The sequence below is a fragment of the Amblyomma americanum genome, chromosome 8 (genome assembly GCF_052857255.1).
Source record: "Amblyomma americanum isolate KBUSLIRL-KWMA chromosome 8, ASM5285725v1, whole genome shotgun sequence".
NCBI lineage: Eukaryota > Metazoa > Arthropoda > Arachnida > Ixodida > Ixodidae > Amblyomma > Amblyomma americanum.
Window position 1 is genome coordinate 101,979,076 of NC_135504.1, and position 144,179 is coordinate 102,123,254.

Consider the following 144,179-nt stretch of genomic DNA (forward strand, 5'->3'; position numbering starts at 1 on the left):
GGCAGTTTCATTACCTGGCAGGGATGCATGTGCTAAGGCGCCCGTGTGATGTGCGATGTCAGTGCACGTTAAAGATCCCCAGGTGGTCGAAATTATTGCAGAGCCCTCCACTACGGCTTCTCTTTCTTCCTGTCTTCTCTCAGTTCCTCCTTTATTTCTTCCCTAACGGCGCGGTTCAGGTTTGCGCCGAGAATTGAGACAGATACTGCGCGATTTCCTTTCCTCAAAACCAATTTTGTGCGACCCAGGTCTCCGACCGCGGCTGCTCCGTTTTTACGGAGGAAAAACGCCAAGGCACCCGTGTGCTGTGCTATGTCAGTGCACATTAAATCCCCAGGTGGTCGAAATTATTCTGGAGCCCTCCACTACGGCACACCTCTCTTCCTGTCTTCTTTCACTCCCTCCTTTATCCCTTCCCTTACGGCCCGGTTCAGGTGTCCAACGATATATGAGACAGATACTGCGCCATTTCCTTTCCCCCCAAAACCAATTATTAGGGAAGAAATAAAGGAGGAACTGAGAGAAGACAGGAAGAAAGAGATGCCGTAGTGGAGGGCTCTGCAATAATTTCGACCACCTGGGGATCTTTAACGTGCACTGACATTGCACATCACACGGGCGTCTTAGCACATGCATCCCTGCCAGGTAATGAGACGGCCCACGAGTTCGCCCGAGGCTTTTACTTCCGGGCGAACCCGAGCGAGGTGGTCTTCACATACAAGGTTCAAATGGTGCTATAAAGAGAAGCTACACAGCACTGTGGTTTCCAACGAGCTAGACTTCCTCCAGCGGATGGATTTTTGAAGATACGAAGCCATAAGCTGGCGCCGGTTACCTTTGCAAACCCCGCCCTCTCGAGTTTTATGTACCGAGGGCAATTTTTAGAAAAATTCGCAAACTGGGAACTTAGGGCCACCTTGACCCGCCGCGGTGGCTCAGTGGTTAGGGCGCTCGACTGCTGATCCGGAGTTCCCAGGTTCGAACCCGACCGCGGCAGCTGCGTTTTTATGGAGGACAAACGCTAAGGCGCTCGTGTGCTGTGCGATGTCAGTGCACGTTAAAGATCTCCAGGTGGTCGAAATTATTCCGGAGCCCTCCACTACGGCACCTCCTTCTTCCTTTCTTCTTTCACTCCCTCCCTTATCCCTTCCCTTACGGCGCGGTTCAGGTGTCCAACGATATATGAGACAGATACTGCGCCATTTTCCTTTCCACAAAAACCAATTATTATTAGGGCCACCTCGGACCACATACTATGTGAATGTCCTCATGCCTGCAAGGAGGGACGAGGTATAAAGACGAAAGACGAATTGCAGACATTATTATTATTGTAGCGAGAGCTACTCTGGGCTGGTGGCGGTAGTGGCTTTTTATTCACTCGAGCATTTCGCGGTACATGGGAGAGGCCAGTTGTGCGCATGCTTTTTAAAGATGTCAGGATGGCGCGAAAAACAACAAGGACCAAAGAGGCACACGAACACAATGACCAACTAGCCCAAACCAAAGTACTTCTTGTGCGCATGCGCCGTTACCATGTCAACTGGAGAGGCGCAAGGTGTGCCCTGCGCTTCGCCGTCGCCGCGGCCGCGGCCGCGCGCCCGCTCCACCGTCGGAGCCGAGCGTGACGTCACGCGGATGAGCAGTTGTGCGCATGCGCCGATATCATTTTAACCAGACAGACCCCACAGCTGCGCGGCGTTCTTCGACGTCACCACGCCGCAGGCCACTTTATCACCCGAACCGCACGTCGCATGCACAGCATTGCATATAAAAGGCGCAGAAGTAATGGGCGTGTGTATCACAATGCTTGGCATGCGTGCAGAGAAGGAGAGTCGAGCCGCTACTAAGCGGCGCTATAGACAAGAGAAGATTAACTCTTCCGATCCTGAGGTTGTCGCCTGGCACTTGGATACTCTACAAAGAAAGAATGAGCGTAAGAAGGCGGAGAGCAGCGAAGACGCCCGAACAGTGAGAGCAACGGCTTGCCAAACGGAGATGCCAGGCTGCCGAGCATAATAGACGGCACATAGCCGCCGAGATGGAGCCTACGGAAGGCGTCAGTCAATGGGAACCAACAGAAGAGGATGTGAAGGCCCGTCGCGTTACTGATCACACCATTCGAGCTTCCGAAAAATAGGCTCAGCCAGGGAAACGTACCTCTCGCTACGTATATCCTGGCATAGCTGAACTAAGCCGCTGCCATTTTTCTTAAACCACTTACTACATTAGATGAAGGCGAAACGCTAAGGCGCCCGTGTGTTGTGCGATGTCAGTGCAGGTCAAGATCCCCAGGTGGTCGAAATTATTCCGGAGCCCTCCACTACGGCACCTTTTTCTTCCTTTCTTCTTTCACTTCCCTCCTTTATCCCTTACCTTACGGCGCAGTTCAATGTCCGCCGATATGAGAGACGGATACTGCGCCATTTCCTCCCCCCCCAAAAAAAAAACAATTTTCATTTCCAATTTTTCACTAGCCTGAAGAAGAATAGGGCGACGACGCGAGGCGGGGCACGTGGCACGTGACATGCAAACGCGGAAGCGCCTGAGTGGCTGGCGCTCGGCCCCATGTGACCTGCTGTCCAACACACACGTCAGCCTCACTTCGGAGAGAGGCCATTACTGAAGGAGCAGGCCAGAGCTTCAGACGCGCGTCTCCTGGAAGAAATTGATGTGGCAGCGGCATAGGACCTGAGGAATGCCTCGGACTGGACGCATACGGCAGCTGTAGTTTTGCAAGGACGGCCCCTGCGGCAAAGCATCACGAAAGGTGAGAACGACGAGTAATTCTAAACGATAACATCTACTCATGAAGACAGTGTTTGTATATGTGCCCATAATGATAGTCGGAAGGTCTAAAAAAACGGTGGTCGTTTTTCGATGGATGCGGAATTGTAGAGCCCCGTGTACTGTGCGATGTCGGTGCACGTTAAAGAACCCAAGGTCGTCGAAATTTCCTGAGCCCTTCACTACGGCGTCCCTCATAGCCTGTGGCGCGTTGGGACCTTAAGCCCCATAAGCCATAAAAAAACTCCGCCATGACTGTATCTCGGCTAAAGGGGCTTCAGGTCGCCGTTCAAAGTGTTTTTTTTTTTGACTCGCTGGACAGAGCGATGCGTTCTATAGTGCGTCGACGAGGTTGGCTGCTGCGTTCGCCGTGCGTCGCTGCTTTTCTAGCCTGGCGTCCTGGAGCATATGTGTCACGAGGCCGTCATTTTTGCACATTCTTAAGCTGCACTGGGGCACCTCAGACTAGCGGCAGGTAAAATCCAAAGATATTTGTGCTAGTTAAGCGGAAATAATGGCTAGCCGTCGGACTTAGCATAGGCGGGCGACTATTACTTAGGCGCGTGTGCTCCGTTGTGCAGCATGTATTTACACTATATCCAAAGAGTAGCTTTACCCGCCGTGGGGGGTCAGTGATTACGGAGCTCGGCTAGTGTTCCGGAGGACCAGGGTTTTCAATCCTGGCCACGGAGGCCGCGTTATGAAGGCGGCGGAACGCAGAAATCGCCCGCGAGCTGTGCGTACCAGCAAATATGAAAAATCTGAGGACTAGAATGATCGAGTTGCTTTTGATGTATTCTCGTATAGAATTATACTAACTCTATCTACTTTTCCACCTTAATCCACCTACGAATTTCCAGTAAGAACCCATCGTGTTTGAAATTTCCGGAGCCGTAGTTGAAATTTCTAAGGCGTCCCTCAATAGCCTGTCTCTCCTTGGGAAGCCATAAAACATAAACCACTAATTGCGTTAATCCACCTACTAAATCCGACTGATTCATCCAAACCAACGCACTAATCTTCTTCAATGCGGCTTAATATCATTTTCAGGCGCAGGCCTGCTTTCAAATTTGACGGGTTTCGAAATATATTGGTGTGCGCGTCTTTATGAATGTGTTTAAGAAGGTCGGAAGTTTTTCTCTTCTTTTCGGTTTTCTGTCCCGGCAGGCATTGTTGTGTGGTCCATGATATCACGGCAGCCTCGCTCTTACCCTCTAAGCACCCTTCACTTTCACCACGCGTACGCGGCGTGTTCCTGTTAGTTTCAGGCCCCGTCAGCCGCACGACAAGCGTCTTTCAGGATAATTTGTCTGAACTCAACCTGGCAGCGATATTGGCCTGTTTGGCGGAAGTCTATAGGCACGTGCCTTTCTTTCTTCGTGTCGCCACGTACTGCTAATTTTTCTGTGGAGCGTATTGTGCGTTGTACTATACACGTTTGTTGCTGCCGTGCGTTCAGTGTTAAGCTAACGTAGCTAGGGGATCGTAGAAAGTTAAGAAACAAACGCTCACTGAAAACTTTATTGTTAGGCAGCGTTCGCGTTTTTCCTCTATCGTCCGCGTTTTTCGACTGCTGTTCTTTTTGACACTTACAGCAGCTAACAGCTAACACTCAATGAACTTTTTAACTTGCTGCGACGAGATTTTTAATGCGAAATCACTATCAGCCTCGTACTCCTGTGTGAAGCCTCTGAGAGAGTCACGAAGGGAAACGCGGATAACTGCATCCATTACTGAAGTTACATGAATGCGACAGAAGTCGACTCCTGTCCACTTTCTGAGGGAAAGGGCAAATTTTGAGATGGAGATAAGTGGCTCGTCCTCTACCTTTTTCGACGTTTTTGCACTTTCCTCAAAAAGTGAGGTGGAGCTGACTTGTGTCGTATTAATTAATGTAAATTGCGGCTTCTATTTCAGTGCCCAGTTGAATCGCGCTTTGCTGTGTACATGGCAGTGGTGACTGAGGTATATGCGCTGCATGAGTTGGGGTTGACAAAGCTGTGGCAGAAACGCGGCAGCGGAGCGAATGACCGCCGGCGTTCATTTCGTTCTTTGGCTTTGGCGTTGACAACGCTGTAATAATAATAATTGGTTTTCGGGAAAGGAAATGGCGCAGAATCTGTCTCATATATCGTTGGACGCCAGAACCGCGCCGTAAGGGAAGGGATAAAGGAGGGAGTGTGGGTCAGAAATATTTCCTGTGGGCCAGAAATATTTTTGCTGTAATGTGAATTGACTGCACAACGAATTTAGTTGCGTGAGAAAAATGATTAAAAGGATATGGAAAAATGATTTTACGGGCTGGCCAGACTTTTTGTGGTGTCTGTCAATTCTTTTCTCTAACTAGGCCTCGGGAGGGGCTGTGCAGACAGTGCATAGGAAGCCATCTACCTGTATTAGCTCCTTCTTGTGCTTTGATAAAAATGAAAATGAAAATTGCTTTTTGGGGAAAGGAAATGGCGCAGTATCTCTCTCACATCTCGGCGAACACCTGAATCGCGCCGTAAGGGAAGGGATTGAGGAGGGAGTGAAAGAAGAAAGGAAGAAAGAGGTGCCTTAGTGGAGGCCTTCTGAGTAATTTCGTCTACCTGGGATCTTTAACATGCACTGGCATCGCACAGCACACGAGCGCCTTTGCGTTTCGATTTGATACCGCAGAAGCTTCTTGAAGCACTGACATGACACTTCTTTTTATACGGGCCAAGAATGCGCTGTTTGGTGTTTAACACATCGCTGTATGTAACGTTCCTCCTGGTTCTGAGGAAAGGAAATAACGCAATAATATTAATGATAACTATTTCTCTGAATACGCCGCATGTGGCCAACGCGAGCTCGTGTACTTCGAGAAATTACTGAGTTGAAAGCTTGAACCATTGCTGTGATTCGCAGAAACTGCAAACTCGCCTACAAGCCTTGAAAGCCGCCATCAACGCCTCTCCGCGACGCCACTCTCTTGCATTTTCCCTACCGCGAGCCCGCTAGCAGCTGCAGCGCCACCTCGTTTGTATGCAAACATGCAGGAGGTCAACGCGGAGTGCAGGAAACAGTGGCAGTGACATCCGGAGGAGACCTCCGGAGAAGGCGTAACTCCGGCGAAGGGAGAGGTTGTGCAGTCCTGCAGTTTGCTCCTCGCGCGCCTTCATTTTGGCGGAACGAATGGAGGGCCAAGAGCAAAACCAAAACGAAGCAAGAATGGAACCATAGCTTCCACCCCAACCACAGTGGTATGTACACGCCTTTAATGGAGCTGTGTGACGGGTTGAGTGCATGGGTCCGCTCATATTTCTCATTGGACTGTGTAGGCCGTCTGCACGAATATATTGCACTATGGGAAGCGTTCTCGGAAGTGGTCAAATTTGTGCGCCTCATAAATGCAACTGTGAAGTGTCCACCTTTGACGGCCGTCGAGTCCTCGCAGTCGCTCGAGTCCGGCCGAGAGTCGGTGGGCGAGGATGGCGTGCCATGAGAACGCGCGCGTATACGTACGATGGCGAGAGCTTTGGTGGCGGTGAGCGCTGGCAAAAGCCGTACGACGCGCGAAGAACGCAACGACGGGGCAAATGCAGCTGGTCGTTGTGGTCTCGGAGCGCAGTAGCCGTGGGCCTTGTTATTAATACTGCGAAAGCGTTGATCTGGACAATTTTACACTGCATGCAGCACGCGTGCATAGGTCTTTGTGCGAACTTGCTCGTTAAGCCCGAAATCGCATTCCTTGGAAAGCTCCGTCCGCCGCAAGTTTCCTCACTCGTGTTTTCGTATTGACACCTTGTGGACCGCGTCGAATGGAGATTAGGAAGCGTCTTCTCAGAAACTCGACATTTCGGGCGTATAGAGAAGCGTTCGTTTCCGCTGTAACAACAGCAAAACCAGCGTCTCGAACAACCCTCGAGTCGCGCACCCCGACACCCCTCCGCCGTTAAGCTGCAGTGGAAGTGGGCTCGCCCGTCTCAGTCTGCCTCCCACCACCACCGACCTGCAAGCTTGTGCGAGATTTCAAGTAATAATAATAATAATTGGTTTTTGGGGAAAGGAAATGGCGCAGTACCTGTCTCCTATATCGGCGGGCACCTGAACGGCGCCGTAAGAGAAAGAATAGAGTGAAAGAAGAAAGGAAGAAAGTGGTGCCGTAGTGGAGGGCTCCGGAATAATTTCGACCACCCGGGGATCTTTAACGTGCACTGACATCGCACAGCACACGGGCGCCTTAGCGCTTTGCCTCCATAAAAACCTGCTCCATAAGCATAAGAGCCTCCATAAGAGCCTTCTTTTCAGGAAACGAAATGCGCATAACTGGCTCCCTGTTACAGTGGACACCGCAATCGTGCTTTAGGTACGTGGCGGTGGTGACAGACATGTGCGCTGCATGCGTTGGCGTTGATAACGTTGTGGCAGAAACGCTGCAGAGCCATAGGCCGCCAGCGTATAGTGGCGTTGGTGTTGACAATGCTGTAGACAATATTGGTTTTGAGGAGAGTCTGATAACGGGCTTCCTGGGTCAGTGGGCCCCTAAAGAGCCTTTTGAGGTACTGTACGTGACGTGCGCTGCAATGCGTTGACAACGTTGTGGCAGAAACGCGGCAGTGGATCACTCACCATGGTGGCTCAGTGGATGGGCGCTCGGGCATGGCAGCCGCGCCTCAGACAAAACGCGAATGCGCCCGTGTGCGGTGTCAGTCTTGCCAAGTTTTTCCGCAGCCCTCCAGTCCGGCGGCTCTTTCTTTCACTCCCACCTTCCTCCCTTGCCTTACGGCGCTGTTCGGTTGTCCACCGTGATAGTGTCACACTGCTTCATTCCTCAAAAACCATTTTTTTTATGCGAAAAGCTTTACTACGCTAAGTAAAGCTGAAGTCGCATGGGCTAGAGATTGAACTTGAACGACCTTGAGCCCAACCACGTTTATTCCTTCCTTTCGGCGCGGTTCGGGTGTCCACCAGAGTATGTGAGACAGTCACTGGGTCATTTATTTTCCCGAAAACCAATTTTCAAAACTGATCTTCAATTTTCTTCGAAAGCAAAAAAAAAGGCAGGTAAATGGCCCCCTGGGGCAATGGGCACCCAAGTCGCGCAGTAAACAACGTGGCGGTAGTGACAGATGCGCGCTGCAGGCGTTGGAATTCACAAGGTTGTAGCAGAAACGCGGCACTGAAGAACTGTCGGCGTCCATTGTGTTTATTGCTGTTGGTGTTGACAAGGCCTTCATTTTGGCGCGGTTCACGTACCCGCCGATATGTGACAGGTGCTGTGCCATTTCGTTTCCCCCAATAATAATAATAATAATAATAATAATAATAATAATAATAATAATAATAATAATAATAATAATAATAATAATAATAATAATAATAATAATAATAATAATAATAATAATAATAATAATATTAATATTAATATTAATATTAATATTAATATTAATAACAATAATAATAATTATTATTATTATTATTATTATTATTATTATTATTATTATATTATTATTATTATTATTATTATTATTATTATTATTATTATTATTATTATTATTATTATTATTAATTGGTTTTTTGGGGAAAAGAAATGGCACACTATCTGTCTGGTATATCGTTGGACACCTGAACCGCGCCGTAACGGAAGGGATAAAGGAGGGATTGAAAGAAGAAAGGAAGAAAGAGGTGCCGTATAGTAGAGGGCTCCGGAACAATTTCGACCACCTGAGGATCTTTAACGTGCACTGACATTGCACAGCACACGGGCGATTTAGCGTTTTTCCTCCATGAAAACAGCCGCCGTGGTCGGGTTGGAACCCGGGAACTCCGGATCAGTAGTCGAGCGCTCTAACCACTGAGCCACCGCGACTGGTTTTACCCAAAAACCAATTATCATTTTCAAGGCGCATAACTGGCTCCCTGGAATAGTGGATGCCTCAATCGCGCTTTTAGGTACGTGGCGGGGTTGAGAGGGAGATCTGGGCTACATGCATTAGCCCTGGCAATGTTGTGGCAGACACGCGGCACTGCAGCACTACGCCGTAGCCTTCATTGTGTGACCAACCTCTCGCGATCAACCTTTAACTGCCACCTGCCAGGGTGGCAGGGTGGGCACGCTGCCTATTTAGTGAACGCACTCAACGTTAAAGACGCCAAGCTGCGTCTAGTGGTCTGATTAAGCACAGCTTTCGCTCTCTAACCAGGTTTAGCAGTACTTCAACCACAGCTAATTTTTTTCAATAGGGCGCCGCCGTTCATTACGTTCAGTGGGGTTAGTTTGACTTTCATAACTGGATTCCTTGTTCAGTGGACATCTCAATCACGCTTTGAGATACGTGGCGGTGGTGCCCACGTGCAAAACACCGTGCTCAGCAATTCTAAACCACCAGGCAATTTTTTTTTCCATGCAAGGGCGCCTTAGGGAGTGCGTTAATCATAATGGAGTAACACGAACTCTTGCGAAAGAAGTTATTTTTTTTGTGCTCGTTTTGCGCGGGTTCGATTCCGGCCGCGGCGCCCGAATTTCGATGGAGGCTAAATTCTAGAGGCCCGTGTATCGTGCAATGTTAGTGCACATTAAAGAACTACACATGGTAGAAATTTCCAGAGTCCTTCGCTACGTCGTCCCTCACAGCCTTAGTGCCTTTGAGATGTTACCCCCCCCCCCCTCCCTCTATAACCTATAAGCAAAATTATGTACAAATACTGGATATGGAAATATGTCATCCTTCGAGAGAATTAGTATGTCATAAATGTATGCCATGTTAACTCAGTGGTTACTGCGATCGGCTGCTGAGCGCGAGGACGCAAAACTGAATTTCAGTGGTGGCGGCCGCGTTCCCACAGAGGTAATGTGCAAAAACTTTCCGGCTTAGCATTGCAGAGGTTAGGGCGCTCGGCTTTACTGTACTGCTGCTGACAGGAAGATAGAAAGGAAAGTGCACGGGCATGCCTACTGGCTCAACCCGAGCCACGCTCGCAGCCGCGTGCCGAAAGTAGGAGAATTAAAGGATAGGAGAGGAAAGATAGAAAGAAAAGACGCCGCGCGCTAATAGGTCCATAGGACCCGGGTCGATCCCAGAGGCAGTGCAATACCGGGCCGACCCGTGCCAGAGTGCGTCTAGCACTCCATCATATTCCAAAAATAAGTTTAATATCTTGGGTGCAAGCACCAGCAGCAGATATTAAATCAGGTATCAGGTAATCCTTTAATCCTCGGTCCAGGCAATTCTCGGCTACTGATCCGGAGTACCCGTGTTCGAATGCGACCGCGGCGGCAGTGTTTCGCTGGAGGCGAAACGTAAGAGCACCCGTGTGCTATCCGATGTCAGTGCACGTTAAAGATCCCCAGTTGATCGAAATTATTCCGGAGCCTTCCACTACGGCACCTCTTCCTTCCTTTCTTCTTTCACTCCCTCCTTTATTCCTTCCTTGACGGCGCGGTTCAGGTGTCCAACCATATATGAGACAGATATTGCGCTATTTCTTTTCCCCCCCAAAAACCCAATTATTATTATGATTATTAAATATTGTGCGAAAACACAGATTTCCGCTGTGGACAACCGCTGTGGACAACCGCCACGTACCCCAGAGCATGATTGAGGTGTGAACTTACCCAGGCAGCCAGCCACTTATGCATCTTTCCTTTCTTTAAAATCAATAGAGTTTAAAACGTCAGCGCCAATGAACGGTGGTCTATTCCTTCAGTGCCGTATTTTTTTCTGGAACGTTGTCAACCCCAAGGCAAGCAGCGCACATCTGTATCACCACTCATAGCGGAAAGCGCTATTGATGTGTCCACTGACTCAGGAAACCAGTTATGCGCCTTTCATTTCCGTTCGGGACACCCTCTGAGGCTGCACGCCGTACGCCATTTGACCTTTCTGTTTAAGAGGATTACTGCTTTCACACTCGAAAGACCCGTAGGCAGAAACCGAAAGCGCTCAGTACGTAGGCCTCCCTATAATCAGATTTCCTTGCAGTGACGTCATGATCGGCATTGGTGGTCATTTTATATTTCCAGCAACCGCTGCCGTCTGCTGTCAGGCTCGGATAATCCTTGATGTAGCAAATATGTGCATGACCTCGAAAAGATTTTAAGAGGACTTTTATAATGTTCGAGCTTCCTAACAGTGTGCCCTGTTTATTTTTTCTTTGCCTACTTATAACTGCGAACAGACATCGGTGTGGAAGGAATTTGAATCCTGCCTCAACGGGTGGAGTGCAGTCATGACGTAGGTGCTCCCCGCTCAGTGATCAGGTATGAAGAAGGGGCAAGGGATATTCTCCAGTGTGAACTAACACCAGGCGCATAGCATAACATTACGCACATAACTGACCTGCGTGCTTCATTGCATTAATACCGCTGAGGATGGGAAACATTGTACTTGCACACCTGGAACACTCGCTGCAACTGCAGCAAAACTGCATACCCACGAATTGCTCCTTCAAGCCTTGTGTACCCTATCAAAACCATCATGTTGAGGTATTACTCAGCTAGTCTGCTTAGCAAGGAATACGCATCATCCTACCTATGCTCTTTACGCGGCCATTCACGCGGTGTATCAAAGACTTGGGTGGCGTTATGCAGGATATCTTATTCAGGATAGCTTGTGCATTACCCTGTGTCCATTAGCCCTGCAATTTAGGCGCGAAATCTGCGTCGCGAAGCGCGGACTCTAAATAAAGTCTGCGTAAATCTCGCATTCCAAAACTATAATGTATGTCTCTGCGCTAAAATCGTTCCTGTCTGAACAATGGGCAACTCGCTGAAGTCTGATCTGAAGCTAGAAAAAGCGCTTCGAGTATCGCGATGCGGTTAGTTCTTGTAGCACAGTAATTATCGCTTTAATAAGGAAAGCTTCTCAGCTGACTTCGTGATGATTGTGTATTTTTATGGCACAAGGGCATCTGGGGCCAAAGAGCACCATGGCACAAGGGGTTTTCGTAGTCTTAAGGCAGGGTCGAAGACACAATACTCAAGCATTTCACCCTAAAGAAGCCGGGCCCCCGTCTAGGCGAAAGCTTGTACCCATTGTATCCCCCGATGGGTACCCAGAGGCACTGGATATCGAATCCCGCACATCCTGCATTCGACGCAGATTCTCCGCTACTACTGCTGCGGCATCTGAGCTGTCTTCGTGTAACAGCACACCATGCACCCCACTGCAAATCGGTAGCGAATTGGGCACCTTGGCACCATCCGAATTTTGCACTGCCATAGTCTTAAGTGTGCATTTACAGTGGAGCTTCACGTCAGTTTATGTAGCATAAGTTTTGAATGCCAGTTGAGGTGTAGTGCCCTCATACCGTGCAGTTATTCTGACGCAGCGCGTGAAGCGACAGCTGTGAAATTTGAGCTTTGCCTCGGCTGCCTGCTAGTAGAGGTCGCAGCGAACGGCAAACTGGGCTTCGCGTAGCCTGCTGTCCTGGCGGCGGTCACTTCAAACTGAGCTCTTTGTACACGTCTGTGCAGTGGTACTTGTTATATGACAAAAGCCTTTGCTACCCCCACATGTACTGACGCAATGCCATGCACATCTTTGATGCATGGCTAGAGGGACCCCTGGGAAGCGTACGCAGGAATCCCACAGAGGAGAGCTCCTTGCAGCCGATGTCTGAATTCTAGAGGCTCGTGTACTGTGCGATGACGGTGCACGTTAAAGAACCCCAGGGGGTCGAAATTCCCGAAGCTGTTCCCTACGGCGTCCCTCATAGCCTGAGTCGCTTTGGCACAAGAACTTTGATCGGCGGTGGTTGGTCTCGCATGCTTGTTCTCTTTCACAGCCGTGAAATGCAGATGCAAAAGCCATAAAGCTTAAAAAAAGGGGGAAGGGCGGAGCTAAGAGCGCCATCTCTTCCTTTTTATTCAACATTTGGGTTCTAATACACAAGATATAATGCAAGAAGCTGAAAGCTGCTGTCGAACACTTACACATGCATAAGCAGCATCGCACAGCCAAAAGGACAAAAAAACGATGATTCAAAAAGGAAAATAAACAGTGATTTTCTGAAAGTGTGTAATGAAGATGATTGTTTAATGTGTATTAGAGATAAAATTTTTGGAACGCACTTTTCAGCCCGTGGGAAATTTTAAGGATGTGCGGGATCACCTGCTAGGCAAGGAATTGTTGCATGTGAATTTATTTTGTCAGGAAGCTTGTCCAGCTGGATGGCTCTTAAACAGGGTTACACAGTTGACCTTCAAAACTTTGGAAAGAAATACGCCAGTTCAATAGGAAGAATCATGATGATGGGGACGTTGGAAGACAGCGAACATGATGAAAAATGATGACTCCTTACTTACACTTGCTGGGTTAGAGCAAAGCAGAACTGTGTATGATACCCGCGCAGCAGAGCTTTGGAATGTTAAGAAATGCCGCACAATCTATGGTAAACAAATGTTGCAGCATACTTTACCGACACTTTTGAACCAGTTGTACTGCCACAAGAATCTTTATGTCTCGAATATTTCTCTGAAAGAATTGCCCCAATTGTTCCTGCAGCATATGTGGCAGGGTCTCCAAGAGAATCAGCTGTGGTTATGAGATATACAATTAATGCAGGGAAGAGAGGATTTAAAGTCGTGCCGCTGAAACACAACTGAATTGGCGGTCATTGAGCGTCCTTTCTTCTATACATAACCAGTTTGGCCTGATGATAGTGATGATGATAATGTTGATGATTTACTTTGTCTTTGCTGTTATTCGCATGTTGTTTAACACCGCGTTGTTCACGTCCAGTTAGCACATATTGAACGTCTGTCTGCTATATAATAATAATAATTGGTTTTTGGGGAAAGGAAATGGCGCAGTATCTGTGTCATATATCGAGGGAAGTGATAGAGGAGGGAGTAAAAGAAGAGAGGAAGAAAGAGGTGCCATAGTGGAGGGCTCCGGAATAATTTCGACCGCCTGGCGTGCACTGGCATCGCACAGCACACGGGAGCCTTAACGTTTTGCCTCCATAAAAACGCAGCTGCCAAGGTCGAGTTGGAACCCAGGAACTCTGGATCAGTAGCCGAGCACTCTAACCACTGAGCCACCGCGGCGGGTCTGCTATATAACCTGAAATATGTTTTCCTTCGCAGTGAAGTTCCATTTCAATGTGCCGCAGAAGAGCGCTTCATTTCTGCTCGTCCACAGGCGCTCACACTTAATCTGAACTTTAGGGTAAGCTCTTTCTTTCTTCCGCTGAGCACGAAACTTGTATTTTTGCACAAAAGTAAGAAATGCCTAAGAGTAGGAAGGCTTCCATCAACGCCTTCCAACTAGGCCTTTTCTGCGTCAGACCGCCTGTAGTCGGCTTAATGCACTTGATGTGCCGACCGGGCCCACTTTTTATTTCCGAATCAACTCGAATTTGTTTTCTAATTTACGTTCCTCCTTTTTTCTCTGAGGTTCACCTAGTCTCTTTCGCTTTCCAAGTAGGCCCTGGTGTCCTAAAGCTGAGCTGAGGTGTTTACATTAGCCTCTTTTTCTGATGTCGATAGGAAAGTACTGAAGGTATAAAACTGCATTACTTATCTGTGGTTCTAATGAATTGTGCTTCTCTTAGCGCGAGGCTAAATGTTTAACTTAGGGCGACAGAAAAGTTCAACGTCCAACAATGTATAAACCTAACAAGTCTGTAAATCTGATGTGCGAATGAAGTCCACCACCAGCAATTGTTGTCCACCCCCCCCCCCCCCCCCCCCAGTTCTATCAAAATTCATCAGCTCTAGCTTTGTACCGCGGTATTAAGCAGGTGCCACCTGTTCTAGCCATGACACTTAATGAACGAGAAGTTGCACAGCTTAAAGACCACATGTATACAGCAGGCTTGACAGGCGCTGTTGACAGCGCCCATCCTGTTCATTGTCACACATTGTGTTGAAGGGCTGAAGAATGTTTCATTTATTAATGAATCACAAGACCAATCCATGCTATTGTTCATCGTAAAGATCGATTTTCTATCTTTTTGAGGGTATGCAAATATTTGTCCGGCAGCAGGAAACCTATTTTAATTTAAAAATTTTCCCGCCACAGCGTTTGAAGTCGACGTCTACACCGAAAAGACCGGTTGTAGCTGTTTTGAAGTCGATGGCGGTGTAGCATGGCCTCTGGGATCCGCCCCAAAAATGCAGTGTCGACGCATGCAGTTTAGTTCCAGAATCTGCCGGCGATGGCAGCACATGTATTTTGCTGCTTTGGTATCTTTGTAAAGCCCTGTTTTCGGTGACAATGGCTTTTTATCGTCAAATTGACCGAGTGTATCGATGCAGGTTGAATTCAGTTCCTCTTCGGGTTTTATTAGCTTGATATGTTTAGCTGTTTGTTATGTTTAGTCTTTCGCGGTTGCAATATATTCTGCCCAAGGTGCAATTCTACGATTTGATTGTATGTGCATTAGCTTGGACAAGTTTTTAGCAACAGCTGCTTGGTACCCGACTGCCAAGATAATCAGTTTTTTGTGGAGACATTTTCTCAAAAACGACGCGTGACTACGTTCTCCACAAGGACCAAGTCACCTCAAACAGCCAATACAGTGACGCTAAAAGGAGGGTGACCATCAGCGAAATGAAATCGTGAATGCATTTGAATTTAGCTCTTCTACGCTAGGAGTAAGCGTTTGTTATAAGCCTAAATATGCTTTTCACGCGACAGCGTTAAAGGCCCGTTACCTAGAAAATCCGGCGTTGGCGTTGTGAGCAAAAAATCGCGAGCATGCCGTTGTCTAGTGGTGCCCAGAGATTAACCTAGAAGGCAGGTGGGCACCTAGGTTACATGACCTCGCAGCGTCATTACAACCTGCACACCGGGTAGGGAGCAAACTGCCCACCGTGGCAGGTGACATATAAATTAATGATTGCTCGCTCGGGAAGATCAACCTGGGCCGCACAAGGTCCACCACTGGGAACAGCTGTCATTGCAGGGCAGTGGCGCATCACTTAACCACTGCACCACTGCACCAGGAGGGGTATGAGGACTTCCAGGCATGTTTAAATGTAAAGTAGAGAATGACATTCTGCTTATATGAAAATTAACCCATTACGCTATGACGTCACACCTTCAGGTGGAGCTTGAGTGTTCCCTTCAATTTTTTTTTCAATTAGCGATATGCTCAGAGACATGGACAGGGCCCCTGGTGTGCACCATGAAGTCGCATGTAGCGGCAACAGCTACGCATGGACTTGCATTGCTTGTGTACTGGTAAGTGTGTTCCTCTTCCTCTGCTGCAAATGGCAGTTTCTGTAGGCAGTAACCTTTAGCGTCTAAGGTATCGCCGAGAAACTATACTGTGGAACATTATTTTCCTTCCCACCGAAATATTCAAAACCGTGACGCTGATGACATGAGCTAGATATAGACCCCATGACTGCAAGTCGAAAACGATAAAGTTTCGGTTGAGGCACTGCCATTCAAACAAATGCGTTGAAGTCAGTACATTGTTCTTTTGTGGCCTTTTCTAGCTAAAAGTGCTCGGCTTTCATTGCAAGTGACTCAGTTTTTAAAACATGGTAGCCAGTCGGTACTAGGCCGATATCTATAGCTATTAGCCCATGACGTAGAGGTAAAAGGCGGGGATTGGTGCGGGCACAAAACGGAATGACCTTTGACCTTATGGGATGTTCGTCGCCAAATACATTGTTGTCAGCGCAGAGGAGCTGCAAGTCTCTTATAAACTATTGCAACTGACTGCATTTTCATTAAGTGGCACTGACTAGCTTCCTTAGGTGCAGGAAAAAAACTAATGTCAAAGGCAACTATCGCCTTTACGTCTGCGCGCACTGCATTACGCACAAAGCGAGCTTGGGACTGCCTATATTTTGAATGAGAGTGGCAGCGAGAATCTTCCTTGCATTTTTTGGAGGTATCCATTGTCCTTCCTTGTCTGCAGGTATTCCATTATGTATCCATTGCTGTCGGTGCTCTTTAATTCTGAAGCGTATTGATGAGGATTTCTTTAAAATTATAACAAATAAAATAATAGCAAGGCCACATGCGGGCCAGAATACCACACATATTGTGTTGGCCTTTTGTTCGATTTTTTTATCACCGTTTGTTTTGAATAAGAGATACCTTCAAGGGCATCACCAAGTTTGGGGCGAGCACAGAGGAAGTGCAGAGTACGTCATCCTGTGCTTAAATCACTTTAGAAAATTGCCGATGAGTTTGCAAAATCAGCGACACCAATGTCTTTAAGAATGTTTAAAATGCCTATGAAATCATCAGGGCAATTCCTTTGTGCAGTGACGAGAAACATATGTTGAAGCAGAAATATTTATCGGTGATGCATGTCTTTTTGACAAGTAACAACATTGTCCTCATTCAATGTGTGGCCGAAAAATGGTATGCTCAAACAGCCATTGGACAGAAAATCGAACCGGCGCACAGTATTACTACACTGCCTCCACCCCTCCTTTTTACGCTTAATATATTTCACAGACTCTTGTGTGCAGTGGCTGATTTGAGACTTCCACTCGTTTGCGGCGCGTCGCAGTTACTGGCGACGTTTCCACGTCGCATCCTCTAATTTCTCGAGAACAAGAGAACAGGGTGGACCAGAAATACACTTAAGTGGTATCATGCAGCACAGGGTGGGCTAGGAGGCGGGGTCCCCTATGGGTGGTTCATTGTGGCAGTCCATGTGGACCCGATGGTGTTTCTATAGGGCCACATCGCCTCCATGTTGGCTGGCCACTGTTCACTCACTCCATCGGTGCTTTGAGGAAGCGATCTAGGCAGCCTAAGTGGAGCTTGAATTTGGGTTCCACCTGAAATGGGCCATACATGGGCAGCCAGCCAGGCTCCCTAAGCGGCCCTTCATTGGACCGAATAGGGCAGCCCATGAGGACGAACGTCGGTTTTTGCATGTCATTTAGTCTTTTGAATAACCCACGTATGACACATGCGGGTTCACCAAGGACATGCTCAATGTGACCTTGGCCACACGTTCTCGAGAAGGCGTCGATATAGTTATTTTACGGTCTGCCAAGCAAAAATACACACGCTGCACTCTCGGAAGCGTATTTCATCTTGAACTTTTGATATGCATGACAAAAGCAGGAAGCCCACATATCCTACTGGGACCTACTTTAGGTCAGTGTGGGCAGCTGGTATCTGATTGCACTAATGTGACACATATTCATCAGGGGTGAGAAACCCAGCTACTTTAGTCACCAGGACAATACGAGCAATGTATAGGTATCCCGCACGTGTTCTACCTTTGGGAGAGTTTGGGAGTTGCTTATACGCCATAAAACCCAACAAACACACACAGGCACACACAGAGAGAGAGAGAGAGAGAGTGGACAGAATATGTTGAGTTTTTGCGCTCGCATGCCAGCATACATGGTTGCGATTTGCCGCGAGTGTGGCACACAGCTCACTTCTTCACGAGAAAGCAGGGCTTATAATCTGAAGCTTAAGTACCAATCTATGCAGAAAACCATGATCATTTTCTAGGGGAAGGACGGTCGACCTCAACATTTCGTCAGTGATAAGGTTAGAGAATAAAAGATATAGGCTGAGAGAAATTCTGCGCGAGCATAAAAAATCTGCAAGTATCCTTGCCAGGAAAAACAAAATAAAACGATGCACGTAAACAAAGGGGAACACGATCGTACCATTCCCTTTGTTATTTTTATCATATTATATCACAGTGCTGTCCAATGCGGGCAGCTGCCCTTGACTCCGGTCAGGCTTGCGCATTCGGCGTCCCAGCGGGTGTTCGTTCTGCATGACAGCAGTAAGCACCGGCACAGCCTAGTCTGTGACGTGGCAGACTGTGAAAGGTGTGCCCTTCTGTATTTGCGGCGTTGAAATGAAACATGGCTTTGCGAAACATTCTCTCTTCTTATTCTATCTCCATTTTGCACCCGTCTGGGGGCAAAAAGAAGGGAACGCAGAGGAAGGTCGTGGAGATGTACATCGTTTCTGGGGCACGTCCTGGACGTTCGGAAAAGAGTTGTGGCCATTGCTGCCTATTAGTAATTCGCCCAGTTGAGTTCTAGGAATGGATTTCGTGTTTGTAGAAGCACGTTTTTATCTCACTGACGAAGACTGTTTTTCAAAGCGGGTTACTCACCTTCTCTCTCTACATTTTTACAGGGTCGACCTCTTACATGGTCTGCAGTCCCTTCGTCTCGTGGGTGTAGATGCGCCGCCGCCGACCCGACCCACTTCATCTCGGCGTCAGTGTTCCGAGGGGGACGTCAATGGCGCGGAGGTGAGGAGGACTCGGTTGTTAGCGGATCGATTTTGCGCTAACCTTCAGGCAGCGCCACCTTGTTGCCTGTCGCAGTTGCCGCACTGGTGTGCCCCAGTACAGTTTGCTGGCCGAATAGAATGCTTGCGCAAAAAAACAAAGCCGAAACAATTACAGGCGCAGTTTTACCCTATGGTCACTGAAACTTGTTTAGACGACCTGTGGAGGTTCAGGGGACATCCAAGGGAGTTTCAGTGCCCACTGGGTAGGAAGCATTGGGAGCACTTCAGAAAAATTTTAGCGCGACAGAGTTGTCCCGTTCAGCAGAATGCGTGGCGGCGGCAGCGATGTAAGCTAATAATCCGCACAGAAGCATATGGTCCGCCTGCCACCTAGGTCCTTAGACCTTGTCATGTCACCACAAACTGCGCTCCGTGGCAGGTGGCGGCCACCTAGGTCATTAGACATTGTCATGTCACCACAACCTGCGCTCCGTGGCAGGTGGCGGCCTGCCCACCTTATTGTAAACAAACTGCCCACCTTTGCAGGAGACATTTAAGTTAATGAATGGTCGCGAGAGGTTTCATTGTCACAAGCCCTATCGGTGGCTGTTTTGAACAGCCGCTTGCCGGGCCGGTGATGCGTCGTTTAACCGCTGCACCACTGCGCCAGAAGTGGTGTGAGCACTTCCAGCCATCTATTAATGTAAAGAGAAACCTGACCAGTTCTGAATGTATGAGCCCCATAAACGTCATCGCATCATACCTTTAAGGCCGAGCTTAAGTGTGCCTTACAGCTTCTTTTTTGCTTTTCTGGGGCGCTCTGATTATGAAGCCTACATGAATTCACTGTGAAAGTTCAATCGTCTTCATGATGGTACTGATTATGATTACGAGTTTTGATACCATTGTTGTCTCCAAATGGGTCGGCAGTGAATTAAGTGCATATATTAGCTGTTGGCTAGAAAGTGGCATACAAGAATGGCTCCCTACAGAGTAAGCATAGCTGAGGTAACTGTCTGTGGGAAAGTACCGACGCAATTTCTTAGTAAGGACGTTTTAATGTTTTCAATTGTAGTGCTAAGGAATGAGTCTTGAAATGTTTTCATGCCGGGGATGTGACCCTAACACAGCTATGTCACCACGTCATGACACAGCCACTTTAGTGTGTAAACATCGGAAGCATAAAAACTTGTCAGTGTCGCCGCGAGAGAAAATTTCGGTCCACATTCTTTTCATCAGTTACTTTCCGCCAACACCGATCGAGTTACAAACTACTGCTAGCAAAAAAAAAGTTGACCAAAGAATTTTCAGGTAGTTCTAACTTCCTTCCCACCTGGCATTGCCGATCCCAAATAGTCCTCCATTTGGAGCTCCGCGAGTGCCTCGGTTTTCTGTTTGACCGACAAATTTAAAACGAAGGGCACAGTGCGTTCTCATGAAAAAATAAACCATGCAAGGAATGATGCATATTGTTTTTTGTTTCAAGACAGCATCCGTTCACAAAAAGAACGAAAGACCCTGCGCGAAATTAATCTTAAGAATCCTAATTTCGCTGTGTTTTGCATGCCATGTGGCATTCTTGGGGCATGTAGAATGAACCTTGTTTTACCTTTTTCCCGACTGAGGGTCGGTTCTTTTTTTGTGGTTGCATTCTCCCCAAAGTGTCTAGGGTGGCACAAAAAGATTAAGGGAGGAAGGAAGAAATATGAAACCAAGAATTTGACTTGACTAGGAATAATGCGTGAATGACGTGAGCAAAATAGCTGTGTAGTGCATATTCCTACAAAGAGAAGAGACGCCATAGCTGCTCTTGCCGCAGTCATGCGCGACAAGTGAAATAAATTTTGATATCAGGGGGAGCAGCCCACGTGCCGTTATGAGCAGCCCACGTGCCGATACTTTGTTAGCCGTAGTTTTCATGTGAATAAAAAAACTGCGCGAAAAGTAGAGCCAAGCGATGCTCCGTTTTACTTTCCTGTCCTCTGCTACCTGCGGCCACCTTGTCTCCGCAAACTACTGAACCTCATCCGCCCACCAGACGCCCTGAATCTTGCTGATATGCTTGCCTTCTCTTCAAATCCGGTGCCTTGTCTCCGGGGACCATCGGTTACCTTGTTTTCCTGTTACATGCCCGCGCGGGTTCGACATGGGCGACATATAGCGGGCATCATTCAGCACAGGCTTATGTCCTTGACAAGAAATTTTGGGTGGATGCCGAAGTGAAGAGGAAATATCAAGGCGATCTTCGTCGCGGTGTCTGTAAAAATTTTACGGTGGTATCAACATATATTTTATTTATCCATTAATCTGTAGTTTTCTTCCTTGTAGGCACCCTTTGCCTCTGCCTTCGCTCGATGAGTGTGGCTCCTTCTCGTCATGCACATTAGCCTCCGCTGTTTCTGTCGACTCTGCAATGAGTTTGCGCTCAGTTCAGCCATTAATCATTGCACTTTATATGTGTGCCTTGCTGCTTTCTGCGCTGTCCGTGTCCACTAGTTGAAGCAGATATCCTGAACACCACAATCTAATCGTCAACTACTCCACTTTGCTTCAGCACATCGGACCTGTGGTTCAGCCGTCACCTTTTGTGTTCTGAGCTTCAAGCCGTGTTCCGATCTTCGCGGCATCGAGGGAGTTGGTAAGTTCGCCAGCCAATAGTTTGCTGCCCGGCAGAGCTTTTTACTAGCCCCATGCATTTCATTCAAATGAGAAGTTACCTTGCCTCTAGTGAGATGTTGACATTCGGAGGAAGCATAACATCGTGTGCACACAGGGGGCTTTTGCCCGAAAAGGAGTATCAAACATGGTGGTGATATTCCTTAACAGGTCTAGGGGCTGCTGGTTGATTCAAACATTTTTTACCAATCCAAGGGTGACGCTGCAACCACTAGGGGAGTTCTGGAGCACATTGCATGCGTTCAGAAAGATTGACACTAAAATCGAGAGGGTTCCAGGGTGTCTTAAAGGCTACCTTTCACAGGCGCCTACCAAGTGAAAAAAAAAACTGAATGTGGGTAGAATAACTAAGGTTCATATGTAATGTACATATAGATATAGCAGATATCCGGCCGTCCAGGTCAACAAAAAAGTGACTCACGTCACTAAAGAAATGCAATTGCCACCTTCCTACCGTGTCGCTGCGGATCAGTTCATTGGGCGAGAGACCGACAGCCGCCTGACGAAATAGCTGTTCAAAATGCCTTATGGGAACTTGGGATGCGCGGGATGTATCTGATAAGCTCTGCCGGTGGCTGTGTTTGTAACAGCTACGTGTCATGGCAGTGTCGCATTGCTTAACCGCTGCTCGACTCTGCATTTTGCTGTAGCCTAATCAAGCCTACGCAGTGGCTCAGTGGTTGCGGTGCTCGGCTGTTGACCTTATGGATGCGGGTACAGTCCCTGCCGAGGTGCTCGCACTGAGACGAAGGAGGAACGCTAGAGGCCCGTATACTGTGTGGTGTCGGTGCAAGTTAAAGAACCCCTGGTGGTTGAAATTTCCGGAGTCCTCCATTACGGCCTCTCTCATAGTCTGAGTCCTTTTGGGACTTTACTCCCATAAGACTAAAACGATACCGTAGCCCTTAACTAAAGTGTGCTTCATAGTCCATGATTCTTTTTGGGAAGTTAATTTCCACAATTTACAATTTCAGTTGCATTTCTAATTTTCAGTGTCCCTTTTGTTGAACCGCCTTTCCCCTCAACTTTGATGACAAAAATCGCAGCGCATCACGAGCATAGAGCAATTATTTAATTGGAGACTACTTTAACTTGCAGTCACCGCTGCTACGCCATCGGTGCAACGATGCTCCTTCAACTTCCATGGAGCACAGCACGAGCAACATGTCCAGCATCGGGGCCTGCCAAGAAAGAGCCTCGGAGTAAATTCCACCTCTCTGGCATCAATGGTCGCGATTCTGGCCCAGTGACCGAGGCGAGGTGGCGAGTAACCGAGACGACCGACTCCAAGCATAAAATGCGCTTGTGCAAACATCATTGCTTCTGTTTGGGAGGGGGCAGCCGGAAATATTTGACATAGGAGGCATATAGCGGGCAGCATCCAGCGCAGGGTAACATCCTTGTCAAGAAATTTTGAATGACGAAATAATGGATGGATGCCCAATTGAAGAGGAAATATCAAGACAATCTTCATCGCGGTGTCTCTAAATGTGCTATGGTGGTCGCAGCGTATCTTTTAGGTTTTAATATTTAGTTTTCTTCCTTGTAGGCAGCCTTTGCCTCTGCCTTCGCTCGATGAGTGTGGCTCCTTCTCGTCATGCCCATTAGCCTCCGCTGTTTCTGTCGACTCTGCAATGAATTTCCCCTTAGTTCAGCCCTTAATCATTGCACATTATAAGTGTGCCTTCCTGCTTTCTTCATGCACTGTCTGTGTCCACTAATTGAAGCTGATATCCTGAACACCATAAAAAAACTAACCCTGAACTACTCCACTTTGCTTCAGGACATCAGGACCTGTTCTACGGCCGTCGGCTTGTATGTTCTGAGCTTCAAGCCCTGTTCTGATCCTCGTGGCTGCCAGAGAGCTGGTAAGTTATCGAGCCAATAGCTTTCTGCCCGGCAGAGCTTTTTACTAGCCCCAGTGCAATACTGTCAGATGAGAAGTTACCTTTCCTCTACCTGACGTGAGATCTTGAGATTCGGAGGAAGCATAACATCGTATACACACAGGGGGCTTTTGCCCCAAAAGGAGTATCAAACATGGTGGTGATATATCTTAACAGGTCTATGGGCTGCTGGTAGATTCAAACATTTTTTTTACCCATCCAAGGGTGGTGTTGCAACTACGAGGGAAGTTCTTGAGCACATTGCATGCGTTGAATAAGCTTGACACTAAAATCGAGAGGGTTCCATGGTGTCTTAGAGGCTACCTTTCACAGGCACCTTTTAAGTTAAAGCCAAATAATCGAATGTGCGTAGAATAAGTAAGGCTCATATGAAATGTACATATATGGATAGTAATTATTTTAAACTTAACGTAGTGAGCACGTTGCTGTAGCTTGCTGTAGAAGGAATTGGAAGGTGAACACGCACTCCGTTGTGAATAGCGCATTGAAAGTTGAAAAAAAGCGCTCACAGAACGGTAACCACTCTATCATTCCAGAATCAACTATAACTGTTAAGATATTTTAACGCCGTAGCAATCCAGCTACCGTTCACTATTAAATCCATTATGCCTCCGCCCGTCCAGGTCCCCAAAAAGGCGGCTCATGTCACTAAATAAATGCATTTGCCACCTGCCCACCTTGTCGCTGCAGATCAGTTCATTGGGCGAGAGACCGACAGCCGCCTGAAGAACTGTCTGTGCAAAATGCCTTACGGGACCTTGGGATGCGCAAGAAGTGTCTGATAAGCTCCTCCGGGGTGGCTGTGTTTGTAACAACTACGTGCCATGACACTGTCGCATTGCTAAACTGCTGCTCGGCTCTGCATTTCGCTGTAGCCTTATCAAGCCTCCGTGGTGGCTCAGTTATGGTGCTCGGCTGCTGACCTTAAGGACATGGCTTCGATCCTTGCCAAGGCGGTTGCACTGCGATGAAGGACAGACGCTAGAGGCCCGTATACAGTGTGGTGTCGGTGCAGGTTAAAGAACCTCAGGTGGTTGAATCTTCCGGAACCCTCCAATACGGCGTCCCTCATTGTCCGAGTTCTTTTGGGACTTTACACCCATAAAACTAAAACGATACCGTAACCCTTAACTACGGTGTGCTTCATAGTCCATGCTCCTTTTCGGGAAGTTAATTTCCACAATTTACAATTTCAATTGCATTTCTAATTTTCAGTGTCCCTTTTGTTGAACCGCCTTTCCCCTCAACTTTGATGACAAAAATCGCAGCACGTCACGAGCATAGAGCAATTAATTAATTGGAGACTACTTTAACTTGCAGTCACCGCTGCTACGCCATCGGTACAACGATGCTCCTTCAACTTCATGGAGCACAGCACGAGCAACATGTCCAGCATCGGGGCCTGCCAAGAAAGAGCCTCGGAGTAAAGTCCACCTCTCTGGCATCAATGGTCGCGATTCTGGCCCAGTGACCGAGGCGAGGTGGCGAGTAACCGAGACGACCGACTCCAAGCATAAAATGCGCTTGTGCAAACATCATTGCTTCTGTTTGGGAGGGGGCAGCCGGAAATATTTGACATAGGAGGCATATAGCGGGCAGCATCCAGCACAGGGTAATATCCTTGTCAAGAAATTTTGAATGACGAAATAATGGATGGACGCCCAATTGAAGAGGAAATATCACGACAATCTTCATCGCGGTGTCTCTAAATGTGCTATGGTGGTCACAGCGTATCTTTTAGGTTTTAATATTTAGTTTTCTTCCTTGTAGGCAGCCTTTGCCTGTGCCTTCGCTCGATGAGTGTGGCTCCTTCTCGTCATGCCCATTAGCCTCCGCTGTTTCTGTCGACTCTGCAATGAATTCCCCCTTAGTTCAGCCCTTAATCATTGCACATTATAAGTGTGCCTTCCTGCTTTCTGCATGCGCTGTCCGTGTCCACTAGTTGAAGCTGATATCCTGAACACCATAAACAAACTAACCCTGAACAACTCCACTTTGCTTCAGGACGTCAGTACCTGTGCTACGGCCGTCGGCTTGACTGTTCTGAGCTTTAAGCCCTGTTCCGATCCTCGTGGCTGCCAGAGAGCCGGTAAGTTCTCGAGCCAATTGTTTTCTGCCGGGCGGAGCTTTTTATTAGCCCCAATCGAAGTCTCATTCCCGGCTAAAATCGAAAGTAACAACAAAAATAAAAAAACAACCATGCAATACAGTCAAATGAGAAGTTACCTTGACTCTACCTGACGTGAGATCTTGAGATTCGGAGGAAGCATAACATCGTATGCACACAGGGGGCTTTTGCCCCAGAATAAGTATCAAATATGGTGGTGATATTCTTTAACCGGGCTATGGGCTGCTAATAGATTCCAACATTCTTTTACCAATCGAAGAGTGGCGCTGCAACCACTAGGGGAGTTCTGGAGCACATTGCATGCTTTGAGAAAGATTGACAGTAAAATCTAGAGGGTTCCAGGGTGTCTTAGAAGCTGTGTTTCACAGGCGCCATTTCAGTTAAAAACCAAATAATCGAATGTCCGTAGAATAACTGTGGGCCATACGCAATGTACATGCATGGATAGTAGGTATTTTAAACGTAGTGAGCACGTTGTTATATCAATTTGTTGTGCATAGCGCATCGAAAGCTGAAAAAAAAGCGCTCACAGAACGGTTACCACTCAATCACTCCAGAATAGACTATAACTGTTAAGATATTTTAATACCGCAGCATTCGAGCTACCATTTACTTTTAAAGCCTTCTTCCGTCCGGCCTTCCAGGTCCCCAAAAAGCCGCCTTTTTGGGGACCTGGAAGGTCCCCAAAAAGGCGGCTCACGTCACTAAATTATAAATGTAATTGCCACCTTCCCACCGTGTCGCTGAGGATCAGCTCATTGGGCGAGAGAACAACAGCCGCCTGAATAACTATCATCTTTATATGTATATGTATATGGCGGCTTGTCGTGAGCCTGTTGAGCTGCAGGACGACACGCGCTTATGTGTAGAGTGCCTGTATGAAGGAAAGGATGATTGGCACGACCGCTTGCAGGAAGAGGTTGTGTTAACCTCCTCGCGGCACCGTATCGTGCTTCCTTCACAGGTTCTTGCTCTGGTTTCTCCAGCACAGTAAAAAGCCCAGCCATTTTTGGTGCAAAATTTTGAAAATTGCTAAATTATAAGATACTTTTACAGTAATATTGAAGACCGTGGTTATTTCGTCTGATACGTAGCAAAAAGTTTCTTTTTAAGTGTTTCCATCGGTGGCATCTAACGGTTAAGACTGCCATTGAAAACCAAATGGGGAACGCTTTTGACGATAGCAAAAACGTTACTAGCAAACAACAAATTCAAGGCAGCCGTCGGGTGATCTGTAGATATATTGATTGTATAGTGAAATTACATTATATGAATAAACTTGCATTGACAAGTGGTTTCCTGCTCAAAAATGCTTTTGTCCAGAATTGCGGGGTATGGGAAAGTGTTGGCGTCAATATATAACATTTTTCTTTTCAGTTTTTGGCGCGCCCTGCTTATGAAAAGTGCACGAATACTCCCTCGACATTCAATGGGGCTAATGCGGGTACTAATTAATATTAAACGATTCGAAAGTGCTGTTGTCACCAGATTAGTAGACAGTGAGGTAGGCGTGCTTAAGAGTGCTAGTCTACAAACAGGTATACCACAATGGCAGCCTACACAATGAGCATTGTTGAGGTGATTGTCTTTGGGAAAGTACGACCGCATTTCTGCATTTCGCATTTCGTTATGTTGTCGGTGGTTGTGCTGATAACTTAGTCTGAAAATTTGTGTTTATGCTGGAATGTCACATTGAGAGCGCAAAATGGCAACACGGACGAGTAAGGAAATAGGACGTGCGCGTTACTATTAACAGAATTTATTCAAGGAAGAGCGTTTATATAGCCTCTGCCCTTATCCATGCTCTTAATCGCAGTTGATAAACATTCACCTTGCACAGAGATGAATCAAGAAACAGCATTTCACTGTGCCAAAGATTACCTGATGTGTCACTAATGCAATTATCGCCTCGCTTCTTGATATAGAACGCTTCCACGAGCTCACGTTCTGTCTTATCTCGGCTTTTCATGAACACTTTGCATTCCGATAGTTGAGGCTTGCAGGCTATATGCCTCTGTTTCGAGCAGGTTTGGCAGTGGTCTGGCAGATGGGCACCTTTCTTGTTTAATGAATTCTTGTGTTCAAGGAAGAGCTCATTAATACACCTTGCGGTTTGTCCAACGTACACCTTGCCACGTGTAAGCGGGAACTCGTATACCACACATTTCTTGCAACCAACATGTGGCGTTCGGTGTCTGATGGCGCACTCGTGCCCTTTTTTCCTGCCACTGCGTGAAAACATTCCATCGAGTTTTCGCGGTGCTGAAAATACCACGTCGGCGCCGTATTTATTAGCCACCTCCTGGAGGCTATGAGAGGTGTGGTGTACGTAAAGTATAACTTTTGGCCTTTCCAGCTTTTTTTCTTGAGGTAGGTTTGTTTTCTTCTTCTTCTTCTTCTTATTCACCCCAGGTATATTGCACATACCCATGCGGGGGGATTGGCCAAGGTGTAGTAGAATAAACAAAGAAGTTTCCATAGAAGATGACGACAAAATTGTAGCACCAATCATGAATTTTGAAAAATGAATGAATAAAAACAACAGAACAATATTGACAGTTAAATAAGACAGCATTTTGGTGAAAAGAGAAGAGCTCGTAGAACTTTAAAAGAATTAGCACATCAACCTACCAGTTGCAATTATGTAATCGTGGCAAAACCCACAAATAGAACCTAATTCAGATCCCTTGGCGTTCGCACCAAACGATAATATTACTGGCAAAGATAAAGGGAGCCCTAACCTGGAGAGGGGGACCTTGTTTTCCTTGCTGCCCTTCAGCTTTTTCAGCAAGGTCTTATTGACACTGCTTTTGCTAATATGAGTAAAATTTACACATTGACCGCTGCTTTATCGTTTTGATTTACATTGACACTGCTTTTTCTAAGAGATGTATTAAAGCTATGTTCATCGTTCACCTCATGGATCATCAGTCCTTATGTCTTTGTCATTTTCTTTTGTTTCATGATTATTGTACTGAAGGGTTCTATATCGATTTTACATGTGATGCTATCTGGTGGTACACTTGGCGGCGGTATGCTGACATGAACAGTGCGTGTCTTTGCCTGTTAATCTTGTGATTGCCCAGCGCGGAAATAAACGTATCTGCCTTCTACGAAAATAAACTAGATGGAAGCTGCGCTCGGTACATGTCATGTGTGTTCCTTTGTTGTGTCCCGTCTTCTTTGCGCAAGTACGCACCCGTTCAAAGATGAAGCGAACTCGCCCAAACAAGACTATTACTTCATAGCCCACGTTTCTCTTCGGCACTTTAAATCACACGTATTACTATTTAATTTGCAATTTTAATATTCAGTGCCCTTTTTGTGGTAAACCCCGCTTCCCCCTTGAATCTCATGACAAAAATCATAGCCTGAGTTAATGGTTAGTAAGTGTGTGACGAGCATAGATTTATTAACAAGAGACCACCATTTTTGCCCTTGCAGTCACTGCTGCTACGCTGTCGGTGCATCGATGCCCGGTCAATATCCACGGAGCCCAGCACGATTAACATGCCCACCATCGAGGCCTGCCAAGAAAGAGCCCCAGTGCCAGACAACCTTCGGGATTGCAGCGCCTGTGGTTCTGGTGAAGGCACCGATTCGAAGTGTAAGTAACCGATGACCTAGTCCAGGCATAATACGACTATTTGCACATTATCGCTTCGTTTTGGGAGGGGAGCAGCTCGAACAATTGTAGATAGGCGACGAGCGGCAGCACTGAACACAGGCTAATATGCATGACAAGAAAGGGTGAGTAGGCAGAACTTGGGCACAACGGAGGAGTGCTTGCGAGGGAATGGCCTCTAATGCTATTGCACTGCAGTCTTGAAGGTAGGCTAGCGTCATGTTGTGTGAAGAAAAAAAGTGTCCATGACCGTGAAGTGATGCGTAAAGAGGACCCCGGTGCGCTGAACAGACCCATTAGCGCGCTCACGTGATGCCGTTAAAGCGACGCTTAAATGATTTCAATGGGCATGCCTGTTGCCTTGTCTGTTACTTATCCTTTAATGATTTTGAATGCCCTCTACTTCTATTCACGTGCTTATTATTTCGTGCATAGCATCGTTTTGAAACGTTGCAGCTATTTTTGTTGTTAACTGTGTACTATGTCGACGTCTACTGATGTATTTCCCCCTCTGCCATGGCCCCTACCATGGGGCTAACAGTATTGTAAAAAGAAAGTGAAATGGCTACAGCAAAAGCAGCTGCACGCTGCTGCGGTTTCTTTATTATTTTCAATATTGCTTTTCACAGCACAAAATTACACCCATATTGTCGCTGAAGAGCGTACTCATCAGCTTCATGTCTCGTGCAACGCTGTTACTGTGAAATACTAAGTATCATTGGCTTTACTGTGTTGCAAACAAGCTAGAGGTCGAAGTGTCGCGTCGTTGGACCATCCGTGACGATATTTATAAAGTGTGCTTGCCATGGACTCGCTCCTACTATCCGGCTGGATACAGTAGGCGCTTAGCCTTTACGTAGGCATTCAGCCATAGAAAGATCGCAAGGCTGTCGGCTTTTATTTGCTGATCAATTTATCCATTTGAAACTTCTACTGAGCCCATATTTACAGTGTCTTGGATTCATTCATCAGACCTCGCTGGGGAAGAGGTAGCTCAACGTAGGTAATAGGCATCTCAGCAAAAGGCGCGTCCGGTTCTTTGGGAGTAACGAAAAAAGTTCTAAGAGCGCGCCCTGGAATAATCTCTGCCATTGTGGCTCGTGTTAAAGGACCAAAAATATGTGGAACGCAGGCATTTTCTATCCTTCATCATAATCTGTCCCCGCTAATCTCCGTGTCATTGTCATCTGCAGGCGGCCGCTACTGTCTCTAGCCAGGCTCACTATTCCTCGCCACACAAGGCACGTCGATAATCCCAAGCAGCACAGGTAATTGGTGCATTATTGGAAATGCCTGGTTTTACTATGATCTTTTGTTGGTCTGGCCTCTACCAATAATTTCCAAAGCTGTGCCGATTTTGACTGTGGTGTTGTGGATAGTCCAAGAAACAATTGGTCGACTTTTGACCTTAATAGCATCCATTGGGGTGATTGAAGCCACTGCATTCTATTTACGGAAACCACATTCTACGAACTAATTAGAGAAGCACCACCAGTATTTTCTGCGATGTTTATACGACATTCATATCAATGTAGTACGCTCTTCGCAGGAAGAACTCGGCGCCTTGGATGTGGAGCGTAAGCATGACCTGAGGGCTTCAGGCGTCGCCTCGTCCGCTGTGAACATCGGGAGCTGTCCCGCTTCCTGCCGTTGCCAGCGAGTCGGTGAGAGTTTCTTTGAAGTGAAAAGCTTCACTACACTAGGTACAGCAGTCGTCGCATGCGCCGGAGAATGACCTTGAACGACCTTCAGCCCAACGACGTTAGCCGTATATGACCATGCGTGGTACAGTTATGGTGTCGGACCCTTGACTCTTGACCCCTTAACTTGATCCATGACATTTAGTTGACATTTGACCTTTGACAGTGATTGAAGCGACGTGACGACATGCGATGGGGGTGTCGTAAGACCATGTGATACCACGTCATAGCCACGTGGTGGTGTAGGTATATATATATATAGAAAGGCTGTCGCGAGCGTGTAGCAGAGCTGCCATGGACGAGCCTCAGACGAGTAGAAGTGTGTGCCTCGCTACGGGGAAGATTCAAAAGTTTTTCTTCGTGAGCGGCATTGGGTAAACGGCGAATGTCGAATGAAGATTGCAGATATAATAGCATTCGTTATTTTTGTCCAGAACTGGGACATATTTCAATTCAAAATAACGAGCTGGACAGGTATTGATGGTTTCAAGAGCGGAAGACAGGTTGATGGGTAAATGCTTATGTTCAGTTGAAAATTCGTGAAAACAGAATGCGTGGATTGCTCGATGTCCAAGCGTGAGGAGCAAGTGCCTTAGAGTAGCAGGTAACTATGAGCCAGTATGAGTGGTAAAGTTTTTAATAATGAATATTGTGTTTATCCATTTGCCACATATGAAAAAGTGGGCGAAATAGACTACCCTGCAGTGTTTCTCATCTGGCTGTTCAAGGCTTTGTGTTTGATTATTTTGTCTAAAAATTCTTCCGAAAAAAAAAGTATTCGGTAATATTCGTCTGTGTCTATGAATCGTGTGCACTGCTCTCAAGAAACTGAAACCTTGGCCGTAAAAGGTTTGGACCGATTTTTCCCGGGACTCTGACACGTTAACATAAGCACAAGGGAGCCTAATGGGACAATCCTACTGTCAAGAGAACTATATTTTGAGCGGCGTGTCCTTAGCAAAAACGGCTAATGCAAAGCCGCACCAAATAGAAAAAAAAATATTAGCCCTGCAATGTTACTCGGCTTAGTGGATTCAGTCACCTCTTATAGCTTCATATAATTTAATGATAATTTATGGCTTCATACGTATAACTTCGAATTCGTGTAGTGTGATGTTGCAGAACAGATTTGGCGATCACATGGAAAACATGAGGAGAGCACATGAATTTTTGTATCCTTCTTCATATCATATGCTGGCCCTACTCGCGTAATTTCGTTCTAGAGGCCCATTTACTCTGCGATGTAAGTGTGCGTTAAAGAACCCCAGCTGGTCGAAATTTCCGCAGCTCTTCACTACGGAGTCCCTCATAGCCTGAGTCGCTTTGGGACGTTAAACCACCATAAATCAAATCAAATCAATGAATTCATACTTACTGCTAATATTGACTCTTTAGTACATTGTTCATTGCCGCTTGAATGCAATCATACATCAAACTTGACTGCCGCGTTCGCACTGAGATATCTCCTCCATTTTAGCTCTTCAGCTCAGAAAAGAGGGTGTGTATTGCTTTTAACACTTGACAAAAGTTCCGCACTTACTTCCCTTGACGCTATGAGAGGGCGTTTACCTCTTTAGTGCAAATGCCTTTAGGAATCCCTACATCACCACGTTGGAAACAAATACATTGTGAGCCTTAGCCGCCGCGGTGGCTGAGTGGTTATGGTGCTCGGCTGCTGGCCCGAAAGATGCGGGTTCGATCCCGGCCGCGGCGGTCGAATTTCGATGCAGGCGAAATTCTAGAGGCCCGTGTGCTGTGCGATGTCAGTGCACGTTAAAGAACCCCAGATGGTCGAAATTTCCGGAGTCCTTCACTACGGCGTCTCTCATAGCCTGAGTCGCTTTGGGACGTTAAACCCCCATAAACCAAACCAAACCAACATAGTGAGCCTAGGAATTCAATAAGCGCCCCTTTTCATATTTGCGCGTCTTGCATTCTGCATGATGCGGGTGATGTGCATGATAAGCCTCGCGATTGCATGGATAACAGAGCCGTCTAATGCACCTTAGGCTCGCTGTTGCAGGCAATTTTCGGTACTGATGTAGGATGCTGCTCAAGTACGGCGCGGCCAACGCCCATAAGAGGAGGCGCTCAAGCCAATGGCGTCGATCAATTTCCATGACGCCGCATTTAACCCGACTAAGTCGTGATTATTCCCAAGTTGTCTGGCACAACTAGCGATTTCACGGTATCTGGTTCATTCGGATTGCTCAACAGGGTGAACCGCCCGACACCATTGGCTGGAAGGCCTCCTTTGAGGGGAGTTTATTGCCTCGTTGGTGAGTTCTACCAAACTATAGACATATTTCCAGAATGCTTTGCAGGGTGTTGTGCTAATGAACACACCGAAATATCAGAGCTCAGTTTTTCGAGGCCTGCTGAAGTTAGATGCATCATACACAAAGCCACTACGATAGTGCTCCTGCCGAGAGGCGTGCTGTTCGGTGTTTTGAAGGGTGGGGTTAGTGAGGGCCATTACATGTCCCAGCCTGCCAATCGCGAGTGCATGATGCAGGATTTCTTTGCTCAAGCCATACTTGTTTCTGAAGAATTTACGGCATTGCGATTATTTGAGGTTAATTAAGCACAGAAACCCCTCAGGAGATCTGGGCAATCACACGCAAGAGGCAATGACTTTTCAACAGTGGTGACTGGAAAGGGACGCACGCTACTTACACCATCGAGAGAACGCGAATCGCAGACATGCGACAGTATTTGTGAAAGCAGGAATACGAAAATAGATTTAACGAACTCAGTCCTTTTTTCTGTTAGCAATATGGAAAGAGCTGCACTCAACTAGCCAGGCAACTTGGCTATTTCGATAGCCTTGCTTATTTTGCGGGACAAACAGCTCGTTATGTCTGTCAACCATTACGCACCATATTAATCACGATGCGCAGTTCTTGGAGGCAGTTCCGGTACTTAGCTCCTAGATGTCTAAACAGGTTTGCGAAATTTATTAAGGCAATCCGTGATCTCTGTTTCATTGCTGCGTCGACCAGGTTTACCAGCAAGAGAACTGCTGGAAACACATCGAGGGTACGCGAATCGCGGAAATGAGACAGTATATGTGAAAGCAGGAATACAAAAATAGATTTAACGAACTCAGTACTCTTTTGTTAGCGATATGGAAAGAGCTCTACTGATTTGATTTAGGCGGTTTAGCTTCCCAAAGCGACTCAGGCTATGAGGGACGCGATAGAGAAGGGTTCCGGAAATTTCGACCATCCGGGGTTCTTAAAGGGCACTTACATCGTTTGTAGGGTTTGTAGGGTTTAACGTCCCAAAGCGACTCAGGCTATGAGGGACGCCATAGTGGAGGGCTTCATAAATTTCACCCTCTTGGGGTAAGCAAAATTTCGTCTCCATCGAAATGCGACCGCCGCGGCCGGGATCGAACCCGCGTCTTTCGGGTCGGCAGCCTAGTACCATAACCACTAAGCCGCCACGGAGGCTCGGGAACACCTCTATTGGTTTATGCCTGGAACATCTCCAGTCACTTCTGTGTGGTAATTATTTCAATCCTTACACCTCAAGCTTCTTGGGTGCCCAAATTTTCAGATGTAGTTTGTTACCTGCTCACTCAAACTGCCGTCATGAAAATTGCGATTGCGCTTAAGAAACTTTTTTATTCGTGAGCTTATCAGTAGATAAGCAACGAAGTGGGCACGGTTGTTTTCCTCTTGCAGTGAACTCTGCAACGCCATCTGTGCAACGATGCCTGGTCGATGTCCACGGAGCCCAGCATGAGCAACATGTCCAGCATGGGTGCCTGCCTCTGCAATTGTGGCAAGGCAGCGGTGCGAGGTAATGAAAAGGAAGGGGGTGACTTCATGGTTTGGGCGGACCACTCGAACCATTCGATGTAGTCGACGTATATATAGATAGCAGCTTAGGACAATTTGCGATGTCAGCGAAGTTCATGTGTCCTAAACACCCAGGTTGGTTTTCCGGGCACTTTTCGCTCACAGTGCCAACGACGACTACGGAGCCATATTTTGGGCATAACGGGAGCTTCAGTGCTGTCGCGCGTCTTCGTAATTGTCGATCATTACGTACACGACCAAAGCGAAATCAAGCAGTTTGTCTTTCTGAGGGCAGTTAAGTCATAAATGATAATCCTCATATCATCACCAGCCTGAATACGCCCACTTGAGGACAAGCGCTCTCACACACGTAACTTACAGCTGCAGCTATCTTAGCCCGCCCCCCCCCCCCCCCCCCCATGAAAAAAGAACTTATCAAACTCATCCGCCCACCTAGCTTTGAGCCAGCCCTTGCTACGTTTACCTTCTCGTGGTGCCCAGTCGTTCCCTTTAACGAGCACCGGTTATCCTGCCTTCGCACTACAAGCCCACACCCCCTTCTTCATTTTGTTTTCGAATAGGATGTCACTAACCTACGTTTGTCACTTGAATCACTCTGTCCATTTCCTCTCGCTTAACACTACATCTATTTCCTCTTTCATGCCTCACTGGGTTGTCGCCATTTTTAGCTGAACGTTTTTTCGTTAGCCTCCATGTTTTGTAGCCCACAGCTAGTACCGGTAATATACGGGCTGTTACATACTTTTCTCGTGCTGGATAATAGTGAACTGCCATTCATGATGTGAGTGAACCTGCGATATGCGTTCCACCCCATTCTTAATCTTCTATTGGATTCACTCTCGTGATCCGGATCTGCGGTCACTACCTGCCCTAAGACGGTGTATACCTTACCACTTTCAGCACCTTGCTGCCAATTATAAACTGCTGTTCTCTGCCAAAACTGCTGAACATTTTTGCATACGAATTTTCAGACCCACCGTTTTGCTGTGCGTCTCTGTGTCATTGATTATGCTTCGGAGTTCATCACTTGAATGACTTAGCAAGGCAATGTGGTCAGCAACTCGGAGATTACTGAAGTATTTTCCATCAAGTCTTATCCAAAATTGCTCCCAATCCAGGCCTCTGTACACCTCGTGTAAACAGCGCTGAATAATACCGTTGGCGAGATCGTCTTCATGCCTGGTACCTTCCCTGTTTTGCAGTCGTTTTGCTTACTTTCTGAAGAAACATTACATGGTGACATTATATGGTGACATTACACAGCCAGGCTCATCTAAAACCTGACTCTGTAATGTCTTCATGACTGCTGAGCTTTGGACTGAGTCACATGCTTTCTGTGTATGTCTTTTAAGGCTATATATGGGAGTCAGTTGACCTGATTGACTGATCGACTGTCCCCTGATCGACTGTGTATATATATAATGTATTGAACAATAGGATTTACAAAAGCCTGCCCGATCATTTGCTTGATTGAAGTTTTAAGGTTGCCCTGATTCTAATCAAATTAACTTAGTTAACACCTTATAGACAATGAACGGTGAGTTTATCGAACAGGAATTTGTGAAACCCTTTGTGACGTCCCTTTTTTATGGGTTAAGATGTTAGCATTCATCGAAGATTTTTGTTTGCTCGAGGTCACAAGGTTGCTTTAGTTTGTAGGGTTTAATGCCCGAAGGCGACTCTGGCAATGGGGGGCGCCGTAGTGGAGAGCTTCACATAATTCGCCCTCTTAAGGTAAGCGAAATAAAAAATATGGATACGGAGGGAGAAACTGGACAGAGAAAGGCTTTCTCATTTCCACTCTTAAGCAGACTTAAGGGAAATCCTGTAATTTTTCTAACATAATCTCCCCCCAACCCTGGCCTTACAGATCTACTTTTACCTGACCCTCACCAGCCTCTTTCCTCATTTGCATTGCTCGTAAGGCTTTCTTTACTTCCTCTTTTGTTACTGGCTCTACGCTACTGTCTTTCTCATTGACGTCCTGACTACATTGGCTACTGTATAGATTTGTAACTTTTTTTTCAGCAAGCTTATCCTATCCATATTGCTATCTATATTAACTATATTAACTATCCTCTCTATATTGCAGCCTCCAGCTTTGGTTGTGTCTTCGTCATGTGGGTGCGACCACCACGTCAACAACCACTCTCCGCGGCTTCAACACACCGCTGTGACAGACGCGAGAGAGTTTAACAGGTGAGAGGGATTGCCTTATTCTTTTTTGCTGCGCTGTTATGCGCATTTTCATGTTTGTCTCGGTGGTGACACGAAATGCTTTTCACGACATGTGTAGCCAAACCCTTAATAGCAGTCATGGCGTGCACTATGTCGATGCACTGCGCAAGGACAAATGACAATGTTCTGCTGGAACCCGGAGTTAAGAATGCATAAGGTTCAATGAACCTTGCGCATGAGCTCCACACAAGCTTCCCCAGGCACAGTTGTTGAAGAACGCATGTGCTAAAAGAATTTGTAAAGTTACTGTGTAGAAAACTGAAATATAAACCGTAGGCTACACGGGATAAGGAAGTACACAATAAATTAGGCCGCGTGAAAAGCGCTTTATGGAATTCGGAAATGATGGTGATATCAAACAACTTTTATCGAAACAATTTTATGCCGTTATCTCATTTGACACACACTGCTTCATAACCACAACCCGAGTGAAATCTCGGTTGAAGATAGGGTAACGAGCCCACCGTAAACAGCCTCTTTTCTTTTTGAGTACAAAAGTTGAGAAACAAAAAGAAACTTATTACACTTGGTTTTACACTCTGTACACATTTCTTCATTCTAGTTCAGCTCTAGGAAAGGAATTCAGCTGAACAGCAGAGCTCTCAAAGCTGTGTGGAGACCTGATTTAGTGATGCTTGCAAGGGTTTTTTGTTTAGTCTTCTAGAGCATCACACCTCTGCTCAATCCTTGGTAGAAGGCGTTCGTAATTAGATCTGTCATTCTTGAGCCGTCTAATGACCAGTCGACCCGTGCGAGTTCCTGTACAAGGCCCATCTTTCTAGCAGTCAGTGGCCACATTGGCCTTGGTCTGGCATTTTCGTGGTGCATCGTCGTGAATTCTTTGAAGGATCTTTCTTCATTGGCCAGCTGCTTGTACTTAGCAGCGGCTAGCACGGCCGTGCCATTGCGTACTCCTCTGGACTCTCAGCAGCGCCTGTGGTCATCCTTACCACATAATCATCTTACTCCTCTTGCGCGCTGTGTTGCTTGTGGACATGGTCAGACACAGCGATGAGGGTTATACGTTGCCCTTACAGGAAAGTTGTTAAGCTTTTGCGCAATCCCGTGAGTGAAGCCGCCGCGTTGGCTTCCGGCATCTGATCCAATTTTGGTACTGTGGATGCACAGCTGACGCATTTAGGTTATTAACAAAATATAAAATATCAATTGCTACTTTTAGGCGACTCTGATGAGCTTAGCACAAAGAAAAAACTATTTTAGACACGGGCAGGGGGCATGATTGCCTTAGCTGTTCACGCGCCACTTCATCATGATCCAAAACTGCGGGCACAATTTCGCATCATGGCAGCATATTCCTTGTGGAGGGAATTTCGCTTCAATTTTATCATGATGTGAAATTGCGTTCAAAGAGCCATTGTACTCACTGGGAAGGTGCACCGTGATCTTATCGGTTGGTGTGCGACGAAGCGGGCACAATCGTTTTCCTCTTGCAGTCTCGCTGCAACGCGAGCGGTGCAGCGGTGGCCAGTTGATGTCCATGGAGCCCAGCACGAGTAACATGTCCGGCATCGGGACTGCCAAAAACTTTGTCCGCCGCGATTTTGGCGCTGACACCAAGCAGATGTGGTGAGTAGCCGGGCGCTTACTCCAGGCAAAAATACGTTGGTGCTTCTGTGTTGTGCGAACAACTCCCCGATGAACACAACCTTTCTTGGACATCCTACGGACATCCCGAACGTCCGCAGGGCATCCAGGGATGTTTTAATGCCCATTGGGTCGAACCATTCGATATATATAGTTGACGTATAAAGAGCAGCGCAGGACAACTTTCGATGTCGCCGTCGCCGCACAGTCCTGGGTCATGCGCATGACATGAACTGTTCTCGTAATGGGTGAAGGACAATGTGAACCGGAAGTGTAAACTTGATATTTTCAGCAGTGTTTTTTAAGAACCGTAAAGGTGTGGCAACTTATGATTTTCTCGTTTAGTTGTGTTTGATGCTGGCGCATTTTTGCTCTGACTTCGCTTCACTTGATTGCTACAATCCTTTCTGGTGGTGCTCATTGTCCTCCCCTCTCTACTGTCGACTCGGCAATGAAATTATGTTCAGTGCTGCCTGTATTGAATATAGTTAAGTGAGCGATGTGTGCACCGCTGCTTTCGGCGCCTTCTGCCCTCAGTCAATGAACAGTGACATTAAACTGTACCCGGTTCCGAGTTTTCTCTGGGGGACGAATTCGACGAGTCTAGTTTGCCTGACCTAATAGGTTGAAATGAGTCCGGCGGAAGTCTCGAAAGTGAGGAAACTGCTATTTCTTGGGCCGTGTGCAACTGTGACGACTTCGCACAGTTCTCTAGGTGCACCTTACACACCTCACAGTTTAGTATCAGTTCGAGGTAAAATGCAACACTATACACGAAGAATTCTGTCAAATAACGTAGGTAGTGAACTCCAAAGCCTGTTTGAGACCCAAGACAGGCATATCAAAAGAGGGTGTGAAAAAAATATTAAAAATTCGTAAATAATGATCAATCTCAGTCTGAAACAACCGTTTACGATTGGCAGCGAAGCATTGGAAATTGTGAATAAATACGCGTGACTATAGGGCAAGTAGTTACCGCTGATACGAACCAATGTAGCATGCGAAATTGGCGCTGTCTACAAGACCCCGCTCACTTGTGGGAGAGAGTGAAATAAATAGGGTCGAGTGCATTTGGTGTGCACTCGCAAGCGATGAACAGTACTTTATCAACATGCCTCAAAGAGAGAAGTATATAACAGCTGCATCTTAGATAGCGACAGGATGTGAGGGTGAACAAAACGGCTGACATAAGTGGGAAGGAAAGCTGCGCAATGAAAAACGAAAATTGATGTTAATATACAGCCAAAGAAATGAATAGGTTAGAGCACAAATAAGAGGTAATGATATGGTAATAATGGCCATGGGCAAAGCATGTAATGCGAACGCCAATGTGTGTTAAGGTGACAGAGTTGGTTCCAAGAAGGGCCAAGCGTAGGAGTGGGCAAAATGTGCGTTAAGGTGACAGAGTTGGTTCCAAGAAGGGCCAAGCCTAGGAGCGGGCATGAGAGAGAGGGTGATGTGGGTGGGTGAGATTAAGAAGTTTCTGGGATGAGGCCACCGCAGCTAGCACAGAACAGGGATTTTTCGAGATATTCGGGATAGGCCTTTTTACTGCAGTTTGCATCCTTATGCCAATAATGATGATACCACAATAGGGATCTTTGTGTTCAACGTTCTGTAATCAGAGCCTTGTACTGAGTCTAAAGGTGTGTCATTTGTTGTAGACTTGAATGGTCACTGTTTTATGTTCAAACTGATAAGTGCTCTCGCGCGCACTCACCGCAGTTTGCTGATTAGCATTTTCAGATTCTCAGGGAAAATCGGAAAGGCTGTCGTCAAAAAGATTTTACCGATGCTTACACTAAGAACTCGTATTTGTAGCTCAGAAAAGCCAGACTGCTTTCGTTACGTTTAATTCAGAGTGTCTTGCGCAGTTGCCAGGCAAACCAGTAGTTCTAAGTATTCTTGTGTCCATAACTTGACCTTCAAAAGTCAGTCGAGGAATCAACGAGATCAGAGCTACGTGTGTTTTTGCAGAATGGAATAAATGTTGAACGGCTTATCTAAAAGGGGCTCCCACTGAAAATGTGCTGCGATTGCGCAGGCGGGGTCAGAACAAAACCAGATCTATAAAGGTAACATTTCACCAAAGCTTGTCAGGATTCCAAGTCGAAAGCACATACTATTTTGTTTCCATCGTGTACGTCCACAAGACTCAAGCAACTTTCGGTATTGCTTACTGATAGGTGGTGACTAGCGACGGGCGAAGAAAAAATTGGAGGGAGGACTTAAGCTCGACTTTAAGAGTACGACAGGATAGCTTTATTGTGGACGTTACAATCGTGGATTTCTGGAAGCCGTCAAACCACTCCTGGCACAGTGGTACACCGATTAAGCAATGCTCCACTGCCCTGCCAAAAAAGGTGCTGCCACCTGTGGGGTCCGGCTGCAGTTCCCGAGAAACCTCTCGCAACCAGTCATTTAAGCTCAGTTTCGGAGCGCAACTGTGGCAGTCAGTGCTGTGTTCGTCCTTCTCCTTTTCCTCCTATTTTTTTTTTAGCCGTAGGCTGTTGCGCTGGAAAACTATGAGCTTTAATCAGGAATACTAACTAGCCCAAGAACAAACTCTACTGAAGAACCAATCCTTAATTTAACTGCCACCTGCGATGGTTGTCACTTTGCTTACAATCCGGTGGGAAGGTTGTGATGGCCTGACAAGTTCTGAAGACGTAAATGGCCAACCATGGTTGTGACTCTCGGAATTTTTTGCTCACAACGCCAGTGATGACGACGAAGCCAGATTTTCTGCAGAAGGGGAGCCTTAAAGGGACTATGCAATAAATTAATTGAGATTACAAAGCAGACGAGAGATGGGCATTTCATCACTCGTCACCCCAACGCAAGAATTTTTAAGCAAGCATCAATAACAACCAAGATATAGGCGAGTAAAAGGTTTGCCGGTGGTGTTGGTCCGGTGATTTCCAGAAACTGGATGCACCGCTTGAAGGCTTCGCGATGATATTGTCACGTAGTGGTGGCGGCAGTCGAAGCAGCGATGATGACGGACGAAAGGGTCTTCTAAAAGAACTCTTTATTGGGGCTGACTTGCACCCAAAATGGACTGAATCACTCGGCGGCGGCGAAGCGACAAGTGTGCTTGGCGGTCGTCGAACAGAATGCCCGCCGCTGTCGGCCATGCTCAATTTAAAGCTGATAGCGAACATTCGAGATAAAGGGCGCAAAGTTACTAGAACATTCTGGAACAACGTAGAATCAGCTTTGCCTGGCTGCGATCAATCGAGATAAATCTAGTCACGTCTTGCGTCGCAAACGAAGCGATAAGGTGGTGTCGCGGCAGATTTGAAAAACGAATAAACACTGCAAATATTCGCGGCAATATGACTTGCAGGCGAAGCGATTTAGCGAGAAACGAACTTTTCTACAGGCTATTTACAGATGGGTACAAACAAAAGTCGGTATACGGCCACAACTATCCGCGGCCGGCCTAGCCGACCGCCTGCACAGAGGCGAGGGACACCGCGTCCCAACAGTCAAACTGGCGCGCCTCGCACCAGCTCTCAACGGTCACTCCCTCCACACTTGGCCCGACCGAGCGCCTGCCAGCAAGGAGTCGCTAGAGACCAAAGCCCACGGGCACGGCTCCCTTCGCGGGTACACCCCGAAGATGCCCGCGCCCCTTTCCACACGTAACAATAAACTGCTAACTGCGGCTCATCAGTTTTGACGAATAGGAAAGCTCAGAACTGATGTCAGCATTTTCCCTTAACCACGAGTTGCTCCCTAGGTGGTCTCGCAATCTGCCAAGGGGACAGGGGTCCAAGGTCGAGGCCGGCAGATAGCCCCGCCGTCCGGAGCGGCGAAGGAAACCGCAAGGACGAATGGGGAGACTAACCAAAAAGGCATGAGTCGCCTTCTAACGGAGTGAAACAAAGCAAAACAAAATAAAACAGAATCGGACGCGCAGCCTAGGTCACTGCCCTCTCGCGGAATATTCGCAACACATGTACAAAAAGATGCGACAGTGCGCCAAACCCTGCACCTTCCCCCCAAGACTCGGCTAATCTATTCAGAGATAAGCCGAGACAACAAACAACAAAAAGGGTTCGGCAAGTGGCGGTTGAATACCTCTGCACGAGCAATCAACCGGAGCCTGCGAGCCCGCACGCTGCGACTCTTTGTCACACACTCATACCTATCCCGAGCACAATGCTAATGACAGTGGTAATGACAGTGCCAATGAAAAATGCTCTCAATCTTGTAACAAGACAGCAGATCTTTCTAGGGGCACTCAAACATCTGTAATATGCAAACAAAGACAGTTCCGAGCAGTTTATATCACACTGTCTGTAATCACTGAAGCACACAAGGTAAAATCAGCATAACTGCCGCACAAGAACATTCGTTCATGTCCATGTCTGTAGTCCCTGAACACTGAGTCCTGCCTACTATGGATCCCCACACCCACCTACTGCATCCGCGCTTACTCGAGCCTTTTGTTTCGTATCGAGACGTGCTACCAAGGCTATAGCCGTGTTGCATACCTGCGCACAGGTCCTTGTTGAGACATGGCGAGGCCTGCTAAAGGTGGAGTGGGCATGGCCAACGCAGCCTACGATTCAGCGGCGTCCTCCCGGGTCGAACACTCGCACCCGCCGTCTACGACCGAAAATCGGTGCGGCACAGGCGGTCAGTGCAGTGACATTCCATTTGCACTGCTGTCTATCCAACTTACGACCCTCGTTGGCGGTCAGCGCACTCAGGCCACGCGCCTTCACTATGGACAGAGCCATGTTTTCTGAGGCCTTCATGCTTTGCGTGCTCAACTGCTGTAGCGTCTTTACGCTGGACGCCAGTCCCTCGGGCTGCATAGGAAAAGGCACGCCAAGATCGTGCCGTGATTTGGCGTGCGTCGCAAACTTTTGACGAGTTTCCGTGCTATGTTCACGGTAAAGGACGCAGACACAGTCCACACCAGCTGATCTGCTGTATGGCAATCTCTCCACTGTAGCATTGCTTGTACCCGTGTCCGCTGTCTCAGAATCAGCTCTAGTCAGCTGCGACACCTGCGCCTCAAGCGACCCCGCTACCGCTGAGCTCGATGTTTCATCCGCATCATTGGCGAAACACCCCCGACGCAACGCTTCCATGTCGATTCGCAAGAAAGTTCACACTGGACGCCTGCGCCAGGCGAGCCGCCCTTTTCCTCGTGCTCATGAGGTTCAGCGCAAAAGTCCGTCATGCCCTCACGTGCGTCGCCCACCGGATGGGCTTTATCGGCCTTCCCCTCCACGGGGCTCATCTCCAAGCCAGCAGGTAGGGACCGCTGCTCTCTTTCAACCTGGATTTCTGACTGAGCAGCATCCGGCAACTCAGCGCCAGCAATCTCTACATTGTTTGCCGGGACTTGCGCTTCGCTCAAAGCGCTTTTGATCCCTACCGGCTTCAAGCTGCAGCAACTAACCACCTCTTCTGTTATGCTGCTCAGCGATTCGTTGCCATCTCCTCTACCCGGAGGGGGTGATGGGTTCTGAGCTCGCTCTAGCGGTACCACCTTCTGCTGCGCACTTCGCTCTTTCTGGAGATTCTTTCATCTCCTTGTAATCTTGTTTGGCTATCGCTAGTTTGTGCTCGAGAGATTCCAGGCTGGCATCGTCCAGCTTATGTTCGAGGTAACCACCTCGCCCGGACCATAAGGCGAACCTTGCATAATGCCCACTCGAACACCTGAATGCGGCAGCGATCTCTGCCGTCGCGTCGCTGCCCATGGCTTCTGCGGCCTCTCCGAACCTCTCAGTCAGATGCCGCCTCGTCCTTTCCCACGGCTGCAGCACTCTCTTCCTCGGAGGCCTCTTGTTGCCTCCTCGTTGCTCCGCAGAAAGCCGTGTCCGCTTGAATCTTCCAACTGCCGCCGTTGCTCAGGGATACCACTCTGTGTCTGTTGAAGGCCTTGTATTCGGCGTTTCACGCCCGATGCGGTTCGCAGTTTCGTACCCCTGTAGCCTGTCGTCCTTTCGGTATCGCGCCTTGGATGCCGAACTTCGTCGTCCCCTCCGTGGATGTCTTCGTCCGTTCCTCGGGGCCGCTGCAGAGCACCAATCTTGTCGTCTGCGCCAGTAAAAGTTTGCCGGTGGTGTTGGTCCGGTGATTTCCAGAAACTGGATGCACTGCTTGAAGGCTTCTCGATGATATGACTTGCAGGCGAAGCGATTTAGTGAGAAACGAACTTTTATACAGGCTATTTACAGATGGGTACAAACAAAAGTCGGTATACGGCCACAACTATCCGCGGCCGGCCTAGCCGACCGCCTGCACAGAGGCGAGGGACACCGCGTCCCAACAGTCAAACTGGCGCGCCTCGCACGAGCTCTCAACGGGAACTCCCTCCGCACTCGGCCAGACCGAGCGCCTGCCAGCTAGGAGTCGCTAGAGACCAAAGCCCACGGGCGCGGCTCCCTTCGCGGGTACACCCCGAAGATGCCCGCGCCCCTTTCCACACGTAAAAATAAACTGCTAACTGCGGCTCATCAGTTTTGACGAATTGGAAAGCTCAGAACTGATGTCAGCGTTTTCCCTTACCCACGAGTTGCTCCCTAAGTGGTCTCGCAATCCGCCAAGGGGACAGGGGTCCAAGGTCGAGGCCGGCAGATAGCCCCGCCGTCCGCAGCAGCGAAGGAAAGCGCAAGGACGAATGGGGAGACTAACCAAAAAGGCATGAGTCCCCTTCTAACGGCGTGTATCAAAGCAAAACAAAATAAAACAAAACCGGACGCGCAGCCTAGGTCACTGCCCTCTCGCGGAATATTCGCAACACATGTACAAAAATATGAGACAGCGCGCCGAACCCTTACACGAGGCAGGTGAAGGCTATACTAGAAAGGATCATCAGTGAAAATGGACAGCCTTCAATCAGACGATGTTTTCGCTATAATGCGTTGGGGAATGTGTGCGACGCCTCTGCGTAACGGCAGCATGCGATCCAAAACTAATTTTACTAGTCTCTCGATTGTCTTACGGTACGTTTCGCGCTTTTTCTTAGGACGCAAAGGGCTACTCCAGCGAGATGATTTGCTACTGGATGGGTGACTTCAGCGGTATTGCGAGCACTGCCAAAAAGATGGCACGCATGGGACAGTGTTTCTCGTCTACGGAAGAATCTGTACAGGTTCCCCTGCTCAGCAATTCTGTGCGTGAAGTCCCCGACATCTTGGGAGGAAAACATCCAGTGACTGACGAACATTACATCTTCTCTGACGGCATCGGCATGATTTCGCCCGGGCTCCTCAAAGAGGTAAACCATATTTTTATAACGTCCACCACCGAACTATCGTAACGTCAAGGTGGTGAGCGAGGTTATTAGGTCAAATACCTGCTTAAACTGGTGCTCCTGATAAACTCGGTGGTTTAGCTCTGCTTAAACCTGGAGTTACGCGATAGCTACAGCTGGCCGGGTGGAACTTGCTCAGTTGAATTGCAAAGTCAGTCTTTCGCCGCTGTGTTTCGTTGGGCGTTCCTTCATCTTCGTCCCACTTCACACGGCGCATGCGCACAGCTGTTGCAGCTCTGTTTCGCCGGCGCGCTGCGCCACCAGCAGCTGCATCTGCTCCGCACACGTGGCTGGTCGCGTGACCAACCACGTGACTAGCCACGTGATCAGCCACGGTGCCGTGCCGCCGGCAGCTCCTCCACGCCACGTGGCCAACCACGTGACGGCGTGGCGGCGCTGCCACGCTGAAGGCTCGAAATACTACCATAATGTAGCTATCGCTACAAAACTCCCGCAGTATTCGCATCGACGCCCGACGGTCGAATCGCCTTGTAATTTCTAAGAGTCATTTCTCCTGCAAATGTCATTGCGGTTACTTATGGTGTCTTCGACTGGTCGCTTTAGATCGCTCTAGAGCGCTCTGAGAGGCAACCGCACATTCGGCTGGTCGAAACCGGCCGCTCTGACTACATTCGGCTGGTTCTTTCTGGGCGCTCGCCTCCAGCTCAGAGCGCTCTGAGGCGCTCCGAGAAAAAAGTCGGAGCGGCTCCGAGACGAGTCCACGTGACAGAGCCACTTCCGCCATTTCGCGAAAGCGGTGCGAGGCCTCGGCGTCCGCTGCGCGTAGGCAGAAACAAGTGTGTTTTTTTTTGACGCAGTAGTAACGTCCTTGCTGTGTTGTGTTTTGCGGGTGCCGCGCTGTGTGAGGCAAAATGTCCAAGAGACACCGGATAACTACGCTAGGAACGCGGTCTGTGTTGCTGTCACATGACAACAGCGATTTCAGCAGCAGCTCAGACGAGGACGACAGTGCTATCTAAAAGGCGATGTTCGAAAAATGAGCGTCCCGTGGGACAGAAAACCGGGGTAGCGATCGATACAGGCTCAGCGGCGACCGCGATGCAAACTGTGTGCGGCCACGTGCGGCTAAAGGTAATCAATGGACCTTACGTGCGGCTACAGCTGACATCAGTAGCGGTGCCGCGTAGTGGTTCCGGAAGTTACGTCCCCCTTCTGCCTCCTGCGCTTCCGCTCTAAAAACTCGCTCACCATTCGGCTTGACTAGTCTCTCTATGCGCTCAGAGCGAGAGCGGCTCCCACTCTGCCAGATCCTAACCGGATCATGGGAGCGACCATTCGAAGACACCATTAGTGGGTATACAGCGTTCGGCTGTTGAGTGCAGAGTCACAGGTTTCCCCCAGCAGCTAAAGAAAAAAGCTCTTGTACCGAATTTAACGAATACGTCAGACACAAGGTAAGTAGTATTAAGTGTTTAATAAAAATTATAAAATGAAAGTTAAAAGATTTTCTGCAACTCGTACACGCGGGGCACCAGAAGCAAACAACTTTGGGACTGGGCCCCACCCATGAACACGTCATCCGCTGACGTTTCTTTTGCAACTTCCGGTTGTCTCTCCTAGCACCCCAGCAGAGTGTCGGCGGCGTGATTGAGGTGCGCGTCGGGTTTATTTGCTTCTCGTCTGTTGTAGTTAGCAGTAATGGACCCGGACCTCGAGGCGCGACTGCTCGCACTTACGGCCGCGATGGGCATCGAGCCCTATGCGGCTGAACGCCAGCGACGACAGTAGCGACTCGGCGAGCCACTGCGAGTGGCTCCGGTAACTCTCGAAAGGAGGAGGCGGCAGAGGAAAATTGAAACCATATGCGCGAAGGCAATGCCCTAGTCCGCGCTTGCCCGAGAGGGTCGCACGGCGGCATGAGCAGACGATTTTCACGGCTACCGGAAGTGTGCCCGTGACGTCGTGGTTGCCATGGCTCCAGCGAATGACAGCTTGTGGTGGCGTGGCGACGTCATGGGTACAGTGACATATTTTTTTTTCGCGATTTTAGTTTCAAAATCGGTCACTACGAGCACACCAATCGGGCCACGAATTTAAAAAAGAACACAGTTTTTAGAAATTCATAATAAATTGTGACCTCAGTTCCGTAGACTCATACTTGGTGTGAATGCTTCTTAGTATCATTTCTAAAGATTGAAAACATGTACAAGCGACTTTTTATTCATTGCGTAGTCCCTTTAACGCTGTCGCGTTAAAACGTGTTTTTTAATGTAATTCTTTGTAATTGCCGATTTTAACATAGATGAGCAAAATTTTAGTTTTCTGAGGGTAGTAGAGTGGTAAATAATAATCCCATATCATCATCTGCCTGAATATGTTCATTGCAGGACAAAGGCTCTTCCACATTTAATAAACCCTTTCCTGTGCCAGGTGTGGCCACATTACTTCCACAAACTTATTAAACTCATCCGCCAACTTACATTCTGCGGCCCTCTGCTAAGCTTGCCTTACTGTAGAATCCAGTCGGTTACCCTTTACCAGCATCACTTATCCCGCCTTCGCATTACTTTCACTGCCCACGCCCATTTCTTCTGCTTGATTTTGAATAGGATATCATTAACCCTAAGCATATAAGTTTCTTTCCATGCATTGCTGCGTTGTGTCCCATTTAAGCTGAGCCCTTTTCATTAGCCTCAACGACTGTGCTCCATAGGCGAGTACACGCAAGATACAGCTGTAATATACTTTCTCTTGAGGGATAATGGTGAACTGCCATTGATGACATTAGGGAAATAGCCAAATGCGCGCCAACCCATTATAATTCTAGTCGATTCACTCTTATGATCCGGATTTGCGGTCCCTACTTTCCCCAAGTAGGTGTATTTCCTTAGCACTTCCAGCACTTCCAGCACCTCGCTAACAAGGGCAAACTGCTGTTCTCTTCTGAGACTGCTGAACTTTTGATTTTTTGCGAATTGTTAGATCCACCGTTTCCTCTGTCTCTCGGTCACTGGTTACGCTTTGCAGTTACGCTTTGCGGTTACGCTTTGCAATGTGTCAGCTGCGGATGCGCAGCTGACACATTTAGGTTATTTACAAAGTATAAAAGGTCAGTTACAGCTTACAGACCATTCTGATGAGCTTAGCACAAAGAAAAATGACATTTTAGCCACGTATTGGGGACACGAATGCCTTACCTGTTTACGCGTCACTTTAAAATTCAAGTTCACCAAGATGAGAAATCACGCCCACAGAGCCACTGTGCAGGTGCAGCTGTGCGCGAGCAGTTGGCGCCTCTGGGGGGCAACGCTGCGCCTTGAGGCTTGTTACTCTTCATACAACGCAGCGTCATTCCACTCGTTAGCTAATTAGACTGATTATAAGCTGTTCACATCGAGCTCGTTACAGCGCTCTGCAACACTGAAGCATTCGCGATATCCACCGTATTTTGTGGCTGAGGCGGGATAAGCTTGTGCTGGCTCTCTGTAGCCGCCGTGGTTGATACGGTCTTAGTTACTTAGTGTAACTGCTTAGCCTATGTAGTAGTAATATAAACTTAATTGCACAAATGAGCAGGCAGGGGTCCTTAGCCCGAGGTGCCGTGGGCGTCGGCCGGTCGCTGCGCCCTGTCCACCAGGCTCAGTGGACCTCCGGGTCGGGGCTGGTGGGCCGGGTCTCTCACTCCTCTTCGGAAAGCTATTGCGGAGGTGGTACCCCGGTGCCGTCGAACTCCCACATCATCTGGCGCAGGGTGACGGGTTTTTGTAGCGATAGCTACATTAGGGTAGCATTTTGAGCCTTCAGAGTTTCGGCGCTGCCACCCTGTGACGTGGTTCGTAACGTGGTGCAGAGCAGCTGCCGGCGGCACGGCGCCGTCTCTGATCATGTGGTTCGTCACGTGGTTGGTCACATGACCAAGTTCCACTCGGTCAGCTGTAGTTATCGCGTTGCTCCAGGTTTACCCAAAGCTAAGCCACCGCCAATTTTTTTTGTTGGGCACTTCACAGTGCTTTGAGCTGAATTCTAAGCTCATGGGGTACATCCTGTTATGAGCCTGTGTCTCCCACAAGTGTCATTCCATTAACCAGTTAGATGTTTCCATTTGTAGCGCTGACTCATGCTTTTGATAAATATCCTACCGCAGATTCTTACACCTTGCTGAAGCTTACACATAAATACTTCTCTGTTTAAAAAGAATCTTTGTGCTTAACAGACGAGGACAGAGGGGGAACATACACGACACACAAGATCACGAACCAACGACCTCGCCAAAAAGTCCTACTCAACCATACTTTAATTTGCCAATGTTAACTGGTCCACTTTTGTCTATTTTTACAGACAAACGTCACGGAAGTGACTGTATGCCGTGTAAAATCAATGTGTCTTCATCAACAATAATAATCCCCACGTAAACATGGCTCTGGAAGCTCCTGCTACCCGAGAGCTTTCTTTTATATCTCAAAATGCAATGCTGATCAATATTAGTGAGCCCGAAACTAACTAGCCTTCACAAGTCATGTCATCATAAGTACCAGCCTTAAAGTACCAGCTTCTCTGGACCCACTGCGACCATCAAGCTTTTGAAGCATGCATACCTTTGGCTCGCCCCTTGTTTTGTGCTGAACACAGTTGATGCTGAGCCTTCACCTAGATATAGAAGGATGTAATGATCAACCTCCCGACTAGGCGTAGTGGATCAGCAACGCGTGCTTTGAATGTATTGTCATCAAAATTATTATTAAGCAGGCTGTATGTATGGTGTTTTGGCTTAACCAGTATGACCGGGCTCAAGGAGAGGGAAGAGGAGGTGGATGGGTGATATCGCCTAAAGCTGTCCTTGACCTTCGAAACGTTGGGGAATTCCAGGAGTACGCCACAGAAGAGCCCCTGTCTTTGTGACCAGTGCTGTCTTGAAAATATCCTGGTTTTGTAAGCTGCTAGCTGTACAAAAGTGGAGGAACAAGTAGGCTGCGTCACATGTTTGATTCTATTACCATAAAAACATTTCTTTTCAAACGAGATCAGTCAAACTAGCGAAAAGAAGTGACGCAAAGAATTGTCCAAGAAGAGCAAACAGGACAGAATGCATTACGCCATTTCAATAAGCAACTTTCTTTTGTCATCTCCATCAGCACTAATCTTCATGTCATTGATCACTGCAGCCTGCCGCTACTGTCTCCTGTCAGGCTCCCTATTTGTCGGGCCGAAAACGTACGTACATGATTCTTTGAAATCACCCCATTTGACCTTGGCTTACTGAAATGCATAGATTAAATCCTGTTTCAAAATAGTAACCAGTATATTCCTGGTCACGAAGCAATGTGTGGTTGCAACCTAATGATACTCCGTGGTGAAAACTATGCTGTCATTGATGTGTTTTGGCATTCGTGTGTATATTTAAGGTGCTCTAAACAGCTTTCTGAAAGTTTTGTTTTGCTTTTATTTTGTTTTATGGCGGTTACTGCGAATTATAGTTTCAGTCGCAGACAACATAGCCGCAAATTAAGTCTATGTAAATTAAAATACACGTGGGCTGTCTTTTGCGAGACTCAAACTCCCCACTCGGCAGTGGCCAATGAAAATTCTGTAATTGATAAAGACGATCAACGTCATTTTTATTGCCCCGTTAAGGCGCGACTAAAATAACAGGATAATAAGACCACTGCCTATTTTCGGCTCAGAGAACACATTGCAAGCTCTTGTGCTGCCGCAGGGTGATGCGTCCGATTGTTTGCTCCGACTGAACATAGTCCAACCAGTAACTGGCGCATTTTCGAAGATAACTCCGCGTGTTACTCCGCCAACGACAAAGCGGCAAGCCGCCACGTGATTAAGTACTTTTATTTGGGCTAATTGGTTCATAGCTGTAGATGACGTCATGATGGCGCAGAACGAACAAGGACGAGAAAGGCACAAGAACACAGGAGGGCTGGCGAAGGCCACATGATTGGCTGAAAGGCACTCCTAATCCTACTCTCGGCGGTGAGACCAAAAAAAAAAAGAAAGTTGGGGCCGTCACGTTTAATCCAATTGAACAGAAAAATCGGACACACACCGCGATAATTCAAAGTTTCTGCTAATGGCCGCAGTGTGTATGATGAGTTCCCACGATAAAAAGAGAGACTCGAAATCAGCTTTAGGGCACTTTCAGGCCCTATTCGGTACGTGTGATTTTCGCCAGGGGCAAGCTATCAGATTTCCTTGCGGGTGTGTTACTTTCCCAGTATGAAGCAGGATTCTGCTGCAGGCAGGTTACACGTTTTATCTTTATTTTAACGCAGCACAAGCTTGCAGCCGGCACGGTGCATTCGCCACTTGGGTGCGACTTCCTGTGCTGGGAGTCACGGACGACACCAGAGGAGGGGGCGAAGGTGAGACGCAGAGCCGACAGCGTTGTGAGGGCATTCGATGGGCGCGTTTCTACGGGTATAAACGACAAAAAAAGAGGACGCAATAGCGTTTTAAGGCGCCATCCATACGCTTTCATTGCTTTCAAAACTCGTACGTTTGGCGAGCTGAAGTTGGTATTATGATATGCTTGCGCAGAAAACGGTATTGCGAACGAAAGGCTTAATCCTACAACAAATCTTGCATTCATTTTAGGGAGTCTACTTTAATCTTCACTTCTCAGTTTTCTGGTTTTAAAAGGGTGCTGGAATGCTGCCTGCCACCGCAGTGTCTGTTAAAACCAGGCGACGTTGAGAGGTCACACTGTGCATAGCGTTGTGCCTAGAGACTGTATCCTATAAAAGGCTAAGCTGCCGAAAGAAATAAAATCTACTGAGGGACAGAGAAACTAATTTAATTAAATGTAAGGTGCGCATGGAAAGGCGACCGACGGTATACATCCTGTGGAGTTGTGCCCGTACGCTATGGACATTTGCATATCTGCTTCGTAGCACTGAGAAATCAGTCCATAAATGGGTTCTTATGCCGGAGCTTTTTTTTTTTCTTGGGGCATACCGGAAGAGCCTCAGCACAAAAAAAGTCACTTTGCGCCTCGGTGCAGAGCAAAACCATTATTGCAGCCATCCTTTCTCCATTTTTTGATCATGGTCACCCAGTGCCAACGGATAATCTGCAGTTGTTCCGCCTTTAAATCTTCGATTGCTTTATGCTTCACAGTTCCACCGAGGGGACATCAAGATGGGCACAGTGCCTGGCTTTGCACCCGCTCTACTGCTTTTGTTAAGCACTGCGGCGTCAGTCGACATCGACACCTCGGATGGAGGCTACAATGAACTCCGGGTATCCATCAGCGACAACATTCCTCCGGACGAGTTCATAAATGACAACGTCGAGGTAAGCAGCTGCTCTATTTCTACTGGCACGTCGTACCTGGGTTCCCAAGTCTTGTATTTTTTTCGCGCGGTGTGTTTTTTTACAGCGCATCGTTTTTGCCATAGGGCTGTGAAACGACCAAAATACGTTGCAGGGGCCTCTAGAAGGTAGAATGAAATGCCGAATTGCTGGTCAGAGAGGTGTCCAACGGCGGTTCCCCTGTGGAAGCTCTAGCGCGCTTTTATGCGACAGCGCATACAGCTCGTTAACCCGCCGCAGTTTTGAAAACTTTTCGTACGGCTCGATCCCCCCTATCCTCTCTTGCTGTCCCCTCACCTCTTTCATTTAATTTCTCCATTCTGCATGCTATCCTTTATTTCCGCCGACCCAGCTCAAGGTGCTTCAGTATCGATGGTCAGATGCTGGGGCTAGCAAAAATCTTCGCCTTCCTTTCTATTAATATTTTAATAAAAAACCACTTACTACTACTACTACTATGCCGGAGTGGAATATTGCCACACTGCTGACATTCTGCCGGCGCCACCTGGTAGCCGAACCTGTCTTCCGTAAGGCAGGTTCGGCTACCAACAACAACGCGACGCCGAGCGCTAGAACCTCCGCCGCAGGGAAGTGATTTAAACACCCGGTGACCAAGTCGGGTTATGGAGTCCGATCTGTTTGCGAGGGCGCTCTGAGAAGCTTCGCCGTTACTTTGGTCCATGCCAGGTGCTACGCCGCGTCAGCGCAGTAACCTACGAGGTGCTCCCTCAAGGAACTGTCCGGTCGTCTCGACACCCGACGTCCGAAGTAGTCCACGTGGCGCGAATGAAGCCGTATTACTCCTTTTAGCCCCTTTCCACGAAGACACTCGCGCCGTTAACTTTCCCCCTTACGTGTGATTTTTCCCCCTCGCGTTCGGCATCGAGTCGATTCCTCTTGGAAGGGAGGGGGTGGGGGCAATGCCACACTGCTGACATTCTGCCGGCGCCACCTGGTAGCCGAACCTGTCTCCCAGCGCGTGGGTGAACGTCTTCTTTTGTCTTGAATGAGCACGGCGGTTCGGCAAGCCTCGCGCTTGTAAACGGCTGTACTTCCCGTGTCCTGCTACGTTTGTCGGTGACAATATGAACACTGATCCGCTTCTAGCCTAGCACCGTGCAATTCGTTCTGCAAATGCGCTTTGCTTGATTTAAAGCTTTTAGAACGCTCACAAAATTGCAGCCATAATCATGAAGAGAACGAATTATGCCCAGATAATTTTCTTCATCACCGGAAACTCTGTCCGCAACAAAAAAAAATGAATGGCAGTGTCATTTACTAAACCATTCCGCAGCATCGGGGACATAGGATGTTCCAGCATCGGTTAGTAGTTCCCAAGTACACCGTAGAAATTCGCGTAGAATGTCATTAACCCGCATTTGTTCCACCACTCACTCTGCCCTCGCGTCACACCTATCATTTTCCTTTCCATAGCTTGTTGCGTTGACCTGCAATCATTTAAACTACCACTCTGCGGCTACTTCTATTCAGACCCCCAATCCTACCTGCTTATAGGCGCCGAAGCAATAATTTTATTCTTTGCATTGACAGCACTGAAGAAACTCGACGCACCTTCATTCTCTAAGACCGGTAATGTTTACGAGCTCTCTTGTTCACGCACTAACCACAGTTCCCAGTATAAAGCCTTCTTTACACTCATCTCTGCGCAATTTTGCTTGACCACACTCGGTGCGCAAGCGACATTAGGCTTGGCTTGTGTCTTCTAGCTCTGAGGTTTCTTCCATTCACTCGTACGCAACAATTCTGGACAAAAGCATTTTTTCAACGGGAAAATGTTTCTCAACAAGTTTTTGATACATTGTAAGATCTCAATACAACAATCAATATATCTCCAGATGTCCCATTCTCTGGTTCGCTAATGACTTTTTTGCTATCGTCAAAAGCTGTCCCCGTTGGTTTTCTGTGGCAGGATTGAATGCTCGATGTGAGCAGTTGAAAAACGTGCTTATGATGTTCCTGGACATCGAATCCTGGGCCATTACCTTCAATATTTCCATCAAAGTAATTTACCATTTTTTTAATATCCAAAATTTTTATCCTAGAATGCTGGACATGGTTGCTCCAACGAAGGCTGCTCTTCTTACGACGTACTAAGATTGCACTAGGCACACTGTTCCTCAAAAGTGAGCAGTCCTTTCTGTTTTTTTCTTGGTCATGTTGTGTGGCTTGTTACGCGTATCCAGCGTAACTTGACACCCGCATAAGTTAGTTCCCAATAAACAAGGCGATCGACGCCAAGCGACGCTAAATTTCGAATGTGCAGCGCCCCGTGGCGTCCGAGCCTAGATATGACTTTAGCTATGTTGGTGCTGGCTTAGTCTACAGGAACGTGACCTGTGCTGTGCGTAAGGCATTAATAGCAATTGATTACTTGTAATCAATTACATTTTCTTGTGATTTAGCAACTAATCGACCACTTTTGAAAACATTGCTGCTAATGCACTTACATTTTTCAGTAACTAATTCAAAGATGTGACCAACGATACAGCTATGTGAACCTCAACCTGAAGGTGAACGCTGGGGCTAGCCGCGATATTTTTTTCGCGAACGAGCGACAGCTCATATTCTTGTCCGGACCGGGAAAACGGTTTCACTCCTTCTAGGGTATAGTTCTCGTCCCGATAAATATCTTTTGGCCGCTGTGTAGGTACCCCCCCCCCCGTCCCCACCGCCTGTTAGATGAAGGTGTAACTTTCCTCCCACTGCACCAAACTTGGCGGCTTTCACACAAAGCGCAGGGCAACATTGACACCTTGGACACTAGCAACACTAGATGACTTGGACACTAGCAACGAAGCGTTTTGCAACAATGAGTTGGCGCGGAAAGTGCTCATAATTTATAGTACCGCCCTTCCAGCCCCCAGCAGATACATTGAGACAGTGTTTAGTGTAGCTATATACTGATATGTTTACGAGAAAACATGGGAAATTAGTGGCAATGACTTTGAAAAGCAACGCCTGTCACAAATAAATTTGTGTCATTGCTGTAAAAGCTGACAGAAAAATGCACAGCAGTAATCGATTAACTTTTTGTCATCGTTCACTTGCTCTGCTAGGCTCTCATTGGTCACTGTAATCAATTACCTTTCAGGTGGAGTTATTGTAATCGGCTCAGCCGTTCCCAAAAGGACCAGCACACCTAATAACAAGCGGTTTTGTTGCTTTGTCAGCAAGTGACAATCCGGCGGCTTGAATGCGGTGGATAAAGAACACTGATTGGAAAACTTACAAGAATTGAAATTAATCGCGTTTAATAATATTGGTCAAATGTTTTAGGGGAATTCCTCAAGGTGGAGTAGATTTGTAATAAAGGAGTAATTACTGATTGACATCCACCCGAGCGCAGCCGTACAGCTACAAAGAAAAGCTAAACAACTTTCTCAGAAACTTATAAACTTCGTAGTTAAATAAAAATTCATCCTGGTCCGGGGTTCGAACCCGGGACCACCGTTTCACCGGAGCAGTCGCTGTACAAACTCAGCTGTACCAATAATATTGTACTACATTTTAAACTCAAACGCACGTAATTAACCAGGAGCAGAAGCAGCAAGTTTATGCATCGCTGTATTCAATCTACACTTGAGTGTGTGCACCTGTTGTCTTCGCAGGCAACCGTCGGCGCTTTGGATGTGCAATGTAGGCAGCGTGTGCATCCTACGTCGCCTTGTCTGACCTGAACTGCGCGAGCTGACTGGCGCCACCTCCTCGCAGAGGTGCCGTAAGTGCAAAATGTCCCATTCTTGGCTTTAGTCAAAATTCGCTGTCATTTACTCAAATTAGAAACGAAGTACAAAAATTTCCTTGGGTGCATTCCCACCCACTCCCACACAGGCATGCGTATGACACCACCCACTGCGCTGTACGACGAACGGTTGCATCACAATTCTGGACACCTCAACTGTGCCTTAAGGAAAGAGATAGAGAGTCTGCGAAAGCAAAACAATCGAAGGTGGATATGTTATCGGTTTGAATCCCTGTCGCAAGCTTGCCTTCAACTTTACTGCCACTTATAAACTATATGCAGCGAGAAATCGTATGACACTACCTGGAATGCTGTACGACGAACTGTTGCGTCACAATTTTGTGCGCTGATGTAGTCGCGAAAACTGGCGCCACAATGAGGTCGGCAAATGGGGAGTATTCGATTGCCTTAAGTGGCGGTGCTTGGCTTGCTGTGTGCGTCATACGGCCGCTTGATGACGTACCCTATTTTCTTGCCATCGTTTGGCTATGCTGTACTGCTAACGCACACACGTCGCTGGCTTTTCTTGTAATGGGACCATAATGCTTTCGTATTATAAGAAGGCAAAAGAATATGGGATGAATTTCGTGAACACAAGTGCTTATTGGAATAGTTTGCCTGCTGGATACCCCGGAATCGAGTATACAGAGTCTGGATAATACCTGCCCCCTGGGCTAACCATTAGAAAGGCTTTCTCGAGGAACGTCTTGATTTCAGTCTCTCATCACTGTAGTCTTGTGCACCACAGATTTCTTCCAGCTTAGCACATGCATTGGCGTGTCTTTGTACAGTTGTTTTTTTCTTTTTATGATGTATATATCGCTAAACCATTCCAGCACAGTATCTTGTAAATAAAAAATAAGTAAAATAATGCCACTGTGTTGTTAGCAAATTGCTCGATGAGATAATTAGAACAACTTACGAAGATTATGCCAAAATGTCCGGACATGATGAATATGCTACGTTTGGTTCGTAGTGTGGAGGTTTGTGAACGGAACAAAGATGGCTGGCGTGCAGTGGAACAAGACAGTGCTATAAGAAATTGACGAGAACGGCGTGTGAATGAACAAGAATTCAGTCGCTGTACCTTGACGCGCTGAAATACCGAATGCGTAGTCTCTTAAGCAAGTTACGAAAAATTGTAAAAAAAAATAGCATTGGCTTAGCTCGGCTATGCCAGGATTATAAGTGTGAGCTACGCTGAGCCGCTCAGCAGCAATTTCGCTCTCCTTCTCCATGGCTATACCACACTGGCAAACGCGCTGCTATATGTATACCCCCACTGTTACCTCTGCGCATGCGCACAAAATGAGAGGCGCTATCAAGCGGCTCAGGCGCAGCGTCAGACTTGGCTACTGCGCAACGGAGGCGCACACCTGGGCACGCGCCGACGCCAGTGCGTCTGCCGCGGCTATGACTTACTCCTCTGGAATGCACAGACCGGCGAGGCGCGCGCGGTGGCGGCGGCTGCGGCACGCAAGATGTGCGCTGTGTGACGTCACTGCTCCTCGCACATGCGCAGTAAGGCTCTCCAGGAGCCACGCGTAACTCCTCAACCTCGGGCAGTGTATCTCAAGCTACAATAAACAACGCGCAGTGGAATAGTCATATTGTACCAGGATCCTAATCGTGGCGGCGATGTTCATTTTACCTTTTCGATCCTAACTGACATGGCGTACAGGCAAACACGTCCGAAGGTCTTATTGTTCAAAATGGTACAAAGTGCTTAGTAGAACATTCGAACGCAGAATGAAAGGAGTGTGCCTTCTCTGTACATGTTGCTTTTTGTGCATGTATCCTCTTCTTACTCGGTTTCTTTCGGCCCTTGCAGAGCTGCATTGTCTCCTTGCTTGGAACCACTGGAGGCTCCCTGAGGCGGGACTCCTGGTCTCTACAGATGCGGCAGCGAGTTATACAAGGCGCAAAAGATGAGGCCTAAATGGACGGCGTGTATTCTCTACCATAGACACTGCATATGTGTCGAACACTTCGACATTGGCTACCTCCTCTTCACCACGACAGCCCGCGGGACTACCTATGAATACAGGGTGCCAGGAGCAGTTTTTTTAATGCCCAAGACACTCCCACTGTGCTGAAACACCGATCTTTTCCTGCAAAATAAAGGAGCAATGTCCACGTCGGTAGTGAGTGCGCTTGGATATCTCTACTGTGTTTGCAATCGGTATGAGAAACACTGGCGAAGAAAGAACTCTACCTAGATCGTAAACCCTGGTAGTATAACTAAGATGCCCCTGTCAAGAATGCTGCAGATTAATAAGACATGCCAGTAACATTACGTGTTTGTAGGCTTCACTCATTTTCACTTCGGCCGCCTCGGTGGCTCAGTGCTAATGGCGCTCAGCTGCTTACCCGAAAGGCGCGGGTTCGATCCCGTCCGCGTCAGCAGAATTTCAATGGAGGCAAGATTCTACAGGCCCAAGTACTGTGCGATGTCAGTGCGTATTAAAGAACCCCAGGTGGTCGAAATTTCCGGAGCCCTTCACTACGACACCCCTCATAGCTTGAGTCGCTTTGGGACGTTAAACCCCCATAAACCATAAACCAAACATCTACTACAAGGATCATGTGGCTTCGACTCCAGAAGTTAGACATGGTAAGTGTATGGTACAATAACAGCCCTAAGGTTACACAGGAATGAGTGGCCTTAAAACTGAGCACGATGGGTGCAGACTCATTCCTCGAAAACATTTGAGTCTTAAAATGATGTTCAAATTATTATTTTTTATGCAGTGGTGGCTTAAGGTCTGGGTACACATAGCCTGCAACCCCTGTTGTAGTGGCTGTGGCTATGGCCTGCCCCAGAGCCATTTGCAGTGCAATAACTAGGAGAGCACTGGCATATTCTGCTACGCACCTTCTTATTCCTATAGAAAATTCTGTTGCCACAGTGCATTCGAACGAATATGCATGTCCAGACAAATTTCACCTTGGTTCTTGTTTCAAAGGCTCCATCATACACAGGTTTACGAAAGTAGAAAACGTTTTCTGCAGAGGATTCAAAGGAATGAACGCAATAACTTTGTGATACGTTTACTATGAGCAAACAGTACTTCACTAGGACTCGTCAGAAAAACTAAATCTTGGCTCAGCGAATCCTTCAGCAGCGTCTAGCACGCTGTCTAGAACAACCACATCCAGAACAACCCACGGTTGAAGTAAAGAAGCTGCTGAGATAAGAAATAGCCGCCTTTGGCCATCGTTAAGATTGCAAAGAGCTGCTAGTTTTTCTTCGTTTCAAGTAAGCTTGCTTTAACTGCAAACGGCGGCTGCTTGTATGGTTGGGGCTCAAATGGTCGAGTCCGGTTTAGTGCCTTATGGGGCCAGCGCCAAGGGTTAAGTTTTGAGACCGGTTAGCACCCTCACTAGTTGAGTGATTCAAAAATTCGCCTGTCGACTCTCCATTTCGATGGAGGCAAAACGCAAAAGGCGCCCGTGGATTGTGCGACATCAGTGCTCGACAAAGGTGTCCATGGACGCCCAATCTCCATTTATTTGATTGTTTCTTTTCTTAATTCCTTCCTTTTTATTCCTTTTTTATTCCCTTCTTTCTGTTCCTTCCGTGTTTTCTTCCTTCTTTCCTTCTTTCTTTCTTTCTTTCTTTCTTTCCTTGCTCTTTTATTTCTCTCTTTCTTTTGCTCGCCGCGGCGGCTCAGTGGTTAGGGCGCTAGGCTACTGATCCGGAGTACCCGGGTTCGAACCCGATCATGGCGGCCGCGTTTCGATGGAGCAATAATAATAATTGGTTTTTTGGGGGAAAGGAAATGGCGCAGTATCTGTCTCATATATCGTTGGACACCTGAACCGCGCCGTAAGGGAAGGGATGAAGGAGGGAGTGAAAGAAGAAAGAGAAATAGGTGCCGTAGTGAAGGGCTCCGGCATAATTTCGACCAAAATTGGTTTTGGGGGGAAAGGAAATGGCGCAGTATCTATCTCACATATCGGCGGACACCGGAACCGCGCCGTAAGGGAAGGAACAAAGGAGGGAGTGAAATGAGAAAGGAAGAAAGATGTGCCGTAGTGGAGGGCTCCGGAATAATTTCGACCACCTAAGGATCTTTAACGTGCACTGACATCGGACAGCACGCGGGCGCCTAAGCGTTTTGCCTCCATTAAAACGCATGTGGTGGTGAAAATATTAATAATAAAGAGAGGAGTTGGGGGTCGTGACCTGAAGGGTCACGCCCTTACAACCACTAGGTGGGATGCCTAGTCAGGCACCGCATTGCGTTAAGGCCCTTTGGGCCTCGAGGGTGCAGCAGCCGGAGAGGGTGGCTTCCCAGTCCTCTCGGGTGGGGTTTGGGATAGGAGGTTAGGGATGGGTTTTGCTGGTAAGCCCACACCATGTGGTAGATGTCAGACACCTCCCACAGTGCGAGCACCGCCCATCGAATTGAGGATTCAAACGCTTTAGAGTTGCCGGGCACAGCATCGTGTTAGTGAGCAGCCGCAGGAGTACCCGCTCGTTGGCCTTCCCCAGCCCGTTGCACGGGGTGGGAAGAGTTTGGTGCGTGGATTTGTAATAATCGCATATTTCCTTAAAAGTGTAAACCGGATTAAAATCGGAGTCCTGGTCAGCGTCGGGTCCCGTGGAAAATGACTGGAGAGAGAGAGCGTGTGGGCGGCGGCCTCGCCTGCTTCGTTTCCGTGGAGGCCTTGACCTGGATCCCAAACGAGAGATCGGCGCGCGGGATCCGAGTCTCGGCTACAGTTTTGGTAGATGTAGTAAGCCAGGGGAGTAGCCTACCCTTGCTCGACGTTTCGACAAGCCCTTTGAGAGTCGGTTATTATGTGTTTGGATGAGGAGTCGGAAGCTGCCAGGGCAATGGCAACCTCTTCTGCGTGAATTGCTGACTGGGCCTGGAAACGCAGCCGCCGCCGTCCGGTTCGAACCCGGGAACTCCGGATGAGTAGCCGAGCGCCTTATTTGCAGAAGCCACCATAACAGCACAGCTGACTCGCCTGTCGAGTAGCGTGGCAGGCCGCACTCTACTCTGTCAGCTAGGCATCACCCCGATCACCCATCCTACCGAGGGGGTTCCCCTACCTCCAGACCTACGCTCCCATCTCATCATCCTTCCAATCCTTAAGAACATGCACCCCGAGCAGGACGGAGAAGGCAGGACAGCCTGCGCCAAAGCCCTGCACAAGCTCAACGCCAACTGTTCTGAGGTAGCCTACGTGGACGCGGCAGCGTACTCGTCGGGCTCCCGCATGGTTCTCGCCGTCGCTAATTGTCAGGCCCGACTAATCGCATCAGGATCCGTCAACACAGACTCATCAGAAATTGCCGAGGAAGCGGCCATTGCACTCGCTTTTATCTCCACCTCTGCCACCAAAATTATCAACGACTCAAAATCCGCCCTGTCCAATTTCGCCAAAGGCCTGATATCCTGCCCCGCGGCTCGGCTTCTACGCTTCTGGCACCCCACCCACCCCGTAACCCTTATCTGGACCTCCGCACACGCAGGCCTCCCGGGTAACGAGGAGGTCCACTCTCTCGCCCGAGGTCCCACTTTCCGGGCCGGAGTTGGACCTCCTCCACCATCCCAGGAGTCAGCTTACTTTCAAAGATATTGTTAACTACTACTTAAATATCCCGCGCTTTTACGCATCGCCGGCTCCCACCCTAACCTTAATCCAGGCCTCCCACTGGCGCCGACTCCAGACCCGAACTGCTCCCTACCCTACTCTCCTTCATGCCGGTACCCCGATCAATTCCTTTCTTCTTGTAAGCTCTGCGGGAAACCGGTAGACTTCCTTCATGTCCTCCTCACATGTCCTATCTTCCCACACCCTTTACCCCCAACCACGGCGGAGTCTTTCTGGGAGACTCTCCTGACCAGCTCCGCTGCTGCTGACCAGCGCCGGATAATTACCAACGCCCTGAAGCAGATAGCCATCCAAGAGCAGTCATTTGCCCTGTAAGGGCAGCCCCCTAAGGGTTGCCTCGTGTTATGTTAGGGGGTTTACCCCCCACTGTATTTGGGAAAAAATGTTGCCACCACCACACCCTATCCACTGAGCAACCACGGCGGGTCGTTTCGATGGAAGCGAAACACAAAGGCGCCAGTGTGGTGTGCGATGTCAGTGCACGATGAAGATCCCCAGCGGGTCGCAATTATTCCGGAGCCCTCCACTGCAGCCCCGCTTTCTCCCATTCTTCTCTTACTCTCCAATTTATTCCTTCCTTTACTTCGCGGTTCAGGTGCCCAACGATGTGCTATACGGACACTGCGTCATTTCCTTACCCCAAAACAAGTTTTCAATTTTTGTCTTTCGTTGGTTCTTTTATTATCTTCATCCTTTCTCTCAGAGCGTGGTTCTAGTTTCGATGGAAAAGTGAGACACTTAAGGGGCTTTCCTTTCCTGAAGGCAGTTTTCGTTTGTTTTGACAAATTCGCTTAACCCTCAATTTCATCCTCTACCTTTATTTCTTCGGGGCGCCGTAGGCAGCGCCTCGTAGGGACCGTAGAACGGGGCATGAAGAGCCCGAGCTATTTGCGCGAGCGTGAGAGCAGCACGCGGAGCCCGGCAGTCCTGCAGAACGGTTCACGTTGGTCAGCGCGTCGCGACGAGACAGCCCCACACCATCAACATGACGGAAGGTAAGAGCATATTTCTCGTGTGGCTGTCTTCAACACCCTCCGTGGTGGCCGAGGGAATGGAGCGGTCACCTGCGGTGTCGGAGAGCGCAGGACCTTATCCCGGTTGCTGCGGCCGCGTTTCAGTGGAGGCGAAACGCTGAAGGCGCCCTTGCGCTACGAAATGTCAGCACAGGTTAGACAGAGGTTGTCCAAATTAATCCGGAGCTCTCCAGTACGGCGGCCTTCAGGAGCTTCAGGACATTGAACTTTGGACGAGACTGCGGTGCCGGCAGCTGGCAAAATAGCCCGCAGGGAACTTTGCCGGCAGCTTGGCCCCATTGGCTGACTCCCGTCACATCGGCATAGCCAATGAAACACCACCGGCATTTTCTTTTTCGAGCTGTTCTGGCGCCAGAATACCCGGCACAAAACGTTCTCGGCAGTTGGCAGTCAAAGCTAACCAAATCAATCTCAGAATGCTACCTAAAAGCGACATACTGTTAGGGGAAGAGAGAGAGGGAACAAACTTCGGTTGTCCAACAGAGAGGGTGCGTGCTCCAACACCTTCGGCCACTGACCGAGGATGTCCGGGGTATACAAACACTGCCTTGGATGCTGGCCGTGATGTCTTGTACCTCGGCGGCCTCCTTAGCCTGTCGGACGAGATTGCGATGGGTTTGTTTCTAAGGTAAACACATATTGAGTTGTTCAGTTTTCTTTTTTCATTTGTAAGAACAAAAACCAAAAAATTTTTCTCGAGGGAAGGCTCTGCATGTCACGTGATTGCAGCGATACAATACGGCATTCGGTTTTTCGGTCGATTCTGCCGGCTGCTAGCAATATAGCCACTTCCTTTAACTTTCTCTGTTGGTATGATAGGTGGAGTTTTGCGTGCAAAAGTTGGACATGAGCGAATAGGAACAGTGCAGTGAAGGTCTCCAGGTTATTGTCTTCCCAGGGTTCTTTCACGCGCAGCGCCCAAAAATTTTTGTTGTTTGCCTCGGTCGAAATACAACCGTGACTGCTGAGATTCCATTCCACGCCCTTACGCTCAGCAACCCAAGCGCACCAATGAGCTCCGCATATTATATATTTGGGGTTCTCAGCATACTGCCACTGAGCATACTGGCTATAATTGTAGGTGACAATTAAGCTCCTCATTAGGGGCATGACGCGATTTCGTTAATGAGTTAATTCACATATACGTGGAGTTAATCATTCCCAACTTTGCATTCATATGTGCCTTCAGGCCACTCCTGGTTCACTGGTGCAACGCCGTGCACCACTGCGCCACTTTCTCGTCGACGCTGAGGCAACGATCGAATATCGAACGTTAACGCACCTGATATAGGTCGCCGGTTGAAATCCCTGCAGCGAGCTGGACTCTAACTTAACCAGTGTTCATGCTGCACGAAACGCTAATGCGTATGACGCCATCTGCAGCATTGTGCGGCAAACGGTTGGCCCACGAATTTTACACGAATGTCGGGACTAAGTGGCCTAGAACGCCTGCCAGACAGGGATATACTCGTATATACCGGATCGACACAGTTTAGCCTCGGGCATCACGCTGCCACGTGTTTGATTCTATTATGCAACCACCTATGTTACCATGCCAACCACTTGGAAGCCTCCATGTTGGATTCTGTGCCTGGAATCGGCATACCCCGGATGCTCGGAATGCTAACTGTAGAGCTGTACAGTGTAGTCGTACCAGTGCAGATGTGACTGAAGTCTTCACTTTCTTTCTCGCTTTACAAGTCGAGCGAAGCCTGCTGCAGAGCGGCAGCGAGATGAGTCAATTGGTCTCCGGTTATGGGTAAGTTCGAATCATTTATAACTCCCGTTGTGAACTCTTTTAGTTATTTCGCACTGACCGGGATTGCTACCGCTGGAAGTGTGGTTCAGGCGACGGATAATTAAATATTACACAACTGAACAAAAAGCCCACCTAGACACAATTTCCCATTTAGCCCATAATCAGCATTTCCAGACTCCATACCCACAACGTGACAAACCACTCTTGACTAGGCCCGCTGCGCGAACAAGTTGCGCGCACCAAATGCTTAATTACCGACTCCGATTACTTTAAAACAGACTAATTGAACAGGCATTTATTCCAACCTTTCTTGATCACGAATAGCACCACCAGGACTTGTGTACGAAGCCTTGTATGAAGTGTTATTCTTTGTTGTATATCCTTTTTTACTTTTCCCTACATGTGTGTAGATGTCATATGTAAACAGTGCAAATATCTCTCGCTCTATGCCGCTGCCTCAAATGTAGTGAGAACCCAGTCAAGCGTCCTCACTTTTTTCTCACCACCTCCGTCATTTCTGTACGCAATGACTAGAATTAAGAATATTAATGTCACTATTATTATCTGCACCCAAGCAAGATTCGCACTGCGCATCTCCCCTATATGGCGCATCAGGTGTCGACAAAGAAAGCGCACGATAGTAACCATGGTTCTGAAGTTGGGAGTATGTTACGAAGAGAGGAATTGTGCTGTAACAGTTTCTCTCGGTTGACATTTTGAGCTGCGCTCTGAGGGGTGGTTCACTGATTGCCGGGTTTGGCTGCTGCGCACGATATCGATCAAATAGCGGCCGCGGGATCCTCGTTTCGATACGAGCGGGGCGTGAAGGACGCCAGTGTGCTGTGCGGTAATCAATGCACGTTAGAAGACTACAAACTGTGAAAATTGATCTGTAGACCTCGAATGAGGTTCTTCTTCCTTTGCCGTCATTATTTTCCTCCTTCATCGCTCTGCTTACGGCGCGGAGAAGGTATCAACAGAGAGTGACACAGTTGCAGTGTCGTTCCTTTCCACATAAAAAACCAATTACAATAATTAACAATCCGGGACTGAGTGAAAACTGGCACAGAGAAAGAAGCACTGTGATGGAGGTCGACTTAAGGTCCTTCAGCGCGCATTGATATCGCACGGCACACGGAAATATTTTGTCCTTTGCCTTCGTCGAAACACATGTACAAAATTCTGGGAGAAAAAGTTTTCATACTGCAAAATTGTAAGGTACTGTTATGGAAATAGTAAAGGTAATGATCAATTCTTACAATGTACGTAGCAAGATCTTTTATAGTTTTTCCATCGCTTGCATTGAGCAGTTTGGACGGCCATAGAAAACCAATGACGAACGATAGCAAAAAACGTTAATAACATAAACGCAGATCTGCGGATACATTTTGATAGTGAAATGTTAGAATATATGAGAACATTTCGTTCATAAAATCTTTCCTGTTCAAAAATGTTATTGTCCAGAATTATTGGGTAGGTGCCACCTCTGACGAAATGATTGATTGATTGGTTGATTGGTTGTTTGGTTGGTTGATTGATTGATTGATTGCAGGGAGCGCAGAACTGAGGAAGAGGACAGCTATCCGGACGAGGCCCTTCCTCCTATCTGCTGTTGCATCGTGATCCTGTTTGTGATCATGATCATTCTTCTTCTCTTGCTCTCCGGTTACTACAGTGGTGAGTACTATGAGTGTCACGCAGAACTCTGTATTGTGGTGCCTACACGTATACACCCGTCGCCATGCAAAGATGTCATGGAATACACAACGCTTGTGGAAAAAGGCAGAAAGACAAGATCGACCCATAAACTTCCCTCGGTTGTCAACTGTTTTTGAACCATTCGATCCGCACAAATTAATATGGTTGAAAGGGAGTGACGCGCACGGGTTCCCATGGCCAAAGATACCAGGAGGAAAACTGCGTAACTCCCACTCAAGAAATGACAGACCCGAGAAGCTAAGCCCCGACAAAACAACAGGGAAGAAGACGCAACGAGAAGCCTAAATAAAAAAAAATTGCCAGAGAGGATACAACAAATGCCAACAACACGGCTATGATGATAACAAATTCCAAAGCAAAATTCAGGATGCGCAAAAAATAGGTAAAGAGGCAAATGTAATGCAACAATTTCCAAGGCCTATATTTGGTGGAATGAGGTCAGAAAGAAAATTGAATTGAGAATTTTCATAGCAAAGGCTGAAGGTGGCTTATCAACGCATTTAAAGAGGAACGCAAGAAAAACCGGGCCGATGTGTGATGTCAAGGATTATGCTGATACAGAGAGAAACTAAGTATTTTTCTCCAGGAGGGCTGTAGATAAGCGTGCCAATGGAGCCTGCTTTCAAGATGACTGCTCAGCCTGTAGGCACTGAGCTCCGACCTTCGCGAACACAGGGTGAATTGCCACCTCCCACGGCCGGCAGGCTTGCCAGGTGTGTGTGTATGTGCACATATATATAGAATATGTACCCGTAGGAAGGTTGTCCACAACCCTATCGGCAGATGGGCAGCCTGTCACGAAGAAGGCTTCAGACAAACAAGCACACAAGGGCTAAATGCAGGGATTTCGGCGACTCTTCGCTTCCTTAATAAGTATGTCACAACGAACCCTTCATTTCTCTGCCCTTGTCCGCTCGATAGATTAACTAGGGCCTCGATTCTGGCAATCTTGATGCCATAGGTAGAACAATAGGGTCCTAACACAACTGCCGCCTTCATATTTTGACCACATTCCGCGCGACATTCGCCATAATCCCACCGCAATGGACGAGGGAGGCACTGTTGAAAAAAACTAAAGGTTTGTTCACACGCAACATAAATAACCCCGAAAGTAGAAGATTGGAAAGCTGCCGCCATAACTCACGTGGCAGAGCACCGTAGGCGACATGCCGACATACAGAGCTCGGGGTTTCGGATCCTTGTGGCAGCATGTGATTGTTTTTCTTCTATATAAGAAAGTATACTGTAGTAGAATGGAAAGTTGGGCGAGTTGGTATGCGTTCATTTTGGGTGGAAAAAACAGCGCCAAAAAGGAACGGAAGACAAAGAAAAAGGAAACCTCGTCCGTGTGGTTTCCTTTTTCTTTGTCTTCCGTCCCTTTTGGCGCTGTTTTTTCCACCCAAAATGAAAGTATACTGTGTTCATCTTTCATCTATAAAAACTTTATAGATGAAAGGTGAACACAGTAGGGCGCTAGTGCGACGCGAGAGGTAAGCATAATACAGGGAATGGTCGTACTCCGAATTTCGGGTTACACGAAATTTATATTTGTACGGCTAAATGAAATACATATGTTCATAGCAAAATAAGGCTTAAGCTCAAAATAAGTCCACTATATTCACCTGATAAGCAATATGTGTTCACAGAATTTGCAAAGGCAATGTAACTTCATGAAACAGCCGTTACTTTCAGTTGAAAATACATGAAGGCCTCGCCCAGGTAGATCGATAGTCCTTCGATCGATTAGTACGCTTCGTCAGCCGTTAACGGCTTGCTTAAAGTTAGTTCATTCTTTTGCAAAACGCCCGATAACTGTTTCGATAAATCAATACGTCACATCAGAAACTTTCTTTGTCTTAAGGTTCCGCAATTTTCCCCTGAACTCTTGAAGCTTGGAAGACGATATCTTTGAATCAAGTTTTGTTATATTTTGTTACTATGCCACCACCTTTTTATACATCTAACTGGAGCGTGGATTCTTTTTTGCAGGTGAACATGGTGACGAAACGCGTAAGAAATACCTGCAGCCTGTTTCGTTTTCATTTTTTTTATTACGGGAATCATGTTTGCGTCTGGAAAGGTTGCAATTCATTCCAGCCGTTTGAGCTTAGAATTGTCTGTCGACGCTAAGCGTAGCGCCTCGTGCTAGATGAATAGATGAGGTTGCGGCCCTGCTCGAAGACTGCTTGAATATATGACCAATCCTACGGATCTGTTTCTTTGGAAAGTTTAAAACACTGCACACTGTACGAAGAAAACTACAGAAAGGGGTGGTGAAAGATATTCCGAAATATTTCGCATTTTGTAGTTACGGCTTTTGTCGTCGCTGTGGGAGTTTACCGCCCGTCATGAAAGGAGCAAACACGCTTACTCTAGAATATGTCGGTGCGACGGTATATGAAACTTCTTCTAAAAAGACAAAGAAATAATTGACATGGTCATTAGTTTCTTATGCACCATAAGACCCATGTGGCCCCGATAATAGGCGTGTGGGCCGGATAAAGGCCTTGGGGCCGGTTAAGTCATCTCGTTCAGATATTGCGATGCAGACTGTACGCAAGCCATGCCAGTGGGATACGTGCCCCTTGCCGGTCAAAAGGCCATGTGAGGCTTGTCAAAGACGAAAGATAAATGAAATGAGCTGAACGATGTGCACAGAGTTTAAATAGGAGAAGATGAAAACACCTGCTTAAACTCGCGAGTCATAACATGGCGTAACCACCACGCTGGTGAAATTCTCAGCTACGCAGTTCCTCATGGTTGTGACTTTACTTTGAGGCAAACGTAACTGTAAAGAACGCAGCGCGACTCATCCCCAGTGAATGAGTTTCAGGACTACGGTTACATGCTACTTTCGAGCTGCGTCCAACGAGTGCTTCTTCGTCTAGTCATTACTTACAAAAGCCTTCTCTGCAACTTTGTGCGCAGAAACGGCGAAAGCCACTTACAGGGTTCCTGCGCCAGGCGGAGGACGTAAGTACGCAAGTTATTGCTCACACGGTGTAGGTGTCGGTGGCCGCACTGCCACGTCAGAAGCAGCTTTTAAAGGTCTCCTAAAAGCTGCATTCCTGCTGCGAATTTATTGGATGGAGCCAGCAGTGCAGTTGAGAGTGCTCACAAAAGGTGTGTAGCGTCTGATCTCAATGGAGAATAAGTATCCTTGACAGGAATTTAGCTGCGAATAGAAGACAGACATAAAGCCACGAAAAACATGGGGACAGTGCTGCACGACCTTCTCGTTTTAATCTTTTTTCGTGGTCATTATCCTTCCAATAACCGGAATGGCAGAGCTCAGCAATTTTTATGCCATGCCCCGAGCGCCACCCACATAGGGTAGTTTCCCGGAGTTAACTGTCGTAGCAGTCATCATGGATGCGGCACAGAAAAAATTACTGACCAGCTTGTCAATGGCGATACTATCCGAGTACGCTTGCCGGGTAAAGACCTATATGTATCTTCAAAGATTCAAGTGGGCCAAATAAGCGCATTGAGACCGGATAATGCTCCTCCAGATAATGCGATATTGGCTGTACACAAGCCACGCGGGACGGGTAAATGCCGTACAGGTGAAAACATAATGTGAGCCATTCGGGAGACTTGCAAGGTAAGGAGTCATATTAGCCGCAAGAGAATCACGTGGTCAATATAAGTCATGTGGGCTGGATTACGGCCCTGCAATTCGTGCGCAAGACGTGTGGGCCCGATCGTAGCCATGTAGGCTAAACAAGACTTCGGGATGCATAAGGACAGGTATTTGGGCCGGATAAGGGCCATATAGGCTGACTAATTGCGATGTGGGCCGAGGAAAGGCATTATAGGCGAGTTAACAGCCACGGAAAACGAGAAATGGGTGCTTCCGAGACTGATGTCTGTGGTCATCTCTGCGGTAGAGCAAATGGGGTGTATATGCGAGGGATGAGTAGGAGGGTCCATGTATGCCTTGATGCCTTGATTGTCTATGGTAGCGCTTCCTTCTTCTTATAAGACGCAGGCAAGCAGCATGATATGGACATCATCAACAAGAGCGCTCTCTAGATGCCCAGGCGTTACATCGTTGCTGTGAACAATTTACAACTTAGCAGATACCCAGTTCATATTCACAGTTGTTCTTTTTGCTGGCAGACTGCAGTTTCGAGTGATCACCTGAGGGGATAGTCCTTGTTCGTTGGTAACTATAACATTACAATCACTCGAGGCAGTTTTTTTAATAGCAGTCGAAGTACGAGGTAAATAGTAAAGAAAACAGTACTCTGAAACCATTATACATCCACTTCATTTCATTGTCAAGTTGTCCTGTCTGTGACCCTCACTAATAATCTTTCTGATTTTTTTTCATATGCAATCCTGCAGCACCACCGGCTGCTGAAACACAGACCACATCTGGAGGTGAGCCCTTAACCTAAATATGCGCTTCGTAGCAGGCATAGGAAGCATGCCGCGTCCTTTACTTGTTCCTGTTTTTGAGTTTCCTCTTCGCAGGTGGGCCTTGAACTGAGGTGCGCGTTTCCTGCAGAAAGAGAACGCAGCAGTGGCTGAATTAGTATTACATACCTTCATTTTGATATCCTGTACTCAAGGTTTCGTTACGAGCGGTTTCGTCAAATGCACAGTGAGAATATCGTGCCGGCTCCTAAGAAACTCCTTCAAAGATCGAAGATGATTCTGGACGATATACAGGCGTTCGCGAGAGCTTTGCTTTAGCCAAAACTGCTCCAGTGTAGCGGCCGAGTCCAGTTCTACACTGAGATAGTATAATAATGCGATAGCACTAATATCCTATTCTGGAAACTAAATGTATCCGCGCTCATAAAAATTACCAATTGTCTGGAGACAAGTGATCGTCGCCACTCCGGATTAGTCGCATTGGCAGGAGGTCAATGGTGTCGCCTGACCGAAAAATTCCTATTTGCTAGAAGAAAGTGACGTCGCCAGGCCGGAAGTGGGGTCACTTCCGGTAAAGGCATCAACAGTTTCCATTGCAATCGCATTGTCATTACGCAACGCATTTACGCGTCTGAATTATTTTGTCAAGTAGGGAAGCTTCGTATATAGTGAGGCCGCACATTGGCTTCGAGTGTCCCCACTATGGCTCTCAATGGAGCTTTTCGGCCTCATCAGGATGTACTGGAAACTAGGCCATTTATTTTCACACACCCCTATTGAGTTAAGCGATCTTCGGAGTAATGACACAGCTGAACTTCGCTTAGCCTGGTTCACTGAAATACATTCCTTGCTGGAAGAATGGTTATATGTAGTATGCATCGTGCTGGGCTGTCGACGCCGTGACTCCCCAACAACGGGTGGCAAATCTGGTTCGTCGCAGTTGTTCAGGACACGCTCTAAACTATGTAGTAAGGGTGAACTTTTGAAATTTAGATTTTTTTTAGAATCAGGGACAGGTCTAATAATGCACATGAAAAATGTTCACGTTCCCGGATAAATAATTGTGCACTTTTTCGGGCTCTCATAAGTCCACACCGATCTCTACATCACTTTCGTGCTTTGTTATACTCATTTTGATTCAGACCTGCCGTAAGAAGTTGCGAATGAAAATATGTTCATATTTTGTACTTGAATATGTATTAGGAAATTTTGAAGCACTCATTCTTGCTAAACAAGAATACATACTCAGCGGAGAAATAGCGAAGGTGTCCATCTTCATTTCAGAAGCTGGGGTTTATATGTTGTCCGCAACATTTTCAATATTTGAGCTCATATTCATTGAAATCTCGTTTTTGGACATTGGAACTTGTATGCGGATATTTAATATTGCTCAGATGGCGTACGCGAGTATGTGCTCTGTGCATAAATGTTACAATGTCAGAGATCTGTTAACCGCGTAGTCCTCATGATACGTCTCTGTTACCTGCTAAGCGGATTCAAAGTAACTGTGAATGACAGATGGTTAATTTTTTCCTCTTTGTTGCATAAATGACCAGCCGTGGACCACAACAAAGCATCACGCCGGGAACAAGCACGCCGGCAGTGGTACCAAGCGAAAGCACTACTTTGAGTTCGAGCGGTCCGGCGACGTTCAGCCCTGGAGACATATCGACTACAACTACGTCCACAAGTGCACGTACCACCATGGCTCCTCCTACGCCTCCCTCTACAAAGGCGTCTACTCGCCGTCCAGTGCCGCAGATGACCACAGCGACGACTGCGACGACGAAGACTTCGACGACGACGACGACCAAGAGAACGACGACGTCGACCACCAAGAGAACGACGACGTCGACCACCAGGAGCACAACACGGAGCACAAGGCGTACGCCAGCGACGACGAAATCGACGACCACCACCACAAGTAGCACGACTACCAGGACGACGACCACGACCAGTACAACCACGAGTACCACCACGACTACGACCAGTACAACAACGAGTACCACCACGACAACGACAACCAGCACAACGACCAGCACGACGACCACGACCCCACCGGTCACGACGCCTCCTTACGACTTCAGTAAGTACTAGCTTTAGCCCAACTGCCTCGACGGGCTAAAAAGCTAGGCGCAACTGAGAACGCACGTCCCAAATCGCGCTGTTCAATTTATACATTAAAATGAAAGGACCGGTTTTTTTAAGCGACAGGTCTACGCTAGGTAAAGCAGTCGTCGCGTAGGCCGGGGAACGACCTTGAACGACCTTCAGCCCAACCACGTTAGCCGTGCATATGTGGAACAGTTATGGTGTCGATCCCTTGACCGATAACCTAGACCTCTGACCTTTAATTGACATTTGCAATTGGGTGACCTTCGGGTTGACCTTTGACTTTGAGGACATCCGATGGGGTGATATGAAGCCACGTGATGACATCCGATGGGGTGTCGTAAGATCATGTGATACACGTCGTAGCCACGTGGTCGTGTGGGTATATATAGAACGGCTGTCGCGGGCGTGTAGCGGAGATGCCATGGATGAGCTTCATGAGCTTATCAAGCGTCTTGCTTTTCGATGCACGGCGACTGGCAGGAGTGCTGTAGCGAAGGAGCCTGGGTTAATTTCGTCCACGTCTAGTTGACTACAAGGCTCCCGACCACATCCATGTTGAAAACTCTGTGATGACCCCCATAATGCGCAGGTCCACACGGGACGGAGAGGCAAAGAGACACCGTATGGCTCAGTTTAAACAAACAGATATATTCAATAATTATACATGATTAAGATTCAGAGGCTGGGGCGTCCGAGCTTACGTGCCGACGACTTCATGGTGGCGATGGAGTGGCTCCGGAGTTGGGCTCGAGCGGTTGCTGGCAGAAGCTGCACGCCGTCGGGCTTCGGCGCTGAAGGCCCTCTTGACGAACGATGTCGTCCTGAGCGTCGTTCTTCCGTACTGCTTCTCGATTTTTATATCCTCTTCTCCACACTCCCTAGGGTGAGGACGCCCACGCCGGAGGGGAAGGAGGGGAAGGAGCGGGGGCTAGGGCTTTCACTTGGGCGCACAAACATACCACCGCAATTATGGTCTCGCCCCCCTCACGTGTTGAGTCCGAGGGAAAGAAGGTTGTCTTCGAGGTAGCGCATAGCGTCGGCTGTGGTAAGGCGCGCTCTGGCCCGCTGAAAGTTCCCGCGGGTAACCGGCCTCCATTCTCCATCCATCAACTGACACTCGCTCCTCAAGGTAAGGCGCGCTCTGGCCCGCTGACAGTTCCCTTGTCCTGGAATGTGCTCGGAAGGGCCGCCCCTGGAACCGCCACGCCAATTGGGGAGGATAAGCCCGTTTCCCCGCGGCGGCGGCGGCGGGTCCGGTTGGGTCCGGTTGGGCTTAAACCCCTTCGTTCTGGTCGTCACTCAAAGAGCATGGCTGGGTAATTGATGATGCCGCTGTCATCTGGGTCTCCGTCTACGCCGCGCCGTCGAACGCGGAACCTCGTAGCACACACAAGGAATGTCACACTCGCTCACCCTCCAGAAGAATGTTCTCCGAACATTTGAGTCCACGCAGCTCCCCTTGTCTTTCTGAATCGCCTCGCACAGTGCGTCCGACAAAACACTTTTCGCTGCACTCAACACCACTGCACAACACCATATGCCTCCGCTGTCATAACTGGCGTCTCCAGGGGCAGCACTGATCTTCTTTTACAGATAAACATGAACTCAGCACCCAAGCCTCTCCTTTCTAGTCCAAACTGGACGAAATAAATTTACCACAGTTACAAAGGAGCTCCCACTTCTAGCACGATCACGGCACAGACAAAAATATAGATAACGAAAGGAAGTAGGGCAGGTTCTGCATGCGCTCCGCATGCTCTCCTGTGAAGGTGTTACTTAATGACAGAAAGGTTTAACTGCCAACTCCGATAACTTAACACATAAGCACATAGCAATGTTATGAGCTGCGGCATTACACAATTCTAACCAGTTCACAACTCCGCTCTGTTTACGCCATTAGTCCGACTTAGCTTTCCGATTTCGCAGCGGATATCGGCCTTCATGAGTCATACTAAGTAAGTCTGTGCCCCTTTGTCTGCTTTGGGACTCGCGAGGGCTCGTGGCAGGAGCCTCTCCTGGCGTTATCTGCGCGGCAACCTCGCGCGCTTCTTCTTCTAGCAATGCATGAAGTAAATCCGGTGGCATTCCGGCCGTCACCTCGGGCGCCTGCCGAACAAATGCAGGAGAGGGCGTTTCTTGCGAACTATCTGCGCGCTCCGCTTCACTTCTGTCCCCATCAAAATCCGCGCTTTCCCTTTCCTCATTTCGTGAATACTGAACCGGTGCCGACTTGAGGCGATTTGCATGTATCCTTATCAAGCGCCGGTTCACGTCTCGGACTCTGAAGTTTACCGGAGAAAGCTTCTCGACAACCTCGCACGGTCCTCTCCACTTCGTCTGGAACTTACGAGCTAGCCCAATCTGCCTTTGGCAGTTTTCAATGTACACGCTGTCCCCCACATCAAACGGCGCGTCTCTAGCACTGCGATCATGCACCTCCTTCCTGCGCTTCGCCGCTTTCTTTAAGGCCTCCTTTGCGATGTCCCTCGCCACTTGCAAGCGCGATTCTAGCTCAACCTTATAGTCGTCCAGTGAAGCGTATGGGACACGACGGGGGCCCTCTGGCACTTCACTAGGCTGGTCCGGGTCTCGGCCGTAGAGAAGAAAGAATGGCGATTCGCCCGTGCTCTCGTGTGCTGCGGAATTGTAGGCAAACATTGCATACGGGAGCCACAAGTCCCAGTCCCGCTGGTCGCGCGAAACAAAATGCGACAGGAACCCGGCCACGGTTTGGTTCAGTCGCTCCACCGCGCCGTTGCAAGCCGGATGGTACGGTGTTGTCTGCTTCTTAGCGATCTTAAGCAGCTCGCAAACTCTCCTCATTAGCTGCGACACGAAGTTCGTTCCCCGATCTGTCAAGAGTTGCCTCGGGGGTCCATGTCGGAGCACGATCTGTTCGACAAATGCTCTAGCAACCGTGTCTGCCTTCTGATCTGGGAGTGCTACCGCTTCCGCGTATTTTGAAAGGTGATCGACAAATACTAAAATGTACTTGTTTCCGGAAGTGGTCGTGGGCAATGGGCCCATTATGTCCATACCTGTCCGCTCGAAGGGAGCCGAAACCTCAGGGAACGGCTGAATTGGAGCTGGTCTTCGTCCCTTGGGTGTTTTTCTTTCGAGACAGGAATGACACTTCGCACAGTAGTCTCTAACATCCTGTCGCATGCCACTCCAAAAGTACAAACGCTCCACACGCCTGCGTGTCTTCGCTACGCCAAAATGACCGGCGCATGGCGCATCGTGAAACGCGCGAAGAACCTTTTCTGTCCACGACCGAGGTATGACGACTCTCTCCCAAGCGGTTTTCTCTGGTCTCCCTTTCCTGGTTGGCCTCGTGCGCCGACACAGGGTGCCGTCTTTGCCAATGAAATAACCTAGCTGCTCGGGGTGAGACGGTGCGCCCTCTAAGCTTTCGATTATTCGCTTCAGGTCAGGATCTTTGCACTGCTCTGTGCGTAATTCGGCGGGGTCGACTACGGGGACAAACTCATCTATAGCTGCCACGGCAGCTGTGCGGCTGAGTGCATCAGCATTCAGATGCGTCTTTCCTGACTTGTGCTCAACTTCAAAGCAGTATTCCTGCAGGTGTAGATTCCATCTAGCGAGTCGCGAGCTAGCGTCCCTGACACTCATCACCCATTTCAGAGGATGGCAGTCTGTGACTAGCTTGAATTTGCGGCCGTAAAGGTAGCATCTGAAGTGCTTTACTGCCCAGACAACGGCGAGGCACTCCCTTTCCGTAGCTCCGTACTTTTGCTCTGTGGGGCTCAGCTGTCGGCTAGCAAAAGCAACGGGATGTTCTTTGCCCTCGATAACCTGAGATAGCACGGCACCAACTGCGAACTTTGACGCATCTGTAGCCATAACGAAGGGCAAATTAAAATCCGGGTGGCGCAACAGCGGAGCACTCATTAGCTTCCTTTTCAGGGCCCCAAAAGCATTCTCCGCGTTTTCGTCCCAGCGAAAGGCGACATTTTTGGCTGTTAAGGCGGTGAGCGGCTTAGCGAGCTTGGCGAACTCCTCTATGTGCCTTCGGTAGTAACCGATCAGGCCGAGAAACTGCCGGACCTGGCGGACGCTAGTCGGGGATGGAAAATCCGAGACACACCTTAGTTTCTCAGGGTCCGGTCGCACGCCGTCAGCTGAAACAACGTGCCCGAGGTATTTCACCTCGTTTTTGAGGAATTGGCACTTAGAGGGCTTCAGCTTGAGACCCGCTCCTCTTAGTCGCACCAAAACCTGCTCAATATCGCGCAAATGGTTCTCAAAACTGTCACTGTATATGATAATGTCATCCATATACACGAAGCACAGCCTCCCCAGAAGACCTGCCAGGATAACATCAGCGGTTCTCTGCCAGACAGCAGGGCTGTTGGCCAGACCCATCGGCATTCTTTTCCATTCATAGTGCCCTGAGGGCGTGTTGAATGCCGTTTTCTCGGCATCTGCCGGATCCATTGCTATCTGCCAGAATCCCGCCACCATGTCCACTACCGTGAAGTACCTGGCAGAGCCCAGCTGAGAAAGCGTCCCCTGTATATTGGGGATGGGGTATGGATCGATGCGAGTTACGGCATTTAGTTTGCGGTAGTCCACTACCAATCGATACGAGCCATCTGGCTTTTCCACCAATAGTGCTGGTGCTCCCCAGGGTGACTTTGAGTGTTCGACAATGCCGCGATCAATCAGGTCCTGCACCTGCCGCTCCATCTCCTCACGTTGGGAGTAAGGAATCCTGTACGCACGCTGGTAAACGGGCGATGAAGTGCCGGTTTCTATCCTGTGCTTTATAACGCCACAGCAGCCCAAATCCAGGTTGGACGCGGCGAATACCTCCGAGTAGTCGCTCAGCAAACCAGCCAGAGCCTCCCTCTCTCTGGATTTTACGTGAGAAAGATCGAACGACACCTTTGGAGCAGCCGAAGGACTAGCATGCTCTACAGTTGCGAGTACCGTATCGGTGGGCTCACGTTTCTCTATCGCAGAGGTGAAGAAAGCCAATGTTTTGTTCTTGGGAAGGCTCAGTGGCTGCTGGCTACAGTTAACCACCCGTAGGGGCACTCTGTGGGCGTCATTAACTGTCACGAGGCACGCGGCTGCCTTCAGGCCATTGCTGAGAGAGTCGACCGGCTCAAGCACTCCCACGGCGCCGCTCTCTACATCTGAAGGCACAAACGCGTACAAAATGTGCTCCGACCAAGGAAGGACGACCGCCTCATCGACCAGCCTGACGGCAACCCGCGAATATACCTTCTCCAACGATCCCACTGTTTGACGGGTGTCAATATCGGTATTGCGAATCTCAGCCCCTCTCCTGTTCAAAAACGGAACTTTTGATCCGCCCGCATTAACCTCTTCCTCAGAGAATGAGACTACTACCTTCCCTTTTCTCAAAAAATCCTGCCCTAATATACCTGACACTCCGTTTGGCAGAGACACCGTGTCCGGGCATACGTAGCAGGGGTGCTCCAATGCAATTCCGCCGAGAGAGAAGTGTAACCGGTAGAGTCCACTTATGCCAAGAGGATCCCCCGTTATGCCTACAAATTTGGTTGCCATACCACCAGACGCTTCCAACACCTCGCGGTCCCCCTTCCTTCGAAGCGTGTTAAAACTGCTCTCCTTAAGCAATGTCACCTTTGACCCCGTATCTATCAACAATTCCATGCAACAACCATTTACTTGCAACGCACAACAGGGCATGCCTCGTCGGCCACACAAACTACCACCACCTCATCATCCACTGCTCCCTCCCCACGCTCCTCAGGCTGGGGAGGACTATCTAGTTTTTTGTCTCGGTATCTGGAGCCCCGCTGTAGGCTTGCTTAGGGCGTGTCTCGCCTGCTTCTCTTTGTGGCTCCCCACGGCGCACGTTTTGGCAGAACCTGGCGATGTGTCCGCGACCCTGGCAAGCGAAGCATACGATTTCTTCAAAATCTCGCATACCGCGCCTGTAGCTTTGTGGCGGTCTCCGGTTTCCAGCGAATGGGCGCTGTTGAGCGCGCGCTTCAACCTGGCGTTCCACCTGCTGAGATAGCAGCTTTTCTAAGCGATCTAACCGCTCTGTCAAGAGAGCAACCTCAGGGTTGAGCACCGCTCTCTCTATGACGCGTACTCTCGCTGCGGCTGTCGTTAACGCCTCATTTCGTTCCTCATCCAATGCGGCCGCCACGGCTTGGTCGAAATTGCTCGGCTTGCGCGAGAGCACGAACCGGCGCACGGGGTCTTGCAGACCAGCCACGAACAAAGCGGTCATTTCCTCTTTAAGAAGATCCTCCGCGTATTTCTTCCTTAGCTGGTCTCCTTCCTCCTCCCTGCTTAACGTATCGCGCGCTAAGCGCTGAAGCCGCGACGCAAACGTTCGCACGTCCTCCCCTACCATCTGTCCGGCGTCACGGAACCTCTGTACCCGCACGTGACGTGGTTCAGTGTCGAAATGCTCAAACGCGAGCTTCTTAAATTCCGCAAATGATTTTGTGGATTTTAATTTTTCGTCTCGCCATGCAAAATCATGAGCAGCTCCTGCCATCTTACACCTCGCCATTCCCAGCATTTGAGCATCGGACCATCCTCCCATTTTCCCAATCTCTTCTAGCATGGAAAAGAAATCGCAGATTGGAACCCCTGTCTTATCTCCCGTAAACGTCGGAATGACGCTTCCTAATGCCAGCATGCTTGCTCCGAGCGACGGCTGTGGAGTGGGAGCTCCCTCAGATACAGACATTTTTTTTCTCAAGCCCTCCAGTGCCTCAAGCCTCTCAAATGGGGGTAAAAGTCCCAAAATCAGTCCCGTGATTCCCTTTTGATTACAATTTTGAAGTCATGAATGTCACAGCATTCAGAGGACATTTGCTTTTGAGACCCCACTTCTGACACCAGTGTGATGACCCCCATAATGCGCAGGTCCACACGGGACGGAGAGGCAAAGAGACACCGTATGGCTCAGTTTAAACAAACAGATATATTCAATAATTATACATGATTAAGAGTCAGAGGCTGGGGCGTCCGAGCTTACGTGCCGACGACTTCATGGTGGCGATGGAGTGGCTCCGGAGTTGGGCTCGAGCGGTTGCTGGCAGAAGCTGCACGCCGTCGGGCTTCGGCGCTGAAGGCCCTCTTGGCGAACGATGTCGTCCTGAGCGTCGTTCTTCCGTACTGCTTCTCGATTTTTATATCCTCTTCTCCACACTCCCTAGGGTGAGGACGCCCACGCCGGAGGGGAAGGAGGGGAAGGAGGGGGGCTAGGGCTTTCACTTGGGCGCACAAACATACCACCGCAATTATGGTCTCGCCCCCCTCACGTGTTGAGTCCGAGGGAAAGAAGGTTGTATTCGAGGTAGCGCATAGCGTCGGCTGTGGTAAGGCGCGCTCTGGCCCGCTGACAGTTCCCGCGGGTCACCGGCCTCCATTCTCCATCCATCAACTGACACTCGCTCCTCAAGGTAAGGCGCGCTCTGGCCCGCTGACAGTTCCCTTGTCCTGGAATGTGCTCGGAAGGGCCGCCCCTGGAACCGCCACGCCAATTGGGGAGGATAAGCCCGTTTCCCCGCGGCGGCGGCGGCGGGTCCGGTTGGGTCCGGTTGGGCTTAAACCCCTTCGTTCTGGTCGTCACTCAAAGAGCATGGCTGGGTAATTGATGATGCCGCTGTCATCTGGGTCTCCGTCTACGCCGCGCCGTCGAACGCGGAACCTCGTAACACACACAAGGAATGTCACAACTCGCTATGCTCCGGTGGCACATTCGGAACGCACGACCAGAAAGATATTTCTAGATGAAATATTACCCGCAGAACTACAGCTTCAAAAATGAGCATTTCGCAAATTCCTCTTGCCGTCACCGGTCAGAATCGGTTTCTCTCTCGCATCCTGGCGACAACCTTTCGCACGCGAATTTATTTCTCCTCTTATTTTAGGGGCCCGCGGAGTACGTCCGACTCCAAGGTCATAATCTAGCCTCGCCAGTTATTTTTGGTTACCGTTTCATTCCAAGTACATTTACTGAAGCGCATCCGTACGTCATAACCGTCTTTTTCCTGGAGTTTGAGATAGCGCCTCATGTTGCCTACACTCTAAGTAGAAAATAGTAAAAAAGGAGTTAACTGTCCTTTAACGCACACCTATTTATAAAAGGGAATGCATTGGAGGAGAGCTTACTCTCTTCCAACTTCCATTTAGTCTTATTGATGTTTAGAGTGTAAGCCTACGCGTCAGTCACGATTATCAGTGAATAAGCACACCCACTCAAGCGTTTCCAATTTGCAACTAAATTGAGGAATTTCACCGATGAACCCCATTAACCGAAGACACGGTAAAAATGAAGCTCGACAGAATCTTATTGATACTTGTTTAAGGAACAGTGAGAAATTGGAGTGACTCGCTTAACCGGTGCACCACTGCGCCAGGAGCGGAATGAGGACACCCAGCGACTTATGAATGCTTAGCAGAGAATGGCCAGTTGTGCATAATGGGCCAATAACCCATCGACGATGTCGCGCCATACCGTTAACACGGATGTTAAATGTCGCCTCACATTTTTGTTTGACTTGAGCAGCCGGACAACGATGCTACGGTGCTGACAAACTGTTTTTAAAAAATTATCTGCGGTTTAACTACTACTGAACCTGGATTTCAGCGAAAAGCAAGCACGCCTGCTAAACGTCTGAGGCTCGTCCATAGCAGCTCCGCTGCACGTTCGCGATAGCCGTTCTATATATGCCCACACGACCATGTGGCTATGAGGTGGTATCAGATGGTGTTGCGACACCTCCATCGGATGTCATCACTTGGCTTCACATCCCCCAACCGGATGTTCTCAAGGTCAAAGGTCATCCCGAAGGTCATCCATGTCAAATGTCGAAGGTCGACTAAAGCTCATAGGTCAAGGTCAGTGGCCAAGGGTTCGACATCATAACGGTGCCACACATGGCCATACACGGCTATCCTTGGTTGGGCTGAAGGTCGTTCAAGGTAGTTGTGCTGCCAACCCGAAGACTGCTTTGTCTAGCGTTGTGAAGCTTTTCGCTTCAAAAAGGAAACATGTTGAGGCCACACACACACACATATTCCGTACCACGTGAAATTATAGCTTTTAAACTTGTGTAGAGCGAGGAATGTAGTCTAGAAAACTCGTAATTCTAAATTAATCCCGAACCCTGCAATACACTCTGTCTGCGTGCAGCTTTGAGATGCTGAACTGCACATCCACGCCATATCATAGCGTACAGTTGTAAGCAATCGCTTGCTTCAAATGAGCAGCCATGGAAGCGAGCACTGCGGTAATGACACCTGGAAAATCTTCAGTCGAGCTCAGCTGTGAAATCTCCCCTTCGACCTGACATCGCATGCGCCATATGAACAATGAGCTTTATCGCATCTTAGAGACTTTTGTACTCGATAATACTTGCTGTAGTCATCCGTCTGTTCCTTTTAGGCTGTTAACTGAGAAGAGGAGCGCTGTATGCACCACATTTGGCGTTCTCCATTTTAGAGACATTTAGAGACGCGCTGTCAGCAATAAGCGACAGCTGTGGTAGAGCACGCTTTGCTAAGGGTGTCTAATCCTCTGCCCAAGCTCTCGTATTCATTCCTCCGATTCAAGCACATCTATTTTTATTTCTTACAGCCCCTACGCCTGGGAAGCCAAATCGTAAGCGTACCTTCCGGTCTCGTGTTGCGTTTACGGGCTAATTAGTTTAACGTTTCCAATAAGCGCGATCGGTCATCGAACTTTTCGAAGAGGTGCTCGCAGCCAAATAGCTTCCCAAAGATATTCTATATTTATTCCTGTCCTGGTGAAACCTTGTTTAAGAAGCAGGAGCATTTTTACACGCACGGAAAATTTATTAGCCTTGCAACAAGAGGTGGCCCAACCTGTTTTTTTTTTCTTTAGGAACACCACTTTGCACGCATGAAAATTTATAGGCTCAGCTTTGAGTAGCAGTAGAAGCAGCAGCTGTTATATTACTACTAGTATTAGTAGTAGTGATAGTCGTAGTAGTAGGGGCAGTAGCAGTGGTAGTGGTAGAAGTGGTAGTGTAAGTGGTAGTGGGTAGTGGTAATAGTAGTATTAGTAGTAGTAGTGGTAGTAACAGTAGTTGTAGTAGTAGTAGTGGTAGCAGTAATAGCAGTAGTAGTAGTAGTGAGAGTAGAAGTATCATCGGTAGTAGTAGTAGTGGTAGTGGGATAAGTGGTAGCGTAAGTGGTACTGGGTAGTAGTAACAATAGTAGTAGAAGTGGTGTCCGCTTAATTATACAGCAAATTAATTACCCAGCAGATCGGCGGCTTGGCGGAAAGGTGTCAGTCCATCCTCTGGTGTGGAAGGTCCAGCCCGGGATGCAAATAGACGGGAGGAGGGCGGGGACCATGCGGGGATTAAATAGCGACGAGGCAAAGGGAAATACCTTGCTTAGGGGTAGCAGCGAGGGGGAGAGAGAGAGGCGGAAGTGAAAGAGGTAGCTAGGCGCCGGGGCTCTGTGAGTGTTGACTTGAACACTGCGAAACGTGTGTTAAAACGGAATAAGTAGTGAGAGATAGCGGATGCTGCTTTGGGGAGCACCCCAAACTGTGTTTATGGGTGTGCGACTCGTCACTCGTCGGTGCGCTGAATGAACAGGTTGCCGTTGGCCCACTTGTGAAAACAGGGGACAAGGTGATAATTGTCGTCTTCGCAGCCTATGTAAATTCAAGCCCAAATAATATTGAAGCGCAGAGCATGCATACAAGAAATTAGGATATGTGGAAATGCCATGATTCCGTTATGTTATTAACAACAATCCTTGCCACACAGTTTCGTTAGTATTTAATTTCACAAAGGAAGCAACTTAAGCTCGGTCAGTTCAGTCTTTTTTTGCATAACTAGAGACATAAAAATTTTAAATATATCCTGCTGTAAACTGCTACTGTCATTTAGCGATCACCTGCATTTCGGAGAAGCTTCCTAAGAAGCTGGACAAATACAAGGTATAAACCCCGCGGCACAGGACGCGTGCACAAGACAGTGCACAGCGTTGTCGTCCTGCTTTTTTCATTGCTGTGCACTGCTTTCTTATATGTGCGCGTCCTGTATCGCTGGTTCTTTACCATGCATCATGCCCTTACTGGTCAACAAGCTACGCTTCTTGAATTCCAACTTGAAGTGGTCCACGTAACCACTCCATTAACCTCTCAGAACTACGAAAAGAACTGACATAACCATAATAAACACCACTGGCTCACGTCAGCTGTGGTGCCTTGAGTACAAAAAAGCATAGGAGGCAAGACAAAGTTCGTGTCCTTCGCTCGCAGGCAACTTCACACTCATATGCGTCTTCGAGTACATCAAGCGCCAGAGGTATATCTGGCCCAAGACGCACCAGTGCACGGACTACGTTTACATCTAAGCGTTTACATACTTCAATGACAAGAAAATCAACCACGAGCCTCTCGAGTATACTACGAAGACAAAAAAAGGTAAGTTGCCGTACCCAGCAATGCTCGACAGAACCGTTTTTTATCGGGAACCAGTTTATGAGTGGAATTTTTTCATATATTGTAAGATTTCACTACTACAGTCAATATATCCCCAGATTTTTCGTCGAAAGGTTTGCAAAGTTTTGCGATTTACATATTAGCTGCCGTCATAAGTTCTATGGCAGTGTTAATTCATCGATGCGAGTGACGGAAGCACTCTAAAATAAATATTTGCGTATGCACCGGAATAATGAACCATTACATTGAATATTTCCTTAACAGTACCTTACAATATTCCAATATTCAAAACTTTTGGCCAAGAATGTTGGACACCTTCCACAAACACACCGTTTCGGCTAAGGCTGCAAGTAATATTAAGCATGAAATGCTGCTAGCTACCCTTCTCCGCGAACTGAAGTGAACATTCTCCGAAACCTTTAACGAACCTGAGGCAGATAATTAAGCTTGCATAACTGAAAAATGCTGAAAGTAGTTGTCGGAGTGTACCCAGAAAAATTAGGCCTATCGCAGCACCGATGTTTCCGGCATCCGGGCAGAGTAAACAAACTGGCGCAGACGGCTGCCCGGATAGACGTATTTCCGGCAGAGGGCGTGGGTTCCCGAGTAGAGAGAAAAGGGGTGATGATGATAGCACATGTTGTAGAGAGAACGAAACTGAAACCTGGGCGGTATACAAGAAGAACCAACTTGGATTCGAGTCAGAGCCGGTGCAAACTACTACTTCGTTTCCCGGTGCATTCATCATTATCATCATCAGCCTGACTACGCCTGCTGCAAGCCAAAGGCCTCTCCCATGTTTCTACTATTAACCATATCCTTTGCCAGCTGCGGCCACTGTATCCTCACAAACTTCTTAATCTCATCCGCCCACCTAACCTTCTGCAGCGCCCTGCTACGCTTGCCTTCTCTTGGAATCCAGTCCGCTACACTTAAGGACCAGCTGCTATCTTACCTTCGCATTACATGCCCTGACCAAGCCCATCTCTTCGCCTTGATTTCGACTATGATGTCATTAACTCGCGTTTGCACCCTGGCCGACTCTGCCCGCTTGCGGTCTCAACATTTTGGAAGATTTTGAGTTGACGAACGCTCTATATTTCTCAGAATTACTTTTCTTAGTTTTTGTGCACAAACTTCCAAAGTAATGAAGAACCCAATTGGATACTAGCAAAATGCAGGAAGCAGACACAAAAAATCGATTTCGACCAACGTGTGTCAAGAGAGGCCATGTATGGTCTCAAGAACATCGTAAACTTGGCTTCCCTGTGCGCGTTGATTCACTTGACAGTGACGTTAAGAGATAGCACCGATCATAATTTCTCTGAAAGGACAAAAACAAAGGAAGACTCGAAAGTTTTTCTTCCAGGAAGTACAGAGCGCATATCGACTTCCCTTCAGCTCGTGGCGTCTCGCACGCAAGGGTACTGAAAAAATCGCCACAGATGTGGCCGAAAGATGAAAAAAATTCGAGTAAATTTGCGCCGAAAGAAAAAAGCCCCAAGACGGCGAGGTTACGCGTATAGAAATGAAGTAGTCGGTTGTATAAAGTGAATGAAAGCCATCTGGACGAGGGGGCACGTAAAGCCCCTTACAGAGATGAGTAAAGTCAGACACTGTCCGGCTAAGGAAAGCAGCTTAGATGAAGAGTGCCAGGCAGATCACGTGGGCTACCTATCTTCATTAGAGGCGGGAAAAGCCAAGGACTTGTTCAGCAGTCGAAGGATTATCTCCCTGTGATGGGAAGATAAAACAAGCCAGTACAAAGGCGAGGCTTTACCTCCCGAGCATGGCTATCACAGGCTGAAGCCAATCAAAATAACTAAAGGGGGGGCTAAAAAACCTCAAAAGGTAAGCAACTAGGAAGCTATTAAACAGAAAGGCAAGTTATGCCAGGCGCATAACTACTAAGCTTAGGCTGAAGGGGGGGGGGGGGGGGGCGCCAGATGTTGATTTATGCCAGAGGCCTTGCAAAAAATTAAACATGTAAACGAAGGCACTGAGAATCCGAAAAGGCGACAAAAAGTGTGGTTATGTTGTGAAACAAATAACGCATAAAAAGATGGAGAAAAATAAACACGATAGACAGTCAGCTCTTGCAGGCATCGGGCCATGCGCAAAAAGTCGACGTAACGCCTTCCCAGCTGGGGCTATTGGTCCTCTAGCATAGACCCAATAGCTTCATAAAGTGGTTAGAGTTGCAGTTATTCAGCGATATCAAATGAAAAACAGAAGAGACAAAAATTCTAGCCAATCAATGGCATTCATGAGGGAGAGTACGCGTTAGCAATGGCGTTTCCCTCTGACAGAACAGCTGCGGGGTTCAGACCGTTCGAGCTGGTGGTGCCATGCAGTTCGTCAATCTGCGAGCGACAATCACCATTCTCCTGCACTCTCCCGATCCAGTCCAATAATGTTACACTCCGTACCTTCTTCACACATTCCCTCACCCGCCACCGGTAGCCTCCACCTCTTTCTTAGTCTTATCTCTCCCACTTTTTATCTCCCTTCACCTCAATTCTGTAAGTAAAAATAACCATTTCCCTCCTTAAACATTGCCGCCTGCCTACCGATTCTTCTGATACGGACGAACGTAAGGTGTTTTCCCGACATGGAAGTCATAATTCTAGCCCGTTTAAGGGCACAGGGTAAGGTAAAATTAGAAAAAAGTCGTTTTTTTTTCTTTTCGAATTTTAGAAGTTCAATTCTTTCTACACATGTTCCATGATCGCACTTTCCTCAGAAAGCCATATTTACAGCTGAAAAACGCTTTTTCCGAAACCAAGTAGTGAGCGACCATGCCCCCTTTCAGGATTAACGTCAATTTTTTCAACCAAAAAGTCCACCACCTGATTTCAAAACTTGTTTAAAATCAGCTACATATAAAACAATGTCTGGCAACTATTGTACAGCTCCTCTTTTTTAGCCAAGACAATCCTGAGGCGCTTTGCACGTTTTTTCCACGTTTCTGCAACCTTCATGCAGATGCGTCCGAGTGCTATCCCTTTCGATCAGTATTGTAAATTGTGCCGGTGTTGGTTGCTGCTGATAAGTTGAGATGCCCAGGGCAAAGAAGGCCTTCGTCAGGCGTGAATTTCACGGCAACCGCTACGCTCATCGTGAAAAAGCAAAAGGATGTCCACGACCGAATGAGATCCCGAACGCCGAACGCACCAGCTCCTCGACATCGAAGCTTTCAAGATTTTCTCTGTGCTTCCAGGAAGAGGGTGTGCTACAGAGCAGCAGCCAATATGCCTTAATGGACATGGACGGAATTTGTGCCGCAATTACACAGATTTGTTTGTGCAGAGAGTGCGGTGGAAGTGTTGAGCTCATCGAAATTGTGACAAAACGGGTAGGTGTTGCAAGCGTTTACAGTTTGAACTGTGAAGTGTGTAGTGCCGCACAACGATTTGAGACGTCGAAGAAAACTACTTCTGGCCTCTATGAAGCCAACCTCAGGCTAGTGTATGCCTTGAGGTCCATTGGTAAGGGAATGGCTGCAGGAAATATACTCTGTGCTATGCTAAACCTTCCTAAGCCACCGACAAAGTTTGCGAAATACAATCAAGAGCTTCTAGGTCACATCGAAGCTGCTGCTCAGGAGTCGATGAAAAGGGCAGCTGACGAAGCTGTGCAGCTGAATGAGGGGGATAAAGACATCGCAGTTGCTCTTGATGGAAGCCGGCAGAAGCGAGGCCATACTTCCAATAACGGCATAGTCTCTGCGACCAGTGTAGACTCTGGGAAAGTGCTGGATGTGGAGGTTTTGTCTAAACGTTGTCCAAAGTGCAGCATCAAGGGTACAAACAGTGACCCCCTTCATAGAGAGGTGTGCCAAAGCAACTACCAAGGCACCAGCGGTGGAACGGAAGTCGCAGGAGCACTGAAAATTTTCGGCATGAGTGAGGAGCTTCACGGCGTTCAATACGTCAAATACCTTGGGGATGGTGACAGCAAGGCTTTTATGGCTGTGAAGGCACAAATGCCATATGGTGATTCCGTTGAAATATCCAAGGTTGAGTGCATAGGGCACGTGCAAAAAAGGATGGGCACAAGGTTACGAAGGCTAAAAAAAGGAAACAAAGCAGGAAAACTCTGATGGAAAGAGCCTCTCGGGCCGAGGCCGACTGACTGATGCAGTAATAGACAAGCTCCAGACGTTCCATGGTTTGGCCATCAGAAGAAATGTAGGAAACCTAGATGAAATGCGAAAGGCCGTTTGGGCAACCTTCTTCCACTTATCGGCCACAGACGATGACCCATTCCATGGACTTTGCCCAAAGGGACCTGATACGTGGTGTGCTTTCAACAGAAGTCAGTCAGAGGGCAAGCCATTTTTCCACGAGGAGAGTTTGCCTGCATCTGTCTTGGAGGCTATCAAACCCATTTATAGGGAGCTATCGAAGGCTGAGCTCCTAGAGAAGTGCCTGCATGGGCGAACTCAAAATGCAAATGAGTCGTTCAACCAGGTTCTTTGGGAACGCGCGCCAAGGAATGTGTTTGTTAGGCTTCGGACCCTACGGATGGCAACACTGGATGCTGTTCTTTCATTTAGTGATGGTAGCATCGCACGGGCCAACGTTTTGAAGGCGTGTGGATTGAACCCAGGGAGCAACACCATCAAGTGGCTGAGGGAAGCTGACCATAAGCGCATGTACTTTGCGGACCGAGCAACACGACAGCTTACAAAAGAGGCCCGACAGTCAAAACGACAAGCCGAAAAGCAAAAAAATGACGGCGACAGTGACTACGAAGCAGGGGGCTAATAAACCAATTACTATGGAGGCGTTTCTGCGAATAAAAAATGGTTTTTCACATCTTTTTTCTCTTTACGCTCTATTATCTCAAAACAGTGTTTTTTCTTACAAAGGTACCATTATTTCCAATGCCTTTCAAGACAGACGGCTGATTTTTTTTTGCAATCATCTACATAAGTGTTGCAACTACTGAACTAGAATTAAGCAATTTCACTGAGCAGTTATTCTGTTATGAATTTTGAAATGCGCAAAGAAAGGCCAGATTTGTGTACTACCGGAAAAAATTTTATTAAAAATCGAATTTTCAACACATTTCAAATATTTTAGTTCAATAAAAAGAGCACAAAATTTGGCAAACAATGATATATGTATTATTAGGCTACTGTTATTAGTTAGTGAGAAACATGTACCTCAACATGGCCTAAAATGCATGGGAAGTATAGGGCTTACCCTGTGCCCTTAAACACCTTTATGACATCTTTATGAATGACAGCGCGGCGACAGTTGGACAATGCTCTAGCCGCAAATTCTGCCACTTCCTTAATCAGGGTGCATATTCTCGTGATTTACGAGTTCCAAAGCACTTCAACCAGAATACGAAGATGGGGTGAATGGATTTGCAGAAGTATGTGACGTAAGGGAAAGGTTGCCAAAAGAGGAATTCACAGAACGATGGACCTCAGGAACAAATATTGTGGCCGTTTATCAAATAAGTGTTTCGGAGCAGCGAAAGAAGATGGAATGTGGATGACGTCAGAAACACAGCGGTACAGCTCCCTGCCACCGCGAGATGAATGCCATCGTGCCGACCATTGCGCATGTCTGAATAGCATTTTCCATAGCGTGTAGCTAAACATTTAAGCATGTGGGTAATATGGTGAGGTAACCTACACAGAATAAACAGGTCAATTATGATGAAGATGGTGGTGATGAATGAATTATGGCACAAGGGCAGCTTTAGCCAAAGAGCGCCATTGTACAAGGTAGTTTTCATCGCACAAGATGGGGTCAAAGACCCATTTCCCAAGCATTTCGCCCTAAATAAGCCGAGCACCAGATCAGGGGAGAGCTTGTACCCATTGTATCACCGATTCGTTTCCGGCGGCACTGGGGATCAAACTCCGCACCTTCCGCAAGCGAGGCGGATGCTCAAGCCACTAGGCCATAGGTCAATCTCGAGTGTGTACAGTTTAAATTCGCATTGCAAAACTAGAAATCGACGTGATGGCAGCCCTTAAGCGATATAACCCTTACAAAAATGGTCTATAGACAGTCTGTATACTTCTTAGGGATTATATTGCCTTCCTGTACATATTTATTTTCGTCTATTCATAGTCTATAGATTGCCTATAGACTAAAATCTACTAAAAGTGAATAGCCATAAATTTATAGATTGTCTATAGACTGTCTATAGAATTTATACTGCCTATATACTGTTCTCTAGGCTATATCTATTGAGATTCTATAGATTTTATAGGCAGATATCTATGGACACTCTATAGACTTTTTAAAATGTTTGTAAGGGTATACAGCAAATACATGCAACTCATACTTTCGAAAGAGTAATATTTTCTCAAGCTTTTACAGCCATAAAGGAAGCATTTCTCATGAGTAATGGCGTTAAAATGGCAATAAAGGAATGTATGCGATGAAATGTGTGTGTTCCCCAGAAATCTATCTCAAATTGCACGAGTCGGATTGCACTCGTTTTGATTGCAAACAAGCTACCTGTAGCAGGAGCTATCTCAGATTTATACCAAAATTTCGCAAGTTTAACATTTAAGTACTGTGCAAACAGTGGCAAAAAATCTCAGACACAATCCTCGCAATGCATATGTAATGCTTTTTTTTATAGAGTTAAGCTCTGCTTCTCGCGTTTCGGGTCTCAACATAATGCGTTTTAACGCAAACAGTTACCCACTGGTTGATAACCGAGGTTGTTGCATAATGGAATGCAATAATAACAGGAGGAAGCGTGCTGCCTGAGCGCCACAACTCGAAGCTAAACTTTGTTGAACCGGCATATACCAAGTGTTATAGGGAAGACTTAGTAGTTTTTAAAAATAGGTTTTTTTGGGTAAAAATATGGCATCGCGAAAAAGTATTACCAGTGTTGGTGGACACCGGAAAGCAGGTGAATTTTTATAGTAAGCTGGTTAACTAATTTCTGATGATTAACTTTTTAACTATCAAAGCTAGGCAACTGGTTTATATTAGAGATTTGCAGCTGGTCGTTACTAATCACCATATCATTTTCTAGAATTTCGAAAATGCGATTATATCCTCGGCGTGTGGCTCGACAAAATTTGTCAACATCGTGCCAGAATACATGCGCTTTCGAAAAGCATGCAGTAAAAGCAACCTTTCCAGTGCCTGTAACTAGCCAAAAAAGCAACATTTTGTCGGGCCACAGTGCCAAGGGTAATCGCTATTTCTAAATTATAGCTGATATGGCTATTACTAATGACCGGCTGCAAATCTCTAACTGCAACTAGGCGCCTAAGCTAAAAATTAATTATTAAAAATTAGTTAATCGGCGTACTAAATAAAATTAACCTGCTTACCTGTGTCCGCCAACACTGGGAATGCTATGTCGCAAAGGCACATTTTTACCCCCCAAATAAATACATTTTTGAGGATTACTTAATGTCTTCCCTGTAACACCTGGCCCGGAAGGCGTCCGAGCACGGTCACTTTGTCCCGACATTTCAGCAAAATTTGTGGGCCAACCATTTGCCCAAGAATGTTCCGGACGGTGTCATACAATTCTTTTGCAGTATAAACTTGCTGTATAAGTTAGAGACTAACTCGTGGCAGGGATTCGAACCGGGGACCTATGTCCCCCTACTTGCACGTCTTCACAATATTGACAATGCGGTGCAGTCGTTCGAGTTCGGGCTGGTGGGATGCGTTTTCACGTTTCGTGCAGCATAAACGTAATGGTTAAGTTAGATTGTAGCTCGGGCATGGATTCGAGCCGGCGACCTATATTAGGTGTGTTAACGCTCGATATTCGATCGCGGCCTCAGCATTGCCTCATTTTTTTAGTGCTCTGTAACGTTTCTGCAACCTTAACAAAAATTGTATGCCGTTGTTTCGCGCTTCCTTGTCAGTACATTAACGCCCTTTCCCTCGTTTTTCTCTATTTCGTTTCCAGTGGGGGGCATCGACCAGTACTTGGACGACAACCCTTATACTGGGAAAATGTAATGGACGCCGACAGCTCTGTTCGTCAGGTGACTACGAGAGGATGGTACAAACACGCCGACTGGTACATCGGCATGTGGGGATGCACCTATTTGCGGCTCCTGTGAGTTTGCCACATCTTCTACGCCCGCTCGCACTCATTGCCCCGCACTTGAGGCATGGGAAGGGGGGGGGGGGGGGGGGGGGGCGCTCAACGTGGGCGCTGCGTATGTCGCTTGCCCCTGCTGAACGAAGCCGCCCGACACCTGGTGTCGTTTAAAGTTTCTAGAACTTGTCGTTACTTCTAGCGATTGTTTTCTGGAGCTGCCATTACCATGAATAAAGGACTAGAGGTTCTAGTCTCCTTGGCTGCCACTACATGACTTGGCACATTAAAAAATAGCGCGTTGACGTCTAACGCGACAGAAGAAAGGCACCCAAAGGACATTTCAACTCCCATGGACGTGTTTAGGACGTCCGAAAAACGTCCTAAAACGCAGAACACAGGACGTCCTAGGGAGTTCCGTGCACATTGGGCAGTGAGCGAGTAGGTGCAGAACAGAAGGTGACAGGAAGCTGGTCTTAGCAGCGCAGACTTGACGCTGTTCCACTAGCGGGTCCGAGTGGTTAGATACGTATTCATGTACGTTTAACTCTCTGTGGGATGAGCTAGTGGCTGCTGTTCTACCACCCTTATCTATAATCGACGCATCCGTACAGGCAATACATGTTCTAGCGTACACACCAACTGCTAGTCGCGTTTTTGGCTTCTCTTTACGAAGAAGTTTAGTCGTCTGGTGGCGTCGTAATTGTTGATTTCCTTTCGAGGGGGGTCGGCCATTGCAGGTGTTTGCACTCTCACCCCATTGTACAAGGATGCTATGGTTATAACGTACTCTCGCTTCGGATTTCTTGTTGCCTCTCGCTGTTCAATGAGTTCTGTCAGTGCGTTCAGCTGTGCAAATTGCTGCAGAATCGAGATGGGGGGGGGGGGGGGAGCTTTTGGTAAGGTCGTGATGGCGCGCATTGCGTTCCTATTTATTGATTACAACTCCGGCCATTACCGACTCGTCGGTGGTTGAAGCTGGGCCTGATATAGTATCCTAGGATGAAGCGGTGATTATGCAAAAAGTCTTGCCTTTTCCGTTCGGGCTCCTCCCTCCCTAGACTAAATGCGTTCGGTCAAGCTCAAGTAAGTCGCTGCTGCTTTTTTCATCCTATGAAGCCATTGTGTTCTTTTGAAAGATTTATGAATGGGTATGCCAAGGACTCTCAACTCGTCTACCTCTTCCGATGCCTGATTTCCCAACTTTAGCGTGACTGTTTTCGTTGCCAATTGTTATTTTCTATTCTGGTTTTCAGCATAGATGTAACTGCACTTTTGTGATGACAGTTGTAGGCTTGCATCATGAGCGTACTCATCTGGTGCATTTGTCTTCTTGAAAGATAAAAATTCTTTCTCAGGCTGTTTATAAGCAGGCCAAATCATGTTATGGTCTTTGTAAATAATAAACTGCGCCTCTGTTATTTCAGCTATTTTTCACATAAGTAGTATAGTGGAATAATAAATAACAAAGGTTAGGTTAGGTTAAGTTAGGTTCTATGGTTCATCGAAAGTTGTCATATATTGCAAAAGTTGCCAGCGCGCTTCCGATTTAGACAACTGTGTTTGACTGTTGTGTTGTATGGCCACAACGACCAACTTGTGTTTGAAATAGCAGAGGTATGTCATATCTTCCAAGAAGCAGGCTCGTGTGTAAGCAGCACGTCTATGGCCTTGCCTAAGCGCGAGATAGGACTTCTGAAAGTGTCTACGAACCAGCAGTTGAGTCATTATTGTAGCATAAGCTACACTGGCCGAGGTTGAGCTGTTTCGCGTGGCTCCTGGAGAGCCGCGCTGCGCATGCGCGAGGAGTAGTGACGTTACACGGCGCACAGCTGGCGCGCTGGAGCAGCCGCCGCCGTTCTGCGCGTCCTCTAGAAACCGCACCACGTGACCAACCGCGTGACGAACCACGTGACCAGCCACGGTGCTGCGACGCCGGCAGCTGCTCCGGACCACGTGACCGACCACATGGCCAACCAAGTGGTCAACCCCCTGCACACTCGCTGAATAAAAAACCCTGTGTCGAGGCTGAGAATCAAACCAGGGCCTTTGGCGTTTGAGGCGCAGACGCTGCCACGACGGCTCAAGGTTTAAACGTGGATAAAGGCGCATGTACTGAATGCGGTCCTTTCATATATTAACTCTACGGAACCAGATGTCGCCGTGCTTACGCTACGTATATCCTGGCCTAACAGGGCTAAGCCAACATCAATTTTTTAAATGTTTGTTTTATTTTTTGAAGCTAACGTGAACTTGTTCGGCGAATTTTAAATTCTGTTAATTAATTTTTCAATTCTCTTATTAAACAGCCAGTTGTAAGTTCAGCGCTTGTATGCGTGTTTTGTTTTGCCGGGTTCTTTGTTTCAGTTGCGCTGTTTCGTTTTTTGAAGATAAATGTTTTGCCAATTCCTCGGTTTGTATTGTAACTTTAAGATATAACTCCAATTAGGGTTAAGCACGTTTTAGTATCAGAAATATACGCCAACGAGTATAGTTTTTGTCGATGGTTAGAGCAAAGTTTTTTGGTCGATTTCTTAAGTTTAAGTGATAAAGTGATAAAAGGACTCGTTCAAGTGATAAAAGGACTACTGTTGTGTTGTGTCGCAAAATGTTTGAACTCACAACAGTAGGGAGGCTAGTTACTTCAGGCATGGCGCTTTGAAGCTTAAGGAGTCGTTAAATTTGCAAGAATTTTCACGGGTCTGAGGACGACGCCGCCTTTCATGCTGAAAGCAAACCTCAGATAAACGTCATTACACGGTTTCCACGGTGTAATATCAAATTCCGCGGCAGAGTTTTAGTTTCATGAATATAGAGTAATATACCTTTTTCTCCTCTTCGGCGCATTGCGCATGTCGTCACTGCACTCGATCCCGTCGCTGAAGAATTTAAGGCACTTCCGGTACACAACCCAAGCAGAGGTCCGCAAGGCACATCTGAAAGCGCTCGAGTCAACTCTGGAGAAAACAACCGCGCTGGAGTCGTTGCATATTTCCGGACTCTCGAATGACGACATGGACACAACGGGCCTCCTGACTGCGATTGCCCGATATGCCTCTTTGAGAGAGCTTACGCTAAGCTTCTCGTTTTTGGAGCAGGCCTCCGACGACTGCGGCGACGAGTTCTCGGAATATCTCAAGAACAGCGGCACACTGACGACGCTGAGCCTTGAAGGAGACTGCGACTTTCGTGATGCCTGCGGGACGAGTTTTTTGCGGGCTCTACGCGATAACGAAAGCATCCTCAGTCTGAAATTGGACGAAATTTTCGTCGATAGTCAGGCGCTCGACCTCATCGCCAGTGTGTTCGCAAAAAACACCGTGCTTCGCAGCTTCCACATTCATCCTGCTTACAAGTGCGTCATTGACGGGGGTGGACATTGTGATCGCTGGGTACCTAGTTTTACAAGAAATGATACCATTGAAGAAATGACGCTGCCTTTTCAGATCTGGCGGCCACCGCAGTGGTTGGAGTTCTTCGAAGTTTTATCGCGGAAGCAGAGACTCAAAATGATCACCGTAGGTTGGGCTGAAATGTCGGTGTCTGACTTGAACGAGTTCTGTATGTTAATCTGCAAAAGTGGAGCAGAAGAGAGAGTTACCTTCAACCCTGCATTGGATCTTTCCCTCTACGATAACAACTTCAGCCTCATTCGGTGCAAGAGCTTCGTCGACATCGAGGCTGATTGTGAAGACAACGCTGCACAACTTCAGAAGCTGACAGCCGAGGCCTCTGCTGTAAGTCATGTGACGTCATTAACACTGAGCATCTCCCCGCTTCCGACTGAGGTGGATCCTTTGTCTCCCATCGCCAGCCTCATCGGAGTAACAACCACGCTTAAAACGCTGCGTCTTTTTGTGTCTGCAACCGATAAGGCTGCGAACTATACAAACGTGAGCTGGACAGCCACCATCGAGTCGCTCTCAAGAAACCAGAGCATTTCAATTCTGCACATAGACTTGAACATAATGAAGGCGGAAGACATTGAAAAACTGGCCGATGTTATCAGATGCAGTGATAATATCACAAGGCTCGGTGTGACTGTTGAAGAACGGATGTCGGACCTCTTCCCGAAGCACTTGTCCAGAGGCATTGCCAGCAACTACACATTGCTTAGCGTTGAGTTCCTCGATCACTCGGACCCAAACGCGTTCGCTGTCACGGACACGGCACGGCGCAACTGCGGTCTGGTGGCACGCGCATCTCAGTTCCGGATGGGAGCTCGACTCGAAAGGTACGTGTGACTTCTTCAAAGACAGTACAGGGATTATTGAAGCGAGCAGCTTCACTATGCAAGGTAAATCAATCGTCGCGTAGGTCGGAGAACAACACTGGACGACCTTCAGCACAACCACGTTAGTCGTGTGTGACCATATGTGGTACAGTTATAGTGCCGAACCCTTGATAACTGACATTGACTCATGACCTTTAGTTGACCTCTGAGCTTTGACCTCCGACCTTTATAGTTTGGCTTTTAACGTCTAACTTCTGATATTTGACCTCTGACTTTTAACCTTTCACAATGGGCTATCTTTGGGTTGATGTTTGACCTTAAGAACATACGATGTGTTGATGTGAAGCCACGTGATGACATCCGATGGGGGTGCCGCAACACCATGTGATACCACCTCACAGCCGCGTGGTCGTGTGGGTATATATAGAACGGCTGTCGTGAGCGTGTAGCGGAGCAGCCATGGAATAGTATCAGGTGCTTAGCAAGTGTGCTTGCTTATCGCTGAATTCCGGGGCTGCCAATTTTGGGCAGGGTTAGGCACTGGGAGATAATTTCACAAAGGTGAAATGTCTGAAATAGCGATTTTTCGGTAGTTCCACAGAGCCGCTTTATTCTTACACGCAGAAACTAGAATAGAAGAGAAAACGACGAATTTTTTTATGCTAGTGAAGGAACGAGCCACGTCCAGCGTACGCTCTAATAAATGCGTTCAGCTTAACTTAACGAGAACGCAACCAGCCATGCAAAGAAAATGATAGGTGTAACGTTAAGAGACCGGAAGCGGGCAGAATGCGTGAGGGATCAAGCGCGGGTCAGTGACATCCTATAGTCGAAATCAAGAGGAAGAAATGGGCTTGTGCAGGCCATGCAAAGAGAAGGCAAGATAACCGCTGATGTTTAAGGGTAACGGAGGGAATTCCCACAGAAGGCAAGCGTAGCAGCGGGTGGCAGAAAGTGTTGAGCGGATGAGATTAAGACATTGGGGTGTGTTGGGGGGGGGGGGGGGGGGGGGGGTATGGTGACCATAGGTGTCAAAGGACCGGGTTAGAAGCCATCATTTCTGTGCCACCAATTATTCTGTTGCACTGTGCGTTGTTTTTTAAATTTTATGCAACCAGTCTCCTCTATAATGCCTTCGGCCCTAAGGATACCCGCGAGGGTACAAGTCTTTGCCCTGCAGTGGGTGTAGTCAGGCTGCTGTTGCTGATGATGAAGATGACCGCTGTTTTACAAGCCATCTTATTTGCGGGAATCTATTCATATCGCTGCTATGTGCACTTATGAAACCGGTCGAAATATTTTCCGTTAACCCCGTCTTCTTAATTCTCGCAGCAAATGACGGCTTTTTTTTCTTGTAGGGTAAAAAAAAGTGGTTAGTGCGACAAAGGTTACAGCCGCTGGAAGGTTGGAATGCCGGCGTGTCTTCAAATTGAATGTCTTGAGGTGCAAGAGTGAAAGGAACGCACGGAATAGATAGCGCATCGTGTTCCTCATTAGTTGTTTGCCTCGCTGCAGTGGACTGTTGACGATCTCATAAAGTTACAAGAGCATTTGATGTAGTAGTGTGCAGGTGCATTAAAATGTGGCACACAAAAACGTGTCCATTTCCCTGCCTTGCATGTTGTTTTGAAACAATTTCCTAGTTAGGTCTGGATGTTTGCTGCACACGGTCCCCGCGTCGCTCATTCACGGAGACGGAGGCAACACGTAGATAAAGTTCAAAGCAACGCAGACGGATGCATACGTTCCACCCTCTTACAGTAATGCGTGCTGGAATGCATCACGAGTGAACCCATCACGATGACTGGTTGAAGTGTAGAACACGCACGAAACACACTGCAGGTATCCCGCTTTAGGAGGTGAGCGAAATATTAAACCAGTGATGCCTCATTATGTATGTATATCCCCTCGTACGATATTTTTCATTCGTGTCTGCAGCTCAATTAACAGCTACCGCAGGGCTAGCTTAGTGGTTTGATAATCCGCCTCGAATTCGGGAGGTGCCGATTTCTATCTGCAGCGCTGTCAGTACGCAGAGGTGACACATTTGGTACAAGCTTGTCCTGGTTTGATGCCCGGCTTCTTCAGGGTGAAATGCTTGGTAAACGGGTCGCTGACTCCACCTCGATTAGCGGAGAACGCCTTGTCATGACGTTCTTTGGCCGCAGGTGCCTTTGCGCCATTGAAATTTACCGCTCATCATTGATACTTACGCACTGATTGAGTTTGTCGCCTTGCCTGATCTTGTTCGTGCTAACCTCCTTGAAAAGGAAACAGGAAACACGCAGTCGGCCCCTCTGAAAAGGTAAGTCACGTCACTATATAGAGACACGATTTGTTAGTCGGCAACTGACTTTTTAGGACGCCTAGAATTGGGAAATGTTTCCTTCTCTTCATTTATGCGATTTCGTTGTTTCTAGCAGCTACAAGTTATAGGTCACTATGCGTCACGGCGCGCTTGCTTTAAGTTGACTCAAAAGCGATGGAACACAGGAGAGGGCAAACAGGAGCGATGGAAAACAGGAGAAAACTCATCCAGGTTTATCTCAAGCGGCTTATATATATATATATATATATTTCTCTTTGATCAGGCTCTGGAAGCGCCCAATTTAGGGAAAATCCAATATGCAGCAGATGCAGTACGAGCATTACAAAAGTGACTCGAAATGCAAGATTCTTTGTATTTTAAATGCTTTTTTTATCCGCCGCAAGAAAAATTAGCGGTGCCTTAGGTCTACTATGCGTAGTACACGTAGCGAAAGCGGCCGCAGCGATCAAGGTTTTTCTCCTTACATGGCTTGTAACTGACGGCCGAGCGCACCGCCTCCCGTATTCGACCCCACACGCATGCGCAGTAAGCCGCATAGCTAATCGTGGCGTCCCCGCGCAGCTTGGATGAGGGCGAGGCGGCGGAGTCGGTGGCGCAGCTGTGACGTCACGCGCAGCGCACCTGTGGCGAAACTCGCGCTTGGGCAGTAAGAGCAGATGGCCAAGTCGGGCGAAATCACTCCGGCCAGCGTAGTGTAGCTTTCGCTACAAAACAGGTGCCGTCTTTTTCGTCCGCATCGACTTTGGCAGGAAATAACCTGACACGAAATCGTGACGTGGTGTGAGGTGACAAGCCGTCAGCAAATCAAATCAGATTTCTGGCCACTTCGTGGATGGTCATTTAGGGAAACCATTGTTCGAAAGCGCACGTCACAACTCAGTCTGTTGTCTCGTCGCAAAACCGTCCGCTGTGTCCGCAGGATAACTGCCTGTGCCATGGAACGCGTCTTCCGCCATCGTGCCCTGCTGGAAGTGTTCGCCGAGGTGGAATGCATCTCCATGGAGAAGGCCGCCGCTGAGCTGAGGGCCGCACTGCGCGCGTTCGACGACATGCGCTCCTTCATGGTCATGGCTGGCGTCGTTCGCGGCAGCGTCGTGTGCCACGCCAGGGAAAATATGGCGACGCAGCTCGACGACCTGAACGAGCATTGCTGGAGGGTGCTCCGGCGCGACCTGTTCGTGGACCATGTGGTCACGAAAGTGCTCCCGGCGTTCTTGCCGCAATGACTGCAGTTTCGTATTATTACCGTTTTATACTGACGCTGTTCTGCCTTCACAGAAATTTATGGGGGTGCATAAGCAATTCTAATAGGCAATGTGGGAGCATTACTTGTCGCTGAGCTGTTGAGTACCTAACTTCACGCTTTTCACTGTGTTGAGAAGGTCCCGTATACTTCTTCGGCATTGAGCTGCCTCCTCCGCCCAGGCTTTGCTGTCTCGCCTGGTGACGTAGACGCAAGCTATTTAAGCTTTAAACAGTGCAGACCCCCCAGCGCCGCAACATTCCTCTCCGAAAGCTGAAGGTCAATTGATGGCGGCGGGGTTTCTCCCTTTACTGTAATCTGTAGCCTCGTTAACGTGAATACGCCTACGAATACGTGAATATGGTGCATCGTTTCCAGCGAATTTTGATAGGGTGACACGTCACTTTTTACATGTACTTACCTCACCAAGTCAGCCAGGAGGACAGTGGCCTCTCGCCCAGTGCAAGCGGTGGAAGTGGCCAGCGGCTCCCGTCTTGAGCACGATCTGCTTTGTTATCTGGCTGAGGAGTCCCCAGGGAGGCGGGGCGGCTCCAAACCTGTTTCCATTTATCGCGGAGCTGGACAACCTTCTCGGAGAAGGAGAGTCGCATTCCACAGTTCGATGAATGTTTTCTTGTCTAGGCGGCGGCAGTAACACTTACGGGAGGGGTGATGACGTCATTCGCGTGCGCGTTTCTGCCACGGTTTTCTGACAACGGCGGTGTTTTCGCTAAACGAGCGAAGTAATGCGAGTGCGGCTCTCGCATTAAACCAAATGGACAATAACTGTTTTTGCATGCGGCATTTTCAAAGTGAGCACCTGGTATTCATCAATGAAGCAGACATTTGCTGGACTAAGTAAGAGACACATTACGGCCTACAAGAAGCGCTTTTTATTCTGCCAATGTTGTGTGCACTTGTTTTCCGTGGTCTTCTGCTCCCTTCCGGTGAGACACAAAATTTGCTATCGCGTTTAGTTTGCTTTTGTCAATGCCTTAAAATTAGCCCGAAACAGCCATTAGTTAGGCACAGCCCCGGGAAATGTGTTTGAATCCGTGGTTGTGGATAATTGGGACACTCCCAGAGGTATGGAGATGTAGACACGTGGGCTCGAATTGTCTCCGTAAGAAACGCGTACCACAAGTGTGAAATTTCTTTGACGCCGTCTGACCCACCGCGGTGGCTCAGTGGTTATGGCGCTCGGCTGCTGACCCGAAAGACACGGGTTCAATCCCGTCCGCGGTGGTCGAATTTCGATGGAGGCAAAATTCTAGGGGCCGGTGTGCTGTGCGATGTTGGTGCACGTTAAATGAACACCAGGTGGTCGAAATCTCAGGAGCATTTCACTACGGCTTCCTTCATAGCCTCCGTCGCTTTGGGACGTTAAACCCCCATAAACCAATTTTTTTCAATGTTATTCCAGGTAACCTGAGCCCTTCCTCATAGCTGGGGAGGAAGCCTAGCTTAGCCTTAGCTGCCAGATGCCTCGCCCTTTTTGCAGAAGCAAGGATTGTGGTTTTCAGGCTGTCTGGCTTCGGGTTTTATATGTAACGAGTCTTACCACAATTTTTTAGACTCCATACACCACCCGAGGACATTCCACCCGACTCTATTCCACTCGTTTCTATTTGGCCCTGTACACCCGGTGTTGAGTTTTCCATGTGCCAAAATTTAGCCTGAGCCGACCAGGAGCCTTGTGTTTGGCGCTCTTTAGCCTGAGATGCCCTGGCGCCAAAAAAATAAAAACCACTACCACCATAATCATCATCATCATCATCATTTCTTTCTGCAATAGTCACTCGGTGACTGTGCTGTGAATGAGCCATTGCCGATCTGTAAGGCTTCCATTGGCATCGAATTCAATGGCAGATTTTTTGTACCGAAGGCTGGTACTTGTATCCGAACCTCTGTGACACCTGTTCTTTGAGATATGTATTTATCAGCATTCGATCAGCGCTTCGCGCAACCCCTTTCTAGTCGGCATGTTTCGCTCATTTTTCGATATGTTGACGATTACCTAGTTATACTACACTTCACTCTAGAGGATATCTTGAGGACGCCGTTAGTGACATACTTGAAACACGCATCTGTTTCTATAGGCCTCAATTACACGCACGGGTTGGCAAGTGATAACTGCCTGCATTACTTGCACCTTGAGCTTCAAGTCGTCGTCAAGCACATTTGCTGGTCCTACAACCCTAGGACTAAGAAGGCCCCACTGTCATTGGAAAGCTCGCAATACAGGCTTGTTAAACGCGCTAATGTGACATAACTCAGCGCTTCCATACAGCTCGTTACTCTCCTCATTTATTAACCGGTATGTGAAAGCTTATCGCAGAAAGTGAAGGCCTGAGAGAGGAGGAAAGCACTAAGACGAAAGATCTCTTGCAGGTTATGCCCTACATTAATCGTGTTTTTCACAACGGTACTGGGTCAAGATCGGCTTCTTGGCAGCGTGTACACTTAGCAGAGTGTCTGCATTGATGAAACTAGAATTTACATCAAGTGCTTGTTCCTCCCGAAAAGCATTGTTGAATATAATAGTCTGAATCCGCACGTTTTTCACGATACGAATACAGCCGAGGATTTTGACAAAAAACTGCAGTTGTACTTCTGGTTCAAATGTGCGTTTCTTCTAATGTGCATATCTTTTCTGTTTTCTTCCCCACTCTAGCTGTAAAAGCCCACATAGGGCTCACAGTTTTGTAAAAAAATAGTAGGCCCCAGTGTAGTAGGAAGCAGGACAAGAAGTTCAGAGTCTATTTTGGTCGTGGTGGCGGTGGGAACTTTTTTACACCCAGGGGAGTTTAGGACGCGCAGGTCCTTGGGCCACCGCACGTCCCCACTGCACTCAAACGTTCATGTCCCGGAGGTTCATGATGCTGGCAGCCCGGCCTGCAGCGATGGCTTGCTTGCTTGGCCGCGTCCTCGGAGCGCAGTAGGGTCTCCCAAGCCTACCAAGTGGTAAGGTGCTCGAGGACCCGCGGGGGAGGATCCGCCAGGCAGAAGAAAAGGATGTTGTTGAGACTTGAGAGTGGCTTTGGGGTCGTGGGAGGTGGTGGAAGACCGAGATGGTGGTGGTGGAAGCATTTCACAGTATGAAACGAACGACAAATTTTGGCTTTTGTGATGGTGTTCGGCAGCTGACCCGAAAAACGCGGGTTTGATCCAGGCTTATGTGGTCGCATTTCGGCGGAGGACAAATGCTAGAGGCCCGTGTACTGTGCGATGTTAGTGCATGTTAAAGGTCCCCGACTGGTTGAAATTATACCAGAACCTTTCACTACGGAGCCCTCATAGCCCGAGCTGCTTTGGGACGTTAAACCCACATAAAACCAACTTTTTCATACGGTGTTTTAACCATTTCTGTGCTTTCTTTTATCTGTTTGTTAACCCATTTATTCGCTCATTTTTTATGTTGCATATTGTGTTTCGTTTTACTGCCTCACCACCAACTTTGCTCTGGTTGATTGTTTTTCATTCCGCAGTCTGCGTAGTCATCTCCTGTTTTATCGCCTCACTTTCGCATTTAGTCTTGTTGACTGTTTTGCATTTCACCATTTAGGTTGCCCTGGCACGTGTTTTTATTTCGTCACCTTTCGCATTTACTCGTTTCTTGAGTGTGAAGAGAGTGTGCCATCCCTGCATCTTTGTTTTGATTGTTCTTTCTTTACATAAATGCTACGTAATTCGATTTCAGATTTCGTTGTTGATTCACCTGTCCCCAAGTGTGGACCTTTTCAATGACCACAGCTTAAGTGCGCGTGTGTTTTGGACTGTGCTGCGCATGCGCAGTAGATGCCTGTATGAAATCCGCCAATCAGAATGGTGCGGGCAGTGTTCAGTGGTGACACGGTTGCTCTCAAAAAGGCAAATGTGAAAAAGGCTTTAGTTGCCAGTTAGATTTTTCTCCCCCACGGTTTATCTGCATATGTGCGAGTGACAAAAGTGGTCGCTCGCCTGGGTTCCTGTCTTCAACAGCCAGTGCTTGCGCTTCCTTGAATAAACGGTTGGCAGTCTGCAACCCTGGCGCCTTATTTGTTTCTTTAACTCCTGTCTTCGTCCTAACGTTCTGCGAAAATGAACCAACTAGCCCTCAAGAACGTCCTACTAAACAACTTTGATCTCCACGGAGCTTCAAGTGAAGCGGATGAATTTCCTTTCATAATGTAAAGGGAGTCAGATTTATTTTGCGACAATGGATGGGGTAAACTTTTATTTTGACATAGAAGTTTTGGCCACAGAGGCCCTTGGGCCCGCGCACTACACCACTACACTCGATGACGTCAGCAGCCCGGTCCGTGGCGGTCTTCTGCTGGACGGGGTCCTCAGAGCTTAGCAGGGTCTTCCAGTCCTCCCAGATGATGAGGTCCTCCAAGCCCCGCGGGAGTGGATCCGCCGGCCACTGTAAATTTGTTCTTTAGATCACAAACTTCGTAAGTTCGGTTTCCATTAGGTCAACTTCGACCAGGGCGACCAGAGCTTTGACGAGACGATGTTGAGCCAATGGGGTCGAGTGCTGAGCGACCACCTTGGCGGCAAAATAGAACTAAATGAGAACTGTTCAGAGTACCAATAAGGGAGGGCTGAGAAAGCTGAACGATTCGACCACAACAAATATGAATGTATGATTACGTCAAAGGATGTGTGCTTGCCTCCACGTTCTGACAACTGAATCTCCGAAGTGCCAAAAACAATAACATGTGAACAGCTTTGCTAAAAAGTCTCACGACAGCGCTCATCTCATTAGGACGCACGGGCAGACGCAGGGTCCTGATGGTGGAACATGAATGTGCAGTCTGTATTACATTCTCTGTGCATACTACACGCAGGCCATGACATTGGCTTTGCTCATTTGCACTCACACCGATACCATATAACAGGACCGGAAATGCACAGTCGCCGTCTGAGCACACCGCTGCCCGTATGCGACGACAAACATAAGAGAACCCTCAGCAGTTTTCGTATGTGATGTCTGCGACACGAGATTCACTGCAGTGTCACGCGAATTAATCAATACAGCTTCGTGATCCCCCGCTCGGGTGTGTGCGAATAAACGGGCATTGTGCGTAACTGCTTTTCACCACAGATTCTAGTTTTTTTTTTTAAACTGCGTTCGTATGCTTTACCTGTGTGCATAGGTTATGCACACGAAGTGATACTTTCTCGTCAGTAGGCCGCTTTGTTAGAGCCTGAACAGCGGGCGCGCAGACACGCACACTATGGTATTCGCTTTTCAGCTGATAAACATGCCTGAGTGTGTAGAAAAAGAAACAAAAACGGTTGACTTATAAAGTTGATTGAGGCGCTGGAAGCCACCGGTATCTCGGTTGGCGGCGAGGTACCACATCCAAACAAACAGCAACTCTGCGATGACACCTGGAGAAAATGGTTGCTACAATGTAAACAGGTGATTACATGCTATTACTGATGATATCTGGGGATTAATGAAGCGAGTGTCTAAGCCAAATGGTGTGCCCGTACTCTATTGGTGCTGTTTTTCAGCAGCGCAGTGGACAAAGGTCGCGACAAGTACACAGACACGGCGCTGAACTTACAACTGGTTTATTGACGCGATTTCCACTAAAATACAGTGGCAACCAATCTCAAAAGAAAAGACAGATACGCAAAACAGATTGACGATAATGACAATTCCTGAGCACAGGTATACAATGGCACAAGACCAGCTGCGCACGTTTTTCTATTCTTATTAAGGAAACGTAGTTTTTTATCAGACAGAGCTATTGAGGCAACGGTTACGCAATCATTTTTTAATTTATGGATTTCATGGGCTTCAATGATTTCACGAGTGATTTTTGTTCTATTATCTGACAGCACTCGGAACTGACTGAGAACAGGATAACACGGCGGTTTTTTGTTCTTTTTTCTTTTTTCTGTGCTGTCTCTGCAATGAATGCCAAGGTGACGAGATGCGGTGCCGCTCACGTTGTTGTGTTCCCGCAGCCAGTCGTTGAGGCAACTACTAGTTTGCCACGTGTAGTGCTTGCCACATGGAAGCGGAAACCTCAACACAACATTGCATCTACACGGTACATGCATTCCTATGGGACACACCCACCGCTGTGAGACACACCTGGAGACAGCGGCGCCACCACATCCTGCTTCTGAACCAGATTACGTTGGCCCATAAAAATTACGAGGTAACTGCGGCACCCGCAATGGAGGAATGCGTAAGCATTGACGCCTCCTTACACCTATTTTCCTCTGTTTGCCTAAATCAATCAAGTTCCATCATTAATAATTGAAATAATATTTGTATTTGGTGGAAACGAAATGACACAGTATCTGTTTGATATATCGTCCGTGACCTGAACCGCGCCGTAAGGAAAGGGATAAAGAAGGGAGTGAAAGATGAAAAAGGGGCTGCAGTGGAGGGCTCCGGCGTAATTTCGGACACCTGGAGATCTTTAACGTGCACTGACATTACACAGCGCAGGGCGCCTTAGCGTTTTGCCTCCATAAAAACGCAGCCGCCGCGTTATCATTGCCGATTTTTCAAACTTTTCAAAATTTTTCAAGCTTGGCATCACGCTTCGTTTTCAAATTTGGCGCCATGCTTCGCCCCGTCCACACTTGCGGTCTTTCAGATTTGGCCCGCCGCGGTGGCTCAGTGGTTAGGGCGCTCGACTACTGATCCGGAGTTCCCGGGTTCGAACCCGACCGCGGCGGCTGCGTTTTTATGGAGGAAAAACGCTAAAGCGCCCGTGTGCTGTGCGATGTCAGTGCACGTTAAAGATCCCCAGGTGGTAGAAATTATTCCGGAGCCCTCCACTACGACACCATCTTCTTCCTTTCCTCTTTCACTCCCTCCTTTACCCCTTCCCTTACGGCGCTGTTCAGGTGTCCAACGATATGTGAGACAGATACTGCGCCATTTCCTTTCCCCAAAAACCAATTATTATTAATTATTATCATTGAAACCCCGCCTTAAATACCGGAGTCTGGGACTAACACTGGTTACGGCTATCAACTCTGCTGTAATAAGTGGGAACGCCGTACAAAAAAAAAAGGAAAAACTGAATGTGAAAATCAGTCGTAACCAAAGTACGCGGTATCACACCTTAGAAAAACGGTCTATAGACAGTCTATAGACTTATTATACACTATTGCCTTGTTATTTATCCTCTTTGTCTATTCATAGTCTATAGACTATTACCTATAGATAAAATTCTAAAAGTGTACGGCCATACATTTATAGATTTGCCTATAGACTGTCTATAAGATTTGTATTGCCTAAAGACTGTTCTAGCCGATATGTGAGACAGATGCTGCGCCATTTCTTTTTCCCAAAAGCCAATTTAATTTGACAGATACTGCGCCATTTCCTTTCCACCAAAAACCAATTATTATTATTATTTAAGAAGAAGTTTATGTTCCACCGATGTAGGAGGCCCCCTGCTTTCCTCCCCGGCGCGTAGGCACAATGGACAGGGACCATGACCTCCGCGACTAATGACAGGCGAAGTTAGTTTCTTCACGGCTTCCGTCGCTAGGCAGACGACTTGTTGCTGGTCGGCGGCGACTCGCTATATGGAAGAAGCCTTTGTCCTCCTGTGGACGTGGATAGGCTGCTGATGGTGATCACACTACAAACCTGTTGAAGTCACGAGCCTTACAGGTTTAGTTGCGATAATCAATATTGCAAAACCTTGTGATCACCATATTTCTACGCGCACCTATACGTTATCAATTTCTTTTTTGTGTTCGTGTTCAATTTTTAAAAAATGTGCTACGTTCACCACACCTATGAGTTGAACAAACCTCAACCATAGCCCTTTCCAAACGGGAATCATAAATCTTTTTTAGCTGGGTTCTCAGCCCCACATTCTCAAAGCCACGAGCTGGTCTTTTAAATTTTATCCATACTTTTAGTTCGTTCTTACTGCCATTGCACCGCAAAAATGACACATCATCGTCATCAAACCGCTGAAGTTGGTTCCACATAAAAATCCAAATTTGGCTGGCCGTAGCAAACAGTGCTCTGTCGCACGCAAAGCCAACGCGCGCTTCTTGTCATCGCGAGGCTTCAAAACCGCTTACGCTTGGACATTCTCGGCCATTCAGATAAGCAGGCATCCGTCATGCACGGATTTCCAAGCACAAGGGACAACCCCGCCAAGGCGCCCTACTCTACGCTGGAAGAGGAAGACCGCAGCGTCCCGACCGACAGCAAGCGTCGCTGGAGACCAGCAGATCTGCGCTACCTCATTCTACTTGCCGTGGCTTTCTTAATGGCTGGGGTTCTTGTCGCTGCGGTCGCCTTCCTCATAGCCGACAAGACGAACAAGACTGGAAGCGTCGATGGACACGCCGACAACTCTGGCCATTTCGTAGTGGACGACTTCTACTTGGAACTGGACCAGAAGCACCCGACAGATGCCGAACACGTCGTCACTCTGAGGCGCAACCTCAAGGGGTCACGTGGCGGCGGAAGGCTGGGTTCCGTGATAGAGACGCGAGAACAATCAATCCTGCCTGCTGGCGACAGTTCGTCTTACGCCGATGATGACGACATGCACGCTGATCGAGCACAACCGAGTCGGAGACAATCTGCGGATTCTTTTGCAGTTCCAGGAAAGGAAACTGGCTTGCACAAGTATGGAATGAGGTCGACGGGACTTAGCCTGCAGGACGCTCCCACTCCATCACTGGGTGCACTTGGTTCATTACTCAGGGGTCACAGGAATGACGCCCAGAATGCGTCGCAGAGTGATTGGGCGCGAAACGTCGACCAGATCATCAAGAGCATGGAGGGGGGCAGCATGAAGCGAACATTTTCGCGAATAAAGAAGTTACTACAGGCACATCAGATATGAATCGTAATATCGAGAACGTGAATTATGAAGGCTAGGAGTCAAGAAATGTAACCCAATTCGATTTGTGCAAATATATTCGGGCTAGACCAAAGCTCGGAATTAATTACTGAGTCCTTTAGGCGGCCTGGGGTCTTCTTTGCTTATCACGAGTTGTTGTGACTGAAAGAAGAATGAAAAGGGAAATGCACGGGCCTGCCCACTGGTTCGAGATGAGCCACAATCGCTTAAAAAGAGATGTGAGAGGAAAGATTGAAAGACCAGCAGATCTGCGCTACCTCATTCTACTTGCCGTCGCAACAACTGCGTCATGTGAGGCGATGACGACGGCTTAGTAACTGATATCCCCTGTGACAAGGAGCCCTCTCCACATGTGTAAGAGCCCCTAGATCTCAGTCCCGCAAGGACAGGAAGCCACTGCGTTACGTTTCTGGGCGATTCGACGAACGGCGAGCAAGCGGTGACACCGAAGGTTGTCAGGAATGCCTTTATTCTATCTCGGCAGCCGGGCAGAAAAGAGTAACGCAGCGCTTAAATATCCCGCGATATCATCGCCGCGAAGTCATCGTTTTTCATACGCGTCATCATGAACAAAAAATCAGCAATACGGTCCGCGTGACTGAGGATGTTATCACCAGAAGAACGTAACCGGCAATGACTTCAGAGATATGAACACTGCAAAACGCAACATAAAGAGCAGTGTACGAATCACTTCGCAGACACGAACACTGCTCTTTATGTTGTTGCATATTACTTTATAATATTATTGTTTTTATTTTTGTTGTATCCTACTTATGTATCGATATTGTTTGATCTTTTTGAACCACAGACAGCCTAGGCCACCCTTCAACCAAGTCGACCGAATGTTTGTGGGGGTCGAGTGTTGTCCCAAGTGGCAACAGTTCGAGTGCCGGCTGGATCATTTATTTTTCGAGGGCAGGATTTCATTTGTATTCCGTTTCTTTCTGCAGAGGCACTAAGTAATGATGGTATTGGCCTCACAGACTTGTTTAACAATGAATGATTATGAAGCGACATCATCACTGTTGTAGTACATTGTGATCCTTGCGGGGTGTTTGGTCACTTGTGTCATATGTGTTTCTGGCATCATGGCCCTCTCGACGAAACTTGATTACTCGACATTAGAATATATAATTAGCGGTGGTTTAACTAACATGACAAAGAAAATTAAAATTGGTTTTGGGGGAAAGGAAGTGTGGCGCACTATCTGTCTCACCTATCGGCCGACGCCTGAACCGCGCCGAAAGGGAAGGGATAAAGGAGGGAGCGAAAGAAAAAAGGAAGGAAAAGGCTTTGTAGTGGAGGGCTCCGGAAAAATTTTTGTCCGCCTGGGGATCTTTAACGTCTCACTCTCTTGTAGCTACGTGGGGAGAAACGCTCGAATTCTGCCACCCTTAAGATGGGGCCAGTCTTTAACGGGCAATGACATCGCACAGAACACCGCCGTCTTTTGCGTTTCACCTTCATCGAAACAAGGCCGCCACGTTCAGGTTCTAACCCGGGTTTTATGGCTCTTTAAACGAGCGCCTTAACCACTCAGCCATTGTGGCGGGTCATTTAACTACTGCTGAACCGGGTTAGAGTGCCTCCTTCTACAATCCTCACACGTGGAAGTTAAATTAATGGTTGACCGCAAGAGGTTGGTCACCCAATGAACGCTGCTGATTATCGCTGCAGTGCCGCGTGTCTGCCACAATGTTGTCAGCGCCGGTTAATGCATGAAGCCTCCATCTCTCTCTAACCACCGCCACGTACCCCAAAGCGCGACTGAGGCGCCCACTGACCCCGGGAGCCAGTCATGCGCCCTTCCTTTCCTCAATATGATCGGTGTCTATAGAACGTTGTCAACCCCAACGCCCGTGAATACAATGAACGCCGACGGCCAATAGCTTCAGTGCCGCGTTTCTGCCACTTTGTCAATGCCAACGCATGCAGCGCACATCTGTCTCTACCGCCACGGAGCTCAACCCGCCGCGGTGGCTCAGACGTTAGGGCGCTCAACTACTGATCCGGAGTACCCGGGTTCGAACCCGACCGCGGCGGCTGCGTTTTTATGTAGGAAAAATGCTAAGGCGCCCGTGGTGTGCTGTGCGATGTCAGTGCACGTTAAGGATCCCCAGTTGGTCGAAATTATTCCGGAGCCCTTCACTACGGGCACCTCTTCCTTTCTTTGTTCTTTCGCTTCCTCCTTTATCCCTTCCCTTACGGCGCGGTTCAGGTGTCCAATGATATATGAGACAGATACTGCGCCATTTCTTTTCCCCAAAAACCAATAATTATAATTATTATCATGGAGCCCAACGGGCGACTGAGGTTTACACCGTCCCAGGGGGCCATGAATGAATGAATGAATGAACTTTATTCCCGTCATCATGGGGCCTCACGGTCGGGGCGCCGCCATTAGGAGGGGATGCCTCCCTGCCGGCTCTCAGCACCGGAGACCGCGGACAGAGTCTTGTAGTAAGCTGTCTCCGCCTGACGGATGAGTAGTCTTTGCTGATCCGGGTCGTGGCTCCGGATCACCTCTTCCGAGGTGGCAAGGTCTGGGTTGCTTTGTGATTTAGCCCCAGGAGAATCGTGACACTCCCAAATTAAGTGATTTTGCGAAGTCATTCTGTGGCAGCTACTGCAGAGCTCAGGTTCTCCGCGTCTTCATCGTGTAGTATTCAGTACGGAAAGAATCTGCTGACCTGAAGCCTCCTCCAGGCCCGGCACTCCTTTGGACTGAGTGACCTAGTGACCTACCCGGAATTGAAAGTGCTCTCCTATCAAGTCTTGGTGTTTCGGTTATTTCTCTATACGTTATGAGAGGGTCTTTATTCCTACTCAGGGGCACTTCCAGTGCAGCTCGGAAGTATAATTCTGGAGCAAACCTGTGAGCAGCCTCATTCCGCACGGGAAAGTGGTGGTGGTGGTAAACTTTATTAAAGAAAAGGTCTTTGGCGCGGGTTGGGGTGACGTTCTTCTCCCCGCGGTGGGCACCTCTTCTAGGCCGGACGCCAGGTGGCCGACCGACGATGTCGCTCGGCGACCTCTTCGGCCCGCCCCGTGACTCGGAGTTGAACCTCCGGGTCCGAGCTGAGCAGCGCGGCCCCCCACTGCGATTGGGTAGAGAGCTGCAGACTGTTCGACGGCTTGTCTCGAGGACATGAGTATAGGATGTGGGGTGTGTCTGCCTTATGGAGCCCACAGAGAGACCAGATGGGGCTGAACTGCTCTGGGAACCATATGGAGTACATGTACGGATTAAAGAAAGTGTTTGTTTGGAGCTGCCGCCAACTGACTTGTCCGCACGGGAAAGTTATGTGCCTTTCTTTTGGTTTCGAAGCTCCCGCTCTTTATGTCACGTGGATCTTGTGGGTTCAAGGTCATATGAAACACGCCGAACAAGCTACGGAAGGCAGTAGTAAAGCTTTCGCTTTAAAATGTGTGAGAGAAAATTTTTATGTGGTTTTGCGCTTTCAAGTACTGACATTTTTCCTGGCAACGATATGTAAAACTCCATCGGTTGCTGCCATCACCATCGCTCCTCCTAAGCGAAAGCTCCTAAGCCTCGATCGAATGCATGGCCTTAAATAAGAGTGGGGAGGTGCAGCAGCACAATGGCTGGCTAGGTCACTCAAGCTTCGTGTTTCGATTAGATTCAAGATTACCCGCCGCAGTGACTCAGCGGTTACAGGAGCTAGCTGCTGAATTCGAATATACTCGGGAGCAAATCCTGCCCGCGGCGACTGTTTTCAAGAAGATTTTGAACCATTGGTTCAAAAAAGAAGTGGTGACACTCCTGATAACCAGGATGACCCAAGAAGAGCCATTCACAACCTACAACAAAATCACAAGAAACTAACCAAAAGAACTCTCCCAACCCCACATAAATTACTGAACAGACACTAACAGGTCACCCGGAGACAAATACAGAGACTTACCCTAACTCGACCTATTTTGCTAAATTTATTGGTGGAATAAATCCTCCCTGCTGCTTCAGTACCCTCAGCCTCAGTACCCGGGTTCGAAGCCGACCGCGGCGGCCGCGTTTCGATGGAGGTGGAACGCAAAAGCCGCCCGTGCGCTGTGCGATGTCGGTGCACGTTAAAGATGCCCAGGTGGCCGAAATTATTCCGGAGCCCTCCACTACGGCACCTCTTTGTTCCTTTATTCTTTCACTCCCTCATTTATTCCTTCCCTTACGGCGCGGCTTGGCTGTCTAGCCAGATATGCGAGACAGTTGTATGTAAGTGGTTTTTATTTAAAAAACAATAAAAAGGAAGGAAAAGATTTTTCGCTAGCCCTGGCATCTGCCATCGATACTGAAGCACCTGAGCTGGGGCAGCGGAAATAAACGATAGCACGCAGAATAGAGAAATGAAATGAAAGAGGTGAGGGGACAGGAAGAGAGGATAGGTGGAGAGGTAATATACACAAACTAGTTACACAATAAGAAATGTCTCCAGGTTGTGCGCGTGATTAGTACATGATCGAGCAATAAAAACACACGCGCACAGCACTCTGTTGACAACAACTGGAGTGGGGCATCCAGTTGTTAATTGCCTAATTATTGCGTCATTAAGAGAATTCGGTTCTTAGGGGAAGGAAACGGCGCAGTATCTGTCTCACGTATCGGAGGGCACCTCAACCGCGTCCTAAGGGAAGGGGTAAAGGAGGGACTAAGAGAAGAAAGGAAGAAAGAGGTGCCGTAGTGGAAAGCTGTGGAATAATTTTGACCACTTGGGGATCTTTAACGTGCACTGAAATCGCACAACACGGGCGCCTTAGCGTTTCGCCTCCATCAAAACGCGGTCGCCGCGGTAGCGTTCGAACCCGGGTACTCCTTTCTCAAAAACCAATTTTTTTTAGAATATAACGGGTCTTCTATTTGACTGAAAATTCTTCGAAAATATATGCTAATAGCCGCAGCGCATCACCTTTCGCGTTTGAGTACCCGGCCAGTTAGATGTGAAGCACATATTTGCCTAGTCACCTGCTGTTGTTTAATTAGGATTCTGACCCTGTATGATTGTTTTCTGGATAGAATAAAACAGGATGTATGATGGACGAATTAGCAGGTCTGTGAATGGTTGCATGCGTGTGGTTGTTCTCTTTAAGGCAAACTTGTCTTCTATGATTTTTTAAAATATTTCTCGCCGCCTGGAGCGTGGAATTTCGCCTATGGTGGCGACAGATTGAATAGGGGGCACCCTGCGGAACATAGAATCGTTGCGTATAACCTCAAACCTTTAATCCGCGCGTGCACGACTCCGCGTCTTCCCAGGCCTGTGTACCTGAGGCGGGGAGGGACGTGCCTCTTGTCTGATGGAAATAAAAGTTTCAGTCTTCAATCAATATCACACACCTTGTTCAACCGCCTAGCGCGTTCCACTCTCCTATAAAGCTGACCCTAAATTTACACACGTGATTTAGTGTTCACGATGCGTTTTTTAGTGGCCCACTTCAAACCACGTCTTCGTGCGTACAGATCAATTCTAATTTAAAGAATTGCAGAGTACCAAGTGGTTGATATAGGGACGAAATTCTCACAACAGGAACAGATGATCCCTATATAGGGTGACTGTTACTACAAAGAAACATTAGGAAAGTAGTGCCGCCTTGCGTGAAGCAAATCATTGTGTAATCATATTCGTGGTCTGAAACCTCTCTCGGGTTTGAGAGAGAGAAAGGCGCATAGCTAGTGCACTTCGTCGGAGGACACCTCAAGCGCACCACGAACGCCGAAATCTTGAAAACTCAGTTTTTTTAGTAAGCGTTCGTGGCGCGCATGAGGCGTCAACCGACAAAGTGGACCAGTGAAGCAAAGCGCCTTTATTTTTCTCAAAACCGAGAGAGGGTTTAGACCGCGAGTAAGATTAGACTGGGAATAGACTGTCTTAACTGCTTCGTGCAAGCCCCCTATTGTCGTTGTTGTTCCTTCGCCCCAGGAGACAGAAGAGACCACCATCGCCCTATCCCTTGCACATTTGGATGCCCAATACATCTTCAGCGGCTCCAAAACGGCTCTGCCCAACTTTGGAAGGGGCAGGATTCACACGCCTGCCTGGCAATGGTTGAACAGTCGTACCCAAAATTTACCGCATAGGGTAGAGCACCAGTGGGTGCCGGCTCAACCTGGGAACTCTGGAAACGAGGCTGCCGATAAATTGGCCCTAGGTTTGCTTTGCCGGGTTCAGGACAGTCTCGATCTAGGATTCTCGAGGGAGCGGGCGCACACCTTTGCAGAGCTCACGCAAATACCCCGTTTGGACCGTCGGACTTAAGCCCCCTACTCACCCCTCTCTTACGCACTACCAACAGATCCTCTTCAGACGCCGCCAGACCCGCTATATGTCATCCCCTCAGCTGTCATCCCACTATTGTGGCACATCCCCTGCATGCTCCCTATGCGGTGACCCTCACTCCACACTCCCCCACATCCTTTTCGGCTGCCCTGCTGACCCTCCCCCGCAAGGACAGCACGCCATCTCGAGCTTGGAGGACTGGGAGGTCCTGCTCACGTCTGCAGACCCGACATCGCAGCTTGCTGCGGTGGCTCGGGCTGCAGACGTCATGTCCCAACATGACCTGCATGGTGCAGTGCGGGACCGCGCAGTGGCCCAGGGGGCCAGCAGGGTCTTAAACTCACTTACGAAATAAAGTTTTTTCTGGCTGTCTGTCTGTCTAGGATTACCTTAAGTGGCTCATAAATAAAAATTGAGGAATCTGCGAAAACACCCGCCGCGATAGCTCAATCGTTAGGGAGCTCGGCTACTTATTCGGAGTACCCGGGTTCGAGCCCGACCGCGACGGCCGCGTTTCGAAAGAGGCGAAACGCAAATCAACCGTGTGGCGTGCGTTGTCAGTGCACGTCAAAGATCCCCAAGAGGTCAAAATTATTTTGAAGGTCTAAGGCCCTGTCGGTGAAAGCTCTGCAGGAGTAGAAATAAAGTTGTTACCAACCAAACCTCCACTACGGCACCTCTTTCTTACTTTCTTCTTTCAGTACCTCCTTCATCCCTTCCCTTACGGTGCGGTTCAGGTGTCCGCCGAGATGTGAGACAGATAATGCGCCATCTCCTTTCTCCAAAAGCCAATTTTCAATTTCAATTTATCTGGGAAAACGAATAACAAATTTCGAGAGATTCGGAGGAGATTGGAACAGAAACTGAGGTAACGAGAGATGAGGGTTAAAATAAATTCTTCACTTTGTTGTGTTGGTTGTTTTAGTTCTTGTTTTAGTTTAGTGGAATGTCTTGTCTTGGTAGGTGTGTACTTTGTAATTGGCTTATATAAGAGTCACGTGACTAAAGGGTATAAATATTGGTGCCCTCGTCTCGCAACGCGTTCTTCGTATACCGCTTGTAAAATGAGCCTCGTCTCCGTGTGTTCAGAGTCTTCTGCCTCCACCGCGTTGACTAGTTAGGCCTGCGTCCCCAGTTTTATAATTAGGTTGCACGGCACAAGCGGCTGCAATGTAATCGCAAATAATATTCCTTGGGTCCGTATGCTTCGGGTGCCACATCAAGCTTCGTCGGCACAACTTCCACAGCAAATGTAAGTCCTTCACGTCATCTTCCTTTGTTCGACTGGATTGAGCGTCGCCCTCCAGCAGGAATCCAATTGATCCATTACAGGGATGATCCGTTTCAAGTAATTTGCTTATCTGCATTCTTTTGTCGGAGTCTTTTATTCTTTTTCAAGTTTTCGAGGTTCCCTTGGCAGACATCGTTCGTACTCGGTGGTAAATCTCAGTGCGAAGTCATCACTTCGAAATCCATGAACATCGATAAGTAGAGCCGGTGTGCACCATGAATTCCATCAAGGAGTAAGATGATATACAAAGCCTACTGTCTAGCTACAAGCATTTTTAATAGAAACCCCGAAAATAATGTCGAGTGGTTCGTTTCAATAGCCAGCGTCCGTGTACACGTTTACTTCACGGCGCACAACATGGCGTCTCATGAGAACGGGCATGCGAGATCTAAGTTCTTCAATCCATACGCATCGAAAGAAATTACAGCTGAGCGGCCTTAATTCGAGGCATAATGGAGGAAAAATTAGAAGGAAAGGGCCAAGCACGGAATAGTTTTGTGGGGAACCAAAAAAACATTTTGTAATATTAAGCGGAAAGTGATCGACGACGGCGTCCACTCCCCGACGTGTAGGGAGCGCATGGTGGCAACGGTCAGACGCGAGGCCTAACGGAACCGAGAGAGTTCTACGCTGCGTAGTATACTCGGAAGCTCAGCGTTCACAAAAACAGTGACTTTCACTTGCCATTTTTTCTTCGAGGAATCTAGAGAATTTTCTAGAAATGTCTCAGTACGCGGTAATACCGGAATTCCACATCAGCCGCCACCGGCGTTGTTAATGAGGCCGGGCCGGCCTTAGGTCACGGTTTCTCATTAGTAGGTACCAAAGGTCACCAGAAAGAGGGTCACGACTCCCAGCAGAGCACAAAGGTGCACTCATTTATCCCCTCGATGATTATGGCGGGGTTATTTATTATGCAGGAAAAGCTATTCAGCCACCTTTAGTTTATTCAGCCTTCGGTTTAGTGGATTGTCTTCTCTTTTTACGTGTGCACTTTTCAAATTGGCTTACATTTTTTTCTGTTTTACTTACTTTGTTCTTTAATTTCTTTTTTTTCTGTGTTAACTTTCTGCGTTTATCTTTATATTTTTTTACTGGCACTGGAGCCAGAATCGCGTCCGATGTTGCTAGCATAGGCTTGTGGCCTATGCTGGCGTAAGGGTTCTTTCTTCTATCGCTCGACCAGCGAGCTTGGTCTCCCTCCCTTCAAGGGCTTTGGCCCCCACCACACCTTTTTTTTTTTTGCTTCCATAAAACTTATTCGATGAAATACATGGGAGTTAGCCTGAGCATGACGCGAGCAAGCGAAAGGGATGGAGTGGTGCACTGGGCCACATGCAATCGCGACGTGTGGCGTTCATCCCCACCACTCGGCGCACTTTAGCCTCAACTCGGGAACATATTCCCTGGTAGACGCTCCCCAAACCGATCTTCAAAAATTTCTGAGGGCACTTCTCTGTTTACGTGTGCCTGCCAAAGCATGGAACTTTCTAGAACGCAGGTTTTCTTCCGCGACGCCTGTACCCACTGTTTCTGTTTTACTTACTTCTTGTTCTTGTTTTAATTTTTATTTTTTCCTGTGTTATGTTTTTGCGTTTAATTTTCTATTTTTTTGCCCTGCTTTGGTAAACTTCTGGCTGACTGTACCGCGCTCTATTGGTTGCTTCCCTCTATTCCAAGCCGTGACCATTAGATGTCAGAAATTTATTACCCCTTACTCCCAACTTCGTTGCCATCCAGTTTTTATTTTTTTTACTTGTTTTGCGTCCGTTATATTTTTGTTAATGGTTTTGTTCTTATTTATTATTTTATTTTTGTGCTTTTTAACGTTTCAGTTCATTTTATTTCGTTCCCTTCATAGCATTTTTGTTTATTTGTTTCTTCTCTTTATTAAAAGCCGTGATGTACGAAATTTAGTAACCCACTTTACCCCCGTCTTCTTTTCTATTCCGTTATTGATTTTTTATTTCTTTGCGTTCGTTGTATATTTGTTCTGGTTGTTTTTATTTATAATTTTATTTTTGTTCTTTTTAACTTTACAGTTTATTTGATTTAATTGCATTTTCAGTTGTTTGTTTTAAGTCTGCTTGCGTGCAGGAATGCCAAATCATGGAACTTTCTAGAATGCGGGTTTTCTTCCACGACGCCTGTAGGCATTGCTTTTCCCATTCTAATTTTTCTTTTTTAATTCGTTTTCTTGCTTTCATTCTTTTTGTTTTTGCTGTTTTAGTTTTGATGACGTCTTTTGATTGACAGGTGAGACGGACACTTCCTGCTAACGGCCACTTCCGGCAGACCATATGAGCCATTAAAGGTTTTCATCTAAAAAGTGCGGAGCAAGTGTCTTCTTGAAGACATGGGCGGTGCTGTTGAGGACTTCGGCCAGTTGGAGACTACTGGACCTTGGAGGTCTGGAGGATAGAGCGTCGGCATTCGGAACCACAAGAACACCACAGGACCTCGGGATTCTTGAGGACCACTGAACGCAACCTCGGCGCACTGGGTCATACTGGGCAGCCGCAGCTTCGGGTCGGTGCCTCGTACGTCAGGATCCCGTTTTGCTGAAGGACCTCGGAGCCATACAAAAACCGGCCACTAGCGACACCCTCCAGCTACGGTGACCATCGCGAGTGGACACGTCATCGCATCAGGTGAGCATTGGTGATCACTACCGAAAGGGCTACCGCGATCACACGCACAAAAGGGTTTAGGCTTGTTCATGGAATGTGCTCAACATGGCCCTCTTAGCCAGTCATTGTTACCTGTCGCCGGTTTCAAATAGGTCGGTGCCAATTATTAACTGAGGACGTTCATACAATATGAAGCGATGAAGTCCCACACAGGATATGTGAACAGTGGCTATATATGCAAGCACTGTTTTGTACGGAGTGTTCAAGCAGGAATTTTCGCTGAGTTTAAACGGGGCTCCTGATTATTATGCATCGCGTTTTTGCATCTTTGTGGATTAACTTGAGCAGCAACGCGCACTTGCTGTTGTGTCCATGAAGCTGTAGTTGCCATTACATTCGCGTGGCTACCAATTGTACTTTTATTCGCGGTTGTGTACAGCACTGTAGCATTTTTATGAATTCGCTGCTGCAGCTTTGAGCTTGCTGCTTTGCCGATGGAGCTGCTCTTATCGATAGAAGCGTGTTCCTACCAGTTGTGCTTTTTTTTCGTGAAACCGACAATCATCACGCCCAGCAATGTCCACCGCAGTGGGTGGACGAATTCTACCTGGATAAAATGCCGGCGTACTAGCGGCAGTGACGTAGGCTACGTCATAAAATTTAGTATAAAAGATTAGCTACGGCTCCACTGCTGTTAAACCTGCAGACTAAAAAAATTCTCACCCATAAGGGTGCAAGTCAGCTGTCCCCAGACGAACACCCTTTTGGTGCTAAAAAGGGTGCAGAGATCAGCACCCTTCAGGAAGGGTGCACAGCATGAAAAATTAGAGGGCGCGCATCGGTCCAAGGCTTGTGCTTCGTGGGTGGATCAATGTGGAGCACCCATCCAAAATTCATTCGTAGCGGTGTCATGGAAAAATAGTACCCTTTAATGAGGGTGCAACCATTACGTCCTCTAAAGTATCATTAAGCGCACGCTTCCTTAACGGTGCTGATCTCTGCACCCTTTTTTAGCAGCCAACAATAGGAAATGGGTGTTCGTCTGGGGACAGCTGATTTACACCCTTAAGGGTGAGAAATTGTTTAGTGTGTGGTTAGAGGGCGTAAGCTGTGTTGTACCGGTCAATTAGACGCGGCTTGAGGCGTCTATAAGGTTGAGTGCGTTCCGCACACTGGACAGCCAATGTGCCCACCCTGCCGCCCTGGCAGGTGGCAGTTAAATTAGTGGTTGATCGCGAGAGGTTGGTTACCCAATGAACGCTGCGGCCTATTGTTGCAGTGCCGCGTCTCTGCCACGTTTCCATAATAATAATAATTGGTTTTTGGGGAAAGGAAATGGAGCAGTATCTGTCTCATATATCGTTGGACACCTGAACTGGGCCTAAGGGAAGGGATAAACGAGAGAGTGAAAGAGGAAAGGAAGAAAGAGGTGCCGTAGTGGAGGGCTCCGGAATAATTTCGACCACCTGGGGATCTTTAAGGTGCACTGACATTGCACAGCACACGGGCGCCTTAGCGTTTTGCCTCCTAAAAACGCAGCCACTATGGTCGGGTTCGAACCCGGGAACTCCGGATAAGTAGCCGAGTGCCCTAACAACTGAGCCACCCCAGCGGGTACAACGTTTCCCGTGCAAATGCATGCAGCCCGCATCTCTCACCACCGCCACGTACCTCAAAGCGCGATTGAGGCGCCCACGTTCCCAGGGAGCCAGTTATGCGCAATCATCGGAGTCTGGAACGTTGTCAATGGCAACGGCAGTGAACACAATGAACCCCGACGGTCTATAGCTTCAATGCTGCGTTTCTGCTACAACGTTGTGAATGCCAACGCATGCAGCGCACATTTGTCACTACCGCCACGAAGGTTAAAGCGCGACTGAGGTGTCCACTATTCCAGGGGGCCAGTTATGCGCCTTGAAGAAAACAAGATATTCCAAGAAAATTGAAGATTGGTTTTGAGGAAAGGAAAAGACGCAGTAACTGTCTTTCCGGAAGACGAGGGAAGGGATTAACGTGGTTGAGCTGAAGGTCGTTCAAGGTCACTCTCCGGCGCACGCGACGACCTAGCGTAGGGATGCTTTTCGCTTCAAAACCGACCTCATCTGTACCAGAGAGTAACTGGATAAGGTTTTACAGTGCGTCGTTCCTTTTCCCCGCCCCTTCGAGCTCAGAAGAAATACAGAATATGGAATCCATTCGCAAGGTGTTGCTCCAACGAGTTTACCGTTTCCCGTCTATTGCGAGCGTCCGTTCAATGTATCATACATAACAATTCTGGACAAAAGCATTTTTAAGCGGGAAAACCGTTTATAAACACATTTTTTCATATATAAGATTTCGCTATAACAACATATCCACAGGTCACCCGACGTCAGTGTTGCATTCTTTTCCAATTGACGTTTTTACTATCGTCAAATCTTCCCTATTTGTTTCCATGACCGTCTATACTGTTCGATGCGATCTATGGAAACGCTTTAGATTTTGCTACATACCAAAATAACGGACAACTACTTTCAATATTACCGAATCAGTATCTTGGAATTTTCCAGTTTTCAGTTTCTGTCCGAAAATGCGCTAACAACTTGCTAACTAGCAGGCTTTTTATCTAATTTTATGTAAACATTTTAACTATTACTGTTAGGCTCCTTAGTTATTGAGAGACGTGCAGTCTGCCGTAAGTAATACCCATATCAGTTTTTAAAATTTCGAAAATGCGGTTCTGCGCTGTGACTGAACAAATGTTAGCTACGTCGAGCCAAAATGCATGCGCTTTTTAGAAGCTTGCAGGCAAAGGCACCCCTCCAGTGCATGTAGTCTTCGGAATAGTCAAAATCTGTTGGGCCACAGCGCCAAGGGTGACGGTGTTTTAGAAATTAAACTGATATCGATATTACTTACGGTGGGCTACATGCCTCTCGATAATTAACGAGCCGAGTAGTAATAGTTAAAAACTTGACCATTCAATATTAGTTAAGAAGCCTGCTAGCCAGCACAGCTTAAAACTCGCCGAGACCTGCCGTAGTAAAGCTCTAGCTTTATAAAGGAGAGCCGTTGTGAAGGGGGGGGGGGGGGGTACAATTTCGACCGCCTCTCCTTTTTTAACCGGAGCTTTCAACACACAGCCCACGGGTGTCTTTAGCTTTCCGAATCCATTTAAATCCAACCCTCGCGTTCGGGATTGACCCCGCGCCTTTGAGCGCAGTAACCAAGCATGTGTAACCACTGAGCCACCGTGACGTCAAATCTTTCTTCTTATAAGCAAATGTGGAATGACAGTGTCACTACTCGGTGCGCATCTGAAAATTGCTTTTGGTGAGAGGAAAGCTGCAGTAATTGCGTCACTCATTGCTGGACATCGCGACCCCGCCGTGAGTTAAGGGTTCAAAGATTCCGTAGCTGTGGTCTCCAGAATAATTTCCGCCACGTGGCGATTGCACATAACACGGGCGCCTTGTCTGACGACAGTGGACGCTAAAATTACGGGGGGCAATTGGGACTATACTTACTCGATGTGAATGCGAAAACATTTGTGTCTCATCGTGGGCTGCTACTTAACTGTACCTGTTAACTATTCAATACTAGACTAATGTCTCAAGTGATTTTACGATAAATGCCTTAAGGTCAAACGTCTTTCGGGTGGAAGGTTTGCGTTAAATGTCTTATCTCAAGCTCTTATTTGTTGTGTCCGTCGCAGAAATACTCCCCTACACAACACTCGTCGGCAGCTAGCAGTACTATGTTTTCGGTTGCTTCGACAAGGACAAATTACTGCGCTCACAAACGCGCTACTTCATTCCTGCTAGCCTGCAAGTCTCGAAGAGGATGCCGTTCCTTGCTTGCCGTAGAAACAGGCTGCAAATACACGTGGTGAATCTCCGTGGAGATCACGGCGGCCTCGATACATTCTCGCACAAAGAGGCTGCATTCTGCTAAGCACGAAGAACATGTCCAAGCGTGCCAGCTGCGGCAGCCCGCACAGCAACTCGGCAATTTGACGTCGGTGAGTATCTGGCTCTCTTGACAAATGTGGCTTCTGTGGGTCTCTGATGATGTCATTGACGTTTAAAGAAGAGTCATCACTTTTCTTTGATGGGCAGAAAATGTCCGGTCGTGCCATGGTGCCCGTGGAGGAGAGATTTCGTCCACTCTTGGCGTTGGCTCGAACCTGTCGCTGATGTCCAGCGTTCTTTTTTTGTCTGTGCTAGTCAGCTTCTCTTCACATTGCGCAGGACTTTGGTGCATCTTGTTTACAGTAAAAGCACTGGTGAAACACGTACCAGTGTTAAGCGCGATGTATATGAAAGTTTTGATACTGGAAATACCGTCTAATGACATGAAAGACAGTTTAACTACTGCTGAACCTGGTAAGAGAGCGAAAACTGTAGTATATCGGGCAAGCAGGCGCGGCTTGGCGTCCGTAACATTGAGTGCGTTCCGCGCACTGGATAGCCAGCGCTCTCACCTTGGCAGGTGGCAGTTAATGGTTGATCGAGAGAGGTTGGTCACCCAAAGAACGCTATACGTGCGCTCCTCACCGCACTCCTCGGTGGCGTCACAACAGCATTTGCCATCGCACGACATCGCGCGATTGTCATGTGACTAACCTAACGCCCTCTACTGGCGAATCGAAAGGTCAAAGGTCAAGACCAAGTGGTCCGACACCATGATGGTCCACAAGGTCAGGCTGAAGGGCTTAGCTGTGGTGCGACTTATAGTAATGTATGACCTCTAAATCTGCGAAGGTCAAATTTAGTGCCCCGCGAGGCCCGGCTGTACCCAGCGTAGCAAAGCTTTTCCTTCAAAATGCCTCTGCGGTGACTTAGCGGTTATGGCACTCGGCTCTTGAACGGCCCGACGCAGAGGGTTCAATTCCGCCCGTTGCTTTCCAATTTAGATGGATGCGAAATTCTAGAGGCCCGTGTGCAGTGCGAAGTCAGTGCACGTTAAAGAAGATCAGTTGGTCGAAATTTCCGGAGCCCTTCACTACGGCGTCCCTCATAGCCTGACTCGCTCTGGCACGTTAACCCTCCCCCCCCCCCCTCCCAAAAAAAAAAACAGTAGGTTAGGAAACAAACAGGAGATAAGGATGTGTGCCTGCTTATATCGAAATATAGTACGAAACTGATGACAGCAGTCGAACAGAAAATGCATAGTCATCGGGACTATCTTCCAAGAGAAAGGAAGTGTAGCAGGGTGTGGCAGGGAATGCGGTGAGCGCGTTCGTTTAAGTACTGCACTGTGGAAAAGCTGTCTTCCTCGGTATGCATCAATATTTGCGTCTGTGTTACGCTATCGTGGCATGTGGGAGGAAAATATCAACGAGAGAATCAAGGGAAAGTATTATCTGCACTGAAGCACTAGGCACACACAGAGCAGTGCATGCACTAGTAATGCAGTCTTAGCATTACTTCCTGATAATAATCCGTAATAAAGCCAGAGTCACAACGGAGGGAAAAAAAATTACAGGACTGCACTTGTCTGCTTAAAAGCGGAAATGCGAAAGCCTTTCTCTTTCCTCTTTCTTTCTACATTTCTCATTTCGTTTTATTTTTGAAATTTTGTTTGCATAATTTTTATTTTGTACTTTATTTTTTCTTCTTATTTACTAATTAAGCTTTCTCATGCATTTATATCGTTTTCCATCGGATCAGTGACACGAAACCTGATTCAAACAAAGCGTTTCTAATTAATTCAGCATAATTAACTTATTGCAGTTCATCAAGGAAACTTTTCCCATTTCAAGATCTAGTCACGCATTACCTAACACAATTAAAGTTTTTCACAATTATCTCCGCAGAATGACATAACCGTGCGGACAAAATTAGCGGACACTTTTTTGCTGGCGCGACATAGCCATATAATGCTTTCGCATTAATAACCTGAAATTTCGCTGGGTCCCCAGTTAGGTCGGAATTGCTGACGAGCTAACGGAAGTGTACACTGCACAAGCACGCAACGAGGAACACATGAACATAAATGTGGCTCATAAAGATTGCTTGAATGAAGTTCATGATAGTCCTCGAAGTTCGTGGTGCTGGAAATTCCATGATAGTATTGTAAATAACAAATTACGTCTAGTTAGGCCCATAATATAGAAAACTATCGTTTCATAGAGCAAGCTCGAGTCATTTAGGACGCTTCTAGGAACCTAATAACCAACGTCCCCGATCGCATCGGAGAATACTACTTGGAAGAAAATGCACTGTTGGTGGCACTTCCTGTGTTTTACTAGTTTATAAGAACCACACCTTCTTTATTATTTATATTTTATTAAACCTTTAATCATTTTACAGAGTGCAAAAAGAGCCTTACGTTTGTCTCGTGATGGTTCATTTCTTTAGCCTCATGATGCGGTATTGCCACTTCACCAGTCAGTGGCCTGAAGCAGGTGAGAGGCTTCTCCTCGGGCCTAATTTCTTCGGTCATTCGGCTCCCCATTGTGTTGTGTAATACTGGTTTGCGTGACACAGAGCATCTCTGGTGCGAATATCAAGCAGCACGCTAAACCCGCACGTATTCGTGATATTTCACGAGAGATGGTTTGAGTTAACACTGGCGGTTGAGAACAAGGGAGTTAATTACAAGGAGGTGCTGTTTGATCCGGTTTCAACATGCTAGCTGGTTTAAGGAGCTACAATTTCGTGTCCTTTTTGCCCCTTTAGGCGCATGTTTTTTGAATTAAAGGGGTTATCGTTCAGCACACTAACCTTTATTTGCATGAAGGACGCGGCCGGAGGCTTTATTTTATTGGACCTATTTATCTGCTTTGCCGCACACAAAACAATCCGGTATGGTTCAAATAGAATGCTGGCTTTAATTGCTGCTTAAATATCTTCCGGCCATTCGCCATTGTAGCAAGGCCGTTAAATATACTGCACTTCACATTGGCGTAGTCAGTGCAGGTACACGGTCCTCCACTCTTAAAGGGAACACGCGACCGCGTGGCCGCGCACTTTGCAGCAGCACTGCATCCCACATGGCCACGCATCGAGGAACAATTGGTGTAGGGGAACATGAAGGTGGCGCTCAGTCTGCTACATCGATTTGATGCGCGGCTCGCTCCATAGAGGAACACCTGTGCTTATCTGCAATATTCGCGTTTGCAACTAGAGCATATATATACACATTAGGTGTCCGCTTGGACTGTCTCGTGTATTTGTGACCACCACGTATGTACAGAGGCGCTTTTAGAGCAAAAGCTCTACTCTTGGCACTACAATTCCCAAGGTCAAATCTTGAGCGCGTTTGACCTTGAGCTGGCGGGGCGGTGGTGTGCAAGTGACGTCATACCACGTGACTCGCTGTGGAGAGGTGCCGCAGCTGCGCTCGCTCGGAGCCTTGCCGCTGCTATACTACGTGACTAGCGGGAGTATGACAGCAGTGATCAGTCGTACAGTCTTGTCATGGATGAGGCGCTCGCCGGACCGACTCCGGCGCCAAACCACGGGTAACCATGCTTAACAGAGCTTTCGCTGCTATTACTAGGTTCAACAAGCGCTAAGCCGCTGCGAGTTTTTAATCTTTTTCTGCCAGTCACGCGCTCTTCGCAGCCCAGGCCATTGGCGCGGCTTCTTCGTTGTCCTGGAGACGGTGTCGGAGGTGAGGATACCAGAGGCTCACATCTTCTCCTGGTGCGTGCATGGAGAGGCTTTAGCGACGGCCCAGCTCGTCTCAGCATGGCGTCGCTCGAGCCAGCGCAGTACGGTGAACATGTCCACGTCGAGCGAAAGCTGCCCTTCGCCCGAAAGAGCGGATTACAAGCGGTAAGCGCCTGCATCTCTGGACAAATGTAGTTCAGAGTGGAGGCGCTCCCCTCTTTACTCTTGCAAGACATGAGTCCTTGAGAGAACAGATTTGATTTTTGGAACACCGTGAAAATATGGTCGCACAGTAGAGCCTAGGGAAGGGTGCGTCAAGCAGTGTTCTCTATAGACTGTCGCCTGGAGCCTGCTGACATTTTGAGTGACTGGCGGAAACACTCTCGCTGAACCAAAGTACTATGCCATAGGGATGCAAAAACGACGTTGAATATTCTGTGAGCACTTTGAAAAGGACAGAACGGATGGCAGCTGTGTGAAGTCCAGCTTTCTCTGGGAAAAATTTGGAATTTCGAAAATTGAAAGACACTGTTATGGAAATATTCAAGGTAATGGTCCATTATTCTGCAATGTAGCAAATTTTTTTCCTTTAAAGTGTTTTGCGTTGGTCGCATTCAGTAGTAAGACTGCCATAGAAAACCAATGGGGAACGCTTTTGACGATAGGAAAAACATGATAGGAAAAAGATACAAGACTGCCGTCGGGTGATCCGCGAATATATTGATTGTTATCGTGAAATCTCATGTGAAAAAATTGCAGTCATAAACGGTATCCCACTCAAAATGTTTTCATAATTTTTGGGTATGAGCTTCAAGACACGTTGCTACAGATTAATAGTTGACAACAGCGCAGTGGACAACACGGATTTGAAAGGAAGGCAGACTGGAGTAGGTCTTTTCTGGCATGGCTGTTCGTGGCTTTGTTGATGTATCTACTGCGGTAGAAAATCATGCGTTCATTGTCGAGACAATCAGGTTTTAAAATTTTCCCGCCCCTTGGTTCAAACTCGTGACTTGAAGGCCTGAACAAACTTCCACAAGTTAATGGCAATGCAGTCTTGCCTGCAGGATCCGTGCAGCAAAACACTATCTTGATAGCTTGCTTGTCACACCTGCCGAATGTGGGGACACCCATATTTGATGTTTGCAGCCCAGCTATTAGGTGCCCATTCCTAGGTTTGGCACCGGTTGCATTGTTATAACTGTAAGAGCTTGATGGGCAGAGCGGCAAGGGGGGCGTAAGCAGCGAGCATTGGAGTAAAACACGCAACGTGAAGAAAACCATACGAACACCAACACTGACTACGCACTTTGATGCATGGCAGTTAGTAATCTGAAAACTAGCGATGCCCAACACACAAGCGCCGCATGGCAAAACTGCGTCAGCATGAAGAGGCCTGCCCGCGTGAACTGCACAGACCCGAAACTCGAAAAACAGGGGAAGCTTGTACCCATCGTATCACTGGTGGGTACCCGGCGGCACTGGGGATCGAACCCCGCACCTCCCGCATGCGAGGGGGATGCTCAACCACTACGCCACAGCTGCGGCTGTCTAGGTAAAAAGGCGAGCAAAAGAAATTCGAACAGTGGAATGCGTAGACGCCGTATTGTTCGCGTTCCTTTCCATCGTGATAGTATAAGCGACACGAAGGCCCTCTCGCTGGGTGCTCCTGTACCAGCACAAAGTTATCCGGATAATTAACTCGTTTCAGCGGCCATTCATTTTCAGTTCAAGCTCTCACAGCATGTCACTGGAAACCCTCAAATCTCTCGCTTCATTCAAAAACGTTTACATGTTAATATCAGCAAACAACTGATGATCGGGAAAGAGCTTCGACTGTGGAACCTTTTCTTATGTAAACATGACAGATTGCTCAACATGATTGCTTAGCCGCGGCATATACCGTGAAGCTACATGCCTAAAAATTCTGTACGAGCACAATCTTCAACGAGAAGCTTTTTTTTTACACGGATTTTTTCGTATGCTATTAAGTTTCCACTATTACTGTCATATATCCACATATCTGCCCTCTGTAAGTGTGCATTTTGTTGCTACTAACCTTATTGCGATCGTTAAAACTCGTTCGTCATACTCTCGATGCACATTGAAGCTTTGGCTTTATGTATACATTATATGTGAATAGTTTATTTAAGTAAGTGTTTCTAAGTTAAGGCCCAGAAAACATAGCCTCCTAAACGCGAAACAACACGTTATCTTTGTGTTTCAGGAAAAAAATATTTTTAGTTATTGTTACACCTGCAACGACTGTTGACACAATCTACACACTCTATCAAAGTGTGACTCCCTTGTCTGAATCGTCAAAGAAGGCACATTTTCTATCTTGCTTTTGAAAACTATAATATCATACTTTGTAGTTTCAATGGCTACCTACCCTCCTAGTAGGTCACCACAAAGTGTGGTATGCCGTCGTGGTGGCTGAGTAGTTATGACGCTCGGCTTGCTGAACCGAAAGACGCGGGTTTGATCCCAGCCACCTCGGTCGAATTTCGATGAAGGCGAAATTGTAGACGCCCGTGTACTGTGCCATGTCAGTGCACGTTAAAGAAACCCCAGGTGGTCGAAATTCCTGGATCTCTTCACTGCGGCGTCCCTCATGGCCCGAGTCGCTTTGGGACGCTGAACCCCCGTTAACCGAGCGAAAGTGTGGTACTACGGCTTCAGAGCCGTCTCCTACACGCGATGTGTATATGCACGTTTGCCAAACTCGCTACGTGCTTGTCATTATGCTGCATATAATGGAAGATTCGGCTAAGCAGGCGTCCGAAGAGCTTTTATAGCTCCTGTGCTGATGGAACGAGTCAGCTTTCGTATTTGTCTTTTTGTCCAGAGGCGACATCGCCAGCTGTGACGGCCTCGGAGGAGCAACAACGGCGGTGCCCTCGATTGGAAAACATGCGTGGAAGTGCAGTCTTCACGTGGGTGCAAGGCGGGACTCCGCAGCGACCATACTCAAGGCGGGCTTAAAGCGGGGATGGGTGAGTACGACAGACTCATCTGTTGTTCCCATACTGAAATGGTCTATATACAGTCTATAGACTTCTTATAGAGACTATTTCCTTCCTACAGATATTTTCCAGTCTATTCGTAGTCTATAGACTGTCTGTAGACAAGTCTACTAAAGGTGCATGGCCATACATCTATGGAATGTCTATAGACTGTCTATGGGATTTGCATTGGCTATAGACTGTTATCTAGGGCTTGTTTATAGAGTTTAAAGTCTTCATAAACAGCACTCTATGAATAGTCAAAAGACTGTCTAAAAAATCTGTAAGGGTTAAGCCACTGTCTCATGTGTTTACTCGTACTGAAAACGGACGAGCGGTGAGCATATAATATGGCAGTGCTGCAAGAGCCCAGATATAGGTAGTTTTTTTTAGGAGTGCAATTTTCATATCCACAGCGAAGTAGTAATTGCTAAGCTTTATTTTGTTTTTGCATTCAAAGCATCCTGTTTTGATTCTTATGGTCTTCCCGATGTTTCCCTGGACCTGTTTGGACTTCGAGGGCATCGTGTAGGCGTGCGCACTTCGCGTTTAGCATAACACTGCGAAACCTGTTCCTTTAACGCCAAATTCCTTGCCTAGTGCAGATGGACGAGTGACACTGCGTGACCGTGTGTCATACACAGTCACACGCGCCTGGCACCTTTATGAGTGAAGCACACTTAGCATCAACATATACCCTCATCCGCACCCCTACGCATACCTTATATATGACAGGTTCTGCATAAGGCTGCTCCAATACTCATTACTATAGGGACGTTCACTATAAATTGATCTTAGCATTATTATTGCCATAGACAAAAATCTTCGTAAACATTTTTTTTGCACTCTTTTATGTGAACAGTACGCTTGAGTACGGCATTTTATGCCATTTGCACAATGCACAGTCAAGTTCAATTTTGCAGGCAATTTACACCTACTTTATTGTCATTGAAGGTTACTCAAGGTTATAGCAATCCGATATCTTACCATAAAAATTTGTGATCACGACATCATAGACTGTCATTTATATTCATCCATGACCTCAGATGATTAATACCTGCTTCAGAGGTTCATAAATGTGGCAACGCACAGCCGCCTATTCGTATTCCACCTAACCATTAACTTGACGCGAGCGGAACCACCTGTCTGCCGCACTACCTGCTATCACAGACACCGATCATTTCCGCGGCGCACTTGGAGATGCAATGATGCAATATACACCAGTTTCAGTCCTTCATCTATCAACTGCGCTTATATCACGTTACAGTTCGTTGCTGTCGTTTTCGGCCTTCCATTTTTATTTCTCTAAACACAATTAAAAGCGAAATTACAAATTGCCGCCACCGTCTGCAAGACGTTCAAGTAACGAGCGTTAGTGGTTTGGTTTACTAGAATTGATATGAATTAGATTAAAGTGAGGTACACCAATGGAAATACGAATTCGACGTCGTGCATTATCAGTGATGGCACCAATCAATCAACAATTCTGTATGTAAATGACTTCAATAATCTATCACCAATTAGATTGCTATATCAATTTACTACAGGGGCCGCCATCTGATAATCCATTGACTTTGAAAATTCCACGCCGAAGGGAGGTGGTAACACATCCAAAGAAATCGAGAAACGTGACGAGTAAGAACTAACGCTCTTGAAAGAATTCGCCTAACGCATTTCTACCGCATCGATCATCTATTTTTTTTAATGGTATTTCTTTGCCGATACCTTTAGGTTCTTCAGCCCCTGCCTTCTATATCTTCCTGTTAACCATGAGAGTGTATCTAAATCCTTGGTATTCGAAGCAAATGGAAAGCCTCCACTAAGGCGCCTCTTTTCACTGCTTCATGCTTCCTTAACGGAGCGGTTAAGATGTTCAACTATAGACATTATTCAGGTGTCCACCGAGACTGTTATTGCGCCTTTTCCTCACCTGTAACCAATGTTGAACATCTCTGATACCTGTTATATACAGTCGGGAACTCAACTGGGGTGCACCGCACGCTGCTGCATGGCTGTCTGAGGATGCTTTTCGGCCTATTCGCCGGGCAGGAGCAGTGCACGGGTGAAATGCCTGATGTGCCTCTAGATAAAAATGGCAAGCAATCTGCCCGCCATATTGCCATATGTGGTGCTGCGTGAGAGTGGCGCATCGATGCTACCTAATCTAAGCTAGCGTGGTAAGGTGAATCGATGTTTGAAGAATGTAGAGATGAGCTCACGGTAAACCGCATCCGGTTAATTTCGTGTTGTTTAGTTCCTGAAAAGCAGTGCACCCAAACAGGCTATAATATGCAAAAATAGTTTCATACAAGCTTGTTCACAATGCAAACACAATAAATCTCGCGTTTGTCGCGTGGTAGTCTTTGGTGTATGTGTCATTAAAGATTCCACAGCCGCCGTGGTGCCTGCTGGCCCGAAAGACGCGGGTTCGATTCTGCCGCGGCAGTCGAATTTCACCTTCGACGATTTTCTAGAGGCCGGTGTGCTGTGCGATGTCAGTGCACGTTTAATAACCCCAGGTGGTTGAAATTTCTGGATCTCTTCACTACGGCGTCCCTCATTGCCTGAGTCGCTTTGGGACGTTGAACCCCCGTTAACCAAACCAATGTGTGGTACTACGGCTTCAGAGCCGTCTGCTACATGCGATGTTATGCACGTTTTCCAAACTCTCTGCTTCTCATTATAATGCGCATAATGGAGGTGACGGCTGAACAGGCCCCCGAAAAGCTGTTATAGCTCCTGGGCTGATGAGACGAGTCAGCTTTCGCTTTTGTCTCTTTGACCAGAGGCGACATCGCCAGCTGTGACGGCCTCGGAGGAGCAGCAGCGGCAGTGTCTTCGAATGGAAAACATGCATGGAAGTGCATTCTTCACGTGGGTGCGAGGCGGGACTTCACAGCGACCATACTCAAGGCGGGCTTAAAGCGGGGATGGGTGAGCACGACAGACTCATCTGTTGTTCCCTCACTGAAATGGTCTATATACAGTCTATAGACTTCTTATAGACTCCATTTCTTTTCTACAGATATTTCTTTTTGTCTATTCGTAGTCTATAGACAAAATACCAATAATAGTGTATCACACATTAATCAAACATTAAGCCTCGCGTTTGGGGCAACATAGCCTTTGGCTTATGTGTTACTAAACCCAATACACGCACTTGAACTGCAACCAGTACCTCACTACATGCAGGTCGAAATCATTACTACTATAAGACAGTGAAAAAGTTCTTACTTCTTAAAATGCAATGTTCGTAAGGGCAAAACCTTGTTAAGGCTGTCCATATGTACTAGAATTGCGATCCTTTCGCAGAAAATGTTACCGCTCTTGACTAACCAGTCGATAAATAAGCCATTGACTCACGCGTCGACCCGCAAGCCACGAGTTTGTCAGAAGTGCCCCGAAAGCTGGATCCAGTCACAATGGAACTACAGTGCTAGTGTCTCATCTAACTGAAAAATCCATGAAAAAAAACACTTGCTGACAGACGGCATGTTCTTTTTAACGAAGTTTCCTGCTTTTCTGCGTGGTACTGCTTGTGTGGTAGGTATTTCTTCTGCAAAGGAGTCTTGTAGAACTCTTGGCTTGCGAGCGGTAGTAATTCCTGCAAATCATGCTAATTAAGATAATTGGGCGAAATTTGTCATTTAGTACAGCACTAAATTTGTCCACTTGACACGGGTAAGTGTTTCGTGCGTCCAACCACGGTCAAGGCGTTCGCGTGTCCTGGAGTGTGGTGTCCTCTTTGTCGACCGTGCATTAAAGCAAGAGATCTTGCATTCTTATAGGCGAGATTCAATGCTGGCCCTGAGAGCTGAGCTGACTCACAACAGATGTGGCTCCAACTAGCTCTGAAGAAAAGGAATTCAATGCGTGGATGCATACGATTTTGCCATAACTGTGGAAAAAAGCTGCCGCCACCGTCTGGAAGACGTTGCAGTAACGAGCGTTAGCTGTTGGGTTTACTAGATTTCATATGACGTCATAATCCCGTGGTTTCACTTCTGTATGCCACATTGCATTTTGACGCCGTCATTGGCGCCCGAATTTTCCTGCCATCTTGGATTATGACGTCGCCCAAGTCGGCCGCCGTATTGAAATAGTTACTGAAGTCATCAATTATTTACCATTATTGGCCGACATCATGGATTTATAAGTGACGTCACCAATCAATCACCAATTGGATATATCAGCGACCTCATCAATCACCAATTTCGCATACTAATGACGTCACAAATCAATCGCCAGTTGGGTTGCTATATGGATTCACTATGGGGGCCGCCATCTTGAATTCCTCGGACTTGGAAAATTCCACGCCGAAGAGAGCTGGTAGCAGAGTCCAAGAAATCAAGAAACGTTATGAGCAAGATGTAACGCTCAAAAGAAAACTTACATTAACCACCTGGGATCATCACAGCCCTCTATCTGCCATCACACATAACAGTAAGCAGCTGTCGACTGTGAATAATATCCAGGGCAGCAGCTAGGCAGCATTCTGTAGTTTCCAGCATTTATAATATGGTGCCTCTGCACCGTCCCAGATTTTTTTATATATTTGAACGCGCTTAGGCATAATTAACGGCGTATCACAGAAAAGCGACAGCTCTAATTTTTAGGAACAAATTTAATTCCACACTGGCTAATGGTAGGTGAGAGGCAATAGGCAATGGACTGCCATGCAGACGCAAATTTCTTTCAATGCCTTCTCGCAGTCGGCGCTCTTCTGGGCACCGTACATCGATGCCAACCTCATCCCGGGACCGAAGGCAATGCCTTGGGCCTGCTGAACATCTTCAGGCAGAGGTAAGTTCTCTCCTCTTATTCAACTGAGTCAGGCACGGCTTACAAACAGGAGTGTGGTTATTCCTGGTGCAAGAAAGAACCGTAACTGTATCGGCCCCTCCTGCGAGTCTCCTGCAAAAATTAGCACCTGCTCAGTCTGTGCCATTCTTTGGGTGCACACAACAAACCATTCAACTTGTTAGTTTAGCGGCTGCCACTCAAGCTATAATAGGCATTGGGGTGACAGGTAATAGCTGTAATAGGTATCGTATTCACACAGAGACCTGCAGCAGTTAACATCGAATTCGAGCAAGACCAAAAATTTTAGCGTCCACGTGTGTCGGTAAAAATCGTACCACATGTGATCGCCGATGCTTCAGAGGCTAGAGTGAGTGTGACGTCATGCATGCGCCGCCCACTAAGGTGCAGCCAGAACTGAAACTAATAGCAACAATAAATAATTCACAGTTCGATTACTACAGCGTAACACAAGATTCAGCGAAAACTGTTTAAGACCACTGGTGTAGTGGTCACATGACGCACCCCTGCACTGGCAGGCAGCTTGTTCCAAACAGAGCCACCTGGAGGCTTATGCGACCCAGGCTGACCGGCGAAACCGGTGGGTGCTAACGCACCCTTCCTCCCATCGCTTACGCCGACGACGGCGGACGACTATGACGCAGAACCAAGGAATGGCCGCCTAACAGCTATCGCTGGAAAACTCAGCACCGTTGACGCCCTTACTGGAAGTGACGTCGTTTCTGTTCTGGTGACGTCGCTCTCCTCCAGCCAATGTCAATTATCTACTCTGGTGACGTTACTTTCCTCCAGCCATTGAGAAATATTCGGTCTGGTGACCTCGCCAGACGGGAGCATTCCCATTGGCTGGAGGAAGGGACGTCATCAGACCAAAGTGACATCACGGGTAGAGGCATTAACACATGCTAATGCCACCGCATTGCCAACACTTCGGACCACTAGCTATTAAGACTTCAGCTGACATCGAGCACCGTAGTGCCTCTTTTGCATTTTGCGCACGTGGCCGAAGCGCACCAGTCAAAAAACGCAACACGTCCCCCCCCCCCCCCTCCAACACTTCCGGCCACAAGTGACGGGAATAGCAAGTAAAAAAGCAGCGTCGATGTCAGTCAACCTATAGCTTATGACGTTATCTGGTGATATTGCTGGAATATTCGTACAGAAAGCAATACTCGACAGCTTACAGTACACATCCGGGCTGTGTGGTCGGACGTGACAATAGGCTGATGGAAATAAATTTCGCCGGGATTGAGCAAGCATTCACGGCGGGGCATGACTAACGGTCGTTGCTGGGCCGTCCGTTCGAGGCGCCCTTCTTGAAGCACCTGGGCTACCTGCACTGAGCTCAAAGGTTACCCGCGTGACAGCCGTGTGCCTTAGACTAACAGAACCAAGAAAAGGGGGACATCGCGACTTCTCGGTCGAAAAAATACTCAACCATGGCGGAAGTACGTAGGAACAGGGACATCATGACACCTGTGCTAGAACAGAGCAAGAAACACATAGAGGTCATCGAGAATAAAAGCGAAACGTTCCACGTAATGCCCGATTTAAATTATGTTCTCCCGGACTTGGGGACTAGGCGCTGCACACAAGGAACCTAGAGTTAGCTTTAGGGTGTCGCCACGATGACCGATCGCGTGGTCGGCCGGTGTTCGGATCGCTTGAGACTAAAAACGGCTCTGTTGCATGATAAGGGGCCAGCTCGAATTTGTCATTGGGCCATCGCCGAAACCTTGTTGTTTGGGAAGAATTTCACAGATGTGTGTGTTTCACTATGTGTTTTTTAGCGCTGGTTCTTAATGCGATATTTTTAGATACGGATAGGTACTACACATCAGGCCGCATGGTATTGCATGTTTATGACAACGACATGAAGCAATACAGAGGCACTTTAAAAGTTTCTCTGCATATCAGGCACTCTTGCAGCCCAGGCGATCGGCGCGGCTTTTTCGTCGTCATGGAAACAGCCGTCGGAGGCAGCAAGTACTGCAGGTGTACTCCGGCACCTGGTACTGGCCAGAAAAGGCGTGAACACCGACACAGCTTGGTGCGTCGCTCGAGCCAGCGGAGTTCGAATAACATGTCCGCGCCTATACATGCTGTTGCGCAGAAGGAAACAGTGAACGGTGAGCCCTTGCCTCTCTTCCAAAACATAGCACAGAGCCGACGCGCTCTCCTCGTTGCTTTGGCAGCAAGACGCTTAGCTACCAGAAGAGTTTCATTCCGTGACCGCAGCGATGGTCTAGTGGTTGAGCATCCGGGAGGTGCGGGGTTCAATCTCCAGTGGCACCGGGTACCCACCGGTGATACAATGGGTACAAGCTTTACCCTGGCTTGGTGCTCGGCTTCTGCATGGTGAAATGCCTGAAAAATCTCTTGAGTAATCGAAAATGCCTTGTGCCATGGAGCTCTTTGGCTAGAGATGCCCTTGAGCCATAAAAATCCATCATGATCATCGAGTTGCATTTCATAAACCCCATATCACACACATATGGGGCGCCAGAAAGTGCAAAGGATCCTATTTCTTCGCCAACACGCGAACTAAGCTTAAGAAAACAAAACAACGCAGAAGCGCGGGACAAGAAAGAAGCAACTCGTATTTATTTCGCCAGAAGCGAGATATATACAGCTGAAAAAAAAAACGAGGTGCTGGTCGGCGCTTAGTGCTGTCGTATTGTTTCTGGTCCCGTGTTTCGCCGCAGTTTTTTCTTCTTAAGTTTGTTTAGGCAATCAAGAACCTACCACACTGATCCGGTCATGTGAGCAACTTTTTGACTGAGATGCATCCGGTGAAATTGCATTTGGGGAAGTAGGATAAAATACTGCTTGATTATTTTTTTTCGAAACGAATATACGAACTTGTGTCCGATGAGGATAATAACATTTGCTGAAGGTCATGGCGTAAATTTTTTGGGCGAGCTCCTTCCGTAGCATCCGCAGTGCGGTACGGAGTATTCCGTCGCTGTGGACCCATTTCTAGTCCTTTCTGCTCAGAATAACAACACACCGACCGCGACTGAAGTCGAGCTAGAAAGGACCGGTGCCAAAGCTTGAATAACGGTGATCCTGTGAAGAAACCCTGCGGGAGAAAAAAAAAAGGCCGCCACCGTCTAGGACACGGTGAAGTAACGAGCGTTAGCTTTATTGGCCGTGCATAAAAAGAGTCTTTCCGCATCCAGCGGGGCCAGTGAAGAAAACCCTGAGCGGTTCGGAAAAGTAAACCAACTTTTCCACCTAGCGGAGGGATCGATGCCTAGCGCCATCTGCCAGAGAAATTACGATCCACGTATACCCGTTAACAAGTTGCGCCCCCTCAGGATACGTCCCAAACGGAATCTGCTTCGTTTGGGGGGTCAAGGTGGGCCTAGAATTCGGCTTGCGGTGCGATATGGTACCTCTTCAATTAGTAATTGCATGCATACAATGTTTACCTATTACTAAACTGTGGTTTTATTTCTATACCATAATTCATAGGGCTTCATTTGCCTACCAAATTCGGCACACAGCTGTCCCCGGATGGGTGCCCCTTGTCGATAATGATAGATTTTTATGGCGCAAGGGAATCTATGGCCAAAGAGCGCCATGGCACAAGGTATTTTTTCAAATTCTCAAGGTGGGGTCGAAGACCCATTTCCCAAGCATTTCACCCTAAATAAGCCGAGCACCAGACCAGGGGAAATCTTGTGCCCAATGTATCACCGGTGGCTACCCGGCGGCACTGGGGATCGAACCCCGCACCTCCCGCATGCGAGGCGGATGCTCAACCACTTGGCCACCGCTGCGGTCTGGGTGCCCCTTGTTGTTGGAGTATGTATAGCGGAACGAATTTAAGAATTGTCGACGGCTCTACAAGTTTCAATGCGAAGTGTGCTGCATTCTAGTTGCTGCCACAGATAGCGCTGTGATCTCAGGGTGGCAGGTGGCCCCACGAAATCTCGGAACGTGATGAGCGGTTGCTGCGACAGGTGGCGCTGTGATATCAGGATGGTAGCAGACACCACGAAATGTGCAAACGTGATGACAAAGAGCTAACGTTCTCAAAATTACTGGTCATAGTTTTTGCTACATAAGCTTGAAATAAGTCGAATTTAAGCGAATTGTAGCAGAACATTTACCACTCGTCTAACAGACACGGCGCTTGTCACCTTACAAACAGGCAACAGAATCTAAACCTGTGTTTAAAGCGGATAGCAGGTGCTTCTGAGAGCAAGAAATTAGTGTTTAGTTCTGCAAGCATTGAATGTCTTGGTTACCTGGGAGTTAGTTACCTTTGGCTAAGCATCTCGAATCTATTAAACCTTTTCACTAAGACATATAGTACAAAAACTTTACGTGGGTGAAATATACAGTCTCAAGTATCTCGATGTGTTTGGAAGCAGGTTGCTTTAGACTGCCGATTGGTCAGTGCAATGAACGGCAGGAAAATCTGAGCGAAATTTTTAAATCCTACTGTAATGATATGCTTAAAAATCGTCAAATGTTTTCGTTCTGGCCCATGTTTAAATCACCTTGCTGCCCCGTGTCAGTCACGATAGTGCAATTGCATCTGTGCAATGACAGTGCAGGCAAAGAGACCTCGGCTCACTGCAGACCGCTAATGATTTGGGGTGAAGTAGAGATCGGAAGTGAAATTTATTATTTGTCATAGAGCAATGTAATCTGGCATGCTTATTGGAGTAAATTGAATCATTAAATGCAAAGGTTGACTTAAATACCTTGAGTAGCCTCACATTATTAATTCTTCTGAGCTCAATTTTCATACAAATACAAATCGGATGTTTTCTAAGATCTGAATTGTTTTCCGAGACTTCCGCCACTTGATCTCAACGTCATTTTAAATCCAGAACCTTTAGTTATTATTTATGCCTCAAATGGAGTTTTCTGTCATTTTTACGTAAGGTTTCTATGGATATTTATTGTTAAGCAGATGTCATACTGTGGTGTAACCACCTATTCTTAAGATGCAGCGACCATATCCCAAGCTATCTTATTATTACCGGCCATTCTAAATTTTTCCCAGTCAAGTGTAGGCAGCGCATTCACTGGACAGTTTTTAAATTACTTATGGAGGCTGCTTGCACAGAGGGCTTCTCTATCGGTCTTGAACAAAAAATTAAGGAGGCCATGGAACACGCTACCTGCCCCTTTAACTCTGTCGCTAAATACACAGATTTTGACTTCGAATTGCAGCGACTACGATCACAACGGCGCAGGGCAGAGCGCAGATACCGACGCACAAAGTCGCGCCTAGATCTAAGAGATGCTAGGCGCATACAGAATAAGATTCAGCGCAGAATTCAGGCACTACAAACACAACGCTGGAGGAAGTTTTGCCAAACACTTGATCCACGGAAGACTTTGTCACGCGTTTGGAGCGTAATTCGGGGTCTTCGCACGTCCCCTCAACAGCGCTACCCTTTCAAATCCGTAGCGCTCCACCAAAGGCGCAGTGTGGTTGAGGTAGCCGAAGATTTCTGTGCAAGAATAACAGGTCCTCCGAATTCCGGCGCAACGCTGCACTGCAACAATGTTCCACCCTCAAGGGATTCTCGGATGGATGCACTATTCTCCATGGATGAACTTGATGCTGCACTTGCTTGTTGTAGAAGGTCATCCTCACAAGGGCCCGATGTTGTGACGTACTCCGCACTTCCCAACCTTGACCAAGAACCTCAACGGGCTCTTTTGGACACTTACAACAAGTCATGGACTGCTGGCATAGTTCCTCATGATTGAAAGACCAGTCGTCTGGTTCCACTTCTTAAGCTGGGGAAATCACCGCTCGACCTTTCATCATACCGTCCAATTGCACTCACCAGCTGCGTCGGCAATGTCATGGAAAGAATGCTGCTCACACGCGTGGAATGGTACGTGGAGCAATATCAGATTTATCCAACCTTCATGTCTGGGTTCCGACGGGGCCGCTCTTCTATCGACAACGTGGTTGACCTTGTAACGTCGGTGCAACACAGCAAAAGTTTGAAAAGATTGACCGTGGCATTGTTTTTGGATATCAAGGGCACGTACGACAACGTAACGCATCAGGCCATTTTGGACGCAATGGAAGCTGCTGAGATCGGAGGCCGCACGTTCAGCTGGATACGCAGCTATTTATCAGAGAAGTCGTTTTTTGTCCTGTGGAGTGCTGAGCCCAGTTCTCTTCAACCTTGCTCTCATCGGCCTGGTCGACGTATTGCCTCAATCTGCTCAGATCTCTGTATATGCAAATGATATCTGTATTTGGGCATCAGGGGTGACCCGTCCTCAAGTTCGTGCAAGACTTCAAATGGCGGCATCAATATTGACATCTTATCTTCGATTGCAGGGCCTGAACATTTCGACCAAAAAGTGTTCACTTGTGGCGTTAACACGCAAAATAATGTCACGCTACACCATTCGCATTAATGGTGAAGCCATTCCCTATGAGAGAAGCAACAGATTCCTGGGTGTTGTCATCGACAGGAACCCCTCGTGGAGTCCACATGTCTACAACATGAGAAAGAGACTAATTGCGATTGTCAACATCCTCTCCTTCCTCGGGGGAAAGTCCTGGGGCGCATCAGTGCGTTCTATGCTGCAACTGTACTGTTCCCTATTTCTGGGCTACATGCGGTACAGTCTTCCGATATTCAGTTCCATTAGAAAGACAAATGTCAAGACTCTTCAAAGTGTGCAAGCGCAAGCTCTCCGTATCTGCCTTGGACTGCCTAAATGTGCATCAATAGCAGCAACTGTTCTTGTTGCCCGGGAACATCCTGTTACTACATACATTGCTGTTGACACCATGAGAACACATATTTGGCACCTCACATGGATTCCCTGTCATCACCTCGCAACACTCCCGATAATTAGGCCGCGTACTGCATTCGTCAAATTCATTGAAGCTCATCGCGCATATCTTCCATCGGAGTTCACCCCTGCGTCAAGACCGTGCTCACCCTTATGGAGTCTTCATGAACCGCGGGTTCACATCTATATTCCTGGAATTGTGAAGAGAGCTGGTGTATCACTACCCACTCTCAAACAACTGACATTGAATCACCTGCATTCTTACCACAGTCACCGCATACATGTTTACACAGATGGATCAGTTCACTCGACCAGTTCTGCGGGGTCGGTGGTGATACCGGCCAGATCCATCTTCATGAAAGTGAAGACGACCTATCCAACATCTTCAACTGGTGCGGAACTCGCAGCCTTACAGGCTGCGGTAGAGTTCATCAGTCAAGAACCTCCACATGACTGGACGGTTTTCACCGACTCTAAAGCAGCCCTTCAAGCCCTGCAAGCTGCGCTACGCCGCGGGTCGCAGGAACAACTTGTTGCTGAGATCCGTATACTGTACCACGGCACCGTTTCCAAAACTCATGACATCATTTTTCAATGGCTGCCAGGACACTGTGGTATTAACGGTAATCACCAGGCCGATGCGGCTGCGCGTTCTGCTCTCAACGACGGACTTCCAGTGAGGATCCCAACATCAAGACCTGACGCAGCGTGTGGGCTCCGCCCTTGGGTGCTGGAGCTCACACTTTTAGCGTGGAACACGGGAGATTTTTGCAACCTCCGCCTCAAGGCACTGGACCCTGGACTGCGCCTTCGTCTTCCACGTAACTTAGCACGGCGCGACGCAGCATTGTTATGCCGTTTATGGATCGGTGTCGCTTTTACCAACCACTATGCTTTCCAGATGGGGATGGCCGACAGTCCTGCCTGTGAAAGCTGCGGTTGTGAGGAGACCATCGCTCATCTTCTCTGTGAGTGCCCTGCATTTGCGAGTGCAAGACATACACTGTGTTGTGCCCTGAACCGCCTCGATCCTCGCCCATTAACAGAGCAAAAGATCCTCAGTCCGTGGCCACAGCAGTCGACTGCCCTGAAGGCGTACAAGGCACTCTTTGCCTTCTTGAGAGCGACTGGATTGAGTGACAAAATGTGACAGCGTTGTGCGTGTGTGTATGTGTTATGCCTTTTTACCCTTCTCTCTTCCTCCTTTTAGCCCCCTAATCCCTCTTCCCCATTGCAGGGTAGCCAACCGGAACCCCTTCCTGGTTAACATCCCTGTCTTTCCCTCCTCCTCTTTATCTATCTATCTATCTATCTGTTCTTAGGATCTTTTAATTACACCAATTAATTCCTTAATTGCGTTCACTAATTAACGGTGTGACATCATTCTTCATAGCGGCATATAAAATCATTATTTATTACTAATTATATAAACTTAGAACTCCTGGTGGCTGAAATTTCCGGAGCCCTTCTTTACGGCATCCCTCAGCCTGAGTCATTTTGGGACGTTACACCCCCATAAACATTCGTTCGTCTGGAGTAGCGGCGGCTGCGAACATTCTGTGTGCCCCTTCGAATAAGCAGCAGTCAGTTATGTTGAGAAAAAAGGCTGGAAACCAAAGGTTTTTAATATATTCATTGCATAAAACAACTTGTCAGCCCTTTTAAATTTAGACAAAAGGATTTAAACTAGAGCATGCTGTTTCATCAGCCTGATCGAAGATAGAACAGTGCCACGAGTCAAACTGCAGCAGTCAGGCTGTCAATCCTTGCGGTTTCAGTTATGGGAACGAGTGCTCGTGAGGAATAACAGTTACCAGCTCCCCGGAACCCCAACGATCTTCCCATTATTTCCTTCACTTACAGGGCTTGACACTGTGCCCGTTCAGCAGGCAGCCAACCTGACCCTACAACCAACCCACCGCTAGAAACCACCACAGACGCTTGCGGTCGCCGTTCAC

The 144,179-nt window shown here is 47.7% G+C and overlaps 4 protein-coding genes and 1 long non-coding RNA gene across 5 annotated transcripts in view; all 5 read left to right on the forward strand.

Annotated features, from left to right (window-relative positions):
• Positions 1-36,891: 36,891 nt before the first annotated feature.
• LOC144100594 (uncharacterized) lies at positions 36,892-53,192 on the forward strand. The gene is made up of 6 exons (XM_077633489.1): positions 36,892-37,000; positions 38,494-38,626; positions 45,642-45,893; positions 51,053-51,101; positions 52,172-52,261; positions 53,016-53,192. The coding sequence occupies exons 3-6, from the start codon at positions 45,666-45,668 to the stop codon at positions 53,129-53,131; spliced, it is 483 nt and encodes a 160-aa protein (XP_077489615.1). The 5' UTR covers positions 36,892-37,000; positions 38,494-38,626; positions 45,642-45,665; the 3' UTR covers positions 53,132-53,192.
• A 10,323-nt stretch (positions 53,193-63,515) lies between these two features.
• On the forward strand, positions 63,516-71,603 carry LOC144100595 (uncharacterized). Its single transcript, XM_077633490.1, has 6 exons — positions 63,516-63,599; positions 65,340-65,397; positions 66,950-67,074; positions 69,106-69,126; positions 70,045-70,089; positions 71,467-71,603. The coding sequence occupies exons 1-6, from the start codon at positions 63,590-63,592 to the stop codon at positions 71,517-71,519; spliced, it is 312 nt and encodes a 103-aa protein (XP_077489616.1). The 5' UTR covers positions 63,516-63,589; the 3' UTR covers positions 71,520-71,603.
• Positions 71,604-73,061: 1,458 nt separating this feature from the next.
• On the forward strand, positions 73,062-84,993 carry LOC144102652 (uncharacterized). Its single transcript, XM_077635866.1, has 3 exons — positions 73,062-73,585; positions 83,237-83,260; positions 84,899-84,993. Exons 1-3 carry the CDS (start codon positions 73,204-73,206, stop codon positions 84,991-84,993), a joined length of 501 nt encoding a protein of 166 aa, XP_077491992.1. The 5' UTR covers positions 73,062-73,203.
• Positions 84,994-96,147: 11,154 nt separating this feature from the next.
• Positions 96,148-100,922, forward strand: LOC144102653 (uncharacterized). Its single transcript, XM_077635867.1, has 2 exons — positions 96,148-97,367; positions 100,616-100,922. The coding sequence occupies exons 1-2, from the start codon at positions 96,148-96,150 to the stop codon at positions 100,920-100,922; spliced, it is 1,527 nt and encodes a 508-aa protein (XP_077491993.1).
• A 36,445-nt stretch (positions 100,923-137,367) lies between these two features.
• Positions 137,368-144,179, forward strand: part of LOC144100596 (uncharacterized) — a 10,706-nt gene continuing 3,894 nt past the window's right edge. Inside the window, exons 1-2 of the long non-coding RNA XR_013307750.1 lie at positions 137,368-137,558; positions 144,085-144,179. The exon at positions 144,085-144,179 is cut by the window's right edge and continues 3 nt beyond it. This is a non-coding gene — a long non-coding RNA (uncharacterized LOC144100596). The remainder of the gene's footprint in view (positions 137,559-144,084) is intronic.

Excerpts from the sequence above, each read along its gene's own strand:
- LOC144102652 (XM_077635866.1), top strand. The coding sequence starts at position 73,204 with ATGGCTCCTCCTACGCCTCCCTCTACAAAGGCGTCTACTCGCCGTCCA. Across the intron at positions 73,586-83,236 it reads GACGCCTCCTTACGACTTCA|CCCCTACGCCTGGGAAGCCA; the intron begins GTAAGTACTAGC and ends TATTTCTTACAG. Across the intron at positions 83,261-84,898 it reads TACGCCTGGGAAGCCAAATC|GCAACTTCACACTCATATGC; the intron begins GTAAGCGTACCT and ends CTTCGCTCGCAG.
- LOC144102653 (XM_077635867.1), top strand. The coding sequence starts at position 96,148 with ATGGACACAACGGGCCTCCTGACTGCGATTGCCCGATATGCCTCTTTG. Across the intron at positions 97,368-100,615 it reads ATGGGAGCTCGACTCGAAAG|GATAACTGCCTGTGCCATGG; the intron begins GTACGTGTGACT and ends CTGTGTCCGCAG.
- LOC144100594 (XM_077633489.1), top strand. The coding sequence starts at position 45,666 with ATGATTTGCTACTGGATGGGTGACTTCAGCGGTATTGCGAGCACTGCC. Across the intron at positions 51,102-52,171 it reads CTATTTGTCGGGCCGAAAAC|CACAAGCTTGCAGCCGGCAC; the intron begins GTACGTACATGA and ends ATTTTAACGCAG. Across the intron at positions 52,262-53,015 it reads CACCAGAGGAGGGGGCGAAG|TTCCACCGAGGGGACATCAA; the intron begins GTGAGACGCAGA and ends TATGCTTCACAG.
- LOC144100595 (XM_077633490.1), top strand. Across the intron at positions 65,398-66,949 it reads CAATTGGTCTCCGGTTATGG|GGAGCGCAGAACTGAGGAAG; the intron begins GTAAGTTCGAAT and ends GATTGATTGCAG. Across the intron at positions 70,090-71,466 it reads TCCTGCGCCAGGCGGAGGAC|CACCACCGGCTGCTGAAACA; the intron begins GTAAGTACGCAA and ends GCAATCCTGCAG.